Source organism: Hakea prostrata, unplaced genomic scaffold (genome assembly GCF_041222555.1).
Source record: "Hakea prostrata isolate BN-2017 unplaced genomic scaffold, UWA_Hpros_2 contig_61, whole genome shotgun sequence".
NCBI classification, from domain to species: Eukaryota; Viridiplantae; Streptophyta; class Magnoliopsida; order Proteales; family Proteaceae; genus Hakea; species Hakea prostrata.
Window position 1 is genome coordinate 144958 of NW_028291180.1, and position 122388 is coordinate 267345.

Consider the following 122388-nt stretch of genomic DNA (forward strand, 5'->3'; position numbering starts at 1 on the left):
TAAAGCAACAAATATAAGACATTTTAGTTATGAATAACAATCATGTATCGTGCATTATTGATTAGAATTTTATTATAAATACAAAATGAGTTTAATATAACCTCTCTACACATTTTCGTTTATTTGATTCAAATTCTCGTTCTAAATATAAATTTGAGAATGATATGAAAAAAAATTATAGTGATAAAATTTATAATGCAAAGACTGAGATATTGGAGAAAACTAATTTGGTAAGTATATGTTGATCGTAAAACTTTTAAATTAGCTTTCATTTCCAAATCATAAAATTATATTGATCATAGAACGTTTAGGTTTTTTTTTTTTTGTTTAAATTGTATAATTTTTTTAACTATATTAAGTTTGACAAATGAAAAGCATAATATCTATTTCTCAAAAATGACATAAAAATGACATACAAGTAATTTTTTTTTTTTAATGCTTGAGATATTTATTAACTAAGGGAATAGATACAATGATGTATCTTTAGTTTTCTAGAATCAATCACAATACAAATGCGACTTTACAAGTTAGTAAACCCACTCAAGGAGTTTTGATTGCACATGAAACAACCTACTCCATCTCATAACTGTTTCAGGATAATCATTGGTCTCATACAATCCTTAACGCATCCGAAAACAATTTCATAATTCCAATTACAAGAAGATATGATACTATTACATGTAAGAATTTAAGTGGACCCTATCATGTGCATTTGCACATGATATTTTACTAGTACTACTATAAAAATATGAACTCATGGAAGACGGTTACATTTTTTCCTCTAAAATACCCTTAAACTTTTACTAAAATGATATAATTAATTATGTTTTAGATTGTAATTTAACACTCATAAATATAATTAATATAATATTTATTATTAATTGAATCTTCAAAGGTTTTTCTTGAGAATCCCAAACGTTTGGAACCTCTTAAGCGCCATAACGTCCACTAACAGCACATCATGCAAGTGAGATCCTCGACCAAAACAAAATATCAAATTGCCATGAGAATCCCAAGCTAAACCAACATATCCAGCTAGAGATTTTTCTTCTTTCACTCCTTCAATCAGAGGCCAAATTTCACCGGTCATATGGGTGAAGAGAAAGGTTGCTGAAGAGGTTCCAAATTCGAGGTAGAGCAAGTACCTATAGAAAGATCGATTCCTTAAACAGTCAATTGGCTTCTATAGGGAGATGCAACTCAAGAATGACAATTAGCCTTACCTCACTTAACAAACTTCTTCAATTATCTACTTGCAAGGTGCCAGGTTCAATATTCCACCTGCTGATTGAATCTTTCATCTATATTTGGCTAAAACCTAGACCTCTATATTGCTATTAGGTAGGAGTAGCTTTCCTTCAAATCTATCTTGTTTACCATTTCTTATTCAATCAACTGAGAATTTGTAGGTTCGTAATCTACATCATTTCCCTATACAGGGCCATCAAATGCACCCCAAGAACCAACCATATAAAATCCACCACGGACTCAGTGCTCACAGTGGAGTACATTTCTTCTTTCTTGAGAATGGATATCCTATATTCATCTTTGACTCGTACAAATGGATACGAAGATGTTCTGTTGGAAATGCATATTGTCCGGTGAAAATACTCAAATTATTGTTTCATGTAAAACATCGATAACTATCTCATCTTGGAAGAAGGAAGATGAACTACTGTCCTCTTCATGCTCTGGTTTTTTGTTCATCTGCTGTTGAGAACTTCTATTGAGGAATTGGATTGGCAACTCGGCCAAGTCAACTTGGAATTGAGCAATGATACTGTTCCCACAAATATTGACCGACCAGGTCTGTATTTAATTGTTTTCTCCATATTCAGCCAGGATTGATTTGGGTAGGTTGGGTCAACTTTGGGCTGGCAGAGTCAGATCCAATCCCAGAAGAAGAGTACCTTTGGTCCTGGGTTGGAGCTCAATCCGCTTAAATTCGTTGCACCACTTTATCTGTGCATGCTGTATTCTTGTTGTCATTAGCACATAAATGTATTTCAAGTGCATGGTAGAAGAAACAAAGTTCAATTTAGTGTTAAAGAAGGTTGTTTCTTCCCCATTTAATTGGAGTGGCTACTAAAAAAAATATTATTATTTGACAATAAAAGGTATTGTGCTAGCTACCACCTAGTGGAACCCCAAATATCATTCCTTTTTCTTTTTGTATAATTTTGGAACTATTGGCTCTGACTGCATCAATATCAGCATTCTAATTATATGATGTCCTCAAAGGTTTGTATTTTTATAAATTATTTTGATTTGCCATATAAATGATACACTAGTGCAGACATGTTAATAACCACGTTATCAACTTCTTGCTGTTGTTGCACACATGCATAGGAAGAAGAAATTGATGGCTTGGAGTTTCTGATTATTGCAAGTGATGGACTTTGGAATGTTGTATCAAATTCGGTAAGACTTATATTTTCGCTGCAGTCAACTTCAAAATTATTAAATTTTTTGCAGGAAGTGGTCAAGTTACTGTGAGAAATGAGCTTGTATTTCATTGTAAATTGTGGGGGATTTTGGTTATTACTCTAATAATTTGACTGCCTATGTTGCTCCTTGACAGTCAATTCTCTCTTAATCCCCCCCCCCCCCATGTTGTGTTTTTAGGTTAACCCAAAGTTTGAGTGGGACACAAATAATGAAAACTAAATGCTCTGGGCTAATAGAGCTTACCTTCATTTTCTCTGACACTTATTAACTTAACTGTGGTCAATGAGCTAGTTTTGCTTCCTCTTTGACAGCCACTTTCCTTAAAGCCATTACTAAACAATCCAAAGGAAGTTGAATTGATTCTTCTTAACTCATCTCAGAGATGAAAAAGAAATTTATTTATTTTTATTTAAATATTGAATGCCATTTAGTCGGGATTGGGCTATGTTGAGCTTTTTCTTTATTGTAATAAGGGAAACAGGGAAAATCATGAACTAAACTTCTGTGATTGGTGCATATAAAGTCTTGTCTGAGTTAATTCCAGCAAAGAGAAACAATATTGAGATACTATCATGCATTATAAGGTATTACTAAGTGTCGTAGTTAAATTCTAAGTTTAGTTCGATCTTTGCATTTCAAATTAGTATGTTTCCTCCATCCAGAAGCGATGGCTATAGCACGGGCGTATCGGATGCTTTGAGACCGCATCAAGAAAGCTCGTAGAAGAAGCCTATGCTCGAGGATGGACAACATCACTTGCATTGTTGTTCAATTTGTGAATTCGTGACTATACATTATTAGGTATTTATTTCAACTTGTCTCTACTGGTCTTAGCATCAATATAATGCCTGATGTTATGTCTGTAATCAAGTTTTATTTAATGTTGTTTTGAATACCAGTTCCAAAGGGTTAGAAGTAGAAGATCGAGATTACCGGTTGCCATGTTTTTGGCCCAATGCTATGAGCAGTCAGTGTGGCCCTTGAGGTTTCAAGATGATCTTGGTCTTTTTTTTTTTTTTTGTTAAGATATTTGTTCAGTTTTGTCCACGCATAAATATAGGTAGTTTCATTCTTGTTGTGGGGATGGGAAGTAATTGCTAGTTCTGTAATGCATCCTTGGCTGGAAATTGGTAATCTTTATTGGATGTCAAATTACATTATATTACAATTAAGGATTGTCATATTGGCTAAAAGAATAATGGAATGAAAAAGTCTTCTTTTCGTATAAAACCAAGTGATTCCTTGCCTTCCAATTGAGTGAGCTGATGAAGTAGACCTCAAATTTGATTTCTAAATGCATCCTTGAATGCATCCTTAACAAGTAATTATTTGGATGAATATTTTGTCACTTACACCATTGGTAATTGAGGCTAGATCATCATGTCGTTGTACAAAGACACTTCAGAAACCAATCACATGAAATCCATTCTCAAGAAAGAAAGAAATGTACTCCACTGTGAGTACTGAGTCCGTGGTGGATTTTATATGGTTGGTTCTTGGGGTGCATTCGATGGCCCTGTACAGGGACATGATGTAGATTACGAACCTACAAATTCGTAGTTGATTGAATAAGAAATGGTAAACAAGATAGATTTGAAGGAAAGCTATTCCTACCTAATAGCAACATAGAGGTCTAGGTCTTAGCCAGATATAGATGAAAGATTCAATCAGCAGGTGGAATATTGAACCTGGCACCTTGCAAGTAAAAAAAAGAAGAAGTTTGTTAAGTGAGGTAAGGCTAATTGTCATTCTTGAATTGCATCTCCCAGTGAAAGCGGTTGGGTTACTCAAAAGAGAAAATTCTTTATATTTATATTTGGGGTTGAATTAGGTGAGTCTGTTTGGACAGTGGATTCAGTTGTTTAGTGTAAATTGTGGATTCCTGGTGATTCTTGAAGAATCTGGATTCCGACTCAACGTGTGAACCAAACGATTTATTTTATTGGACTCATGATTCCCTACAGAAGCGGATTCCAGGGAATTGCGGAACCAAACGCCCCCTTATAGAAGCCAATTGATTGTTTAAGGAATCGATCTTTCTATAGGTACTTGCTCTACCTCGAATTTGGAACCTCTTCAGCAACCTTTCTCCTCACCCATATGACCGGTGAAATTTGGCCTCTGATTGAAGGAGTGAAAGAAGAGAAATCTCTAGCTGGATATGTTGGTTTAGCTCGGGATTCTCATGGCAATTTGATATTTTGTTTTGGTCGAGGATCTCACTTGCATGATGTGTTGTTAGTGGACGTTATGGCGCTTTACCCATTGAAAGAAAAAGAAAAAAATCCATTAAAACCAATGATATTCATTTAATTAAAATTATTATAGTTAGAAAATATAATAATTTTTATTAATGGATCTTCAAAGGTTTTGCTTGAGAATCCCAAAGGTTTGAAGCCTCTTACTTTGCCCATTAAAAAAAAAATCATTGATATTCATTTAATTAAAATCATTATATATAGGATGAAAACAAACATTTAACTTTCACTTGACACTCTTGAGAGTTACAAGATCAAATAAACTATTTGTGTTTTTTTTTTTTTTTATAGGAAAATTATTTGCCTATGAAAATATATAGGTTTTAGACTTGAATTCAACTCAAAGAAAAAAAACAGAAAATTTTTAAATTCTACAAAAAAAAATCATATTCCAGGACACACCACACCACCGTGCATATGCATGTGTATCATTACTAGTACATACATATGTGTATATATATATAAGATAGAGGGAATCTAAAGGCCAAAGTAATTGAACCCAACAAAAAAAAAAAAAAAAAACCAAAGTAAAGCATGACGGACGGAAAGTTTTAATAACCAGAATAGACCCTACATTCACCTATTATTTGACTAGTTTGTTTTTTTTTTTTTGTTGACTAGTTTGTGAACTCAACAAACAACTTCGTAAGATTGGTTTCAAAATCAGTGGCCTTGGCTTTCTTCCAAACAAGTTTCTTCGCTTCCCTCTTCTCGTAGGGTAAACCGCAAGCATTACAATATCGGCGCTATAATTGTTGAGAAGAACGAATTATATATCAGTCTTACTATCAGATTTTTTAGGTAATTAATTAAAGAAATTTGTTTGTTCGGAGATAAGCCACTTTTTTATCTAGAGAAAGACGCCAGTGTTCATTTTTGCTGTCCGTAGTCTTACAGTTGTGGCAGGTCTTTATAATGGGACCACTGCCGTTTGGGAGTCGCAGTGAAGTGCTTGCAAGTGCTTGCAGTGGATTGACAATGTGAGCAGAGGAAGTAGCAGCTAGCAGTGAAGCCTGTTTCTGCAACAAAGTTGAGAAAGTCTTTGTCATAGTTTTAATGAAAGTAATTAAATAGATTCCTCCCAAGATGTATTTTTTAAAACATAATAAATAAAGAATAAACGTGTCAAAAAGATGTAAAAATAATCAGATAATTGGGCTTTTTCATTGACTTCAAGTCTGTTCTAGGTGACCGAAGCAAGACGGAGACTTTTTGCAAATGATATGTGATTTAGCAACACTCATACTTAAATCTATTTCACCAAGAAAAAAAAATTACTTAATCTATTAATTTGTGAAGCTTCAGGTTAACTGTATATGTTCATTACCCAAACAGTTAACCATATCAAATGGGAGGACAGAACTGTACTTAAAATACTCAAGAATCAAAGAACAGATATACTAAGTCTTCGAAAACATATATATCAACCATAATCATTATTAATATTGACTTAACAAAATCAAAAGAAAGGGAAATTGTTATTCCCAGATTGACACTGAGAGGGGGGTGAATCAGTGTCTTCAAAAATTCACCACAATGTGGCTGGGTCTATCAGACAGTATACCACCACTCTGCAATCAAGGCACTCCAATAAGTGCAACAAAGAAAAATAAACAAAAAACGCAATGCACCAGAGTTTACGTGGTTCGGCCAAATTGCCTACATCCACGGAATAATACCCTACCTAGGGTTTCGTATATTACTCAATACACTCTTAGATATTTTGACTGCTACAACAGTTCAGGAACATCAATCCCTGCTATAGTCTAAAATGCAATTCAGACAAAGGCACCAACCCCAACCCCCTAGACAAGCTCCAACTTGCTAGGTCACAATGTAAACCAATAATTCAAGTTCCCCAAATTACATTCATGATCTAGGTTCTTCATCATTAAACATAACCTAGAAAATAATAGACAATAACTTGTGAATACGGGTTACCTCAACTTGTGTGAGATACATGGTAACAATACTTGTTTCTCTTGGGTTATGGGCCCACCACGCTTCTGCTGCACTTTTCAGACAGGCTAACAACAGCCCTTTATCTTTCTTGAAAGCAAGTAACTACAACCATGTTCCCTTCTTTTCTTCTGCTGCTTCTTCTTCCTTCTCTTTCACTTTCTTTCTTGTTCAGCAAAACAAAAGACTTCCTTCAACAGCAACTTTTATTCCCAAGCTTCAGATCTCCAAAGCCAACCAACGTCTTCTGGTTCGACCTCCACTTTCTTCCCAAGCTCCTCAAAATGTCCTTCCTCTTCTGCTGGAGTTTGCTCTCCTTTTATAGATTAATTAAACTCAGAGTTTGAATCAAACTCAGAGTTCCTATCTAACTTAAACAATGAGTGTTTTGACGTACAAATAGGACTAACCTAGAGATCTCCAATGAACAATCCCACCGTTGGATTTGAAGTTCAAGAAGTCATGAAGCTCTCCTCCAAAAATCGGCTCAATCGGACACTGGATGACCATCCGATGAAGAGGTTGATCAAAACTGGACTCAGAGTTTGAATCAAACTCAGAGTTCCTATCTGACTTAAACAATGAGTGTTTTGACGTACAAATCGGACTAACTTAGAGATCTTCAATGAACAATCCCACCGTTGGATTTGAAGATCAAGAAGTCGTGAAGCTCTCCTCCAAAAATCGGCTCAATCGGACACTAGATGACCATCCGATGAAGAGGTTGATCAAAACTGGACAGAGACCCTCAAAAACGGGATTCTTGAGTTTTCTTTATTTGAATTTGGATTCTTTCTCTCGGACCTTTTTGTGTGCTGCTGTACCATATCAAAACCCACTTAAGTTGCCAACAATGACAACAACTTCATTTTAGGCCAATGGAACAACAGAAGTAATCAACATGAAGACTTTGGTAGATAGTATTGAAATCATTAAATCTGTGCTTTGATCCTTGAACTGTACTGAGAAAAAACAAAAGTTTCTAATTTTCATAAATTAGGCCGATCAATTGAAAAGGAAAAAAGGAAAGGCACTGTTGAAATAACAATAGATCAAGCTTCAATGGCTGACCCCCTCAGATTTTGCTCCAATCCCTGTCTTTCGTAAACCTCTTCTTTAGAAGAATATAATATTGCATGAAACAATTACCACACAATAATAAAATACATTGATTTTGAAGACGTCAATATCACCAAATTACCAAATTAGTGGACATGCAGTACTCAAGTTCAATGTATAGAATTAAAACAAACAATTTCACTCAAACATTCAGAGAAATAAACCACAAAATTCAACTTTTTAGTGATTTGGAAAGAAAAAAGAACGAGAAGAAAAGAATTCACATATGGGTGTTTTAGGTCACCAGCAGGGCTATGGAATAAAAGCCGGCCCCAACTAGAAATGCTGAACCATGCAGATGGTTAAATTATATATGCACCACAGCAGGCAAACGCAATAAGAACCAACTATATATTGTTGAGGTATTTGAGTCATACTCAACTTGTGTTGAGGTACTCAAGTTATACCCAACTTATTGTTGAGGTATTTGAGTCATACTCAACTTAAGTTATAATATGAGCCATCAGATTAGTTACGATCTAATGGTGTAATGGGCCTTTGTAGGAGAGTCCAATTACCAATAGACTTCAGTATTTATACTATAAATACTAGCTGAAGCAAAGACTCTGGGTATTCCAAACTAGATACTCAGGGTGTAATGCTTTAAGCAACCTCGTGCTTAAACCCTAACCCTAACATAAATGACCATTATTCCATGAATTCAACATTGAAATTGATAAGATAAGATAGCAGGCGATGATATGCCCGCGCAACTGTAGCGGAAGAGACTAGATTCTGGTTGTAGTGGACGGTGGGAGCAAGCTGGAGAGACAAAAAAAATCGATGTCGTCACTACCATCGTTGCCCCAACTTGGTTTTCCTACTCATGAGATCCAGTTCATGACTCTCCATTGAATTCTACTTTCTTATTGTTGGTATAAGGCACTACAAGAGAAAAGAAATAGAAGTATTTTTATTTGATCTCTTTTCTGTATTCAGTTTTTGAATTTTTTATATGATCCCTTTTTTGTTTCCATGGAAAACACAGCACACACACTTTAAAATGCAGAACTTACAAAGCCCTCCTCCATTACACACTGTCAACTTCGAATATAATGTAAGGTCAGTAAATCAAATTAAATTTTCAGTATGATACGTAAAAGTAGATCGAACTCATTCATAGAAATCTCAACTGGGTCCCCTTCAGTTGTACATTCTTTTAGGTCCCTCCTTAAATTTAGGGTATCCTCCGTACAAATTTATTTTGGGTTTTACAAGGCAAAGGCGTCTCTGGATTTATTATTATTATTTTTTTTTTGGGTAAATCAGCACTTCATCATAGAAAAAAGAAAAGTACAGACACATGAAGAAAAGAAAAATACAGACACATGAGCATGAAGACACAAGGTTCAAACCAAACCAAGTAGCGGAATACGACCAAACTGTCATACATGCAATAGACAGGGTCCTCCAGAGTAAGGGATGGGTCAAGCCCACCGGACAAGATCAAGTCCAGTATACTCTTAGAAAGTAAGCTGCAACACATACAGCACCAGATAAGCACAGACACCCACATAGGGGGACAAAATAACACCCACATAGAGGGACAAAATACACGCCACCATGGCGTCTCTGGATTTTCATTAAGCCATTTTGGCGGAATATGCCCACCCAAATATTGGGTGGACTTTTTTCCTTTCACTAAATAAATATTACGAAGGCTTTTTTGAGAAAAATAGACTTTATATTTTAACAAAGTAAAATAGAGTGCATACAAATATACAATGTGGAATTTTTTTTTATTTTGTTTTCTTTGCCAGCAATCTTTACACAATCTAATGTCGATTTATTGGATTCCGTTTCCAATTTCCAAATGCTTCAATCACGAAAATTTTCTCTCATATTAACCCTAAACACCTCACTTAAAATCACCCCATAAGCACGCCCATGTACCCAAACCAGAAGCTAAAGTAGTTCATTTTCCCTGGTGAAAGTTGTGGAGAGTGGAATATTATTCAATTGTGTCTTACGTATTAATTACAGTAAACACATAACCACCTTGGAACTTTCAGAAGATTCATATATACATGAGGGTATTCGTAAATTGATCAATACAGACTGCAAAAACTTGGATCTTATTTCGGCTCAGCGCCATAAATGCACTAAACTATTAAGCGAAAACATATAGGCTGTCAGATCGAGATCTCGTCGAGATCGAAATCTTGACCGATATCTCAATCCGACGACCTAAAAACATGTTTAATGGTTCAGCGTATCAATGACATTCAACCAAAGCAAAATCCTAGAAACTCAGGCTTGCATGTGTATGATCATATAGTTTTATTTCTTTTTCTACTGAAAATATATGCACATTGATCAATTATATGTGATGCATGACAAAAAAAATAATTGTCTTCTTTTTGCGGGGTGGGGGGGGGGGTCACAAACAAATAACTGTCATGGAATCCTTAGTTCTTATTGTTTCACTATATAAAATTAATTAGATTGGCAATATGGATGATTATCAAAATAGTAGCTTATATTTTGATATCTTAATATTAATAATTATTTTAGTGACCATAATTAGTAAGTTTGAGTACTGTAACAATTTGGGTTTGGATACATACGGCAATTAATCAGTCCATACGGTAAATAGTACGTTTTCAATAAATTGACTCAATAAGTCGTGTACGGCAATCATACTTTACATGTATAGTATGTGTTTTAATACGATTGATTTGAATAAGTACAAGTGTACAACAACACAATACGGGGGAGGAGGGCGTCTCTATAAAAATCAATAGCAAATTGATTATTTGCAATCAATTCAAATTTATGCGTCCATAAACAAAAACAACCTTCCATGCCAAAGACAATATACAAAAACCTAGTTTGAAACCATTTTTCTTCGTTTTGGATTTCTGCATCTAAGATAAACAAAGAAAATGTATAACAAGCATTTGTTACTGATAAGCATGCATTATCATTATTTATTTGATTTGATTTTCCATAATTAGTTAATTAAAAGAGAGTTAATTGAGTAGTTTTGTGTCTTTTTCATGAATAAAATGATTTTGGTTATTACAAATAATGTGGAACAAAGTTGGCAAATATATTAGAGGATTTTAATTAAAATATAACCATGGGATTCAATCTTGTTACCCAATAAATCACGAAAAGTGAAATCCAACTTAATTAATGCAAAGAGAGCATGAATCTTAGCCAAATTGGAAATAGGTGGAGGTCCAAGGAACAAAATTGGTAATAAGATCTGAAAATCAGGTAAACAGACCCACCTTGAGTATTTTGGGCATATCTCTCTCATATGAACTTAGATTTCGGTAATTCAATATGCTACGGAAAGATAACAAAAATATCACGTTGCCAAGTTGAAAAAATATAAACACATAGGTAGGAATGCATGGGAGAATGAAAATCAACAAATTTAATCACAAACTACGTTGGGGAATGAAAATCAATAAATTTAATCACAAAACCACATTGGGGGAATAAAATCAATAAATTTAATCACAATTCCTAACGTGGTATTATTTGAAGGATTTGGTGGTTTTGTGAATCTTTGTTGCAGATCGAGGTCGAGCCGTCGAGGCTTTTCAGGGCTTCTTCTCCTTCCCTTATCTACAATTCTACTATAGAGGCAAAAATCATTTTACTTTTCAACATTTTATTTGTGATCAAGGAGTTTGGGAGTTTGGTCGTCGGTCTCTTCTTCTCATGCTAGAGTGGGGCTGAAGCTTGGGGAAGAGGAGAAACCAAGGAGAAGAATAGATTACATCCAACCAAAGGTGCTTTGTGTCCCGGATCGTCGCGACAACTTTGAAAAAGATGAAAATCTTTAAACCCTTTTCTTTAAACAGTTTTTTTTTTTAGGGGAGGGGGGTTCTTCACTTTGAATGTGGGATTTTGGTAGTTGAAGCATGTTTGGTATATTGAATACTCTTAACTACTTGTATTAATGCTTCCCTCTAGTATGTGAGTTGTTTGAGCGAATCATTGCAAAAGATTTTGCATTTTGACTCTTTGAGACCCCTATGGGCGATTTAGAGAGCAAAATTTGGGCATTTTTTTTAGAATGAATTGGGTCAAATTGAAAGTATCATTAGGACCCTATTGCTGCCAATTAGACTTTCCCAAAGTTTCATTTCGATTCGGCGGCAAATAATTATTTTTTGCCGAAATTAGGTTGAAAATGGCAAGTTTGAACCTAGTTGTCAGATTGGGTTTTTGTGGGATAATTTTGGGATACCTTTTGAAACCCAATTGATTTCTAATTTATATTTAATAATTCTTTTATATGATTAGGTTTATTTTGAATATAATCGCTGACTTATGAGAGTGAAATTTGGGACTTTGGAGAACGGAATCGAATTGAAAGGTGATGAATGACTAATCATGTTTTGTATTATTTAGTGTTGCTGTTTTAAATTCTATTGGTGATATAAATTGCTTTAAATTGATATCTATCATGATATGCTTGTGTGTGACTTTGTGCAAATGGAAGGTAAGGTTGGAATGATTTAGTTTTACTCTTTATTTTGAATATTATTTTATTGATATAAAATGATATGAGAATGTATGAGATGAATGATGTTGAATGAGATTACTTTTCTTATCCTATTTTACTAACTAGGGTTGTGGGTTCGCCTATTACCCTAGTAACCTTAGGTGATTGTATCTATACCAAACTAATGAATGATAAGTGTCTAAAAGTGTTGGACTAGAAAAACCCGATGAGTATTACTATCCTTCCGGTAGGGATATTGAAGCCGATTAACCCTATCATTTGTAAGCCCACAATCTCTTGGCAGCCCGATTACAGCCCGAGACTGAACCAAACCAATCATTAAATAGGTCGTAGAAGGTCCAACCTTTTAGAGCAATAGGCCCGATCAAGATTGGACTGGCCCGACCAATTGTACCCCTATTTTGCATCATGTGGCATGGGACATCAAAAACTAGGGTTTTGGTTTGGGTTGGGCTGAGCGCAGACCACTGAGTTTTTCTCTTCCATTTTTGGGGAACAACTTCAGCAAGTCAAAACATGTTTAGGAGATGTTTATTGTGTCTGTGTGTGTTTTTTTCTTTTTTGTTTTTTTTGGAAACATTTATTTTGCGGTTGTGCTATGCTATCTAGGGTTAATTTGATTTCCATGTCTAAATCTATTCTAATTTATTTTGATGTTTTGAATTCTTTCAGTTGAAATGATTCTTATGAAGTAAGCACAAAAAAAAGGCTATGAAGAAGGGGTTTGGGTCAAATATGGATACGTATCGGCTAGTATCATATGGTATCGTGGGATACTTTAAACCTTGGGCTGAGGGTTAAACCCAAACCTTGCCCAACTCTATTTGGGCCAGTTGGTTTTTAACCCTCAACCCACTCTGGAAGTTAAAAGAAGTTGGGCTGGGTGGGCCTAGTTCAGATTTGGGCCGGTTTGGGCTGATAGAGTTTTATTTGCACTTATATCAGAAACAACATGGGTCCTGATGTTCCCAGGTCTCAATTCACGTTCTCATTAAGTGATTAATCATATAAGAATTATCAATGAATCAATAAGAAGAAACGCAACCTATAAACCCTAACCTAGCCTAACGATTTGGTCGTGTGATTTAACAAGAAAACAGTAGCAAGAAGAAGAAGATACACAGGCGTTTGATGACAGAGTTCAGCTCTTGAGCCTACGTCTCCGGGACTCGGGATAGAGTCCAATCTACTATAGCTTGAGAGATTACAGATAAACAGGGAAAACAAGGGTACAGAGATGATCGTATATGGCAGTAGTTGATGCTCAAATCAACATCGAGTCTTCCTCTTCATATGAGGAATGAAAGCCCTCTGGTATTGCCTCAAAGAACCAAACACAGAGTGAGATCAGAACATCAAGAACAACTCCAAGCCATCACCGAATCACTCAAGAACACCACCGAGTGATTCCCTTCCTTTGCCAAGCACTTTGCCTCAAAGTACCACAAGAATCAACCATCGAACAAAGGTAGAAGATGAAGAGCAGGAAGAAGAATAGCCATCTCCAGAATCGCCAGAGCTCAAACCCCAAATCACAAAACGAAACCCTAGACACTGTTTGCATACGTGAATGAAATAAACCAGCCCAACTATGCCTTATACAAACACATGAACCGGACGGTTCAATAACAAACCAGGTAAATACATGAAATACCCATATTACGCCAACAATCTCCCCCTTAATCTGTAACTCTACACAACAACCATAGTAGACTGGGCTTCAACCGTCATCGTCCAAGTGTACCTGCACAAACAAAAGAAAAGAGACCACAGTACAAAGCAAACAAAAAATATGCAAAGTACCTAGACATGCACTAACCATGCAACACTAAAGGACTCACGACAGGAACACCATGCAACAAAAGCAATAGGTAGAGAAACCCTAATCATAACTCATAACTCATAACTCACTCATATAACTATGAAGAGCACACATGCACACACCAGGCAAATATCTCATAACTGAGACAAACAGAGAAAGAGTTATAAAAATTTGGGCAGCATCTCCCCTAAAACTGCAACATATGCAAACCTAATAAACAAACACAAGACATACCTGGACATCACCACACCATAGATAAATGAAAAACAAAGTATACAATCTCCACAAAAGGTAATAACTCACCACATAGACTTACTCATGCCAACACAAGCATAATAAATATATGAATTAAAACAAGTAAGACTTTTAAACAAGAGACTTGTATAAACTTCAAGAAATCCATGGTGATATCCAAAACCAACCTAGATTAACAGAACCTCACAACATCAACAAATGAACAACATGGATCCTGACATAATTGACAATGTCAATACAGCCCATGAATCTACAAATGCTTACAATATAAGCCAAGTCAAGTCTAAAACATATCACATGATACATAAGAGAACTTAACCAAGTATAGAAAAGAGATTTAAACAATTCAAATATATAAAACATAACAAGTAAGCATAAATCTCTCCCCCTCAATCAGTAGATTCCAAAACTTAGGAAATTCCTAACAAATCTATGTATTTTCATTTCAAAATTCTGATTTTAAAACCTTCCCCAAGGAATACAATCATGCAATCAATATGTTAAACCACATAGATGCATATATAAGACATAGAAAATGAAATGAGAAACTAGAGGCAACTGTCAACCTAAAATGCAAATACAATGCAAAAAACTCAACCATCAAGTCTTATATATCAATGCCAAGGGTATTCAAATGAAATCACAACAGAATTCATTAACAAGTCATATTTTCAAATTCAGTTGTTAAAATGCCTAAAGAAATTGCAAATCTTTCTTTCTTCCACACTAAAGTAAAGAAAGACAACAAGTATCCAATTACCCATTAAAATAATGAAGAGAGTAACTCAGGATAGCAAACATTCTAATAGCCTTACATTTAACCAACAAGATGAAAATATTCTAAACAAACCCAATAGGCAATAACACTCCTCAATCCATCACTGGCTTACTACCACTACTCAGACCAGGACCTCTTCACCCACTCACCACACATGACGGGCACAAGTCACAACTAGACACATCCAGGTCACCTAGAGTAGAAACCAAACCAGGGATAAAAGAAGTAAACTCAATAAGACTTGATAACTCTGACCAACAAGACCAGACTCAATAACCACATAAAAATATAACTGCAAACAAGACATAACCTAACCAATAAAACTGGTGCAAGTCATCTTACCAGACAACTCAATAAATCTAACAATAACTACTCCCAAATCAAAATCATACAAGCTGACAGACCATATCCCCTGAATATCATGTGAACCCCAACCTGTGAGGACACACCCTCTTGACAACACCTATGTCAAGACCAGCACTAATGCTGAACCGGAGAACAAACCTCTCCCCCTGGAGACCAACCTCTCCAAACACTTGACAACACTGTGTCAAAACAAGCACTCATGCTGAACATGGAGACTATATCTCTCCAAACACCAGGGATGTACCTAATGCTATACCGAGTGAAATAGGAATCATCATGTGTGTAACTAACTGTACTAAACAGTCTCAACACCACCTATTACCACTCAAGCATTACAAAAAAAATAGTCAGACAAGTATACCAATGCCAATAAAAGCATCCATGAGAGTACAAAACAACAACAAATACATAACATGCCAACACTATCATAATTGGTCAAGAATTCTCACACAACAAGGCATATCTTAACCAATAGAAAATCAGGCATAAAACATGTTGTCTCAGATTTATGAAAAATAAACTGCTTCCTTACACAAGCATATCACCTTAAAGATAAATAGACCACCTCCCTTTAACAAATGAACAAAATAGGATAAACCAAAGTGTGCACCCAATGGAAACCCAAACAACCAGGTCTTAAAACAAGGTCTATGCTAACACAGAAAGCACCTAGGTCATCAAAGGACCTCAAACATGTTTATTTCACCAGAATTAGGCACATTATTATTAGTTGTCTCACCTTCTTGCAGTTTTCTCTTGTATGCAAAACAATTCTTCTTAATATGACCCACTTTATGATAGAAAAAACATCTCCTTATGTTAGAATCAGTCTTATTATTATTCCCATTATTATTCTTGTTGTTATTTTCATGATTGTCATACATTTTACCCTTTCCCTTGGACTTCCCATGTTTGTAAGAGCCCTTGCCCTTAACAAACAAATTGTCCCCACTCCCTGAAGTCTTTCCAGAAGTCAACAACTCTGACTCCCTATTCCTCAGAGCACCAATCAATTGTTCTAGGGAAATGTTTTGACAAGCATACTTGATTGAATTCTTAACAACAAGATAGTCATTATGAAGGAAATTCAATAGGATAATAGACAGGTCTTGGTCTTCCAATTTGGTCTTTTCCCCAGTACTGGCCAAATCTTGAATCAACTTCTTAAATACATCTAGGTTCTTATCAAGGCTGATTGTAGGGTCCATCTTAAACCCATACAATTTTTCTTTCAGATAAATCTTATTACCTAGATTCTTTTTCTGGTTGATTTGTTCAAGCTTATTCCATACTTTAATAGGGGTATTGTCATCATCATCCAAACACCTGATAACACCATCAGTAATGTTCCAGAGCATGCAACCAATTGCATTCTCCATCAGTTCAGTCCTCAAGACTGGGTCAATGCTTTCAAAGAAAGCAACTGGGTCATCTATGGATCTTAGGAGTTTCTGTTGTGCCATTAAAGCCCTGACTTTTCTTTTCCAAATCCCAAAGTCCCCTGTCCCATCAAACTTCTCAATGTCTACCCTGGAACCCCTCATAGGAGTATCCAAACTTATGTAGCTAGGATTCCCCCCTAGACCTACTGCTCTACTAGAGCCTGTGGTAACCCCACTGACCACACTGGGAGGAGTGCCCTCCCCTGGTAGACCAAATCCCTTACTTAACTCCACTTTGACACCAATAAATCACAACAAATCAGTATATAAGAAATAATTCTAACAATACTGATATAAACAATTCTGAGAAAGGAAGATTAAACTAATCAAGCATCAATTAATCACAGTTTGTTTGCTAATATCATTCAAAACAAAACCATCAGCATTTATTTAATTAGATGTTAACACAACAGGCCAATACAAACCAAGTAAAGTGCCAATATTAACAAACTAATATAATAATGCAATTTTATAAAAATAATATTCAGCAAAATTATAAAAAAATCAGTGATTAATCAAGAATTAATCATCTCAGAATATCTTCTCATACATAGGCTTATTCCATTACACTAATTAAAATTCTTCTCAAGCATAAGACCGAATATGATCAGGGCAGCAGAAGCAGGTATATGCAAAATCAGAAAATTAACAAATGTAAAAGCCTAAGAACCGTATGAGAACAAACAATCAAATTAGATGTAAATCATACAAAAGCCCTAACTTTTCTTTTCATCTCATCTCCTTCTAACCAAGCTAACTGGCTAACACTGGCTAACAATTAATAAAAACAGAATAAACCAGTCTTATTAGCACATCATATGTAGACAGCATTAACAGGTGGCCGAATTACATGATCATGTTACCAACAAATGGCATAACCGAAGTTATACAGATCATATGTAAGGAGTAGCATAACTAAATAACAATAAAAATATGAATATGATCAGACTATAACCAGCAGCCATATCTTACAACATCATATATATGAACCAGATGTAGCAGAAGCCGAAACCAGATTAATTTAAATACCATGAGATTGCATAATCAAATTAGAAGTATGAAACACAAGAACAAACTAATTCAATTTCATCTAATAACCGAAACACAGGCTATCTCAGGCTAATAGGCTAACCGAGCTCTGATACCAATTTGATGTTCCCAGGTCTCAATTCACGTTCTCATTAAGTGATTAATCATATAAGAATTATCAATGAATCAATAAGAAGAAACCCAACCTATAAACCCTAACCTAGCCTAACGATTTGGTCGTGTGATTTAACAAGAAAACAGTAGCAAGAAGAAGAAGAGACACAGGCGTTTGATGACGGAGTTCGGCTCTTAAGCCTACGTCTCCGGGACTCGGGATAGAGTCCAATCTACTATAGCTTGAGAGATTACAGATAAACAGGGAAAACAAGGGTACAGAGATGACCGTATATGGCAGTAGTTGATGCTCAAATCAACATCGAGTCTTCCTCTTCATATGAGGAATGAAAGCCCTCTGGTATCGCCTCAAAGAACCAAACACAGAGTGAGATCATAACATCAAGAACAACTCCAAGCCATCACCGAATCACTCAAGAACACCACCGAGTGATTCCCTTCCTTTGCCAAGCACTTTGCCTCAAAGTACCACAAGAATCAACCATCGAACAAAGGTAGAAGATGAAGAGCAGGAAGAAGAATAGCCATCTCCAGAATCGCCAGAGCTCAAACCCCAAATCACAAAACGAAACCCTCGACACTGTTTGCATACATGAATGAAATAAACCAGCCCAACTATGCTTTATACAAACACATGAACCGGGCAGTTCAATAACAAACCAGGTAAATACATGAAATACCCAGATTACCCCAACAGGTCCTTTATATCATAGGGTTTTCATCTTGTTTTTTATTGACTTTTGTGATTGTATTCTCTTTAACATTCTCTATATATATTAACTCTTAGCTGAGTTTTTTTATTTTTTGGTAGAAACTCTTAGCTGAGTTGAACTATGAAATTCCTTGAATTTGGCATTTGGCAGTTGTTTGTATCTGATTTCTTATTCTGTTTTGTTTTTAATGTTCAGTTTGTGTGTTTATTATCCCATTTGATTTGGCACGATAGGAGAAGATGATGACTGGAGAGAAGGAAGAGAGCCGAAGGAACATTGATTTAAGGGTTTAGGATAAATTAATAATTTTATTCAAGTTGATAAATAATATGGTTATTATCCTTAATGAGACAATATGATTATATTAAAATTTTAATTTAAATAAGCCTTAGTTTGGTTCAATGTAGGCCTTAATGGGCCACTTTGGTTCAATTTCAACGGTTCGGTCCCCAAAATTGATAACCTCAGGTTTACAATGAGTAATTTCACCGTAAAAAGGAACTGAGATGAAAACTAAAGACTAAAAGCAATCACGATTGGATTTTAGATGAATCTTATATCACCATATCCATATTTAATTTTTAGAGAATATGCGGGTAAAACTCTTGAAATGGGAATAAGAGTAAATAAAGATTAAGCATATAGAAGATATAAAAATTAAAAAAAAAATTTGCTACTTCTTTTCCTATGTAGTATTTTAGTTACCAACAAAAAAAAAATCTTATTATTGTTCATAACACACAAAAGTGTATAAAAATCAAAGTACAGCAAGACAACAAACACAACGCTTAGAAAAAACTCAAAAACGAAAAGAATTTAAGAGGTCAATGCAGGGTTGGTAGAGTGGTAAGATCCATACTTCTCTCAGTGGGAGGTCATGGGTTCGACCCTTGCACGACAAGCATCCCCCTAAAGATGTCAAGGTGCACGCAAGCAAGCTCAGATGAACCTCAGATACAATTGATGAGGATCGAATCTCCTCTGGAAAATCAGTGTAATTTCATCTTAGGCTAGTCATATTGTACATTATATTTTAGTTGATTGGATATTAAGATTTATATACTTCAAAGGCTTTGTATCAAGTGCAAATGTAATTATGTTTTGTGTTTCATCTTCAATCATGTTCTAGGGTAACCTGATTTGGCTGGAACGATGTTGAACTTTTTTCGTTTGAATAAATGGAAGCACTATCCGTGCATGTAAGTAGCTTTTGAATTATATTTGGTAGTTGTCAAAAATCTATGTTTAGATTAATATAGATTTTCTAATCTGTTTTTGCTGATTAAATTCTACTTCGAAAAGTTTTCTGATGCTTGTGTTTTTAATGGATATAGACACGCCAAAAATCAACGAGTAAGATTTTAGTCATGCATTTACGTCTCTCATACGGATAGCATGGTGGATTCATGAGTTTTAAACTTAGGAAGAGAAATTCTATAGGATGATTAGAACTAAAGTATGGTTTAGAGTGTTGGCAGTTGAGAAACATCTTATAGAAAAATTCAAAATCTTTTTGACCAATAGTCGGTTTTGACATTAGTTTGCCTTCAATTTTTAAACGTCGAGAGAAAGTCTTACGTTTTTGGGAAGAACATCTGAAATCACGTTCCCCAAGTTGAAAAAATATAAACACATAGATAGGAATATTGATCTAATGTTCTCATGTTGCAACAAGTAAGTTTGCTGAGAAAAATGGCATTTAACTACTGACGTCCTAAGTTTGAATTGCAGGCTGCAACTTGCCTACATGAAGTTGGAATTGGTAGTTTCGTTTCTTGATTGATCTTTCATGAACGATTGCTATGATTTAGTTAATTGAAAAGTTAATTGAATCTAGATGCTTGTTGAATGGTGTGGGTTAGCTTAATCTTTAATTAGATTGAGTTAATTAGTAGGTTGGGTAGGAATACTCTAGTATCTTACATTGTCATGATTGGGATTAGGTTTAAATTGCATTCGTATTTCATTTCTTCATAGGAATATGCAGATGTTGAATCAGGGTGCTAAAGCATATGTATTGGAAAATACCATTATGCCATTTCATTCCAGGTTCTTTATATATTTTGGGCTTTAGTATTACTATAGTATTTGCATTATAAATTCAGGGGAAGAGAATTTGATTCCCAACACTCTTTTCACTCACTAAGTTCCTTCTACTGCTCACTCTCGATTTCGGTTCTTTAGTTTAATTACCTGTCATTTGGTTATTTAGTTAGTCAATCACAAATCAATCTTGTTAATCTTGTTTAATTCAGTTTTACTTTTACATTGAAAATTAAAGATAAAATTCTCCGAGGAATCAATACTTTACTTATTATTTACTACTTGATTGCGACATGTGCACTTACATAGCATCTTTAGATACTAGCAACAGAGGCCGTCTTGATAATGGAAATGAAGGATGGCTGCTATCGGGGAAAATGAACACTAGGAGGTAGTTTTGTCCATACCATGGTCAACCTAGACCCAAACTACACCTAACTGATATTGCACTTTTGCTAATGCCTTGTGTTTATAGCTTGGTGTTTTCAACCTGATACTACCAATCTTTGAATTTTTCATAGGAATGCCCGTCGTTTCCATTAGAAACAAAATGCAACCTCTCCAAAATGCAAAGCTTACAAAACCCTTCTCCATTGAGCACACCGTCAACTATCATGCACAATGTACAGTTAAAATTCAAACTAAATTTTCAATACAAGCTTATTGCCCCCACAAAAGGGATAATTGATCATAACATCTATTAACTTAATGAAATTATCAATTTATCCTAAACCCTCAAATTATCCATTTATCCTCAAATCAATATTTTTTCTTCGCCCATGTCTTGTCAAGAACATAAATGATGACACAAACACAACATTAGAAACAAACAGTGTCTGAATTTTTATTTTTATTTTTATTTTGCAGTTAAACTTAGCAAGAGTTACTGACATACATACATACATACATACATACATACATACATACATAGGGAGTTTAAAAGCCAACGTAATTGAACCCGAGAAAAGAAAAACAAAGTAAAACAAGACATGAGGTGACGGAAAGTTTTCATAACCAGAGTAGACCCTACATTCACCCATTATATATCTGACTAGTTTGTTGAACTCAACAAACAGCTTCAAAAGATTGGTTTGAAAATCAGCCGTTGGCTTCCTTCCAAGCGAGGTTTCTTCGCTTTCCTCATCTTGCTTAAACCGCAAGCATTACAATATCGGTGCTGTAATTGTTCAGAAGAAACAAATTATATATCAGTCTTACTATCAGGTTTTTGAGGTAATTAATTAAAGAAATTTGTTTGTTTGGAGATTACCCACCTTTTTATCTGGAGAATTACCGGGGGGTGATGGTTTTTGCTCAACATGGTATTGCACTCGTCGCATGTCTTACTTGGCCCTGCTAGTGCCTGCAGTGGATTGACAATGTGAGCAGAGGAATAAGTAGCAACTAGCAGTACTGAAGCCTGTTTCTGCAACAAAATTGAGAAAGAAAGTCTTTGTCGTAGTCCTAATGAAAATAATTAAATAGATTCCTCCCAAGATGTAGATATTTTTTTAAACATTTTAATAATTAAAGAATAAACATATCAAAAAGATGTAAAAAACTAATTAGATATAATTGATCTTTTTCAATGACGGACTTCAAGTGTTGTCTAGGTGATCGAAGCAAGACGAGAGACGTTTTACAAATGATATTTGATTTAGCAACACTCATACTTAATCGATTAATTTGTGGAGTTGCTGCCTTGCTTGTGAGCTTTCGCTATATGAAGCTTCAGGTTAACTCTATGGGTTCATTACCCAAACAGTTAACCATATCAAGTGGGAGGACAAAAGTGTACGTAAAATACCGAAGAATCAAACAACAGATATACTAAGTCTTCGAAAACTATATATATATATATATATATATATATATATATATATATATATATATATATATATATATATATATATATATATATATATATATATATATATATATATATATATATATATATATATATATATATATATATATATCAACTATAATCATGATTAATATTGACTTAACAAAATCAAAAGAAATGGGAGCAATCAACATGAAGACTTCGGAAGATACTATATATTGAAATCATTAAATCTGTCCTTTGATCCTTGGACTGGAGAGGTAAAAGCAAGTTTCTATTTTTCATATATTAGGCAGATCAACTGAAACGGAAGAAGAAGAAGAAAAAATAGAATAAATAACAATAGATCAAGCTTCAATGTCCAACCCCTCAGATTTGGCCCCAATCCCTGTCTTTCAGAAACCTCTTCTTTAATATAATATTGCATGAAACAATTACCACACAATAATAAAATACATTGATTTATAATTGCTGGGTCACAATAAGAACCATGCAGATGGTTAACTTATATATGCACTCACCACAGCAGATGGTTAACTTACATTTGCACTCACCACAGCAGAGGTTAACTTATATATGCACTCACCACAGCAGGCAAACGCAATAATAAGAACCAACCATATATGACCATTATTCCATGAATTCAAATTGAACTGATAAGATAAGATAGCTAGCTACAGATGATATACCTGCGGAACTGTAGTGGAAGGGACGAGATTCTGGTTTTCGTGGATGGTGCTACTCAGCCGGAGAGACAAGTCATTGCCCCAGGATACGAGATTCTGGTTGTAGTGGACGGGACTACTCCACTTGAGAGACAAAGAATGGCCCCAGGAATCGAGATTCTGGTCTTCATTGATGGTGCTACTCGGCTTGAGAGAAAAAGAATGGCCCAAGGAATCAAGATTCTGGTAGCTGTGGACGGTGCTACTCGGCTTGAGAGACAAAGAATGGCCCCAGGATACGAGATTCTGAGGGGCTACTCAGCGGGAGAGACAAATCATTGCCCCAAGAGGATTTTTCTTCCCTGTAGATGAGATACTGTTCACGATTCTCCATTGAATTCTATTATAGGTTTGAAGATAAATGAAATGATACAGAAGAAGTAGTAGCAGTAGTAGTGGAGTAACAGTTCACTCAGAGATATTGGAGAAATGAAGTCAATTTTATAGAAAGTTCAAAGGGGAGTTGGTCGGTCGAAACTTTGGAGTCAAAGATTCTCCACTTGGTGCTTGCAATGGTAATGTTGGAAGAATAGATGATTATAATCCTAAAGTTAATATTCCTTCAATTCTAACCATGGTTATTCTTGTCTCTTCTTCTCCCCTGTGCAAAGTGTTGCTTTGTTCCCATCATTGACAACAGCAAGGCATGCTGCGTTTACAGGAATCTAAATCATGTGCTTTGGAGGCTAAAGCTCTGCTATCTTCCTACTTCAAACCCAGTCCCCCATTAGAAGAAAGATAAAGAGTTTTAGTGGCGGTGTTCTCTCTTGTCTCTTGGCAACAACGTTGGCAATCAGCCTAGCCTGGGAAAACTGGAAAGGAGAAGGCGAATCGCTTGTGCATATCTTGTTTTCTCCCTCTCACAAGTCACGATCTGTGGTGGGTCTGGGTGTGGGACGAGTTGGGACTTGGGAGAAAGAGAAGCAGGCAATCGACATGATTAATGAATACAGCCATACAGCCATACAGCCTTACTTTTAGTTTCTGATGCAATACCTTGCATGCATGCATGATTCAATAGCTACAATGTTGAAAGGGGATAAAAAGTAAAAATCACTACTCTTCCTACTTTTGTTTCCTTTCTTTTTCCACTGTAATAAGGAGTAAGGTGTTTGTGGAAAATCAAATGATTCTGGCTATTGGCCAAATTACTTTGTTCCCCTTTAGTTTCAATCAAGCAGTCATTACAACATATGCTAACAATAAGTAAACACCTACACAGCTCTTCTCATTTGTTACTTGAGACGTTAAGCAAGAAACTATTCATCTTCAAGATGACAACTGATATTGAAAAAGTGGCATCAACAACATTCTAGTATTTAACACAAACCCATTATAGCATCTTGAAATAGTTTCAGGCAATGAAATTTACAGGGGAGTTAAATTGGAACCATATATCATTGTCATATTCGTAACCACTGGAGAAGGCAACAGAGTTGGTTATTTCAAAAAAACACACACACGCACATTCAATTATTAATTCAAACATGAGAGGAAGGTCCAGTAGAGGAAGAAATGGCCTCCACATTCTCTCCACATTCTCTTTCCTAGAAAGAGATTCTCTTTCAATCTCTTTCTAGGAAACAGAATGTGGTGCCGGTCTGTTCTCTTATTCTTCTTTTTATGTTATTCTGGGTAGTCTTTCATGATTGTACGTAGTATTTGGTAGTTCAAATTGCAAGAATAGACAACAAATGATGGTTGATTGGACTGAGACGTCAAATGTAGTCTGCTTTCTTTATTTTTGGACCTTGGGTCGATACTAACAGAAACAAATAATCATAACACCCATTCGATGCCCGCCACCCGTAAAAGGTGACATCAGCATAGCAGCTTTTGTTGGAAAATTTTAGGAAAAGTTTCTTTTTCAAAAATAATCTAAGGCAATGTTTCATTTAATAAAATTAATTAAAATTTACTTTGCATTTACAAAATTTTTATCCCTTGGAACATTTTTACCCTTAAAATTGAACATACAGATATGAGAGTGAAAATGCCCATAGGATACGAAAAATTAATGCATTTTTCTTTTGGACAAAATAGTCATTTTTCCACTTCAATGTGGTTAGTTTTAAGGGTTAAAAATGTCTAAAAGGATGAAAAATCACTATTTTTGTTAGTTTTATGAACCCAAACTCGATTTTAACTAATTTTGTTAAGTAAAACTTTGAATGGTTACTTTTGTAAAAGAAAACCTAAAAATAGCTAATTATGTAATTTTTTTCAAAATTTTAAGGCTTTCAAATCATTTAACTTCTCTTTTCTTTGTTGAGGCCTCGAGAAAGAAAAAAAATACCTTATAGAAAGTTTGAACTTAGCGCGAAATCTCATTGCCTTTTCCATTTTATCCTTTTCTATACCAATTCCAGCTTCATGTAGGCGAATTGTAGCTTGCAATTTAAGGGTATCAATCGGTACGGTTTCGGTAATTTGGTACGGTTTCAATATAGTACTAACTTTAAATATTGAAAACCATAACCATATCGTACCAAATTTACAAGGTACAATACGTTTTGGTATTTACAAAAACAGTTCGGTATTAAATCGGTGCGAAAGAATGGTTTAAACACAGTATCTAGTGTGGTTGGTACAAATGAACCACCCATGTCACTTTTGTTATTAGCTCATTAAGATCCTAATATAATTGCAATCAAATAATCGATAGAATCTGATATTAACTGAAACAAAATAAGTAAATCTCAGAAGAGGAGTGAAAAACGAAACAAAAAATTGAGACAAAGAATCAGGGATAGGGTAAAGGCAGGGTAAAACATATCGCCGAAAATCGGCAAAATTTTGCCACTTTTCGGTAATTTCGGTGATGAGCGACATAAAAAGGGGGTTGAAAGTCTGAAATGAACTTTTCTAGAAGTCGCCAGCAATCGCAGGAAAATCACCGATTTTTCGGCAAACCAGGTGTGATCTAGAAGTCGCCAGAACTTTTCTAGAAGTCACTGAAATCTGGCTTGTCACCGTCACCTTTGCTGCCATTTTTCAGGTGGGATCTAGACCTCTTTCAGCTCCTTGCAGCTCTGATCGAGGAAGACGGAAGCCGAGATGACTTCGTAGGTTCTGAAAAGAAGATTCAAGGAGAGGATGACCGACGATCGTTGACGGTGGTTCTCTTCCTACATGAAACAACAAAAGGTTTTTAGGTTCAGCCGTAACTGAAGCCTAACCCTCCTTGTGTGAAAAAAAAAAGGAAAAGAAAGAAAGAAAGAAAGACTGACTCACATCTTCAACCTCCGATCTTCTTCAACCTGAAACACAGAACAAGTAAATGTGAAGAAAAAGAAAAAGAAACACACAAACCAAAGTAATTACTAAAAGGAGCTTTGTGATGTGGGTTCTGGTGGATTAAAGCACAGACAGCACACCAAAGTATTTCAGCTAGTTCAGCGATGCCTCCCCCTCCACATTTAAGCATTCCAAAATTCTTTCATCTTGTGTAATTCTTTATCTATAGTGGAGTTTTCTCTTTTGCTCGTAGTTTTTTCTTTTTAAGAGTTTTCTACGTAAATTATTGTGCTCTTCTTTTATGCAATTTTTATTTAATTTGTTGATTGCTCTATTTGAGGGGATTTTTATTACCCGACATTTTTTATAGCATTTGTTAAAGGATTTCCACCAGAGGAGGGTTTCTTAATAGAAGACCAGGGTTTGAGAAAATGAGAAGCAAGGTTTAAACTTCGAATTTTGTGTGATTTCGGGCAAACTTTTGGTGAGATTTCGCTGGTTCGCCTGGTTCGCCAGGTAGCGAACCGGCAAAATTTCGCACCTTGGGTAAAGTTATAATGTCTTAATTGTAAAATTACATTTATATTCCTTAATTTGGTACGGTACAAATTCGATACGTGTCGGTTCGAGTACCTGAAACCTGAACCGTACTAAAGAAATTCGATTTTGGTACCTACCATACTGAATTTTGAACGGTGCGGTACAGTTAGACAGCGTGGTTCGATATTGTTAAACGATTTCGGTACGCAATTGACACCCTTACTGCAATCCAAACTGAAGACAGTACTAGATAAATTCCATTTTTCTCAAATAACTTACTTGTTGCAACATGAGAACATCATATCAATTCCTATCTATGTGTTTATATTTTTTTCAACTTGGGTAATGTGATTTTATATGTTCTTATCAAAATTTTCCTATTTCTCTCTACATCTAAAACTTGAAGGCAAACTAAAATAAAACCGACGGTTAGTCAAAAAGATCTTGAATACATGAATTTTTCTATACGATGTTTCTCAACTGTCAACACTTCAAATTATACTTTATTTCCAATCATCTTAGAGCCTATTTGGAGGCAATTCATAAAATTAACTATATGATTAACCTAAATCTATTGATCATCTACAATCCCATCGTTACCCTCAAACCCTTCATGAGGCGCACCAATGCTATATGTCTGAGTAATTAGCAAAAGATTGAGAACTAAAGTTGCTTCAAGGAGCCTCCTGAATTAAAGCTCCTTCTTTGGTCTTGTTTTTTTAGCCAAATTTTTTTTTTTTTTTCACATTTTTTTTATGAGGTTCATCCGGGTCAGCTTACGCGCTCCACGATTACATCCTCAAATTAATGCCGCCGAATGGGTGCGAACCCAAGACTTCCCCGTGGGAGGTAGAATCTTTAACCACTTTACTAACCCATCATTGGCTCCTTCTTTGGTCAATGCATCAGCAACTATATTTATTTGCTACCTTGAACACATGAGTGAAAGATACGTAGTCAAACGCACTAGTAATACCTCTGATATCTGAGATTATGGGAAAACCTTCGAAAGTGCCTTCGTAGGATGTTTTTGTAGGATAGTTATTAGTACTTGGTTATCACTTTCAACCTCTACTTTAGCCAATTTCAAATTTTAGGCCCAGTGCATGGTCTGCTTCATGACCAATGTCTCAAGAGTATGAACATCTTGAGATGTTGTACACACCCAAACCTAATCCATATCGAGCTAGACATTTTTCCCTGAACAAAGAGCCATCAACATGAACCTAGAGTTTCCATGCCTCGTGGATTCCTATAGAAGTGGCTATTTAAACTAGACTTGAGATTTTAAGTCAAGTCCACTTGAAAAACTCTCCCGAACAAAAGAGGAAATCTACTTTTTTTTTCCTTTTCCTGATGTGAACGAAAATATACTAATAAATATAAAGAGTAGTCTTATTTTTTATTTATTTGGGCGTTGGGAATCTTCGAGGCAAATTGTGTACAACACGTGTGGAGTCTTCCAATTAAGACTTCCAACTTTATAGTCTTGTTTTATTTATTTATTTGGGTGTTGGACCGTTGTTCGTTAAAAAATTAATTTTTTTTATCTGAGGTTTATCCGGGCCAGCTTGCGTGTACCACGACTATATCCTCAGGGTAGCTTTTTATAATTAATATAGGCAGGCTTCGCCCTTGGCCTCTAGGAGATTCAAACTTTGACCTCTTATGTGGAAGCGTTGGTCTTTTACCAACTGAACCACCCATCTGTGTTACCGATAGAGTTTTTCGCTTCAAGAAAAACTCAAAGGTAGTTTTTTTTAATGGCTTACCATTCATTTAAAAAATAAATAAATAAATAAATTGTACTGGCACCCCAAAATGGAGGCCCACTTTATGTTTAAAAAGCACAAAGATTCTAAAATTGGATTTTCATTTGATATATTTGTCAAATTTATCACTGAAAACATTTAAATTAATGTTTATTTTCAAAAATATCTCTATAATAAACAATGTCTAAAAGATTTTCAGTAATAAATTGAAAAAATATATCTAATGAAATCCAATTTTAGGGTCTATGTGAGTGACAAAAGAGAACTAAAGTTACTTGAAAGTAATAAGTATTTGTCTATTTCGATGATAAGACAAGGGATTTTAGATTCGAAGATCAATGAAACTATCTAGGGAAGGAGACTGTACTCTCTCACAGGTAGACCTGTAAATGGATAGTCGAAATCCGCCTCCGAATTTGCATTCATATTCGTTTAAGGTACCCGTATCCGAAATTTTTTTACCGGAAAATATCCGTATTCCGTCGCTAAACAACCGGATTCGGATTTGGATAATTGTTTATTGGATTGGATAATATTCGGATAAATTTTTATCCGGATAGAGTAAAGTATTTAACATTTTTTCTTTAAAAATAGATGATAATCGGATTCGGATAGCGGTATCCGGTAATCGGAAATTAGAAATTTATAATAAAAAATGTAAAAAAGTGACAATTATCAATCAATAATCGGATATTTTATCGGATCGGATTATTATCAAATATCCGATAAAGTTTCGGATTCGAATTCGAATGCCTTCTCTAAATTTTTGTGGATTCGGATTCGGATAATTAGATTCGGATTCGGATACTGGTGTATCCGAGCTGAATCCGGTCCGTTTACAGGTCTAGTCACAGGACGGGTTGAGACAGAGTCAGGAGACGTGAGGGGGAAACCATGAGCAAAAAATTAAAATTTATAGGGGTTTAAAAGTTAAGTGTTCTTTTACCTAAAAAAAAAAAGTTAAGTGTTCGAGCAAGCGTGCCTGAAATTCCAGTTGCGATGGAAAGGAAGACAACGGCACATGGTGTTGTTGCGTTGGTGGTGGTAAGTACGGCCCATCAACTCATATTGGGGGTAAGGAAAAGTTAAGGCCTTTTTATACATGCATATATGCCCATCTACTGATTAATATGGAGTTTTTTTTCTTTTCTGTTTTTTGAGAAAAATAGACTTAGTATTAACAAAAGTAAATAGAGTACATACAATTTAGAATTTTATTATTGTTATTATTATTATTATTAGAATAAATATCACTTACCTCCCTCTTAGCTGGACAAATAGTATTTACAGGAGCTGAGGCTCCCATGTCCCGCCGACCCTCCGAAAAAGGTTGGTCGTAAAACAGCTCATAGGGAGTTAGAAGCAAGCAGAGTCAAAGGCGGGTCAAACTCACATAAGTAGAGGGGGAGACACATTCATGAAAAGCGAGAAGCCGTGCCGTGGGGGACTGACCAACTATGAATAGATCTTACTTACGGGTAACAGTAGGAACATCTATTAGTCCGTATCGTGGGTCTACTCTTTTAGTTGGATAATATCACTTACCTCCCCTCTTATTTAGCAAATATATCAAACACCTCTCCTTGGCTAAATTTTTTTTTATTTTAAACCCTAAATTATGTAATCACCTTAACAAGTAAAATACTAAATTATTCTCAATTAAAATAATTATTAAAAATCAAAAATACCATAGTTAAAATTTAAATTATCTTTAATTATTAAAATCACAACATACCTTTTTTATTTTATTTTATCAAACAATTAAAAAAAACCCAAAATAGTAGACATGTTTAATTTTATCAACATATCTTTTTTTTTAATTGCATTTTTAATTTTACTTGATAGTAGTATGTGTTTTTTTAACGATATCATTTTGAGATGCGCAATCTCATGTTGATTTATTGGGAAACGTTTCCAATTTCCAAATGTTTCAATCACGCACCAATTTCCAGTCATGATAAACCCCAAATACCCCACTTGAGATCACCACATAACCACGCATGCCATTTGCCAAACCAAAATTAAGTAGATGCTTTGTACTAGTTAATCAATGATTTCGTTAAGTTTTTTTCTATCTTCTCTTGATTTCCATTATTTATGATGTGATTATGATATTGTGTTCCTCTAGTATTATATAAAGATGAAATATAACTATATACTCATTATTATTATTTTTTATGATAGTAAAAGTTTAAGTGGATTTCAATAATAGTCCTGTGGTTTTTTTTCCTTGTAAATTTTTTCACGTTAAAAAAATTATTGTATATTTATTGTGGTTTGATTATTGAATACTTGAGCTATTATTATTGCTACTTTAATTTGTAATTGTTATGGACATTACGGTCCAAACCTATGAACCGGAGCAAACCACTTGAGCTGGACCAAGGGTCCAAACTTGGTCCAAGCTAGGAAGACCAACTGATGGTCTTAGTCATAACGCTTCTCAGAATAAATGTCAGTTGAAAAGTCAGGAATCACACATCACGATAGCACAAAGCTGTCATCGTATGACTTTTCGGCAGAAACAGCACTAGCAGAAGATTTGGTGCATCCTCTCCCATATGTCAAACCTTAGCATTTAATGCACTGAGTTTTATTAAATGCGCATAAGTACACTAGAAGCTTCTCATTCGCTCCAAGCTGCCTTTGAATACTGCGTACCACCATTTTGTACCCTTAGTTGAAGAACGGTGTCACATCAAGATCAACTTAACGTTGGCCTCTTGATTTGCCTGTGGGATCACTAGCTGTCTTGGGAATATGCATATCGATTTGTTGTGATAGCCTTTGTCAAGAAGCTATCTCAGCCATTCACCTGAATCATCATGATCGTAGGGCCACGGTGAATCAGCCAGCATTTTAGGTATGGACTAATTGCATAAATAGCTTGGACACGCAGGTAAGGATGGCCAAGCAGACTTGAGTTCTCCAGCCATTACTCTTCTACATTAATTCTTAAGGGCCTGTTTGGTTACATGAGTCTGGAGATTTCAAATATCTAGAGATTTCAAATCTATAAATTTCAAATCTATGGAGTTATAATTTATAAAATTAGATGTTTGGTTGTGGAATGAAATCTGTGGATTCATCCTAAAAAAACTAATTGATCGACGTGATTTTTGTGAATGTGCAAATGTATAGCTTTTTTGAAATCTCTGGATTTCACCCCTTACCCATAAATCTACAGATTCACATTTTTAGTGTAAAAAAGTGAATCTCTAGATTTCATGAATCTAGAGAATTTTACAACCAAACGGGTATAATTCTCAGATTCATGAATCCAGAGATTTCAAACTCTTGGATTCATGTAACCAAACAGGCCCTAAAGAACATTCTCTTCTTCATCCTCTTGAACATTATTCCTTAAAGAAGAGTCTCTGATTTGTTTATTTAAACTAACTTAATTATTGGAGATAGCTTTTCGTCGCCAAAGATGATTTATTCTCACCTTTATTTTAGTCTCAGAAATCAGACCCGATCATGAGCGAAATAAGGAACTAAAAACACATTTTTTCCACAACAACAATGTATATTGTTTGGGCGCCAACGGTTAGTGTTGGCTAAATTGTGAGAATCTAAATATTATCCCTTAGAGGCTAAGGCTTTGGTATCTTCCTAATTCAAACCCCACTAGAAGAAAAATAGAGTTAGTGGTGGTGTTCTCTCTTCGCAACGTTTGGCAAGCCCAGCCTTGGTGGAAACTGGAAAGTAAAGACGAATCGCTCGCGGATGTCTTGTCTTCGCTGGTATATTTCTTGTCTTCTCTCTTTCACAAATCACGCTGTGAGAGAGTGAGAGAGAGAGAGAGAGAGAGAGAGATATAGCAGGCGATATGTTAAATGATAACAGCCATAGTTTCTAACGTGAGACCTTTGAATGCATGGTTAAACGGCTACAATGTTCAAAGCGGATAAAAGGAAGAAATCACCACTTAATTTCCTTACTCTTTGTAAATTCAAAGTTGATTAAAATTAATGATGTGCTTTCTTTTCTCTCTTTTTCCATTCCACTGTAATAAATAGTAGTGCTTTCTTTCCTTTCTTTTTCAACTCGACTGTAATAAAGAGTTAGGGGCTTTACCAAAAAAGTAAGTAAAGAGTTAGATGTTTGTGGAAATCAAATGATTCCGGGTATTGGCCAAGTCGCTGCTTTGTTCCCTTTTAGTTTCAATCAGGCAGTCACTCTAACATATGCTGACACAAACACAGCTCTTTCTCATTCTCACTTGAGACTTAAGCAAGAAACTATACCTTTTTTCCTCCTGGTAGAAACTACTCATGTCCAAGATAACTGATGTTGACAACATTCTAGAATTCAACACAAATTATTAATTCAAACATGAGAGGAAGAGTGGAGGAACACATGGCCCCCACATTTTCTTTCCTATTCTTAACGAATCAAGAGAAATACAAGCGTATAGTTTTTTTTTTTCTACTAAAACTGGAAAAACTAGAAAAACTGGAAAAACTGATCCACGGGAATGGAAAGAGAATGTGATGCCGATCTGGAAGGCTGGTAGCCTGGCATGTATTCGATATTTTTTCAGGTCCATCAATCGAATGACTGTTTGTTGATTGATACGTCATAAGTGACAGCAGCAGATCAGGTTTGATCAGGTGTTTTTGGAAAGTTTTAAGGCTGCGCGGCTTCGCCAGCCAGCCCTTTTAACTTTGTTCTTCTTTGTTCAGGGTTCCTGGAAGGAAAACAGGAAAAGAAAAAGAATACCTACAAAAAATAGGGCGGCAATGGGGCTTGCCTCGCCATTTTCATCCTGACCCTAGTTTAAGGTCAATGATTATTATTTTTAATCCTAAACCCTACAAGGCCAAGCCAAGTTTATTTCCATCCTAAATGGGTTGGGTCGGGATGGGTTAGTCTGATTGTCCCTGGCCCTGATTGGTCTTGATCTTGATTGGCCCTGCTCTGTCTCTAACTCTCATCTAATTGGTCTTTGGCCTTGATTGGTGCAACACCATGCAGCAACTTCTCAGGAGAAGTCATAAATTTGACCCTTAAAAGAAATGGCATTTTTAGTATTACAGACAACATGCGGCGAGTCTATGTTATCGCATTAAACTCTAACTTTCAAATCAATCAGCCTTCAAAGGGTCATAATATCTTGACCCTACCAGACTTTACACATCTTTCTTAACTATCAAGTAGTCATCAACTCATCATCGTTTTCTTAACTGTCATCTCTCTTTTTGGTTCGGCATGAATTTTCTTTTACTGTAACGTACCGGTCTACTCCTCTTTCATCACCCTCACTTTCTCTCTCTATATTAAATCTTTCTTTGCCTTTCCGTACAAAGATAGGTCCAAGAGGAACCTTGTTAAGCGGTCAAGGTTAAAGTGAAAAAATAATTATACAAGGAAAAAAAAAGGGTAGACAACAAAGAGACATCTATTATAGCTTAGATTCTCATATTCAAGCTTCTCTTACTTTTAAGCAAGATTTAAAGTATTCCACGAGATACCATATGATACTATATTCACATTTGATCCAATCGATACGCTACATTTCGATACGTTTTTTCATTAAATTACACTAAAATACATTAGTCAGAGTGATACAATACTCGATACAGGACGATACGTCTCTTAAAAGCACCTTACTAATACGATACTTGATACGATACTTTAAACCTTGATTTTAAGTGTATGATTAGTCTTGATTTTTTTTCTATATAATTTATTTAATATCAGGATCCGAGCTAAGCTTTCTCTGGGGCCCTCCTTGCCGGGCTGGAATCATTACAGGAGTTGTCGTCGTCTTCCCATGGTACGTAGAAAAATTTATAATTCAGCTTAGAGACTGATAGGAGAAATACATAATCTAAAATACCACAAAGGTCCAACAGTGCTACACTATCCCGCTGTTTTTAAAAGACGAGTCAAACCCAAATTATCCGAGTCACAAGATGTTGAAACCCGTGGTTAGCATCAAACTGCTTGAATCCATCACTACTCTGATACTCCTTATACCTTCTTATCCAGAAAAAATAATCCTTCTATAGACAAAGGAAATATTGATTTAAGTAACAGTGCTAACGTATATCTGCAGAGTGGGCATCATGAGTGAAGCAAATTGAGTACAAACTTTCATTTGTTATCACACGGGTATTTTGGCTCGAACTCATATCATGATATGTGGTTTTTTTGGGGAACAAAATGACTCATCTCTTTCACTCTGAGCTCTTTCATTCACAATCTTATACAAGTTAAGTTCCAAGGTGGTTATGGTTTGATGTAATTAAGATTCATATGTACATGGGGTAAATTGATCAATACGGACGGGAGAAACTAAGATTTTGCTTCGATTCAATGTCATAAATGCACTGAACCATTAAGCGAACGAGATCTTGATTTGACGGCTAATGATTCAATGCCTGTGTATAACCACATAGTTTTATTCCTTTCCCTAATCAAAATATATGCAAATTGATCAATTACGTGTGATGCGTGGCAACAACATCCAAACAAATAATTGTCATGTAATCCGTAGTTCTTATCGTTCACTGTATAAAATTAAAATTAATTAGATTGTCAATATGGATGCTTACCAAAATAGTAGGATATATTTTGATATCATAATATTAATAATTATTTTACTGATTATAGTTAGTAATTCGGGTATGGCAATAGTTGAGGCATAGATAAGGTTGTATGGCAAATAGAACGTTTTCAATAAACCGGCTTAATAAGTTACGTAAGGCAATCATACTTTACATGTATAATATGTGTTTTAATACGACTAATTTGGATAAGTACGATAACAAAAATATGGGGGAGGCGGGTTTGTCTCTATAAAAATCAATAATAAATTGATTTTTTACAATTTATTCAAAAATTTTATGCCTCCATAAAAATAATAATAAAAAAAAATAAAAAAAAAACAACATTTCATACCAAAAAAAAAAGACAACACCTAATTTGAGACCATTTTTTTTCATTTGACTCTCTACATCTAAAATAAACAAGGAGAATGTATAAAAAGCATTTGTTACATTTAACTCATCAAAACTAAAAAGCATTTGTTAAAACAAGAAAACATAAAAATCATTTGTCAAATAATGATGTAACTCGACAAAATACTATCTTTATCAATAAATAAATAAAAAAATAAAATTTAATTGTTTATGTTAGACAGTGCTTGTATCTCAAAATCATATATAAAAGAAGTATTGGAGATAATAGACGGCCGACTAAAAGTACCGCTGTAGACTAATATCAATATATCAAGAGAATAAAGTGATCAAACCCAAAATCTCTATCAAGCAATGTCAATCATCTTCTACTGTTACTTCTTCCTCATTTTTAAATTCTATCTTTTTCATTATTTTCATCTATTGAAATGAAAGTAAGTACATCCAAGTAAAATGAAATAAAAGCAAGTGCTCAGCACACTGAGTTTTGCTCTTCCATTGCAATACGAATTGCTATTTTTGGGGAACAACTTCAGCAAGTCAAAACATGTTTAGAAGACGTTTATTGTGTCTGTGGGGGTTTTTTTCTCTTTTATTATTTTTGGAAACATTTATTTTGCGGTTGTGCTATGCTATTTAGGTTTTAATTTGATCTCCATGTCTAAATCTATTCTAATTTATTTTGATGTTTTGATTCTTTCAGTTGAAATGATTCTTATGAAGTAAGCACAAAAAAAAAGCTATGAAGAAGGGGTTTGTGGTATAGAACGAAACTACATAAACATTTTATGAAAGATGAAGTAAGTTACTTAGCAACAAAGGTGACCATTGACGATGAACAAGTTGTGGGCCTTGAGTATTATAACTTGTTAGTAAAGAAAAAACATAAAATAAAAAAATAAAAATAAAAACCAAATGGGAATGAGTTAAATGAGTTAAATTGCTGAATGAAGGTTCTGTGAATATATATAGGGAATCGGAAGAGATTTTTAAGATCCTTTTGGGTTTCTAGTTTCTATTATTTTTTTTTTCTTCTTCCTAAAATAGGTAAAAACCAACTAATATGCCAATTGATACGCCAATTAAAATGGCAATTGATAAGGAAATCAATATGACTATGTTAAGAAGTCGGGTATGGCATTAAATGTACGGAAAAATGTCGGTTTTTCAATTATCCATTCAGATGTTGCATAAATACGACAATTTAAAACGGCAACACTTAATAATACAAAACATGGTTAGTCATTCCTCACCTTTCAATTCGATTCCGTTTTCCAAAGTCCCAAATCACAAGTCAGTGATTATATTCAAATAAACCTAATCATATAAAAGAATTAATAAATATAAATTAGAAGTCAATTGGGTTTCAAAAGGCATCCCAAAATCATCCCACAAAAACCCAATCTCACAACTAGGTTCAAACTCGCCATTCTCAACCTAGTTTCGGCGAAAAGTAATTATTTTGCCGCCTGTTGATACGGAATCTCACTCGTCCTTCCCTGTCACGAACCTGCAAGATACGAGCTCGACCTTGGGGGGTCGAGGTACGTCTCCGACGAACAAGTCAGTACCAATAATATGATCTCAACTACTCAATGGAGAACTCAAGTAATTGATCACACAAAGTATGAATACCTACCACATGGTGTTTACCTGAGGTGTTTATATAGTGTATGGTAAAAGAGTTATATTCAAAATATGACTCTAATATGAGTTGCCATAGGAGAGTTCATTTACCTAACTGGCACTCCTCTCCAGTTGTTGGACGGTAGGACTCTACCCTTGTGAGGTTTCCTCAACCTGTTAGGTGGATGCTGTTTTTCACATTGGTCGGTCCTACCATGAACCGCCAGGTCAAACTTTACTAGGTGTTGAACCTGGTCGGATCGTGCAACTGCTGGTTTAGACGGGGAGATATAGAATGACCATTTTAGTCATTAACATAAGCCCCCGAGTCCATTGTGCTCGAGAACTGTGTGATCGGCTCAAGGGAGTATATTTTTCTCTTTCATGGAGTACGTGGTCGAAACGACCAGCAGACTTTTTATCGAAATCTGTAACGTCCCACTCATGAATAGCCGTCATTTACGCACACATATCGACGCACAACCTTCGAAGTTTGTACGTGTGTGACAGGTGTCATGGCTGTCGTTTCACATTAAATGTTCGTCATTATGATGAAGAGACTCTTCATCTCCCACCGTCCACCGGGCGTTCGCCGTAGGCCGTTAGATGGGAGTTTTTAGTCTTTTGAAATTCATATCGTAGCTGATAGACTTATCGTATTCGTTAGATTAGAATCTACGAATTTTAATAGGTACTATTTCTTCTTCCTTCCTTCTTTCCTTCATTTCATTACTTGCCTCTGTTTTTGCCTCTCTGCGTCTTCGTTTTCTCTGCAACTATTGAAGTTTGAAGGCTGTGTTTGAAGTCTCTTCCTTTATTTGAGATACGAGAGCTGGGTTTAAAGCTTCTAGCCTTCATTCCTCCATCTCCTCGCTCGTTTTCTTTAAACAAGTAAGTGTCTTCCACCAGCTTGTTTGTTTCTTTCTATCTCTGTATTTTGAAAGCATGGTTCGATTTTTGGCAGAGTCTTATATGCTTCTTTGTGGTGTTTTTCTCTGTTTTTTGTTTGTGCTTTCCCTTTGCTTTTCTACTTGAAACTTCCATGATAACTTTAGAAAACCATGGTGATAGTGAAGAGAGGTTCCTTAGGTTCGAAATCCAAAAGGAAAGGTAGGTGACAATCCTTCTGTTTCTGCTCATAAATCCGAACACTCTGTAAATCCCGAGCATAGTTCTAGTGGTAGTTCCGATGATACGTGTGAAACTGTATCTGATCGTGAACATACTAGCAACGATGAGATAGATTCTGAATCCCGACCTGAAGTAGTAGGTAGGAGTGCTCGGGCTAGGTTTAAGGCAGAAAGGCAGAGGTGGAAGGATAGTCTTACTTTAGAAGAGTACACTGTGGAGAAGAATAAAGATCTTACTCCCGATCATATTGATTATGATCCGTACTCAACTGGTCCCGATTTTCTCCCCTTCTTAATGACCGAAGATAGGTTGGATTATCTTCGCCAAAAATATGAAATCCCATCCGACCATATTCCTCGAGTCCCGGACTCATTTGAACGGGCTAATTCCCCTCGACCAAGAGAGTTTGCTCTTTATGAAGATGCTCTAAAGAGCGGCTTTCGTCTTCCCGTCCACCCCTTGTTTGTTGAAATAATGAACCATTTCCGAATGTGTCCGAGGATGTTTGTGCCGAACAGCTGGAGGAATGTGATCTGTTTTTGGGGTTTCTGTCAGGGTAAAAATGTAGGTGTCTAAGCAACCCTTCCTCTTTTTCTCCACTTTTTTATGATTAAAAAGCAAGAACAGGATGGATGGTTTTATCTATCCAAACGGACTGCCTCCCAATGTGGTTGGTCGGGTAATTTCGTCGGTACCGGCACTCTCCCGTCTAATACCCGAGGATGGCGTCCCAAATACTTCTTCGTCAAACCACCTTCTGCCCCTCCGTTTCCAATATATTGGGTCCGAGGACCAATTGAAGGGTCAAATGGCTATCCTGTTTTAACCGAAGCCGAGGAGCGTGCTAGGCAGATGATTGTTCGGCTTCCATCCCAGGACAGGAACATGTTTGTTGTTCATGGCTATTGCCTGGAATACCCCAATGTGCTTCATCATTGGGGTTTCCTGCCTGGTGAGTCATACTTAGTCCTTGTGTATCTACATATTTTTTGCATATGCTTTTTCCTATCTTCCTTTGATCGGGATTGACCTGGTCGTTTTTATTTTAGTGTTGCTTAGCCGAGCTGCATGTTCCCGATCAGCTGATGAAGACATGGAAGAAGTGGAAGCCAGGATACCCACTAAGCCTGATCGTGATCGGTCGGATAAGAAGAAACAAATACCTTCATCTGCTCCGAAGAGGTCCATTGGAGTGTCCGAGTTACCTCCTCGTCCGAGCAAGAAAAAGACATCGATGTCTTTTATTGCGGGTTCGGGAGTGAACGTGGACTCTGCTCCATCTCCTTCCACAGAGTCGCCGAGCACGCAGTCTTCTAACCCCCCACTGAACTCATATGTGTTGAATAACAAGGTGGATGGTACCGAAGTTGCCAAAGCTTGGTTGCCCGGAGCCTTGCTGCCTACCGATCAGGAGTTTCTTTGGACGGCTGGCCCAGATCAAACTCAAGATATTATGACTCGGTATAAGTCTTAACATCTTATCTTTCCCGAACTTTTCCTTACTTCAATGATTTATAACCATTTTTGTCTCTTGGCAGTCTGGTATGTGCCTTGACCCAAGCTTGGGGAGGCAATCTGGAAACTGCTCGGAGAGATCAGACGACCATTCATCATCTTGATCAAAAGATAAAGGATATGAGTGGTCAGTTCGATCGTCTCGTGGAGGAGAGTGTTGGGTTGAAGGAAGAGAAAGCGATCTCTGACACTCGTTTGAAGTCGGCTGAGGAGAGAATAGTCGAACTTAAGCTTGAGAATGTGCAGCTGAAGCAATCGTTGGGGGATAAAGATGTCTCTTTTGCCAAGCTCGAGCAAGAGAAAGTGGAGCAAGATCGATATATAAAATATTTGGCTGACCAACTTTCACAAACTTGTCCTGCATCTTTTGAGAACCTTACCGAAGACTTAAAGCATGAAGTTATTCGTCGATGGGTTCGTACGAAAGGATGTATGAATTTTGTCGCTAAGGTAGCCACTCCGGGATTCAAGTATTGTCGGCGGGATGCCTACGCGAACATTGTTGATAAGTTCCCGGAGATTGACCTCAAGCCTTTGCAGAGATTCATTGATACTGATATATATGATGAGTTAAAACTTCCCCGCCCTTCATGGGCGGTAGGAAAGAAACCATTTGCTATGCCGAAGAAGGTAGATGTCCGGGATTTTCTAGACTCCGACTAGGAGCCGGCCCCTGAGGAGGAAGATGATGCCGGTCCTTCAACGGCCACTAAAGATATAGTTACCGACCAGAGACCTTCGGATGAAGCTAATGCCGCTCAGAGGAGTTCGTCTGATGTAGTGCCCGAATAATCTCTTTTGTTTTGGTCGGTTTGTTTTGATATGTAAAACACATCTAGCTTTTAAAACACTGCTTTGATTTAAGTATCCCTGGTCGGTACGAATTATTTGTATACTCAAATATCCTTGACCAGTTATGATACCCTATCTTTGTACTTTGTTTGTTCGAAGAATTTTTGTTGAATGCAGCTAAGTGTCCGGGTATATATTTCGTACATATGGCCGGTCCTTTTTCGTTCAAAATTTTTCTTCACAAGTCTTGTTGTTCGGTAATGATATTTCCAAGCCATACTGTTCGGTATAGTAAGGTTTGTTCGGTCATGAATTAAGTAATCGTTCGTCAACAACTGCTCGTTCATAACCCCTAACTCCCGGGCATGTGAACTTAGTATGATTATGAAGTTTTCGTGCCTAAGGAATGTTAGGGCTTTATTGCCTATTGAATGTAGGTCTTTTTCTGCCTAAGTAATATCTTAGGTCTTTTATGCCTTAAGATTCGTAGGGCCTTCCTATGAATCTCAGGTCTTTTTTGCCTAGGTCTTTTTCTGCCTGAGATTTTCGGGTCTTTTCCTGTTTGAGATTTTCTGGTCTTTTTTTTGCCTGAGATTTTCGGTCTTTTTTCACGAGATTTTCGGGTCTTTTTCCCACTGAGATTTTCGGGTCTTTTTCCTCCGAGAATTTCATGTCTTTTTCTCCCTGAGATTTTCAGGTCTTTTTTCTACCTAAGATTTTTCAGGTCTTTTCTGTCCGAGATTTTCAGGTCTTTTTCTGCCTGAGAGTTTCAGGTCTTTCTTGAGCGTCTTGTTGAAGTTGAGTAGTAATTTGTACGAATGTCTTTATTTATATATAAAAACTAATCTGACTTCTTGGGATTATGAATCTCCCATTTTGTCTACATACTGAAATAAATAGCAAAACTGAAATAAAACGCTCAAAATTTGTCGTGTTTACGACTTTCTCAGATACTATTCTTATTGATAGTATTTCCTGAGATTGTTCGAATTCCATGATCGAGGGATCCTGTCGCTCGTCTCCGGATCTTGTAAATGATATGCCCCGGGGGCGACTTGTCGTATGACTATGTATGGTCCTTCCCAATTTGGGGATGACTTTCTTTGATTGGTTGGATATGAAGCAGCTGTTCGGCGAAATACCAGTTCGTTTGGCAAGTATTGTTCATTTCGAACCTTGGCATTATAATATGTCGCTATCCTTCGTTGATATTCTTCCAGACGGAACTGGGCTTTGTCCCTTACTTTGTCAATTAGATCCAGATTGGTTCGCATTCCTTCAATGTTTGCTTCTTCTTCGAATTCTATTTCTCGAAGTGACCCGATTAGGATTTCTACTGGGACTCTAGCCTCTGCTCCATATGCTAGTCGGAATGGGGATTCCCCTGTGGTCATCCTGGGAGTTGTTCGGTATGACCACAGTACACTGGGTAGTTCAACTACCCATCTCCCTTTGAGCTGGTCGAGCCTCTTCTTGAGACCGTCAAGCATGGTTCTATTAGTAACCTCGACCTGGCCGTTACTTTGGGGATATGCTACTTAAGAAAATATGTGCTCGATCCCTTGTTCTTTGCAAAATGTTGAGAATGCTGCATTCTCAAATTGCTTTCCATGGTCGGTTACTAATATTTTTGGAACTCCATATCTGTATGATATGTTATGTGTGACAAAACGCTTCATCTACTCGGTATTGATAGTTGCAAGGGGTTCAGCTTCTACCCATTTTGTAAAATAGTCTACTGCAACTACCAAGTATTCTCTCCCTCCTGATGCTTTGGGAAATTTCCCTACCAAGTCTATTCCCCACCTTGCAAATGGTATTGGGATAGAGTTGATGTCAAAGGGACTGCTGGGATGTGGGAGATCTTTGCGTGTGCCTGGCATTTGTCACACTTCTTAACGAAGTCTTTGGCATCTTCTTCTAAGGTCGGCCAATAGAATCCTTGGCGTATAATTGTATTAGAGAGTGTTCGGGATCCTACGTGAGATCCGCAGGTCCCTTCGTGTACTTCTCTTAAAACATTTGTAGCTTCTAATGGTCCCAAGCATCTTAGAAGTGGTCGAGTGAAGGATCTTTTGTATAATAGTCCGTCCCTTATCGTGAACCTGGCTGCTCTTTGCCTTATTGCTCGAGCAATTTTTTGGTCTTCTGGGAGCTGGTCGTTGTCAAGATAATGTATGATTGGCTCCATCCACTCCAGCTCGGTTGAAATTTGCATTGGTCGACCTTGTTTATGTTAGGGCTATCAAGCTCTTCAAGGTAGATCACTGGTACTTGAACATCCATTCCTTCCGTAGCCAAGCGAGATAATGAATCAGCCTGGTCATTTTCAACCCTTGGTACTTGAGTTATTTCTAGCTCTTTAAAGTACTGTTTGTAATTGTTGACCAGGTTCAGGTATTTCTCCATCCTTCTTTCTTTCGCTCCATAAACTCCTTTCACCTGATTTATAATCAGCTGTGAATCACTTTTGATTTCTAGATGTTGAATGCTTAGAGCTTTGGCCATTCTGAGTCCTGCTAACATGGCTTCATATTCAGCCTCATTGTTGGATGCTTTAAACTTGAAGCGAAGGGCATATTTTATTTCAAATCCCCCAGGACTTTTCATTAATAGGCCTGCTCCGCTTCCTTGCGAGTTGCTCGATCCGTCCACGAACAGAGTCCATCTTTTGATCGATTCTACCCCTTGCCCGTCCTCCCCTTGACTTGTTTCTTGTTTTTCAACAATGAAGTCTGCCAGGGATTGAGCTTTGATGCTTGGTCGGGGTTTGAATTCTATTTGATGTTCGCTCAATTCCACCGCCCATGTTACCATTCTTCCAGCCAGGTCTGGTTGGTGAAGGATCTTTTTGAGTGGTAAATTCGTCATCACTGTAATGGGATGAGATTGGAAATATGGACGGAGCTTTCTGGCCGCTATAACCAGTGCCAGGGCTTGTTTGTCCACTTCTAGGTAGCGAGTCTCGACATCATTCAGGACATGACTAACATAGTAGACAGGTTGTTGTATATTACCCTCTTCTTGTACGAGAACCGCACTAACCGCCACCGACGAAGCGGCTAAATATAGTTGTAGATCCATCTTGCTGGTCGGCATAACGAGCAAGGGTGGTCGGGATAGTTTGTATGTTAGCTCTTCAAATGCTCCTTGACATTCATCATTCCAAATGTTTCCTTTCTGACCTGCTACCTGTTTTAAAATCTTGAAGAATGGCAAGCATTTCTCCCCCGATCTAGAAATAAATCTATTCAGTCTTGCCACCCGACCAGTTAGGCATTGGACTTCTCTGATGGTTCTAGGTGCTTTCATATCCAAAATTGCCTTGATTTTCTCAGGATTGGCTTCGATTCCTCTTTGAGATACCATGAACCCGAGGAATTTTCCCGAAGACACCTCGAAAGCGCACTTTTCAGGATTGAGCTTCATCTTGTATTTTCGGAGTACTTTGAATACTTCTGCCAAGTCAGTTAGATGATCCTCTTTTGAGATGCTTTTCACCAGCATGTCGTCCACATATACCTCCATATTTCGACCAATTTGATGTGTGAAGATTTTATTTACCGCTCTTTGGTATGTTGCTCCCGCATTTTTTAGACCGAAAGGCATTACTTTATAGTAATAGCTATCCCTATCAGTCATGAATGCTGTATGCTTTTCATCCTCAGGGTGCATAAGGATCTGATTGCATCCTGAATATGCATCCATAAAACTGAGCATTTCATGTCCTGCTAGTGCATCTATGAGAAGATCGATTCTTGGAAGTGGATAGTGGTCCTTCGAGCAGGCTTTATTGAGATCTGTGTAATCAGTACACATCCGCCACTTCCCGTTTGCTTTTTTGACCATTACCACGTTAGCTAGCCATTGCGGGTGGTCTGTGCGCTTTATGAAGCCAAACTGTCTTAGCTTTTGCACTTCAGTTCGAATGGCTTCATGTTTTTCAATGGCGAAATTTCTTATTTTCTGAACAATCGGAATTGCCTGTGGATCAATACATATTTTATGCTCAGCCACCTCCCTGTCGATCCCTGGCATGTCTTCAGCCGACCAAGCGAAAACATCAGAATTTTTCTTTAGAAACTCAATGAGCTCTGATTTGAAATCTGCTTCTTACTCGGAACTGATCATGGTACCTTGCTTCTTCTGGTCGGGATTGAAGTGGATTCTTTCTAGCTTTTCCACTGGTTCAGCTCTTTTCAAAGTTTCTTCATCACGGTCGTCCCTGACTTCAACAGTCATGGTCGAGTTTGTCCTTCTCTTCTTCTGCATGTAGTTGTTGTAATTTTGCCGACTACTTTTCTGGTCGGCTACACATTCTCCAATTCCCTTTGTGGTCGGGAATTTCATCTTCATGTGTAGCGAGGAGACCACGGCTTCGAGTGCGTAGAGGGTTGGTCGTCCTATAATAGCATTATATGCCGATAAGTCTCGTACGACCATAAAATTGGTTTGTACGATCCTATCCCTTGGGTGCTCTCCGATTCGTAGTTCTAATCGGATCGTGCCTTCTGCTCGGGTGGTTGATCCTATGAAACCATAAAGCTGGGTTTCGCATGGAACAAGCCTACTCTCCTTCAACTTTATCTTTTTGAATGCCTCCAATGATAGTATGTCTGCTGAGGATCCAGTATCCACTAGAACTCTATGGATCTCAGTTCCTTCCAGTAGAACCTTGATTACTAGAGCATCATCATGAGGGATAGTAATGTTCCGTAGATCTTCGGAAGAAAAAGTTATTGGCTCAGAAGATATATTTTTATTGGTTTCAGTATTTCCAATATATCGTGCTTTTCTCTTTGTCTGCCGACTTGATTCTTCTGTCGGGCCTCCAAATACAGTATACACGGGACTCCTTTTTCCTTGATTTTCTCCTGCCTCAGGTCGGCGCTTGGCCGGACATCTTCTTTCTTCCCTGTGGTCCTGCAAAAATCTTTCTTCGGGCAGGGTTTGTCCTGTGGTTGGCCTTCTTGCTTAGGTTGGATATACTTCTTTAAGTGTCCTCGAGAGATTAAGTTTTCTATCTCCATTTTTAGATTTTTGCAATCGTCCGTCCAATGACCGTGATCCTTGTGATATTCACAATACTTTTGTTTATCACGTTTTCCCGGTGGTGCTCGGATTTTATCCGGCCACTTCAGATGTCCTTGATTTTTGATTTGCATCAAGATTTCAGATATTCTGGTATTCAGTGGTGGGAGATTAATGATCTCTTGCTTTTTTGGGGATTCTACTCGAGCATTCTTGGTCGAGCTTATCCCTAACATCCTGGTTGGTGGTGCCCTTTCTCGACTGCTCCTTCTTTCGGCCCTTGGTTCTCTCTTTCGAGATTCTATGGTTTTCGAAATTTTTGCTTGTTTATGACATCTTTCATTCAGTTCCGCATATGTTCTTGGCATATCTTGGAGTAGTCGCTCTAGCAATCCTTCATGAGTAATTCCTTGGTATAACGCATGAAAGGCAATTTTCTCGTCCATGCTTTCAATTTGCATGGTAAGATTATTGAATCTTTGGAGGAAACTTCCGTTAGATTCCGTTCTACCCTGTTTTATAGCAAACAAAGTATCTTCTCTTTTCTTCAATCCGACTCCTCCCTGGAAGCGCAGCACAAATACTCGCCCTAGCTGATCGAAAATCTTAATCGAACCGCTTGGCAACTCCAAGAACCAGTCCAATGCGGAACTGGTTAAAGAGGCAGCAAAACTTTGGCACATGGCTGCCTCATTATGCTTATAGATTGACATGGTCGACCTGTAGCGAGTGATGTGATGTTTTGGACATTGTGATCCGTCGAACAATATAAAAGTTGGGCATTTGAAGCTTTTTGGTATTTCCGCCTCAAAAATAGCTTCGATGAAAGGATCCTCCTTTAGAAAAGCATATAGCTCATCTTTCTTTGGATCGCTTAACTTATTCACCTTCTCGTCTAACTCTCTGATTTGTCTGCTCATGCGCTCTTCTCGCTTGCTCGGTCCGGACTCAACTCTTCTGTTTTTTGGTTCTTTGAGAGGATTGTTGATGCTTCCTCGATCATTATCTTCGTCAATCAGAGGGTCTTTATTTGGAATTTCTTTCTCAGATGCCCGGGACTTCTCGCCTACCTTCTCTTTTAACTTTTGTCCGTTTTCTAGAGATGGTCATGGAGTTTGATTGGGAATGACTAGGTGGTTATTCTTGCTTCCCTCAAATACTTTTTGAGTATTTTTAGGGTCTGCATTCGGGGCAATTATATGACCCAAGGCCATCCTGACTAGTTCATTCAAGGAGGATATTTCCTCTCGAAGCTTTGTATGTTCCTTCTGGAGTGTCTCAACTTGATTTGCTAATGCTCCTTGATTCAGGTGTTCGGGGTTTTTCTCCCATTGATCAGGATTTTTCTCCACCTGGCCGGGAATAATCTCCACCTGATCGGGAATTACCGATTTTTCAGGTTGAGGGTTTCCCTTCGAAGCATCATCATCAACCTCCTTCTGGTTTACGACCTTCGCCTTTGATCGCACCATGACTTTTTGATGCAGTTCACACAGACGGCGCCAATTGTTGATACGGAATGTCGCTCGTCCTTCTTTGTCACGAACCTGCAAGATACGAGCTAGACCTTGGGGGGTTGAGGTACGTCTCCGACGAACAAGTCAGTACCAATAATATGATCTCAACTACTCAATGGAGAACTCAAGTAATTGATCACACAAAGTATGAATACCTACCACATGGTGTTTACCTGAGGTGTTTATATAGTGTATGGTAAAAGAGTTATATTCGAAATATGACTCTAATATGAGTTGCCATAGAAGAGTTCTTTTACCTAACCGGCACTCCTCTCCAGTTGTTGGACGGTGGGACTCTACCCTTGTGAGGTTTCCTCAACCTGTTAGGTGGATGCTGTTTTTCACATTGGTCGGTCCTACCATGAACCGCTAGGTCGAACTTTACTAGGTGTTGAACCTGGTCGGATCGTGCAACTGCTGGTTTAGACCGGGAGATATAGAATGACCATTTTAGTCATTAACATTGCCGATTCAAAGTGCAATTGAAACAAAACTTTGAAGAAGTCTAATTGGCAGCAAGAGGGTCCTAATGGTACTTCAATTTGACCCAATTCATTCTAAATCCAGATTTGGCTCTCTAAATCGCTCATAGGGGTCTCAGAGAGTCAAATACAAAATCTTTTGCAATGATTTGCACAAACAACTCACATATTAGAGAGAAGTATTAATACAACTATTTAAGAGTATTCAATATACCAAACATGCTTCAACTACCAAAATCCCACATTCAAAGTGAAGAACCCCCCCCCCCCAACAAAAAAAAAAAAAACTATATTTAACGAAAAGGGTTTAAAGATTCTCACCTTTTTCAAAGTTCTCACGACGATCCGGGTCACAAAGCACCTTTGGTTATGAAATCTATTATTCTCCTTGGTTTCTCCTCTTCCCCAAGCCTCAGCCCCACTCTAGTATGAGAAGAAGAGACCAACGACCAAACTCCCAAACTCCTTGATCACAAATAAAATGTTGAAAAGGTGAAATGATTTTTGTCTCTACAGTAGAATCGCAGACAAGGGAAGGAGAAGAAGCCCTGAAAAGCCTCGACGGCTCGACCTCGATCTACAACAAAAGTTCACGAAACCACCAAATCCTTCAAATAATACCACGTTAGGAATTGTGATTAAATTTATTGATTTTATTCCCCCAACGTGGTTTTGTGATTAAATTTATTGATTTTCATTCCCCAACGTGGTTTGTGATTAAATTTGTCGATTTTCATTCTCCCACACATTCCCATCCCATGATGTAGTGTCACCTCAATGCCTTCTAAATCTTTTTACTTCATTTGATTACTGATTTTGTCCCTCATGAAATTGGCCGAAACTTCACACCTTGGTAATACCTTGGTTAGCAGTCTTTAATTATGGGCCTCTATTTATGAACTTGTGGGCCCATTTCAATATCTTGTTTTGGAGCCACACAAGGATCATATTATTGGTACTGTTAAGTTTAGAAAATTATACTGATTATTTTCATATTTTCACTTCGGTCTAATTCCATCATATGTGGGGCTGATGGACAAAACTGGGTTTCAACCGGTTTAAGGATATATAATTTATTTCCATTTGATACTATCATTCAATTACCCAATAACCCAATAAGGCACTCACTAACCAAATAGAGGCTTATTGAATAGTGTATGGTTTGAGGGTCAAAAAACTGGGTTTTGATACATTCAGTTAGTGACCTGTCAACTCAAACCGAATAGACCAAGCCAGTACTTGGACCGAAACGTTAAAAATACACGTACCTGTCATAATTATTATTAGAGTTAACATCATTATTAATCTATTATTATGGGGGAAGAAGGATTTGATATATTCGTATTATTTATTTTCAAATTCTGAGGTTCTAGAAGTATTTGTCTTTGACAATAATTATTTTTGGAACATCCATAAATAGTGGAATTAATTAAAGAATAGGTTAAAGTAGCTGGATATTTTGAAACCATTAATTCTATCGAAATGCTACCTTTTCATGTTTCTGTCTCATGCGTTTTTAAATAGTTTCTTGAGTTAATTTCATTGATTAATTAGAGATGTTAAAGAAGTTAAGAAGAGATTTGTTTGTTTCGGCCTTAAAAACCTTAAAAAGCCTAAGACACAGGATCTAATAAATCATATTATTTTTAATTTGGAATGAGTTATAATATTTAGTAACAGGATTCTAATGGTCTCAAAATCGATTCAACTCGAGTCCAAATTATTAATCCATACCATGATCAGCCTAAACCCAATCTACACTTAACTGAAACTGTAGTTAAGCTAATGCCTTATGTTTATAGCTTGTGCTTTCAACTCAAAACTACTAGTAATCTTAGAATTTTTCATAGGAATACCTGTCGTTTCCAATTGAAACAAAACACAGCGTCTTCAAAATGCAAAGCTTACAAAACCCTTGTCCAATGTACAGTTAAAATTCAAACTAAATTTTCAATACGAACTTTTGCCCCCCAAAAGGGATAATTGATCATTACATCTATTAACTTAAATAAAATTATCAATTTATCCTAAACCCTCAAATTATTCATTTATCATCAAATCAATATTCTTTCTTCGCTCTTCTTTCTCCACAGTCATCCTCTCTTCCTCGAGTGCCAAGTTAAAATGAGAAAATAAAGACTCAAGAACCAACCCACCCACAGGAAAAGAAATGATGACACAAACAGAACATTAATAACAACATAAAATAAAAATTCAGACACAAACAACTGCCAAATTCAGGAGATTTAATAGTTAAACTCATCAAAAGTTACTGATATATATATATATATATATATATATATATATATATATATATATATATATATTATATACATGGAGGGGTTCTAAAAGCCAGAGTAACTGAACCAACAAGAAAAGAAAAAAAAAAAGCCAAAGTAAAGCAAGACATGACGAAAGTTTTAATAATAAGAATATATAGACCCTCCATTCGCCTATTATCTGACTAGTGTTTGTTCAACTCAACAAACAGCTACACAAGATTGGCTTGAAAACTAGCAGCCTTGGCTTTCTGCTCTTCCCTCTTGTTACGTAAACCGCACGCATTGCAAAATCGGAGCTGTAATTGTTTAGAAGAAACAAATTATATATCAGTCTTACTATCAGGTTTTTGAGGTAAAGAAATTTGTTTATTTGGAAATTATCACCTTGAAATCAGTACAATAACGCCAGTGCTCCTTTTTGTGGCCCCTAGTCTTACACCTTCGGCAGGTCTTTCTGATGGGACCACTGCCGTACTTCAGGAGTTGTAGTGAAGGAGCAATTTCCCCAGGAGGATTTGACTGTAAAGTGAAACTTGGCCCAGGTGCTTGCAGTGGATTGACAATTTGAGCAGAGGAAGTAGTAGCTAGCAGCGAAGCCTGTTTGTGCAACAAAGTTAAAGAAGTCTTTGTCATTCTAATGAAAATAAACAAATTCCTCCCAAGCAAGGTTTAAAGTATCGGTATCGAGTAGATTTTAAGAGATGTATCGTCCTACATCTAGTATTGTATCGCTCTGGCTAATATATTTTAGTGTAATTCAATGGAGAGATGTATCGAGATGTATTGTATCGGTTTGGTCAAATGGATGCGTATCGGCTAGTATCGTAGGGTATCGTGGAATACTTTAAACCTTGCTTCCAAGATTTATTTTTTAAAATATAATAATTAAAGAATAAGCGTGTAAAAAAGATGTGAAACTAATAACATAATTGGACCTTTTCAATGACTTCAAGTCCAGTGATGAAGCACATAGTGATTAAACACCATATCAAATGGGAGGACAAAACTGTAATTAAAATACCGAAGAATCAAAGAACAGATATACTAAGTCTTCGAAAACATATCAACCATAATCATGATTAATAATGACTTAACAAAATCAAAAGAAAGGGAAGCAATTAACATGAAGACTTCGGAAAATAGTATTGAAATCATTAAATCTGTCCTTTGATCCTTGAACTCTACTGAGAAAAAGAAGTAGGCAGTACTCAAGTTCAATATATAGATCTAATTAAAACAAACAATTTCACTCAACATTCAGAGTAATAAACCACAAAATTCAGCTTTTTATTGATTTCGCAAGAAATGAGAACGAGAAGAGAAGAATTCACATATGAGGGGTGTTTAGGTCACCAGCAGGGCTACGGAACAAAAGCCGGCCACTGCAGCTAGAAATGCTGAACCATGCAGATGGTTAAGTATTTATATATGCACTCACCACAGCAGGCAAACGCAATAAGAACCAACTATATACGACCTAATTCCATGAATTCAAAATTGAAACTGATAAGAAAAGATAAGATAGCTAGACATGATATACCTCTGCAACTGTAACAGAAAAGACGAGATTTTGGTCATCGTCTACGGTGCTAATTGGCTGGAGAGGCAAAAAATCGCCCCAAGAGGATTTTCCTACCCTACTGATGAGATCCAGTTCACGACTTTCCATTGAATTCTATTATAGCTTTGAAGAGAAATGAAAGGATATAGAAGAAGAAGTAGTAGTAGTAGTAGAATATTAACAAATCAGAGTCTAACTCAATCTTTCAGGACTTGTTGAAATACTAGATAAATGAGACGGAGCAAAGAAGCTATTTATATAGTAAGAAAAAAGAACCTTCCCCAGCAGCCGTAGCGGTAGCAAAATGAGAGAGTCGTAGTAAAATCCGTGTTTTGGAAGGGGAGATGGAAGGTGGTAATGCTCATATACATTGTCTCAGAAATCTCCATGTTGGGGGGAGGGGACCGATGATGATCAGATAGATTGTCAATAGGGGCAATGCGTAGGTAATATCCAGTATAAGTTAAAATGAATAGGGGCAATGCGTAGGTAATATCCATATCAGTATAAAGTCAAAATGAAGGAAGAAACTGGGAAATTCTTTTTCTTTTTGGTAATTTTCAGCAAATACCCTAGGTTTGAAGTTTGAACTGTATCATTTTTAGTCCAAAAATTGAAACTTAAAGTCATTTTTCTTTAATTTAAATTTTTACTTATACACCCCCACCTTCCATGAAACTTGTGACTCTCCTTTTAGTCCAAAAATTAAAAAAAAAAGTCTTACAATTCAAATAAATTTTAAAATATGACTAAAATACCCTTATATGTTAAAATGATTCAAGTGACCCTTAGCTTATACCCTTATAAGGGTATTTTGGTCACATCTTTTAATTTATTCGAATTCTAGGACTTTTCTATAATTTTTAGACTAATATGGGAGTCAAGGGTTTCATGGCAGGTAGGGATATATATGTAAAAAATTTAAAGTACAAATAAATGGGAAATTGATCATAAAAGTGATAATTTGTCTTTAAATTGACTTTTTCTATAGCATAGGAGAAGCAGATGCAAAGTCTTAGTTTTTTTTTTACTATCAAATGACATTAACCAAGCCTCAGGTTTTTAAATGAAAATTACCTCAAAAAAAATACAATAAGGACAAATTGGTCGTAAAAGTGATAATTTGTCCTTAAATTCACTTTTCCTATAGCACGGTAGAAGCATATGCAAAATTTCAATTTTCTTGGACTAAAAATGACAAACCAAACCTCAAATGGTCCAGATGAAAATTAATCTTTTTTTTAGATAAGAAAAAAAAAAATTTACCCTTATATAACAAATATAAATTCTAACAAATTGTGTTTCTAAGGAGAGGAAAAAAGAAAAAGAAAAAAAAAAGCATCCAATTTAAATTCAAAATGAAAGAGGACATTTTCCATGGAAGAAACACTGATTAAAATGTTTCTATAACCAGGTTAAAAGATGTTGTATAGTTAATTTATGTAGAAACAATAATAAATCAAAATATCCATACATAATGTTCTGTTTAAAAAACATTGAGAAACACTAGCAATTTCTTTTACGCTGCCTGGTTGAACTAAGTGAGAAAATTAAAAGTGACAAGTAACAATATAACAGCTGAGAAATCGTGAAGCTAAAAGGAAGATTACGATTTTAGAAAGAAAACTAGAGAGAGAGAGAATCAAAGACACCACATGTGCAAATAGAAGGCACTTATATATATGCAAAACTTCTACCACTGATCCTTGTAGAATTGCATTTTCTTTTTGACGCTCGGTGGGGAATAAGCAAAATTATCCAGATACTTGAGTGAGGAACTTGTTAAGCTTGAGCAACCTAGCTAAAATTTGTTGTCCATCTTCCTCCTTCTAATGTTGTATCTGTTAAAGAAATGGAAAAAATGATCACAGTATTTGAGTTGGAACTTCTAGGCGCGTTACAACGTCGCTTTCCTTAAGACGTAATTCGCCCTCACACCAAGGTGCTATAAGGTACTGCGAACCGTCTCCCAGGATACAAAGAAGCCCAACTTCGAGTTGAATCTTTTAAGTTTTGCTAAGCACTCGCAAAACTCAAGAACAGAGAAGACTTCGAGATTTTCTCTCTTGTCTTGCTGTTGTGAAGCTAGACGAATTTATAGGCATTGAGGTGCCTCTACTGAACAGTTCATGACTATGTTCGTATGGGTGCACCTCTCTGTAGGGATACGAATGCTGACGTTCAGATATGAGCCATCGGATCGTTCGGCCGCATGATCTAACGGTCCATATTGAACCATCAAAACAATATTTATGGATCTACTTCCATCGCTCTAGATCTACCGTTGATCATAACACACGGTTTAGATCTGATCTCGCTCGTAGAAGTGCTAAGTGCTAAGTGCGCCCACACCCCACACCGCGTGTGCGCTCGGACGGTATACCGTCTTCACTCATACACTGCACACACACTGGCGTGTCTCATTATTATAAGTTAGAGTTAATAGGTGGTACCTATTAATTAACCTGCATTCCGACACCTCGGTTTCCAATGTGGGACTATATAATAATACATTTTCCTAAAATAAATAAAGGAAAGTTTTCCGCACTTACAAATCCAATAAAATAAAACATATTTTATTATATTAAAAATAATACAACATTCCCCAACTATTTTCAATATAATGAAAATAAGTACACAACAACAACTGGGAACCAAATGCTTAAATGGTAGGTGTACTTAGACTTGAACCTCCACTTAGTGGAATCCATCAAAGCTAATCAGAAGTATACAGTAGACAAGTCTTTGAACTGATAATTCTATGATGATAAGCTGGACGTATCTCACACACTTGAATTCTTCTCCGAATACTCTCCAAAAACAGACACTGATAAGGCCATATGTCTCTATCCCGGTATCATGAGTGCCTTAGAGTCTAAGCCCAAACTCAACAAAAGCGGCCTCACTTCATGCACTCACTTAGGTAGATCTATCAGAAGTGTCCTGTAATAAACACCTCAACAAGAACTGTTATAGATCTATTAAGAGCATATAGCTCATCCTCCATCTACATTACAGGAACCAAGCACTCCTTTATGGGATGGTATATTATTAGTGCTTGCAGACCACTCCATACAGAGTACTTTACTCATTGAACTCAAATTTGATATCTCAAGTATTGAGACGAGTTTCCTCTATTGGTGATCTTAGGAAATGGGCTTAAGACCCATCCCTCTTGCAGTATTTTTGATCAAATCTCTTGTAAGACCTTTTGTCAATGGATCTGCCAAATTTGACTTGATTTTACAAAATCGATGGTAATTGCTCCATCAACTATCAACTGCCTTACTAAACTATGTCTAAGTCCAATATGTCTTGACTTTCCATTGTAAATTTGGCTATAGGCTCTAGCCAAGGTTGCTTTACTATCACAATGAAGCGATATTGGTGGCATGGGTTTTGGCCATATTGGAATTTCTATCAATAAATTCCTAAGCCATTCTGCTTCTTTACTACCAGAAGCTAACGCCACGAACTCGCTGCCATAGTAGAATCAGCAATACTGAGTTTGTTTCTTTGAACCCCAAGATATTGCACCCCCACTAAGAGTGAATATCCAACCACTTGTGGATGAGTGGTCTTCGCTGTCTATTATCCAACTAGCATCTGTGAACCCTTCAAGAACAGTGGGATACCCACTGTACCTTAAGCCATAATTAGTTGTTCCCTTTAGGTATCTAAAAATCCTAAAGACAGCTTTCCAGTGTAGGTTACTAGGGTTACTAGTGTACCTACTAAGTTTTCCTACAGCATATGCTATATCTGGTCTTGTACTGGTCATTGCATACATTAGACAACCAATAGCACTAGCATAGTCTGTTTGTGACACAGCTCTTCCATCATTTGGTACTAACTTGACACTTGAGTCAAAAGGTGTACTAACAGGTGAACAATCTAAGTGGTGGAATTTCTTCAACACTTTCTCAATGTAATGAGATTGTGTCAGCATTAACCCATCATCATGGTTGACTATTCTAATGCCCAAAATGACATCAGCTTCACCCATATCTTTCATATCGAAACTAGCAGACATACTTTTTAGTAATTTCTACTTGTTCTAAATCAGTACCAAATATAAGCATGTCATCAACATATAAGCAAATTATCACACCTTTTCCTCCAGAAAACTTGTTATACACACATTTGTCGAACTCATGTATTTTAAACCCATTCGACAGAATTACTCTGTCAAACTTCTCATGCCACTGTTTTGGTGCTTGTTTGAGTCCATATAGTGATTTCACTAACTTACAGGCCTTATGCTCATGTCCCTTCACAACAAACCCTTCAGGTTGTTGCATATAAATTTCTTCATCTAATTCACCATTTAGAAATGTTGTTTTGACATCCATTTGGTGAATGACAAATTTATATATAGATGCCAATGCAACTAAAACTCGAACAGTATCAATCCTAGCCACTGGAGCATAAGTATCAAAATAATCTATGCCCTCCTTTTGTGTGAAACCTTTTGCCACTAACCTTACCTTAAATTTATCAATGGTTCCATCAACCCTTAATTTCCTTTTGAAAATTCACTTACACCCTATTGTTTTAAATCCAGGGGGTAAATCAACTAATTTCCAAGTATTATTTCCTATGATGGAGTCAATTTCATCATTTATGGCCTCTTTCCAGAAAGCAGCATCCTGTGACTTCATAGCTTCCTCATATGTTTTAGGATCTGTCTCTACATTTAAAGACAATAAGGTTTGATTACTCTGAGTTTCTCTAGTACCTACAACTAGATACATAAAAAAATCTGGGCCAAAAGATTTTTCAGTCCTTTGCCTTTTGCTTCTCCTTGGTTCTACACTAGGTGTTTGAGACTCTTCATTTATATCTCTCACGGTTAAAGAACTAGTGGTCCTAGGGATAGAAGAGAATCTGGTTTCATAAAAAATGGCATCTCTTGACTCAATAATAGTGTTCAACTCTATTGAGTCATTAGGTTCAATAACCATGAACCTATATGCTTTGCATAGCAAAGCATATCCTAAGAAAATGCACTCAACACCTCTTTCACCTAGTTTCTTCCTTTTTGGTTCTGGGATTTTCACAATAGCTCTACAGCCCCAAATCCTAAGGTACACCAAATTTGGTTTTCACTTCTTCCAAAGTTTATATGGGGTCTTTGGGCTCTTCTTGAAAGGAACTTTGTTTAGTATATGACAGGCTGTTAATAATGCTTCGCCCCAGAAACCACTACTTAAACCAAAATAGGACATCATAGAATTCACCATTTCCATTAAAGTCCTATTTTTCCTTTCTGCCACGCCATTTTGCTGAGGAGAATAAGGTGCTGTAATGTCACGACCCCAGTTTTCACAGGCTTGGTGGGGCCCACATCATGTACATTCCACTAGGGCACGTGACAGCTCCTCTTCGTTAACACCTCTTTATAATCGATAAAAACAAAATGCTAGTCAAAACATTCTCAAAAAACAAACAAACAACCTGGTTGACAGTTTGACTCATAAACATATATATGTACACAGTCTAAAGTCCTGTTATATTTACATTTGACCTTTCAACAGTGTCTAGTTCAATACATACGGTCTCAAAGAAATATATACATTCACTGTCCAGTTATACAAACATCAAACGTAAAGAAATGAATATGAGATTACATCTTCAACTTTAAAGGCATTGACAGATGGCAACACTTGCCTTTATCATGAATCTGAGTACCTGTCAACATTTACAATGATGAGCTTTGCGGCCCAGTAAGCAATAAAGACAACCATGTAAGCAAGTCAGGCAATTTATCATGTATCAATCATCACATCACTGTCATCAAAATCATATAACATCATACATTCCAAAATTTCCTTTCTTTTTCCTGTTCATTTTTCCTTTTCTTTTCCTTTAGATGCATTTCTGTTATCTAACATTATAGTCTTGAGCCTAGGCAAATCCAGAGGATGCATATATCTCTTCACCACCGAAATGGCTTCTGTCTCTTCACCACCGAAGTGGCTTCTGTCTCTTCACCACCGAAGTGGCTTCTGTCTCTTCACCACCGAAGTGGCTTCGTCTCTTCACTACCGAAGTGGTTTCAGTCTCTTCACCACCAAAGTGGCTTCAGTCTCTCCACCACCGAAGTGGCTTCAGTCTCTGCACCACCGAAGTGGCTTCAGTCTCTTCACCACCGAAGTGGCTTCTGTCTCTTCACCACCGAAGTGGCTTCAGTCTCTTCACCACCGAAGTGGCTTCTGTCTCTTCACCACCGAAGTGGCTTCAGTCTCTTCACCACCGAAGTGGCTTCTAGGCACAAGGCCTTATACACCTCGTGGATTGCCATCGGCACAGACTCAATCTTTTCACTTTTCAGTCTTGCTTCATGCCTTCCCATTTGGGTACATAAGTACCAGGATTTACAGAAACCATTACATTTTCATTTCTTTTTCTTTTACTCTTTTCATCTTCAATTCCAGTATTGCATTACCATGCTCTGCCCATTTCAATCATCATTCAGTCTCATATGAGTAAAGCTGGACACAATTCCATACAATTCAATCATTTAAACATGAGAGCATGATATCATTCAATCTCCTCTAAACACAGTTCACGACATTCCATCATTTACATATGAAAGCATGATAATTTACATTTAACATGCATAAACATTCTTGCAAATTCATGATTAACAGTTCAAGCACACTATCCACATTCCTTTTCAACCAATTCAATCTAATCATTGAGCTGTCATCCAATTCCATGCATTTTGTTCAACACACAAAGGCATATATCGTACACTTTCCATAAATTGCATCACCGAATGCATAAAATAATTTTTATGTTCTCATGTGCATACTACATATCTATTAAAGGAAAACACCCAGTTATCATACATAGATTGATCAATATTACTTACTTGTTCCGTGCGTGTCCTGACCTTGGTTCCATCATAATCCGCTCTCCCTGCATCTCGATCGATCAACGGCAATTACGAAAACGCAAGAGCCAACAGGGAATTTTTCCCCTTTTTATATTATTTTCTCTCTCCTCTTCCTATCCTCTCTCCTCTTTTCTCTCTCCTCCTACGGTTTTTCTCTCTCTCCTCTCTTGTCTTTTCTTCTCTCTCTCCACTTCCTCTCCACTCATTCTCTCTCCTTTCTCTTATTCATCTTCTCTTCCTTCTTCACCGTTCTGCAATTCTGCAACTGCATTTTTTTTTCTTTTTCTTTCTTTTCTTTTCTTTTCTCTCTCCTTCGTACCTCTCATCTTGCTTCCTCTCATGGTTTCTTCTCCCTCTCTTACGTCTTCACTTCTTCTCTCCCCACCTTGATCCTCTTCTATTTCCTCTCCTGTCTCTGCTGATCTATTCTCTCAGCTTATCTCTCTGTTTCCACGCAAATACCCCATTTTTCTCAACTCTCTCTCTCTCTTCAATTTTCTGCAGCTTTTCCTTATTCTCCACCAGTCCACTTCAATCTTCTCTCTCCTCTCCCTCTCTCTCCTCTCCTCTTCTCATTTATTTCTCCCCTGCAACTCTCTCTCTTCTATTCCTCCTCTTTCCTCCTCAATTTCTGCAACTTCTCTATTCTGCACTTCACTCTTCTTTCTCCTCTACACGCATGCCATGACTTGTCTCTCCCTTTCATCCCTTTCTCTTACTTCCATTTTACTCACTTCTTCACCCCACACATAACATACCCACCTTTATGAAAACAAACTCAGCCACGCGGATTTTGCTTAGGAGCAGTGTATTTATCCAAGCAGTGAACGGTCAGATTTTATTTTTGAATTTGCATTAAATCTCTATCGTAGATTATCCACCTATGCAACAAAACTAAATTTTAAGTTAGTTTCTCAAACCGTGGAGTCGGTTCGTTTCGAACTAAACGAACCATACGATAAACCTGCGTCTTAAAATAACTTTTGTTCTTCCAAGTGAGCCAAACCCACCATGACCAAGTTTCACAGAGAAGTTATCAGTAGCATTCTCAAGATCTTTTAACCAAAAAAAGAAAGCATTCTCAAGATCCTTGAAACTGAACCGAATGGGGGCACCACGTACACTTTCCCAGAACATATCCTCTTCTGATGAATCATTGTAAGGATCCTCTGATATGTTTTTCTTCTCGACCCAACAGAACACCAAGTAAAGTACACCAAAAAAAATTTCTTGTCTTCCGTTTATTCGGTTATTGTGATTAGCAGAGAAAAGCTGATGGTTCACTCATCCACTCCCGACTCCACCATGGATCCAGGCGCCGCCGCTGCCTTTACTCCGGGAACTCTTGGCGGCGTTGCTTCTATTAATGGCGTCGATCTCAAACAGCTGCCTCTCTTAACTACCGATCCTCGTCTCCCTCTCTTCAATCTCTCAATTCTTCAGAAGAAGATGGACTCGCTTCAGCGTTTCCTTTCTGAATCTGTTCGCAGCAACACCTTGATCGGTCAAGATCAGATGGATACGGTGTCTAACGAGATCATCTCTGCTATTCATCAGGTCATCGTCAACGGCGCTGCTCTCCTCGCTTCCTGTCACCCCCAAACTCAAGAAGAGTTAGGTTTCACTTCCTTCGGAAGAAAAAAATAATTTGAAGTTGCGGTTTACCATATGGTTCGTTTGGCTCAAACGAACCGACTCAACGGTTCGAGTTAAAACTAACTTAAATTTTACTTTTGTTGCACATGTTAATAATCGACGGTAGTGATTTAATAAAATTCGAAAATAAAATCTGACCCTTCCTGTACTGATTTTCTCTGCAATTGCTCTTTCAATATATAACATCATAGTGTCTGAGAAAATCATCCTCCATCCTGTTTCGCAAATCAGTCTTAATAATCTTCATGGCAGAAAATGATCGTTCTAAAGTTGCAGTAGAAATGAGAAGAGTAATCAATAGTTTGATTAACCGATAAATAAGAGGGTAGAAGTCAGATTTTGTTGACCTCACCAACCACTGACACAAACTACTAATGGTTGACATGTTCGGATAATCCGGACCTTTGGCTACATCAATCTCATTATGTCGTAGTTGTACTTTCAAGTGATCTCTCTAATGCTCAGTAAAATCTTGGGGATAATATTTAGCCGAAAGTTTGCAAGGATCGTCAATTCTATAATTCTCGCATCCGCTTCTAGGATTCAAATAAAAACTAAGAGTAAGCAACTCTATAGCATGCTCGTTGAATCTATTATCTAGCTCATTCAACTGGCTATCAATTGTAGCACAAAAATATTTGCTCAATAATGTTGTTCAACTGCAAAATCATCTTGTTATTGGTGACCTCGACCCTTCCTTCCAACAAACTGAACACTCATGTTAGGGACATCAATATTACGCTTTTTACAAAAAGATATCACCTTAGTCAAAAGCTCATCCCATCCAACATCTCTCATTTCTTGAATAAGTTTTTTTGTAATGGACACAAGTTGAATAGCATTTAAAATGTCTTCAAACTTCCGCTGCAAAGCTTGACAAAGTAAATTAGTGATGTTCATAATTTCTTGCATTAGATGCAGAATCATATCAAAATCAAATGAGGCCAATGTATCATATGCCGATTCTGCTTCAACTCTCTATGATGAAGTAGTCCCATTATTACTCATAGCAATCAAGACCTCACATGTAGCACCATACATACTTATCAAACTTGAAATAGATCTCAAATGAGAACCCCAACAAGTATCTCCAGGCCGTTGTAAAGTTCCAATCTGATTTAACCAGCTTCCAGTTTCAAGTTCATCAATGGAGATCAAGAATGCAGTTTCAGAAGCATAAGCAACTTGTAACTCATCATTTCGCTTACTGGAGGCACTAGCAAGATTGATAATAGATACCAATTTGGAGAAAAATTTCTCAATTGGGTCAACACTTCTAGATGTTGCAACTAATGCTAATTGCAAACGATGAGCAAAACAATGGATATAATAGGCATAAAGCAAAATGGACAGTCGAGCGAGATTTCGATCTCGACCATTGGCTTCACGGTTAATGCGCAGCACTGAAGTGAAGTTCCACCTTGCATGTTACTTGCTTCATCATATCCTTGACATCGAATTTTGTGAATGTTAAGCCCATGATGAGAAAGAGTAGAAAAAATAGCAGTCTTCAAAGTCAAGGCCTTTGTATCTGAAACATGAACAAGATAAAAAAAAAATGCTCTTCTACAAATCCAGCTTTGTCAACAAACCTTAAAACGATAGCCATCTGCTCTCTTTTAGATTCATCACTAGATTCATCTACAATTAAGCAAAACTTTGCATCATCAATCTCTTTGCAAATTTGTTTCTTTACTCTATTTGCTATAATATGTAAAATCTCCTTTTGTATCCTAGGTGATGTGTACGATGCATTTTGAGGAGCATTATTCAACACAACTACTGCAACTTTATTATTGTAAGAAGCTATCAACTTTAAGAATTCAATAAAATTGCCCCTATTGGAAGAATATTTGCTCTCATCATGACCTCTAAGAGCACAACCTTGAGACATAAGCAATCTGATAACATCAATTGAGGCTTTCAAACGCAATAGATTGTTTTCAATTTCTTGAGATGTATACTTTCCAAGCATCAAATCAATATGTTGATCTTACTTCATTAAGTTTGCACAATCTTTTTAAGCAACTTCGTGGCATGAGTTGATTTCCTTTCCCATATGATTTATTAAAACACACTCTTTTCCACCCGCTTTCTTCCAGTTTTTAAATCCATCAATAGTGAATATCCCCTATCCAGATTTCGCTCAAGGCTTATTGAATAGAAAACATGGCAAACAAAATACTGCATCTTTTAAAGGAGAATACTCTAACAAAAAATGATGAACCTTAAAACCACGAAGATTGAAAATGTCAAGGATGACTTGATAGTCTAGATTTTTGATACTCTTGAAAAATAGATTGATATGGTTCATCTTTAAGGTAACGATGCCTAATTTCATCACGTTGATCAACTAGATAATCCCAAATTTGTTTTCTCAACCCTAGATCACGCTCAAATAATTATTGTTCGCTTTCAGGTATTGGAGACCGTTTATGACGTTTTTCACTAGTTGAGGTCTCAGGAATAGAGGTAGGCAATGATGCATCAACCATGTCATTATCAACGCCTTTTCTTTCGAAGAAAGAATCAATGGTAGACTTATTTCACATGGTTAACAAATCCTTCTACTTTTGATGACTGCACCACTCGATTCACTCTCAAAAAAGTCGTAGAAGTAGCTCGTTTTCCTATATCCATTTGAAGTTATATATATATATATATATATATATATATATATATATATATATATATATATATATATATATATATATATATAATACTAATACTAATACTAATACTATAGTACTATTATAAAAGTATGAACTCAAAGGACATGACTACATTTCGTTTTCCTCTAATACCCTTCTATATTCAAACAATTAATCATTTGAATTACTAATAAATGATGTCTAGAATGATAAAGTCAAATTCTTGAATTAATTAATTCTCATTTCAAACTTTTCATTTCATTTTTCAAAAAAATCATTACCATTACCTCCAAAAATAAATCAGCAGAATCTGTTTTTAAATGAAAAGCCACATATGAAAATCCTCTAATAAAAAGGGGAATGAGTCTTATTTTTGAGTTTATCAAGGAGGTAAATTTCATATTATTATTAATTAGGTAAATGATAATTAAAGAAATAGAATATTAGAATTTAATACTAACCATTAATAAAGAGAAAATTCAGCAAATTTAAATTATCTAATTAATTATAAAATTTCAGTTATAGTACATGAGCCAATTTAACCCATTTCAAGTTTTGAAATTTGGAAGGAAACGTAATCTTCAAATATCTTTGATTACCACAAAAAGAAAAATTCAAATCTCTTTGGATTCTTTTATTTTCCTCTCCTTAGTGAGTCCGCCCCTGTTAGGGATGCGAGACTGATCCAAGAGAAGTAGAAGGCGTTGGGTTGGAAAAAGTCGTTCAGCCAAGTCTTTCAGAGGTTCTAGAATAGCAATAGGACTGATCCTATAATTGGTGAGCAGAGTAGACAGATTTTCTCATTTTCTCAACGGGTTTAGTCCAATTTACTTGTGAATTGGAGTTTGTTTAGTTTAAAAAAAAAAAATTTTATAAAATTAAAATTTTTTTTTTTTTTAAAAAAATTAATACTTAAAACCTTTTTTTTTTTGGGGGGGGGGGGGGGTGCCCCCCCCGGGGGGGAGAGAGGCACCCCCCTCGGGAGAGATGCACCTCCCTCGGGTTGATGCATCTCTTCCCTCATAAAGGGTCTCGAGTGCCTCACTCGGGACAAATACACCTCTCTTGGTTATCTGATTTCTTCCTTGAAGAAGGTCCCGAGGGCCTCATTCGGGAGAGACACCTCCCATGTGGGATGGCTCACCTCATCCCTGAAGAAGGTCCCGAGGGCCTCATTCGAGAGAGACACCTCCCTCTTAGGCAGGTTCATTTATTCGTCGGAGAAGTGCCACACTTGGGAAAAATATCCAACTCTAGCATTTCTCAGAAGACTCTCTTGACTAAGTCAAGAAGAGTTAGTTACGCATAAACACTCAGCATATCTATTCCGAGAATTGGGGAGGTGAGTCAGCATAACGGCGTTATCAGGTGCGACAAAGAAGGAGCCGTTATTCCACTACTCCACTCACTCCTCAACTATCGATCCGGAATCTAAGGAATCGCCGCCTCCAGGTAACTTCTATATAAACCTACCTCCAACATGGAGAAAGGGAATGAGAACTTTCATCTGAGTACTTACTCATTACGTTCTTGAGAACTCTCTCAAGAACCATTATTGTTACCTAGGCTGATTTAAGCGTCGGAGGCGGTTCCCCGGCCAAAACTAGGCCGGACCGTTCTTGCTTTCTTTGTGTGTGCAGGCATCTCAGTTATTCCAACTTGGTTGGAGAGCTCTTAAGGTGGTCTTCTCAATATCCGACTCTCGAAGAAGTTCTAGATGCAACAATTTGGCGCCGTCTGTGGGAAGCGTCACAAAAAGTCATGATGAGACGTACCACACCTCAGGTGGCAAGTTCTCAAATTCTCACTCGAGCGAGAGAAAGGGAGACAGAAAACGGACGTGTTGAAGAACAAACTCTCCCTTCTCTAGATCGACAAATTCCTATTCCAGAGGAAGGTCAAGAAGGAGTTCCGGAGAATCCCCCGTTAACTATTCCAACTCCATTTGGAGAAGGCGGTTCGAGTCAACCTCCTATTCCAGCGACAGTGGCCGATTTGCAAAATATGCAAAGAGAAGTCCAACAACAAATGTTGGAACTCCAAGGAGTTGTTCGAGGCTTAGTCCATCAGATCGGGGTACCGTCCGGACCCCCCAGAAATTCCCAAGAGGGACGAAGGCGTGAAGCCGTCCGTCAGACTCGGGATAGGCAACGTCCGATGAATGAAGAAAGGAGAAATCCCAGAATACCAAGGAGACCAGCCGAACGGGTTGGAGAAAGATCTCAAGGAGTGCATATTGAAGAGCCACGTCCCCGAGAGGATCGGTCTAGGGGAAGTGTGTTCCACCGTTTGGCTGGGCTTAGACAAACTCAAGATTTACCTAGAAAAGGGCGCAGAAATGAAGGAGTTCGGGAGCAAGAAGGAGAAAGCCACGGAAGAGGCCATTCTAGATCTAATAACCCGAGAGGGTCGGTTAGTCAATATGGATCTTCTCATGGACCAACTTCCCAATATTCAGATCTCGGAAGTGTTCGGTCTCCGCAAGAGCGTCAAGAGGCGCATGGTCTCGGGAGAAGATTAGATGCCATGGAGAGACGGCTTGATGATCGGGACCTCGATGACGACTATGATGTGGTTGATAGAGAACCCTTCTCAGAAGAAGTCATGAGAGCACCTCTTCCACCGAACTTTATCATGCCGACATTCACTCCCTTTGAAGGTAAGTCCAATCCTCGAGAACATATTAGTTATTTTAAATCGGTCATGGCTGTTATTGGCCGAGAAGATGAGCTATTATGCCGAACTTTTCCGGCATCTCTCAAAGGCCCGGCGACAAAATGGTTTTCTAGCCTACCGCCAAGATCAATCCAAAACTTTCTAGAACTCGGGAGAAAATTTATTGCCCGATTCCGAAGTTGCATCGGGAGTAAGAAGACAGCAGATAGCCTTTTTGCCATCAGGCAAAAACCAAATGAGTCCGTTCGGGACTTTCTTCTCAGATTCGATAAAGTGGCTATTGAAGTCGAAGAATTGGATGATACAGTAGCGTACAATGCGCTATGGAGTGGAATAACCCAAAGACGTTTGCTCGAGGTATTACTCCAAGACAAGCCGAGGACTTATGGAGCACTTCTCAAGAAATGCCAAAAGCAAGCAACGGTCGCAGAAGTTATCGAAGCCCGAGAAGAGTCTACGAGAGGCGTAAAGGAAAAGAAGAATTATGGAGAGAGAGGTCAAAATCCAAATGCTCGGGCAAGAGATGACAAAAAGGGAGTTTGGAAAGAAAGACTCGCTAATGGAGACTTTACACCTCTTAATACTAAGAGGTCAGAAATTCTATTACAGATCAGAAATAACGACAACTTGAAGTGGCCGGGCAAGATAAGAGCCCGACCTGAAGATAGGAATATGACAAAGTATTGCCGTTTCCACAAAGACTACGGTCACCATACGGATGAGTGCAGAAATCTAAAGATCGAGATCGAGAAGCTCATCCAGGCAGGGCAACTTGAAAAATATCTTCAGAAGAAGCGACAAGATCGAGAGAAGTCCCCACCTAGATCAACTAAAAGACTCAGATCCAAAAGTCCCGAGAGGGCAGATAAGAATCCCGAGAAGAAACCCGACACTCGGGAGTTTTCCCCCATTTACATTGTTTTGGGAAATCCGACGGAAGAATCCATTAAGAAGGCGAAGCAAAAGGCACGGTTCGTGGGATCGATGCAATTGCCAAGAAAACGAAGAAATGACTTATGCCCAGATCCAATAACCTTCACCGACGAAGATCTCAAGGGCGTCACTTCTCCTCACGACGATGCTATAGTTATCAAAGTGAAATTGGCAAACCGAGAAGTTCACCGAGTTCTTGTGGACACGGGATCTTCCGCCGACTTACTATCTTATGAAGCATTTAAGAAATTGAAGTTTGAGGACGAGATGATGACTCCATGCGGGACTCACTTATATGGGTTCGCCGGGTCGTCCGCCATATCTGAATGGACTATCCAATTGGATCTAAGGATCGGGACCTCCCCTCGGGATGCAGTCGTCCAAGCAACATTCATGGTGGTTCGGGACCTTTCAGCTTACAACGTTTTACTCGGGAGGCCAACTCTTAATGCCTTAGGGGCGGTGGTTTCTCCAACACATATGAAGTTGAAGTTTCCAACCACAGCGGGAGTCGGGGAGTGCTCTTCTGATCAGCGACTCTCCAGACAATGTTATGTGAATTATCTTAAGAAAGTCAAAAAAGCCGAGAGATCGGGCAATACAATGAGTATTGAAATTCGGGATGACCGGGATGAAGAAGCTATGCAGAGAGCCGAACCAGTTGAAAAGCTTGAGCGAATTCAACTTCATCCGAATCTTCCCGAGAGAGGGACTATGATCGGGTCCGAACAGCCTACGGAATTCAAGGAAGAGCTCACCGAGTTTCTCCAAAACAACCTAGATGTATTCGCATGGTCGGCCGAAGACATGCCCGGAATAGATCGAAGAATTGCAGAACATAGCTTATGGATAAGGGATGATGCAATTCCAATGATCCAAAAAAGAAGGAATTTTTCGCTCGAGAAACATGCTGCCATTAGGACCGAAGTGGAGAAACTAGAGCAATCGGGTTTTATAAAACCTATAGAATGCCCAACTTGGTTGGCGAATGTAGTCATGGTGAAGAAAGCCAACGGCAAATGGAGAATGTGTACAGATTACACGGACTTGAATAAAGCATGCCCAAAGGATTGCTATCCACTTCCTCGGATCGACCTTTTGATCGACGCTACAGCGGGACATGAAGTATTGAGCTTCATGGACGCTTATTCGGGATATAATCAAATTATGATGAATCCCAAGGACGAGAAGGATACGGCCTTCATGACAGATCGAGAAAGTTACTTTTATAAAGTAATGCCATTCGGGTTGAAGAACGCTGGGGCCACTTATCAGAGAATGGTGAACAAAGTCTTCAAAGACCAAATAGGAAGAAATATGGAAGTATATGTGGATGATATGCTCATAAAGAGTATCGTCCGAAGAAGTCATCTGGAAGATCTTGAAGAAGTTTTTGATACTTTGAGAACATACCAGATGAGGCTAAATCCGGAGAAATGTGCTTTCGGAGTTTCTTCCGGAAAATTCCTTGGGTTTATGGTATCCCGAAGAGGAATTGAGGCAAACCCGGAGAAAATCAAAGCCTTGCTCGAGATGGAGTCGCCAAGGACGGTTAGAGACATCCAATGTCTAACCGGAAGAGTAGCAGTCTTAAACAGATTTATCTCACGATCGGATGAGAAATGCTTGCCTTTCTTCAAAGCTCTTAAAGAGCTCGGGAAGGCAAAGGATACTTATGGACCGATGAATGTCAGCAAGCGTTCGAGAAATTGAAGGAGAAGCTCGGGACTCCACCTCTCTTAGCTCGACCTTCAACGGGAGAACAATTATTCACATACTTAGTCATTTCTCCAGCGGCAGGAAGCGTGGTCTTAGTAAAAGAAGAAGGTACTTCACAAAATCCTGTCTATTTCATAAGTCATGTTTTAATAGAGGCTGAGACATGATATCCGGATGTGGATAAACAAGCCTTAGCACTTGTAATCGCATCTCGGAAACTCAGACCGTACTTCCAAGCTCATCCAATTGTAGTCTTGACCAACTTCCCGTTGAAGAAGATACTACAGAAACCAGACTTAGCCGGAAGAATGGTCACATGGGCTATTGAGTTGAGCGAGTATCAAATTGAGTATAGAACTCGTCCAGCCATAAAGGGACAAGTTCTGGCCGACTTCATTCTTGAGAATAGCATGCCTAGTTCGGGAGTGCAAAATTCACCCGGTCCAGAGTTATGGACTTTACATGTTGACGGCTCAAGCAACTCTTCGGGGAGTGGAGCAGGACTAATGCTTATCAGCCCGGATGGATTCACTATTCATTATGCTTTAAGATTCAACTTTAAAGCCTCTAATAATGAGGCCGAGTATGAAGCCCTACTAGCAGGATTAAGACTTGCCCGAGCCCTAAGAGTCCGAGAATTGGAAGTCCGAAGCGACTCGCAGTTGATCGTGAATCAAGTTCGTGGCGTGTACGAGGCAAAGGAAAAAAGAATGGCAAATTACTTAGCCAAAATTGATAATTGTCGCCATTATTTCGATCATCTTGAGATAAAGCAAATTCCGAGAAAGGAAAATGAAGTAGCAGACAAGTTATCCAAGTTGGCTTTATCCAAATATTCGACCTTAGGCTCAGCCGTTTATATTGAAAAGTTAGAAATTCCTAGCATTCGGGAGGCCGAGGCAATGGATATTGAAGAAGAGCCTAGTTGGATGAACCCAATAATATCATATTTGAAGAACGATATCCTTCCGAAAGACGTCAAGGAGGCTAAGGCAGTTACAAATCAAGCAGCGAAGTTCACCATTATTGAAGAACAACTTTATAAAAGATCGGTCACACAGCCTCTTCTAAAGTGTGTTGGCCCTTCTCAAGCTCAATATGCCTTAGCCGAAGTACACGAAGGAATATGCGGAGCGTATATGGGAGGTCGTGCTTTAGCCCACAAAATAATACGCCAAGGCCTTTATTGGCCGACTATTCAGAAAGATGCCGTGGACTATGTCAGAAAATGCAAGCAAGTCGAAAGACCATTTGATTCTCAATAAAGTCTACGTCTCCATTTTTGACATCCTTTTTCTTGAAAAGAAAGTTATAGCAAAGAAGACACAAGCATTTCTTACAAAGAGCCCAGGAGAGTTCTTAACAAGTTTAAGAACCCAGGAGCGCTCTTCAAATCAACGAAGAACCCAAGAGAGTTCTTGACAAATTCAAGAACCCAATAGCGTTCTTAAGAAGAGCCCAGGAGAGTTCTTAACAAGCTTAAGAACCCAAGAGCGCTCTTCAAATCAACGAAGAACCCAAGAGAGTTCTTGACAAATTCAAGAACCCAAGAGCGTTCTTAAGAAGAGCCCAGGAGAGTTCTTAACAAGCTTAAGAACCCAAGAGCGCTCTTCAAATCAACGAAGAACCCAAGAGAGTTCTTAACAAGCTTAAGAACCCAAGAGCGCTCTTCAAATCAACGAAGAACCCAAGAGAGTTCTTGACAAATTCAAGAACCCAAGAGCGTTCTTAAGAAGAGCCCAGGAGAGTTCTTAACAAGCTTAAGAACCCAAGAGAGCTCTTCAAATCAACGAAGAACCCAAGAGAGTTCTTGACAAGTTCAAGAACCCAAGAGCGTTCTTAAGAAGAGCCCAGGAGAGTTCTTAACAAGCTTAAGAACCCAGGAGCGCTCTTCAAATCAACGAAGAACCCAAGAGAGTTCTTGACAAATTCAAGAACCCAAGAGCGTTCTTAAGAAGAGCCCAGGAGAGTTCTTAACAAGCTTAAGAACCCAAGAGCGCTCTTCAAATCAACGAAGAACCCAAGAGAGTTCTTGACAAATTCAAGAACCCAAGAGCGGTTCTTCTAAGCAAGAGGCGCCGGAGAGTTCTTAACAAGCTTAAGAACCCGAGAGCGCTCTTCAAATCAACGAAGAACCCAAGAGAGTTCAATGGTGTTACACTCGGGACCTCGCTCGGGTAGCCACACGGGAGTTTTCCCCACCTCTCATGAAAGTCCAAGTGAGACTCTCATGAGATGGAATTATTCAATGGCGTTACACTCGGGACCTCGCTCGGGTAGCCACTCGGGAGTTTTCCCCACCTCTCATGAAAGTCCAAGTGAGACTCTCATGAGATGGAATTATTCAATGGCGTTACACTCGGGACCTCGCTCGGGTAGCCACTGGGGAGTTTTCCCCACCTCTTATGAAAGTCCAAGTGAGACTCTCATGAGATGGAATTATTCAATGGCGTTACACTCGGGACCTCGCTCGGGTAGCCACTCGGGAGTTTTCCCCACCTCTTATGAAAGTCCAAGTGAGACTCTCATGAGATGGAATTATTCAATGGCGCTACACTCGGGACCTCGCTCGGGTAGCCACTCGGGAGTTTTCCCCACCTCTTATGAAAGTCCAAGTGAGACTCTCATGAGATGGAATTATTCAATGGCGTTACACTCGGGACCTCGCTCGGGTAGCCACTCGGGAGTTTTCCCCACCTCTTATGAAAGTCCAAGTGAGACTCTCATGAGATGGAATTATTCAATGGCGTTACACTCGGGACCTCGCTTGGGTAGCCACTCGGGAGTTTTCCCCATCTCTTATGAAAGTCCAAGTGAGACTCTCATGAGATGGAATTATTCAATGGCGTTACACTCGGGACCTCGCTCGGGTAGCCAGTCGGGAGTTTTCCCCACCTCTCATGAAAGTCCAAGTGAGACTCTCATGAGATGGAATTATTCAATAGCGTTATACTCGGGACCTCACTCGGGTAGCCATTTGGGAACATTTCCCCACCTCTCGTGAAATTCCAAGTTAGACTCTCATGAGATGGAATTTCTAAGGCGTCACACTTGGGACCTCACTCGGGTAGTCACCCTTAATAAAGGCAATGGCATCTCTCGGAGAACCAGGCTGGGGGCTTCTCGACTCAACGAGACTTTAGAGAAATGATGGCTATCATTCAAGACGACGCATTGGAATTTCTTCAAAAGAAAAAACCTTCAAAGAGGTATGAGAAAAGCATTCCATACACTCGAGAAACCGATCGCACGGAATGGGGGGCTCTGTTGTGGGGAAATAAGGTCCCGATCCCCCCCCCCCCTCGGGAGAGAGGCACCCCCCTCGGGAGAGATGCACCTCCCTCGGGTTGATGCATCTCTTCCCTCATAAAGGGTCTCGAGTGCCTCACTCGGGACAAATACACCTCTCTTGGTTATCTGATTTCTTCCTTGAAGAAGGTCCCGAGGGCCTCATTCGGGAGAGACACCTCCCATGTGGGATGGCTCACCTCATCCCTGAAGAAGGTCCCGAGGGCCTCATTCGAGAGAGACACCTCCCTCTTGGGCAGGTTCATTTATTCGTCGGAGAAGTGCCACACTTGGGAAAAATATCCAACTCTAGCATTTCTCAGAAGACTCTCTTGACTAAGTCAAGAAGAGTTAGTTACGCATAAACACTCAGCATATCTATTCCGAGAATTGGGGAGGTGAGTCAGCATAACGGCATTATCAGGTGCGACAAAGAAGGAGCCGTTATTCCACTACTCCACTCACTCCTCAACTATCGATCCGGAATCTAAGGAATCGCCGCCTCCAGGTAACTTCTATATAAACCTACCTCCAACATGGAGAAAGGGAACGAGAACTTTCATCTGAGTACTTACTCATTACGTTCTTGAGAACTCTCTCAAGAACCATTATTGTTACCTAGGCTGATTTAAGCGTCGGAGGCGGTTCCCCGGCCAAAACTAGGCCGGACCGTTCTTGCTTTCTTTGTGTGTGCAGGCATCTCAATTATTCCAACTTGGTTGGAGAGCTCTTAAGGTGGTCTTCTCAATATCCGACTCTCGAAGAAGTTCTAGACGCAACACCTTTAAAATTTGCGGTGGGGGGAAAATATTTTTGGGGGGTTTGTGTTAGAGAAGGGGGGGGGGGGGTCCCCCTTTTTTTTTGGGGGGGGCGCGCGTTTTGCAGCTCTTGCAGCCTGCTTATCCCTTCTTCCCATCTGCATCACATCCATAAAAACTGTGGGATCCTAAAACACTGAATTTTGGAAGGCAATTCTTAGGACTCCTGTGTGGCAATTGGAGAAATAGGACAGCTTCTCTGCATTGAATTTCACACCAATGGCAATGGGTTACCATCAATTTTATATATCTTATATACATTGTTTGGTCGGGTCTGGGTTTTTTGTGCTCATAGGTGCTTTTGTCATCTGCAAGGATCGAACCCATGACTTCTCCACTGAGAAGTATGGTGGATCTTACCACTCTACTAATCCTGCATTGAGGGTCGGGTCTGAATTTATGCACTAGAAATCATGGAAGCACACGCTGCTGCATAGCTTCTAATGGTCCTAAGAAGATCGCTGCCTGTCGTGTTGCTATTAATTTACCTACTAATTACTGGTGTGATGGTGTCAATACATTTTCACGCCAAATTAATTGGATTATTGGATCGGACCAGGTTATTTTATCTAGGATTGGGATCAAAAGAAGCCCATTCTTCAGAAGAAGGCCCAATGTTGGCCCAAACATTTTGGGCTTATGATTGGGCCACGCTGGGATGGGTTTGGTTGGCTTGATCTAAACATATCATCACTCAACCACACTAACTTCTACACCCCCGAACCCCAAAAAATAAATAAATAACAGACTAACTAATTTAATAGGTAGACTAAATGCTATCTTTTAAATGCCCAAAAGAAGTTTTAACAAATTTTGCGGGAAAAGCCAATTTGCAAAAGAGAACTAAAGTTGCTTCAAGGTAGTAGGATGAAATTAACGAAGGTAGCCATGATGATGGTTGTAAACCCCATCACACACCTAATTCATGTTGTTACTGAAATTCAAAGAATATACAGAATGATAATCAGGAGAACTCATTATTAAAGGGTTGTTTAATCAGTAATGATCAACATCTCTTAGTGAAGAGATCAAGATCTCATCTTCCTTAATGGTGTGTATAATCATGGGCAAAACCAGAATTTAATATTTTAAGGACCGAATAATGGAAGTCTAGATTAGGGAAGCACTAATGTTTCACATATTGTGTGGGCCTTTATAAGACCCATCGGGGTCCCCCAACTATGAATTATTTTATTATATTAAAAAATAGGCACGCATATATTTTGTGAAAAGAAAGAAAAAGGAAAAAAAAAAATACACATGACTTCAACCCTAAAAAGTCATACACAAATCAAGTTTTTCTTTTTTTAGGTAAGAGATGCAAATCAATGGTAGTTAGATAAAGCGGTTAAAGACCCAATTTCCTTAGGGGAAGTCTTGGGTACGCACCCACTCAGTGCCATTATTATAAAGATCCCCCTAACGAAGTAAATCATGGTGCGCGCAGGCTGGCTCGGATGAACCTAGTTCCAAAAAAATATATAGACATTTTATCCACAATATAAAATTGAAGAGAAGAATTGAATATCTAATAAGATTTTTTTTCAAAAATTTCTTTTAATCCACATTTATAGAAAAAGAACAGAATAAATAGCGATTGAAGAGTTAGTTTTCAACTAGGAATGACATTTATACCCATTATTTTACCTTTAAAAATTGTTCTCAATAGATGAATTATTCCTACTCTACTCAATGGATTCTTGATCTATGCATCTATAACCATTTGCCTTTTTCTAGGCTCATTGAAGAAAGATTCATCTAAAAACCAATCGTGATTGCGTTGTTCTTAAAGTCCCCCTTTTACAATGAAACTACCCATGGTAAACCTACTAAGGTTGTCAATGTCATTTATACCCATTATTTTACCTTTAAAAATTGTTCTCAATAGATGAATTGTTCCTACTCTACTCAATGGATTCTTGATCTATGCATCTATAACCATTTGCCTTTTTCTAGGCTCATTGAAGAAAGATTCATCTAAAAACCAATCGTGATTGCGTTGTTCTTAAAGTCCCCCTTTTACAATGAAACTACCCATGGTAAACCTACTAAGGTTGTCAATTTTTATAAGCATCGCCCAAGGGTTTGGGGACCGAACCGCTAAATTGAATCAAACTGGCCCATTAACGCCTACATTGAACCAAACTAAGGCTTATTTAAATTAAAATTTTAATATATTCATATTACCCCGAAAGAGATAATACCATATTACTTATTAACTTGAATAAAAATATTAATTTATCCTAAACCTTCACATTATCCCTTCATGCTTAAATCAATGTCCTTCTACTTGCTTCTTTCTCTCCAGTCATCATCTTCTCCTATCGTGGCAAGTAAAATGGGATAATAATAAACGCACAAACTGAACATTAAAAACAAAACAAAATAAGAAATCAGATACAAACAACTGCCAAATTCAAGGAATTTCATAGTTCAACTCAACTAGAGTTACCCATATGTACCGAATGTTAAAGAGAATACACTAACAAAAGCCAATATAAAACAAGACATGACAATCTCAGCGCATCAGGATTTCAACTGTCTGTTCTCACTACCAATTCAAGGAAAAAGAAAACTATTTGTTCAGCTCAAATCAACAACAAAACTACTGCCTTGTCTTATGATGCAGCAGCATAAGATCCGTTTAAAAACCGGCAGTCTCTGCTTCCTTCCTAGCTTTCTTTTCAGCCCTCTCGTTACTATAGAAGCATCGATTGCAAATTCGAAGCTGTAATAATTTGGAAGAAACGAAATATTAGTCTTACTAACAAGTCTTTGAGACAATTAATCAAATAAATTTGTTTGTTTTGAGGTTACCCACCCCGCAATCTTTAAGATGACGCCAGTGTTCATTTATAAGGCTACGCTTACACATTGGGCAGGTTCCTGCACGGCCACTGCCATTCAGACGTCGCCGTCGCCGTTGCAGTGAAGGAGCAATCTAGTCACATAATTGGACTTTTTCAATGACTTCAAGAGTTGGTGATGAAGCAAGACAAGAAAAGGAGGAATTGCATTCCTTTCATAGGAGTGGAGACTATGAAAGATTTGAAGGAACCCATGTTCGATTTCTGATATAAGTGCTAATAAAATTCTATCAGCCCAAACCGGCCCAAATCCGACCGAGGCCCACCCAGCTCAACTTTTTTTAACTTCCAGAGTGGGTTGAGTGTGAAAAACCAACTGGCCCAGATAGGGTTGGGCAAGGTTTGGGTTTAACCCTCAGGCCAACCCAAACCGAAAACCCTAGTTTTTTATGTCCATGCCACATGATGCAAAGTAAGGGTACAGTTGGTCGGGCCTGTTGCTCTAAAAGATTGGACCTTCTACAAACCTATTTAATGATTGGTTTGGTTTGGTTCGGTTCGGTCTGGACCGTAATCGGGCTGCCAAGAGATTGTGGGCTTACAAATGACATGTGATTTGGCAACACTCCTACTTAATCTACTAATTTGTGGAGTTGCTGCCTTGCTTGTGAGCTTTTAGGCATATATGTTAAGCTTCAGGTTTCATTACCTGAACAATTAACCATATAAACTGGGAGGACAAAACAGTACTTAAAATACTGAAGAATCAAAGACTCAAAGTAAAGATGCTAAGTCCTCAAAAACATATCAACCATCAAGATTCGTGACTTCACAAAATCAAAAGAAAGGGAGGCAATCCCCATGAAGACTTGGGTAGATGGTATGAAATCATTAAATCTGTCCTTTGATCCTTGGACTGTACTAAGAGAAAAAAGTTTCTAATTTTCATAAATTAGGCAGATCAACTGAAACGGAAAAACAGAAAAGGGGCACTATATTGAGACATGAGATTAATTGAAATAACAATAGATCAAGCCTCAATGGCCAACCCCCCAAGGTTTTGCTCCAATATAAACCACTTCTTTAGAAGAATATAATATATTGCATGAAACAATTACCATACAATAATAATAAAATACATTGATTTTGAAGCCGTCATATGGAACCTGAGTTAGAGTATCACCAAATTAGTGGGCAGTAGTCAAGTTCAATATGTATAGAATTAAAACAAACAATTTCACTCAACATTCCAAGAATCAAACCACAACAGCTCTTGTGGTGAACATCATGTCATTAGATCTCGGCCAAGGAGTGGGACATCTCTCAATTTAACTGATTAATTGGACTCTCCCATCTTCTTAATATTAATAAAAAGAATAAAAAAAATGGGTCATACAGTCGGTCACTTGGTCATCTAATTGGGTCAGTCGTTTGGGCACTGAAACCAAGATTGACCTTTTATAATCGGCTCGGTTTTTCAGACTGACCCCTTTTTTGGTCGGTCTGGTGTGGTCCAGACCGTCTAGTCCTTATAAGTCCGGTTTGTTGTTTCAGAGTTCTGGCGGCTGGTGGGGTTTTCGTTCGTTGCACGGATGCAGATTTGGACACGTACCCTAGAAAGTTCTCAACCGTACAAATCAATGGTTTTTTTTTTTTCTATCCATCCAGCATGCATTAATGGCTGCCTCGGATGTTTGCTACGGTGTCTGTTGTAGATTGAACGTTTCAGATTCAAAAGTGATGAATTTAAATGTAAATATAAAATTCTTATTTTACTAAACTTAATTTTAAGTTTTCAAATTTACAAATTCTAACCATCTGAATCAGAGAACTCATTCGTTCAACTATTCTTCTTCCTTGGGACCGACGACGACGTCCTTCACCTGAGTTTCAGACCTTAAGTGGTTTCGAACGGCGAGATCGGATAGTCGTGTTGGTTTCCTTGAGGGCCAGAAATCACCTGGTGAGCTGGAATCCGTGTTGATGTCTGGTAGAATGGCGCTGGCTAATTAGGAAGAAGAACCTCAGGTAATCAACGCCGATATATGAGAAAAAGTTAAGTTCGATCATCATCGTCATCACCTCCGACTTCACCGTGGCTATCACGCCCTCTGGACTAACCTGAGGTAATCAATGCCACAAGGCTGCAATCCGGGTTGGACCCGTTTTCGAATCTTCTTCTTCTGATGATGATGATGATGATCGAACCCAAAACTGCTATTTCCCAAGAAGATTCAACCAGTTCCGGAGAAATACACAACATCAAATCTTCCCTCTCATACACCTCGAATTCAATTGTACATCGTTCGAAACCATTTAGGTCTGAAACTCCGGTGAAGGACGTCGTCGGTCCCAAGGAAGAAGAATAGTTGAACGAATGAGTTCTGTGATTCAGGAGATTAGAATTTGTAAATTTGAAAAATTAAAAATAAATTTATTAAAATAAGAATTTTATATTTACATTTAAACTCATCACTTTTTTTGAATCTAAACGTTCAATCTATATTCTGTGGCAAAAATTCCAACATATTAAAATCCATCAAACACCACCCTCAACTTGTTCCAAGATTGATCAATTGCACAAAAACCCAGATGATATCAAGCCCCACAGTTCAGCCAATGCTTCAAATCTTAACTACAATTTCACATAGAATAGAGAACATCAAATTCAAAATTGAAACTGATAAGATAGCTAGAGATGATATACTTGTGCAACCGTAGTGGAAGAGACGAGGTTCTGGTTGTCGTGGATGGTGCGACCAAGCTGGAGAGACAAAAAATCAATGTGGTCACTGGCATCATCGTCCCGAGATGGTTTTCCTAGGTTACTGAGGAGATCCTCCTCACGAAGCTCCATTGAATCTATGCTTTGAAGTTAAATGAAATGATAAAGAAGAGTAAGGAAACACTTGAACACGTTGGAGAGGTTAATCATTTATAGAGAGTTCGAGCGGGAGTGGGTTGGTCAAAAGTGAAGAGTCAAAAGATTTTCCACTTGGTGCGGGCAAATAGTACTACGTAGTCGGATGTTAGGAAGGAAAAATAGATCAAGGAGTAATAGTTGATTCTAAATTCCTACAAAACAGAAATATATTTGGACGGATTTAGCCCTATTCCCGTCATCTATTTCTTTTCTTTGCCCTTTCTAGTAAGCTTTCCTTCTTTTAAGAGAATCCGCAGTCCTGATTTGTCAAAAGATCATTTCCCCTTTTAAGCTTTCCTTCTTTAATTTAAGCTTTCCGGTTCTCGAACCAACAGTGAAAACCAGAAGAAAAAAAATTAGAACTAAATCTGTAGGAAAAAAAAAAAACAGAGGCTTCAAAATCTTATTTCCCAGCCTTCGAAGAAGCTTTTGTTAATCTTCAGAAGGAAGAAAATGCAGTGGCAGAACGATAAAACAGTCACCCTCGACTTATCTGCCCTTTTATCCTCATCATTTACAAACTAAAAAGAAACCCATATTTTAGAAATTTTCTTTTTCATTCATTTTGAGGAAGGCGAAGGCTACAGAAACCGAGGAGGATATGCTTCCACCTAAGGCTCTTTTTGGTATCAATTCTCATTCTCTATTATGCCTATTTAAAATAAATAAGTATAAGAATTCATTTTTGGTCAATAATGAAAAATGGTTTGGTGAATTTTATCGAAAATAAATTATGAAATGGAAAATAAGTTTGGTGTCAAGATAAAAGATTGTTAAAAATGATAGTAAACAAGTGAGAAAAAAAGGAAAAAGTATGATTGTTATAAAATAATGTGTATTGACTATTTTACCCTCATCTTACTTATAGAACTTTAAATAAACTTACACAAATGAAGATAATGAAATTCTCATCATAATCCATAATGGACAAAAAGTTCATTATGGATTTTGGAGGTTTTTTTATTATTTTAAATAAAATTAAAATTCAGAATAGATGCCAAACAATTTAAAATAATGAAAATTTCTCATAATTGACAATGATAATTGATACCAAAAAGAGCCTAAGAACAGGGGCAAAAACAGAAAGGGTGAAACTGTAAATTGTCATGAAAAACGGAAAAAAAGTACTGTAGTGGCTACTTTTGGAAACCTAAGCTCAATGTTGTTATTTTAGTTAATTTAGTTAATTGAAACTACACCTGTAAACAATGGGATTCAGCTATTATTTAATCAAATGATTCGAGTGTAATTAAATAATAGCTTAAATGAAGCTAGATTCCAATTGATATTTTGGTCGAAGTCAGACATCACTTGTGGGTCCTGCAACAGTATAATTAGATTGAACTTAAAACAATAAAATGATCCGCATAATTTTCTGAACCCGAAGGTCAGGGGCAGACGCAGGATTCAATATTGGAAGGGCCAAAGAATGAAAGCTAGATTACCTTCCCTCTAGAGAAAAATTAATATTTTTTTACAACACAATTGTGTTACTGTGTACGCCCTTATAAAATCCATTGGGAGTTCCACCTCTAAATTATTTTATTATATTAAATAATATGGTCATATATATATTTGTAGGACCCACACATATTTGAAAGAAAAAAAAGATAAATTATTGATAATGATATTTTTCTTTTTTGTCAACAAAATATAGGTAAACTAAAACAACAATATAAAAAATAGGAAAAATATCACTTACCTTTCCTCTTACCTTGCAAATATATCAAACACCTCTCCCTGTTAAATTTAACTTTTACCGTTAAATATTTTTCTAAAATCCCAAACTATCCTTCGATAAAAATATATTTTTTTTAAACCCTAAATTACCGTAATCACTCTAACAATTAAAATACTAAATTACCCTAATTAAAATAATTATTAAAATGAAAACACCATAGTTAAAACCCAAATTATCTTTAATTATTAAAAGCTCAACATATCCTTCTTTTTTTAAAAAAAAAAAGTTATCAAAAAATTAAAAAAAATAGGTACTCCTATCAAGTAAAAAATAAAAATGCAATTAAAAAAGAAGAAGGGTATGTTGATAAAATTAAACATGTAGTACTATTTTGGTTTTTTTAAATTGTTTGATAAAAAAAATTTTAAAAAATGGTATGTTGTGCTTTTAATAAGTAAAGTAATTTGGGTTTAAACTATGGTGTTTTGGTTTTTAATGATTATTTTAATTGAGGGTAATTTAGTATTTTAGTATTTTAACTGCTAGGTGATTACAGTAATTTAGGGTTTAAAATAAAAAAATTATTCTTAGCCAAGGGTAGTTTGGAGTTTTAAAAAAAATTTAACCGAGAAAGTTAGCAGAGAAAAAATGTTTGATATATTTATTAAGAGGGGAGGTAAATGATTATATATGGCCATACATATATATATATAAATAAGTATATAACACGGTGTCCAAAGCTGATGAAGAAAAGACCCAACGCACTGACCCGCTCACCCCGGAAGTAAAGGGAGTTCTCTACTTCTCTGGCCCCGCCATTAAACCTATCTTTCTTCTGAAGGGTTTGCAATCTCTCTCTCCTTCACGATGTGTGGTGGGTTTCTCTGGGACTCTGAGGTCTGGACATGATAACAGATTAACAGATAACAGCTACTTTTAGTTTGTGATGTAATTGGTGACTTTGTTTGTACCTTTAAAACCCAATGACAAACCAAAATGAAACTAATTAACTACATTTCAAATCGACTATTACCGAAGATTACAAGGGCTTTAGATCAATTAGAAAGAAAGAATAATATGAAATTAGTTAGAGACAAAATCATATTAGCCTGTCACCTGGGCCTAATCAGCGGAGAAACTGTTAGAAAAGGTGGGAGTTATTGGCGCTGAAGAGTATCAACCTTAATTCGTTGCCACGTGCTCGCCAAGTGCTCGCCAAGTGCTTTCATTTCAATATTATTTATTAATTTATTTTAATGTGTTTTGATCTCAAATTCTTTTCCAATACTACTTTATTAGCGTTTGTTGCCATTCTATTCTTTGATTCTTGTGCCCTCTTGTCCCTCACTCCATGGGCATATTATTCTTCCTACTTTCTTGTCATTGCTCTTGCTAGTTGCTATGATAAAAGTTATAAAACCACCGATTGGAAAGTCGGGCTTAAAAGAGTGATAAAGAGTCATAAGACCAAGGAACGAAGTTTCGGAAAAATTCGCCGGTTCGCCAGCCGGCGAACCTAGCGAACCGGCGAAGTTTCGCCGAAACTTCGGCGAGAAATTATAATTTTTGTTGGCGCGGAGATCGGTGCTGCACAATTGAAAATAAAAAAAACAAAAAAAAACAATCACATGTGACCTGACATAGTGACATCACATTGCTTGGGAGAATGGGAAAGTGGGAATCGTGGGATAATATAAAAATCAAAACTGAGTGGGAATTTGGGAAGTGGGATAATATAAAAATCAAAACTGAGTGGGAATTACTTTAGGTTTCGAGAACCGTGAACCTCTTCATCTTTGCAGATGCAGACCTCTTCATCTTTGCAGATGCAGTCATGGAGGTGAACCTCTTCATCTTTGCAGATGCAGTCATGGAGGTGAAGCGATGGAGTGGAGCGGTGTTCGTTGCAGATGGAGTTAGTTGCTGATGGAGGTAGATCGTTTTTAGGCTTCTCTTCTTCCCTGAAATTCTATATTCCTTCTCCGACGACGACAACACCTGGAGCTTACAAGAAGAAATAAGAACAAACGAGTAACGAGTTCGAAAGCGAGGAGAAAAATCACAAACCATCGCCAACACTGTCAATTCCTTGTTCGATTCTTTTGTTTTTTTTGCATTTCTTCCCTTCAAATGTAGGGATTTCATTCAAGATTGGGTTTTTAAGGCTAGGGTTTGAGATTTTGGGAATTTTTAGGGATTATTTCTTCTGTTAATGGGGCTGGATTCTCTGGTTTTCCATTAGAAAATGACGAACACGATTCTCTTGTGAAGCCTTGTCTTGGCGACAGAGCAACCAGGGAGAAACAGGGGGACCGAATGTTCGAGAAATCGGCCGGATCTCGCCAGTTCGGCGAGAAAAGCCGAGATATCGCCGAGAAATCGGCGATATCCGGCCAATCTCGTTTCGCCCCACACTTTCGGTTCGCTGAGTACCGACATCAGCGAATTTCGGCGATATTTCGCTGAAATTCGACGAAATTACCTTCCATGCATAAGACTATAAGAATGAGTGTCGGTCATCATGAGACACCTTACGGAGGAGATACGAAGAAGCCTCGATTGTATCAAAAAGTCGAAAGCAAGCCAAGCCAAGCCAAGCCAAGCCAAGCCACTTTTCTGATAAATTTTTTTTCCCATAGAACAAAACTCGACAGCGAAACTCCGGTGACGTGAGAGTGAGAGTCACGTGAGAGGGGTAGTAAGTGGTTCACTGTGTTGGCGATATGTCGCCATGTCGCTAGGCGACACGACTCCCCCAACGACACCATATATACCAAATATCGGCGACATATCGCCCTGTGTCGGCGATATGTTGCCGACAAGTCGATATATCGCCGAAAAATCGAAGATTCGTTTGTTTTTCGTTGATTTTTTGTTCGCTTTTTGCCAAAGTGACATAGGGCCTCTAAAAGCTCCGGGGGCGCTGTCCCCACACCCCTGCCCCGCCGGGGCGGTCTCCCTGGACCCCCGGGACCCGTGTCCGTCGGCAACAATATGTGAAGCATGAGCCATACTCAACATAATTGTATAATGAATTGTAAACTTTAGTACATCTCTTTACTAATTGTGTATTTGTGTTCTCTTTGCATATTTACATTAGTTTATATGAATTTTCCAAACTTCCAGTTTTGCACGCATATAGCCGGACATATGCTAATTATAAACTTTAGGTGAGGTGATGTTTTAGGTCAAAATAACACTCTCAATGTGTTTATTGACCTCAAATTAGGTTACACGTCAAATTTCAGGTCAAAATGACCTGAAATACCCTTCAAAACAGGGGTTCGATGTTTCATCAAACCCCTACCAAAAGTCGACCGACTTTTGACAACATGTCGCCCGAGTCGCCGTGTCGCCAGGGTCCGACATGTCGGACTTTGTTAGTAACTAGTAAAGTACAATATCTCTCTGGAATTTCGCGGCTTTGACACTTACCAAAACATTTTTCATGGGCAATGTGGAGGATTTTCACCTATAAATGCAAATAAAAAAAATTCGAATTTTGAATAAATTATTATTTTTTAAATGCATGTTATAACATTGTTAGACGAAGATAAAATTAACATATGTTGAACATGGTAGGCTAATGTATATAAACTCTTTTTAAGTGGTATTGACTCGATTTAATGGTTTTAATTCAAACAGTTGAATCAGCTTGTTTCAAATTAAACGAATCGAATGGTAAAAATCCTCTTTTCATTTTCCCTTTCACAATCTTAAGTGAGAAGACATAAGAGCACCTCTACAACCGAATGGTAAAAATCCTCTGAACAAACCCTAGATTTTGGGTGTTGTTTAATTTGATTGGCATGGTTACCCTAGTAGCTGCATTTTGGCTAGTAAGGTTTAGTGCCATTGGCCTGCAATTCAACTTCGTTGATTCTTTCACCATTGTTGAACAAAACAAACAATTCTACAATAGTGGAACCAAACAAACAATTTCAATCGTCCTTCACCTCAACTATTGCAACTCACCAACACTGCAGGTTCTCCCCTTTTTCTTTCAAAATGCCTTTTTTTGTTTTTTTTTGTTTTACGGTTTAGATTGCAACTAGAAAGACACCCTGATCTTTGTATTAATTTCATATGCCTAATTAGAAAATTCCCATCTAGCCTTGTCTCTGACTTTCAGTTTTAGCCTTAAGCGAATAAATATTTTTCGTGGATGTGGAACCTAGAGGCCCCCAGATTTTATATCCAAGTTGAGTCTATAGTAGAGCCGATCAAACGAATCGTTTTCCTAAATAATTGATTTTAATTAACAGGGCTAGGAATTATTTCAATTAACACTCATGATTTCATAGTTTTTTCCACAGTAACAGCAGCGATATCTTGACCCATTAAGCTCTAACCTTCAAAATCATCATATCAACATCTTTTTCATCACTCTTTTTATAGGAAGATTGAGAAGTAAGTAATATGATAAACCAAGTAAAGTAATTAAGAGAGTAAGACTGACCGACTTTTTAAAAAGGATTTGGTATTCAAGCTTCTCTAGGTATATAATTATTCTTGACCGACTTTTCCGAGGTTGGAGGTTTGGTTGTGGGACCGGTTGTGCACGTGAAGACAGAAGGCAGCCCAACAGGTGTCTTTTCTCTTTTCCACTTTTGTTTTTTTCTCTTTCTGATAGGAAGCATTTTTTTTTTTAATTTTACAAAGGGGCTTTATTAAAATAATAAAAAAAAAAAAAAAAAAAAAAAACCAAAAATAAAATACCGGTAGAAAGCATACTTTATTAACCAAGGAAAGTTACATAGTCGAATTTCGGTAATTTTAGTTCAGGGTGAATAAAATCCATCCCAAAAATTCAAATTTACAATATATTGCAGGAAAATCGTTGTTTTTCCGGCAATTCCACAAAATATTGGCAATATCGCCGAAAATGCCAAAACTCTATCAATCCATGCTCTTTTATCTTTATTATTAACTATTATCTGCAATCACAACAAACAGAATAGGAAAACAAAACTCATAAAATCCAAACAAAAATGAAAAAATGTGACTTTTTAATCAGTATTTTTCAAGAAGAAGAGATAGACGTTGAAGCAAAGAGAGAAGCTTACAGATCCGCCATGGAAGCAACAAGAGAAATAACAAACAAAGCTAAACAAATAAAATGTTGAAATTACAGAGACCACGATCAAACTCCTTCATCACAAATAAAATATTCAAAAAATTAAATGACATTGGCCAACCACAGTAGAATCGTAGGGAAGGAGAAGAAGCTTGAAAACCTCCACGACTCCACCTCCATTTGCAACGAAGGTTCATGAAACCACCAAATTGTGATTAAATTTATTGGTTTTATTCTCAATGTGGTTTTGTGATTTAATTTATTGATTTTCATTCTCCTACCGTCACACATTCCCATTTCCCATCCCATGATGTGATGTCACATCATTGCTTTTTTTTTTTTTTTACTTCATTTGTCTTGTCCTTCACGGCTACTCTTCACTCTTATTTATATTTTAGACATTTTTACCCCTTCTGTTGTCTCCTTCCTTGGGGTTTCCATCGGTTATCTATCTTTTCTGATCGAGGCATTGTTCTTGAACTACCACTATTCAGTGCTTTGAATTATCGCAAATCTGGACGAAACTTTCAGTGAAACTTCGCATCTTGTCATTAACTAAAACGAGTACAAACACCCAACTAGATGTTGAAACATGAGGTTAGCATCGTAGTGGTTGAATCCATCAACCAGATACTCCTTATTCCTCCTTATCCAGGAAAAATAATACTTCAATAGGCAACGGAAATATTGATTTTAGTAAGAGTGCTAACGAATATCAGGATGGGCATCATAAGTGACAAGCAAATTTACTTCAAACTTTCATTTGTTATCACACGGGTATTTTGGCTTGATGGAGGGAGGGATCTTAAGGTTTTTGTAGCGTTTGAACCAACAGGAATGATTCTTTAGATGAGGCTTACAAGATTAGTTAATTTTTATTTGAAATACTAAAACTCGTTAATGCTTAGGAGTGGCTCAGTTGGCAAAGACCAACGCTTCCACATAGGAGGTCAGAGTTCGAATTCCCTACAAGATTCACATGCACATGAGGGTATCTTTGAGTTGATCAATAATCAATACGGATTGGATTTTGCTTTGGTTCAGCGCCATAAATGCATTGAACCATTAAGCGAAGAGATCTCAAGACGTTCAACCGAAACAAAATCCCAGAAACTCAGGGCTTGCATGTGTACGATCACATAGTTTTATTCTTTTCCATAATCAAAATATATGCCTATTGATCAATTACATGTTATGTGTGACACCAACATCCAAACAAAAAATTGTCCTGGAATCCTTAGTTCTTATCGTCCATTGTATAAAATTAATTAGATTGTCAATATGGATGCTTACCAAAATAGTAGGATATATTTTGATATGTGTGTTTCTTTTTTCTTTTTGGAAACATTTATTTTGCGATTGTACTATGCTATTTAGGGGGTTAAATTTGATCCCCATGTCTAAATCTATTCTAATTTATATTGATTTTTTGAATTCTTTCAGTTGAAATGATTCTTCTCAAGTAAGCACAAGAAAAAAAGGCTATGAAGAAGGGGTTTGTGGTATAGAATGAAACTATTTAAATAGTTTATGAAAGAGGAAGTAAGTTACTTACCAACAAAGGCGACCATTGATGATGAGCAAGTTGCAGGCCTTGAGTATTATAACTTGTTAGTAAAGAAAAAAACAGAAAATAAAAAAACAAAAACAATGGAAATGAGTTAAATGAGTTAAATGGTTGAATCAAGGTTCTGTGCATACGTATAGGGAATAGGAAGGGATTTTTACAATCCTATTGGGTTTCTAGTTTCTATTACTTTTTTTCTTTCTAAAAGAGGAAAAAAACCAACTAATATGCCAATTAATACGTCAATTAAAATGGCAATTAATATGGAAATCAATATGACTGCGTTAAGAAGTCAGGTACGACATTAAGTGTATGGAAAAATGTCGCTTTTTCAATTATACATTCAGATATTGCATAAATACGACAATTTAATATGTGTATTTGCTAACAATGTTAGTGACTAGTAAATGTATGCAATACTAGTTCTTGTCTATAATTGATTATAAATATATTTAAAACAATATACCTTTGATTTTGGGACTACAATCCAGTCACTAGCCCTTCCTTCAGCATTCCACTCCTTGCAGTTAAAGTAACGACTTGGGCATTGCTAGCTCCTATAGTGTGACGGAAAATTTGTACAAGGCCCGTGAACAAATTCACCGCTATATGGTAGACCAGCGATTACTAGCAATTCCCGCTTCATGCTGGCGAATTGTAGAGTGCAATCCAAACCGAGGACAATAGTAGTTAGATGTCGTTTTTCTCAATCCTGTCTTCATTTGGCATCAAGGAAATGAAAAAAGATGCGATCTACCTTGGAACGAATCTTTTTCATGGAAGAGCGAAAATGAAAACATTGTTGTTCATACTTGACAGAATGAGGAAGCAGATGGCATCTTGGAAGGCGATGAATTTGTCATATGCTGGCAAGGGAGTGTTAATTCAGTCAGTTCTCCACTCACAATCTCTCTATCATATGCAATGTTTCAAATTTCCTAGTAATTTTTTTAAGAAAATTGATTCCCTATGCCAAAATTTTTGGCTCTGGCATCCTAAAAAGCAGAAACAACTTACTCTAATACCATGGAACCAATGTTGACTTCCTAATGAACACGGAGGCCTAGGATTATGGAAGATGTCAATACATCTTTTCTTCTGAAACAATGATGGAGAATGCTCACCAACCCTGAAGCTCTGTAGGTCTGAACGCTCAAGCATTTGAGCATTCTACCACTTCTAAGAAAAATAGGCAATGGAAGGGAAACATCATTCTGATTTGACCCATGGATACAACACCGTAGCAACCGGCAAAATTTTACTGAAATCCAGGAACCTCATAACTATGAAGTTTGGACAAGAAATGCTACAATAGTACAAGTAGCAACCTCGAACAATAACATGCTAGGGGAATATCTTCTTACCCACAATCTATCTCACCTTAATTCTTTTACATCTCTACATCTTTCCTCAAACAATGACTCTTGCCAGTCTCTTATCTCCACCAATGGAAGCTTCACAGTTAAACTGACAAGACAAGAGCTATCAAAATCAAGAATTAATGTATGAGATGTCACCCTTTGTCCATGGTGGAAGTACTTTTGGAAGTTACCTCCTCACCCTAAATTCAAAACTTTCTTCTAGTGGCTCTTTCATGATGGACTTCCAATCAATATAGTACTTGCACAATGGACAACATCACTAGATGAATGTGCTTTCTTTGGAAACGATGTAGAATCACTATGGCACATTTTCATTTATTGTGAATGGACCAAAAGAATTTGGGATGCAGGCCCATTAGGATTGCAAATGGATGGACTTACACAACATTCCATTCTACATTTATGCAACTCTTTCTTATCACTTCCTACCATCGATAAGACTTCAAAACAATGGTTGATTTATGTATCTATAATTACATGTTATTATGTGTGGCAGCACATAAATCAAAAGATTTCAATAAACATACACCCAACCCCTTAAAAGTCCTATACTGCATCTCCTACTGGAGTGGCACTCTTCATCCAACTACAAGAAGAACCATTGAGCCCCCACAACCCATAATGACACAATAGATGTGTTGAAATGTGAGGAATTGCTCCTCTCAAGTATTTTATTCACAAGACCCTAGGGTATTTATAGTTACAACCTAGTTAAGTCTTATACTAAGTAGGAAAAAGAAATATAAAACAAATAGAAATAAAACTCTAGACTTATTAGGAAACATAATCATATTCTAATTAGAAAACCTCAGTCCATATTTTCAACACTCCCCCTCAAGTTTGAGCATAGATATTTATCGTGTCTAACTTGCTTATAATGTAATTGAATATCTTCGTGCTCAAGCTCTTTGTGAGCACATCAGCCAGTTGCTTGTTTGAAGTAACAAATGTGATATGGATTAGCCCAGCCTCAACCTTCTCTTTGATGAAATGTCTATCAATCTCCCATGCTTAGTCCTATCATGTTGTACTGGGTTATGAGTTATGTTGATTGCTGACTTACTATTTGAGTATAACTGTATAAGAACCTCCAAAGTTGTCCCAACCTCTTGAAACAACCCTTTAAGCCATAGTACCTCACAAATGCCTTGAGCAATCGCCCTAAACTCGGCCTCGGCATTAGACCGCACAACCACAGCCTGTTTCTTGATTCTCCAAGTCACAAGGTTACCTCCCACATATACACAATACCCAGAGGTAGACCTCCTATCATCTGGACATCCTACCCAATCTGCATTTGTATATGCCTCAATCTTCAAATGTCCATGAGCTGAAATTAAAATTCCTTTTCCTGGATTAGGTTTCAAGCATCTCAAGATTTGATACACTGCATCTAAATATGAGGAATAGGGATCATGCATATACTGGCTAACAAGGCTAACTACAAATGTGATGTCAGGTCTAGTGTGAGATAGATGGATCAATTTTTCCACTAATTTTTTATACCTTATCTTGTGAACTGGTTCTCCTTCCTGTGCCTTCAAGTGTAGGTTAGGCTCAATAGGAGTCTCAGCAAGCTTACATCCTAGCATTTCAATTTCCTCAAGAAGATCCAATGTATACTTCTTCTGGGATAGAGATACACCGCTAGTAAAATACGCCAACTCTAAACCTAGGAAATATCGTAGTTTTCCCATATCTTTGATCTCAAATTCAGTTCCTAAAAAAGTCTTTAATGTTGAAATCTCATCCTCACTACTGTTTGTGATCACAATATCATCCACATATACTAAAAGGATAGTAGTATGGCAACCATCTCTTTTAATAAACAAAGTGTGGTCTGCATTGCTTTGCTTATAGCCATTAGATATCATTGCCTTATAGAACCTTCCAAACTACGCTCTTGGAGATTACTTCAACCCATATAAATCCCTCTTTAACTTGCACACTTTCCTATAAGTCTTTGTAGTAGAATACCCAGGTGGTAAATCCAAATATACCTCTTCTAGGAGTTCTCTATGCAAAAAGGCATTCTTCACATATAATTATTGTAAACTCCATCCTTTATTAATCGCACATGAAATAATAATAAGAACTGTGTTCATCTTGGCAATAGGGGCAAATGTCTCGTAGTAGTCAAAGCTATAAGTCTGAGTGAAACCTTTGGCCACCAATCTTGCTTTGTACCTTTCAACAGTCTCACCTACCTGGTACTTAATAACAAACACCCATTTGCACCCAACAGCCTGCTTTCCTATGGGCAAAGTCACCAAGTCCCACGTTTTGTTTTTTTTCTTCCAGAGATTGCATTTCCTCATTCATAGCTTCTTTCCAGTTTGAGTGAGATAATGCCTCTTGCCAAGTGTTAGGAATAGAAGTAGAGGACAAAGAGGAAATAAAACTTTGAAATTCTGGAGATAGAGACTGATATGAAACATAATTGAAAATAGGATGTTTGGTGCAAATTCGAGACTGCTTTCTTAATGCAATTGGTAAGTCCAAAGTAGGATTAAAAGAAGGATCAAAGACAGACTCACTTGGAGAAATGGATTGTTCAGGGCCAGGAACCAAAGCTTTCGATTGGCTTGGTTCAAAAGGGATCACTTGTTGCTTTTTTTTATAGGTCTTCAAAGGTCTAGTCTCCCCCTGTATATCATCCACCTTCCTGTCCAATCATTCCATCTTCCAAAGGAGGATCATCTAGAGGAATCTCAAGAGAAATATCGAAAGGAGGAATCAACACTAGAACCTCCTCACTAAAACTCTCCCCTGAAGAGGTGTAGGGGAAAAATAAGGAATTTGTTCCTGTAACACAACATCCATAGAGATGAAAAAACAACGAGAACTAGGATGATGACACTTATTCCCCTTCTGTGTAGGCGGATAACCCAAGAAAATGCACTTTAACCCACGAAGATCTAACTTTCCATGAACATGGTAGTTCTGGACAAAGGCAACACATCCAAAAACCTTAGGTGAGACTGTAACGATTGTTGTCCCTAAAAGAACCTTAAGGGGACAGCGTTGGTCTAAGACTTAGGAAGGCATTCGGTAAATTAGATATGTCGTAGTAATAACATCTCCACCCCAAAATCGAAGAGACACATGCATAGAAAACATGAGGGAATGTGCTACCTCAAGTAGATGTCTATTCTTGCGTTCGGCAACCCCATTTTGAAGTGGAGTGTCGACCCAACTAGTTTGGTGTATGATGCTATGGTTTGCTAAGTAGGAAGAGAATGCGCCACTTAAGTACTCAGTTTTGTTATCCGTACGAAGGATTTTGACTGTCGCCCCAAACTAAGTCCTAATCATATTTTGAAAACTTTAAAAGCACGAGAAAACGTCACTTTTTTGGTGAAGTAAGTAAACCCATATGGTCCTAATACAACAGTCAATAAAGGTAACAAACCATCTATGACCAGATACAGACACGGTCCGAGAAGGACCCCACACATCAGAGTGAATGACTGGAAAAGTAATTTTACTACAATTATCTGAAATAGGGTAAACGTGCCTGGTCTGTTTGGCCAAAATACATGCCTCACAATAAAAATCATTCAAATTACACCTTTTAATCAGATTAGGAAATAATTTGGACAAAATAGGTAAAGGAACGTGACCAAAACGACTATGCCATTGTAATAAGGTAGAAAGTGCAGAAGAGGTGGAACTAGAGACCGTAGAAAGAGCTGATGGGGACCCATCTATTAAGTAGAGCCCCCCTTTCTATCTACCACTGCCAATTGTAAGCCCCGTTTCCAGGTCCTGAAACACACAATAAGAAGGAAAGAAAGTTATTTCGCAGTTCATATCACGAATAAGGCTATTAATAGATAGAAGATTAGCTGAAAACTAGGAACATGCATGACATTAGATAAGGTAAGAGAAGGCAAACAGATAATGGATCATTTCCCAAAGATAGAGGAGAGGGACCCATCACCCGTTCGAACATCCTAAGCAATAGGGACAGATGAATAAGTATGAAACAAAGTAGATGAGACTGTCATATGGTTGGTTGCCCCAGAGTCGATTACCCAGGAGGGATAAGTCAAATTGACATTGTGACAACCAAAAATATCTGTGGGGAATTGTGGATCAACAGAGGGAACAATAATAGAGGCTATACTCGCACTGGAAGTCGGTACTGGAGAAGATGAGTCAAGTCTGAACATCAATTGGTGAAGGTGCTGGAGCTTATTTAAGGAAAGAGGGGTTGGAGTACTAAGGATGTCGAACCGGCTTGATTTGCCAGATGTTTGATTGCTGCCCTTGATTCCATTTCTACCTCTTCCACGGGAATTTGTTGGACGTCCATGTAACTTCTAACACTTGTCCTTTGTATGACGCTCTTTTCCACAATACTCGCACTTTACTGGAGGGCAAAAATTACCAGAACTAGATTTATTATTGCCATAACCAGCCACCAATGCAGATCTATCAGATGTTTGAGTGTGTACCATAGCTGTCCTTCGACTGTCCTCAATATCTACCATGGCATAGGCTTGAGCCAGAGAAGGGAAAAGCTCTCTGAAAAGGATATGTGCACGAATTTGATCAAATTCTATATTCAATCTTGCCAAAAAATTATAAACTCTATGTTTATCTTCCCATTGTTGATAGGCAATAGCATCTTCAACATTCTTCGGTGTAAACTTCTCATAGAAATCTAAAGTCTGGTAATATCTCCGAAGAATGTTATAGTACTGAGAAAGATGAAGGTCCTTCTACTGTAACTGATTGATTTTCTGTCTAATTTCAAAGCATTGTGCATCATTGCCAACTCTGGAGTATGTATCTTTAGTAACTTTCCAAATAGTTGCCACATCAGGAAGGAGGAGATAACTCTCTATTATGCTAAATTCAATGGAGTTGATGAGAAAACCCATGACCAAGCATTCATCTGTATACCACTTAAAAAATTGCAAACCAAGTGTGGAAAGTTTTGTTGAAGTCCCATCAAAATGGCCAGCAAGACCACGAGCACCAACAGCGAGGGAAATTGAACGAGACCATCTAAAATAATTTGTCCCATTAAGTTTCACAGTGGTTATCTGTAGCGGAGAAAACTCACGATCCTTATGAATGGAAGACATGGGAGACTCTTCAGATGTACCAGATAAATGAGATATGGGAACAGCCATCATCGCAAGGAGAAATTATTCAAATTTACAAATAGCCCCCTGAACTTTTCAAAATTATGAAAAAATCCTTGAAATTGTTAAAAATTACAAAAAGTCCCTATTTTTTCGAAATTATAAAAAAGTCCCTAAAATTGTTGAAAATTGCAAAACAGTCCCTGAACTTTCAACATTTGAAAAAAATCCCTAAATTGTTGGAAATTACAAAAAATTCCTTAAACCTTTTAAGAATTACAAAAAAGTCCCTGAAATATTTTTAGAATTACGAAACAGTACCTGGAACTATTCAAATTTGCATAAGCTATCATTGCTTCTATCACGAACTGTTGTTGACTATAGAATAACTACCACTAATTCACGTGAAAAGTTTCTCCTCAGGTTACCTCCAATTGGTATATTGTTGAACCAAAGTACATTAAGAAAGTTTCTAAGAAAGACTGGAGGGACACAACTGGTCCGCTTAAATACCAGACTCCTTAGACAAAATATTCCTAGACATACACTTAATCACCCAATATATATTTCCAGGATACTCGAAAGAAAAACAAACACGTGAATAGCGACTTCAAAAAAAAAAATTTCTACAGCATCTCTGTAGGATGAAAACAAAACATTGCTCTAATACCATGTTGTAATGTGAAGAATTGCTCCTCTCAAGTATTTTATTCACAAGACCCCAATAGGGGTATTTATAATTACAACTTAGTTAAGTCCTATACTAAGTAGGAAAAGGAAATATAAAACAAATAAAAATAAAACTCTAGACCTATTAGGAAACATAATCTTATTTTAATTAGAAAACCTTAGTCCATGTTTTCAACAAGATGTTATGGTTACGCCAACTTATTTTTGTCAAAATATGTGTTTCATTAATGTATTTCAATCTCCCATCTTATTATGTGCAGGGGTACATAACTCACAATTAAACTCTGCAAGATGGAGTGTGGGTCAATTTTGCGAAAACAACTGCAATATATCAGCACAGGAAGCTTAGGGAATGGAGAAATCATTGAGGTTGTTACCATTGGGCTTCGTACAGGAATAGATCAAGCCAACACATCTCTGGTCAAGCTAGCAAGCACATGTGGAACCTACAAGAAATCGTAGATCTTTTTCGACACCAGAAGAACAATCAATGGCCGATTGCTCATGTCATTTTTTTGGCAAACCTATATAAACCATATAGACATTAGTGTTTTCTAAAACCCCGCTCTACAATTATGGTTCACTTCCTTAGCATATAGGTCATTAATAGCTCTTAAGAATGCTTGGAATGTAGTAGATCTAACTAAATTATGTAAGTGTCATTCCCATTAACATAGTTTTATTCTCTCAGAAAAAGAAAATCTTATTTGTGTGTGTATAATTTTTCAACTTAGGGAAAGGTGATTTTACCCATTAAATTGAAAAACTTAAGACCATCTTTCTACGTTTAAAACTCAAAAGGAACTAAAATAAAATTTATGGTAGATATCACTTACCACCCCCTCTTTTGGGTACAGAAACTAAGAGTAAATGAAAATAATTTGAGGCTTTAAACTAAAATATCTTCTTATTTAAGAGTAATTTGAGATTTTAGAAAAATATTTAACAATAAAACCATAACAAAAAAAATTAAAAAAACAAAGATATTTGATAATTTTAATAGGTACAAGGGAAGGTAAGTACTATTACCCAATTAAGAAGGGTGAAAGTGTCTAGTTACTTTAGAGGGGAGATAAGTATTACCTACCCTAAAATTTACTAAACCCGGAACCAACTATTACTCAAAAAGATTTTAAATACAAGAATTTTTCTATATCGATTTTCTCAACTGCCAACGCTTTAAACCATACTTTATTTCTCATCATCTTTTAGAATTTCTTTAGTTTAAAACTCAGGAATCCACTATGCCATCGTGTGAGAGACGTATATGTATGATCAAAAACTCGTAAGTTTCCCGTGTTTATAACAATTAAAAACAGAAGCATTTGAAAACTTTTCGAAGGAGAATTTAATCAGCAAACAAATTAAAAAATCTATATTCTAAAGATAAATTTCTGACTACTACCAAATATAATTCAAAAGCTAGTAAGATGCACGAATAGTGCTTCCATTTATTCTAAAGGAAAAAGTTCAGCATCGCTCCAGCCAAATCAGGTTAACCCTAGAACATGATTGAAGATGAAAGACAAAACATAATTACATTTGCACTTTGATACAACGCCTTTTAAGTATATGAATCTTAATGTCCAACCAACCAAAATCTAATGTACAATATAACTAGCCTAAGATGATATTACACTGATTTTCCAAAGGAGATTCGATCCTCATCAATTGTTCTGAATAAAATCAACTCCCCCTTCATCTCCTGATTATTTTTTTTCAAAAAAAAAAGCCCCCACTAATAGCCGTTCTATAAGGAATAAGAAATTATAAAATAAATAAAAAATAAAAAAACCAAGAAAATTGAAACAAATAAAAAAAAACAAAACAAAACAAAAAAGAGAGAGTATAGGAGAGGAAAATACACGAGGGGCGACCGCAAATATTGGAGCCCTTCTATAAGGAACTAAGAAGTAAAGACAAGCAAAGAAACAGCTGGGGAAAAGAAATATTAACGGCTGATGAATGTAATACAAAGAAACCAACATTTTTCCCAGCTTCCAGAGGCAAAGCAAGCAAGAGGAAGACCAGACCTCCTCACCAGAATTTAGGCTTCGCCGCTCTTACTGGTAGTACAATGTGTCTCTCTCCTCTGCCAACGGTGAAGCCACTCCCTTTGGCAAAGCTCCCCTTCCAGAGTGTTTTGTTCATTGGAAGATATGGATCAACCCAACTGTCAAAACTCAAAAGAGAAGGAAAAGGCGAATCGATCGCTCTGAATCTCTGCTGTACATGATTTTCTCTCTGCCACAAATCACAATCTGTGATTCTTCATTTCTTCTGTGGTGCCAGACTGCCAGTGGTTGACGATTTGGCACATGAGGGAGAGGCGATATGATAAAGGAATAAATGATACCTACAGAAACGTACCCTAGCCTAATCAATACATACATACATACATACATACATACTTGAGAAACCTAATATTTTTCCAAGAGACTCTTATATACGGTCAGCAATTAATTCAAACTGAATTTTCAGTATGACAAGTAATTAAAAGTAGATCGAACTCATTCACAGCTAGCAATCTCAACTCTCAAGTCTCAACTACAATTTTCTCTCTGTCTCAATATACTACTAACATGTCGTCCTTATATACTGACTGCCATATATATCTTGAGACTTGAGATGCACAATCTAACGTCGTCCATTTATTGGGATACGTTTCTGTTATTCCGAAATCTAACTGAGGACCGATTCTCTCTTGGTTCGGTTCGGTTGGATTTGAGTGGTTTATTATGGCTTAATTATTGAATACTTGAGATTTATTATTATTAATATTTATATTACTTTAGTTAACTATGTATATATATTGTTTGGCCGCCGACAGTCAGTGATAGCGATAGTTCTCAATCTTCTTATTCGCTCAATTGTGGAAATCTATAAAAATCTTTGTCACTGAGAGGCTAAGGCTCTGGTATAACAGGTAGAGTGGTATGTTCCTAATTCGCAAGTCGCAACAACGTTGGCAACTGTCGCCTGGGTTGGAAGTGACAAATCGCCCTTTTTTCTCTCTCTCTCTCTCTCTGTCTGTCTTTTACTATGGAAGGGAAAAGCAATTTTAAAGGGACAGTGCACAGACCTCGATGTCCTCTCTCTCTCTGTCCACTCGTGACAGCAGAAGAACATCAGCTTCTTTTTGGAAACATTTTGTTGAGATCTCAGAGAGAAAAGAAAAGAAAGAAAAAAATTACTTTTCCAGAGGCAGGAGGTTTGGACACCTGTTCATTTTGGTTGGGTGGGTCAGGGTGACAGAGAAAGGACACAGGTGTCTTTTTCTTTTTGCCCTTTTGTATTTGTTTTTCCTCTTCCGGTAGAGAGCAAGAGCATACTTCATTAACTAAAACAAGTACAAACACCCAGCTTGAATTGGGCCCAACCATCGTACCTGTGGGGAATCAAATGACTGATCTCTTCTTAAGATTTCTGGAGTGTTTGAACCAAAAAAGGAATGATTCCTTATAGATGAGGCTTACAAGATTTACTTCATTTTTATTTGAAGATTCATATGTACATGGGGATTTCTGTAAATTGATCAATAATCAATACGGATTGCAGAAACTGAGATTTTTGCTTCGCACTGAATCATTAAGTGAACGAGATCTCAATTTGACGGGCTTAAAACACGCTTAATGATTCAAAGCTTTAATGACGTTCGACCGAAGCAAAATCCCATAAACTCGGGCTTGAATGTGCACGATCACATAGTTTTATTCATTTCCCTAATCAAAATATATGCATATTGATCAATTACATGTGATGCGTGAGAACTACATCCAAACAAATAATTGTCATGGAATCCTTACTTCTTTTTGTATAAAACTAGTTAAATTGCCAACACTATGGATGCTCACCAAAATAATAGGATATATTTTGATATCTTAATATTAATAATTATCTTAGTGATCATAGTTAGTAAGTTCGAGTACGGCAACAGTTGGGGCATAAATACATATGGCATTAATCAATCTATATGGCAAATAGTACATTTTCAATAAACAGGCTCAATAAGTCCTATAAGACAATCATACTTTACATGTATAATATGTGTCTTATACAACTAATTTAGATAAGTACGATAACAAAAGTATTAGGGAAGGGGAAATTCGTCTCTATAAAAATCAATTTGCTAATCAATAGGAAGAAGCATTAAAGATAATAGGCAACTAACTCAAAGTACCACGGTAGACTGAAATATCAATATAAGAATAAAGTGATCCAATCCCAAAATCACTATCAAGCAATGTCAATCATCTTCTACTCTTACTTCCTCCTCATTTTTAAATTCCAATTTTTTTTCATTAGTTTTATTTGTTGAAATGAGAGTAATTACATCCAAGTTAATTGAAATGACAGCAAGTTCTCAGTACACTGGGTTTTGCTCTTCCATTGCAATACGAATTGTTGTTTTTGGAGAACAACTTCAGCAAGTCAAACATTGTTTAGAAGACTTTTATTGTGTTTTTTTTTTTTTTTCCTTTTTCTTTTTTGTGGAAACATTTATTTTGTGGTTGTGCTATGCTATTTAAGGGTTAAGTTTGATCTCCATGTCTAAATCTATTCTAATTTATTTTGTGTGTGTGTGTGTGTTTTTTTTCCTTTTTCTTTTTTGTGCTATGTTTTGAATTCTTCAGTTGAAATGATTCTTATGAAGTAGGCCAAAAAAAAAAAAAAAAAAAAGCTATGAAGAAGAGGTTTGTGGTATAGATTGAAATTATATAAACAGTTTATGAAAGAGTAAATAAATTTTTTTATTTTTTTTTTGAATCCGAAGAGTTTATATATAGGGTGGGAAAATATTACTAATATAAGTGCCACCCCGGACCTTCCCGTGGGAAGTTGGGCTTTTAACCGCTCTACTAATCCACCATTGGCAAAGAGAAAGTAAGTTACTTACCAACAAAGGAGACCATTGATGATAAGTAAATTGTGGGCCTTGAGTATTATAACTTGTTAGTAAAGAAAAAACAAAAACAATGGAAATGAGTTCAATGACTGAATGAAGGTTCTATGAATATATATATAAGGAATAGGAAGGGATTTTTATAATCCTTTTGAGATTTATATATATATATAAGGTAAAAACCAACTAATATGCCAATTAATATGTCAATTAAAATGGAAATTAATGAGGAAATCAATATGACGATGTTAAGAAGTCGTATGACATTAAGTGCATATTTAATGTACGGAAAAATGTCGTTTTTTCAATTATACATTCAGATATTGTATATAAATACGACAATTAATATTCGGTCAATGCCCACCCCATGAAACGTGCAGGTCAGCCTTTTTTGGAAAGTTTAAGGCTTCGATCATCAGATCATCTGTTTTTTTTGCCGGCCAAACATTTAGCGTTCGAGCGAGGGAGTGGGGGACCCGGGGAAAGTAATAATGTAATATGATACGTGGAACAAGGAGACAAAAAGGGCGGACAAGAAAGAGACACTAGATTCTCATATTCAAAGCTTCTGCAACTGTAAATTCTAACTGTAAGTAAATGAAAAGAAATAAAGGAATTCAAAGCTTCTGTAACTGTAAAATCATAGACCAAAGTCACCAAACCAGTCTTGATTCGTTTTCTGTATATTTTTTTATTTAATATCGGGATCCGAGCTAGGCGTTTTGGCGGCCCATCAGTGACCGACGACTGGCTTTCTTACATTTGAATTTTTAACAGTTTTTCTTGAGAGAAAAATGATGCACGTGAGAGTTGAGACCGGTGACCGTGAACGTGCTAATTACAGATTGTATAGAAGGGCCCTAACAGCTGTCTTCTATTCTTTTGGCATAAACGTCCATGAACAAGAGGGCCCCTCCTTGCCAGGGAAGCATTACGATTTACGAGAGTTGGTCTCCTCCCATGGTTAGGCTAAGTGGCTAACCCTAAACCTAACCCTAACCCTAACCCTAAAGAGCCTACATCCACACGTCTTACATGTGTGAGAAACAAGAATCGCCCTGGGTCAATAGACGAGCTAAATTACTTCTTTTTCCCCGGTGAAAGTTGTGAGGAGTAGAATAAACCTATATAAACAATTTATAAATTACTTACCAATAAAGGCCACCATTGATGATGAGTAAGTTTTAGCGCTTGAGTATTATGAATAGTTAGTAAAGAAAAAACAAAAATAATGGGAATGAGTTAAATGACTGAATGAAGGTTCTATATATATATATATATATATATATAGGGAATAATAACAGATTTTTATAATCCTTTTGAGTTTCTAGTTTATTATTTTTTTTCTTAAAAATGTAAAAACCAACTAATATGCAAATTAAAATTACAATTAATAAGAAAATCAATATGACCATGTTAAGAAGTCGGGTACGACACTAAGTGCATACTTAGTGTACGGAAAAATGCCATTTTTTCAATTATACGTACAATTATTGCATAAATACGACAATTCATATGCGTATTTACCAACAATGTTAGTGACTAGTTAATGTATGCAATACTAGTTCTTGTCTATAATTTATGATAAATAACTATATTTTAAAACAGCATACCTTGGATTTTGGGACTTCACTCCAATCACTAACCCTTCCTTCGGCATCCCCCTCCTTGCAGTTAAAGTAACGACTTCGAACATGACTAGCTCCTAAAGTGTGACTGGAAGTGTGTACAAGGCCTTCGGGAAGCATCACGGTTTTGATAAACTATATGGCAAACTAGCGATTACTAGCAATTCCCGCTTCATGTTGACAAATTGTAGAGTGCAATCCAAACCGAGGACAGTAGTAGTTAGAGGCCATTTTCTCAAATAACTAATTTGTTGCAACATGAGAACATCAGATCAATAATCCCTATCTATATGTTTATATTATTTCAATTTAGGGAAGGTGATTTTAGATGTTCTTATCGAATTTTCCTTATTAAATTGAAAAACGTAAGACTGGCTTTCCACGTTTTAAACTCAACGGGAAACTAAAATAAAATTGACTAAAATCAAAACCAACTATTACTCAAAAAGATTTTAAATACATGAATTTTTCTATATGATTCTTCTCAACAGCCAACACACTTAACCATACTTTATTTCTCATCATCCAATGGAATTTCTCTTCTTAAGTTTAAAACTCGGGAATCCACTATGCCATCGTATGAGAGAAGTAAATACATGATCAAAAACTCTACTATTTAATTTTTCCTAGTTTATAACCATTAAAAAACACAAGCATTACAAAACTTTTCAAAGTAGAATTTAATCAACAAATAGGTTAGAAAATATATATTTCTAAACATAGATTTCTGACCACTACCAAATATAATTCAAAAGCTAGTACGATGCACGAATAGTGCTTCCATTTATTCTAAAGAAAAAAGTTCAGCATCACTCCAGCCAAATCAGGTTAACCCTAGAACATGATTGAAGATGAAACACAAAACATAATTACATTTGCCCTTGATACAAAGCCTTTTTAGTATATGAATCTTAATATCCAACCAACCAAAATCTAATGTACAATATAACTAGCCTAAGATGATATTACACTGATTTTCCAGAGGAGATTCGATCCTCGTCAATTGTTCCGACTAAAATCAACTCCCCCCTCATCACCTGATTATTAAAAAAAAAAAAAAAACCCCCTCTAATAGCCGTTCTATAAGGAATAAGAAATTAAAAAAAAAATTAAAAAAAAAAACCCAGAAAATTGAAACAACTTAAAAAACAAAAACAAAAAAGAAAGAGTAAAGGAGGAAAATACACGAGGGCCGACCGCAAATATTGGAGCCCTTCCATAAGGAACTAAGAAGTAGAGACAAGCAAAGAAACAGCTGGGGAAAAGAAATATTAACGGCTGATGAATGTAATACAAAGAAACCAACATTTTTCCCAGCTTCCAGAGGCAAAGCAAGCAAGAGGAAGACCAGACCTCCTCACCAGAATTTAGGCTTCGCCGCTCTTACTGGTAGTACATTGTGTCTCTCTTCCTCTGCCAACGGTAAAGCCACTCCCTTTGGCAAAGCTCCCCTTCCAGAGTGTTTTGTTCATTGGAAGACATCGATCAACCCAACTGCCTGATTGCCATCTTTACTCCCTTTACTTGGAAAGAAAATAACATTACGAGTGGACTGTGCAAGTCATCGTACTGAGTATGGTTCTGAACCAGTCACGTTAGTTCCATTTACAGCCATTTCTGATGAATTGTTACCATTGGGTGCCATCAATGGGCAGTCATCTCCACTTGTTGACTGTCTAGCCCCTGAAGCATTGGGTACACAATTAGAACAGCTCCGAGGAGCTGTGGAGTCCTCACCATGGTTCTCATGATCTGAACTGCTTTTATCATCTGTGGTGTGAGTACTAATATGCATGGAGCTGGTCACTTTCTTGCTCGGTGATTCTGCATGGCTAAGTGCTGATGTCTTCACAGACACAGGACCATCCGTTGGGTTTTTATCAATCCTCCGCTTCTTTGTTATCTCAAGCTCCTCTTCTTTAGCAAGTGACTTGCACTTCTGCGCAAGTGGGTTTTCTTCTGTTGTCTCGTTCTCTCCAGCGGTCTCTGGTCTAGGTGGTGGGTTGTAGTCTTCATCATCATCATCATCTTCATAATCAACCAGCCCACCAGATCTACGTCTACAAAATTAAGACAAAAAGGCATTGTACAAATGTTATCAAGATGAATCCATGTAATCTGATCAAAAATGAAATATCACCTTAATGATGCGTTGCTGATGCTGGAACCATTTGCTAAGACAGTTTGAGCTTGTTGGTCACGGGCATGTGAAGTGCGTGCAGATGCAGTATCTTCTTCATCACTAAACATATAAAGTATGAAACTATTTAGGAATCATAAACGTAACATGAAGAATCATTTCATTCTTAGAAATCACACAACAAATTATAAACCTGTCTTCATTGAAGTACTCCTCCTCCTCTTTCTCCAGGGCCCGTTCATCAGTTCGCTTTCTTGGATCCCCATCATTAACAGAGCTTCTTGTTTCCAATGCTTCCAAGGACTAATGCAAGAAAAATCAGAAAAAAAATCTGTCAAATGGCAGTTTATCAAAACTTAAGAGAGGAAGAGACTGAGTGAATCACCTGCTCGTACTTAACTTTCAGCGCTTGAATAGATGCCAAGTGCTCAAATTTGACCAACTGATTCCAGAAACAATTTACTACATATGTAATTAAAGTTTTCAGGTTTTCCTGCAGAGAAGGAATAAAGCTGAGGATTGAAAGCTTGCAAATACACTAATAACTCAGCAGAATGGAGGTAAAACAGTGACCAGCACCTTCCGGATGTACTCAAACAATTCTAGAGTTGCAGAGTTAAGTAGATTATAACGATTGCCATTCGCAACAAATGCCTCAACAATTGGTTTTAAAAGGTTGTTCTTGACAATGTGACGCAGCAGATGATCATCCTGCAATTAATGAAGCTCATGATGGCATTGCATAACCTCAAAATACAAATTTCATTACAAATGCTGACTGAAAAAAACAAAATGGTACATGGAGAGATACACAGGCATTCAGCCATCATATTAAAAAATATACACAGATTCATTTGTGAAGAAATAAATATACGTAAGTTAACTAGAATCTAGAATCAATTTTAAAGGAAGAACCACTCTGGACCAGAACCAATGCTTATTGGATTCTCCAGATCATTAACACAATAGATTATACAGTACCCATCCTACATATTGCCGCATCAACTGAAAATAGAGTTATAGAATCAACCCCTCACTGAGGGAAGAGCAGGGAAGAGAAAAAACCAAAATATTCCAGTCCAAAGCACAAAGCCAGAGAAAAATATCTCCCGTGGGTCTGGTAATGGTACTAGTTGTTGTAGGGGTACATGGGGGTCTGGTTATGGTAAAGCTCCTATTTTAGGTACTTGAACTGTTTCAGGTAAGTTCAATAAAGAGTCACCACCACTGTGATCAATCAGAACATACCCAACAATTTTGTTGGAAACTTCCATGGCAAACCAGTTTGTCACTCCCATAGTTATCTTCACAATCAGAGGGTAAGACGGTGAGGATGTCTAATAAAGAAAATAGTTTTAACAATTTAAGATTTATTAGGCGTCCCACTAGTGTAAGACTGTAAACCCAAGGGAGCAGTCCAAAGTATGATGTCAAACTCCAAGTAACTCCAGCATAAAAACCCAGGTTCAAGTCCATGCAGCCAAATTTTGAGAATAGAAAATGCAGCTTGAGTTGGCCTGGTCCAGTGCTTCTCCATTTGACCTTGATTCCTTGTTCTTCGTTTGTCCAGACTTTATTCTACATCACCCATCCTCCAATTGCTACATTTGCCAAGATAGATAATGTCTGTCAACTAATTCCCACCCCTAAATCTAGTGTCAAGTACACCCCCTCCCCCCAGTCCGCAGAAATCATAACCTAGTGTTTACTTCAATTGATGATTCCTTAACTAAAGCCACTAGTATAGGTACTTGCTACATCTTTGTCCTTGACTTCCCGTTAAATTTTTTGTCTATTTATAAACTAACCAAAAACAATAATTGTTTTTAACCTTCTCTTCAACTTTTGTGTATTTCAGTATCTTACAGTAAGAAGAATAATTGGTAGAGGGCGTGAATAATAAAAGGAGGCCGAGAAGAACAACAGCAACAGCACAAGCCGGGGGGGGGGGGGAAGATATGTGTAACCGATGCAGATCCAGCACCATGTTAGGCTTTTCCCTAGGAATATGCCTGGGGGCCATAATGGCATCAGCGAACCTCATGATCCTATGTTCAGTTTTTCTAATTCCTCTTTTTTCTTCTTCTTTTTTTTTGATGTTCTTACCTTGGGGATAAAATCACATAGGGTCCCTTAATAGCTTAAATCACGCTTGGGTCTAGAGCCAATAGACACCATTTTGAAGGCGTTAAGTTTATTTGTGAAATGACCAAATTACCCTTAGTATTAAATTAATGGAAATATAATTATTAATATACCGCCATGCCCGATTCTTAAAAACCATATAGGTGGGTAAAAGGATTCCCGTTTTACTCATCTTTTTCCATCACCCTAGAGGAAATTATCCACCACCTGCCACCAACGACTCACTACCCCCCCCCAACCCAAAAATAATAAATAAATAAATATTGTACCCTACCGGAAATCACCCACCAACGTCAAAGATCCCACACACGTTTTTTCCATCCTTACGTGCATGCAAATCGAACCCTTAGCATGTAAACATGTATTTGTTATACCGACAACAAGAAGTTGATGGCAATCCTAGTCATGGGACAGTGCTCCTTCTAATGATAAAAAGGCAGCCTACAACGTCTCTCAACTTCTATTTTCTTCCATGAGGAAATAAATTCTTTCCCTTAGCTTTACGTTTCCTGATTCTTCCCCTTGTTGAGTGTATATTGTATACATGACTATGGGTTTGAGTCTACCCGAGCTCCAAGTTTATTTGAAAACCCTAGGATCTCTTACTTGATATCCATCCTATTCTTAACTTATTGTGAATCATTCAAACTGATTGAACTTCTCAGCCATTGCAGATCTCAAATGCTTTTGGGTCCACCAGGTCAGTTTCTTCAATCTTGTGGCGGCTTTTGCAAACTATTGCGGTAAGTTTTGAATTCATTTAATTAGTGTGCCTTTGTCTCCTATTCTAAGTTGCTTGACAGTTGAGGAGTTTTGGAAGGAAACCTTATTATTTATGTTTTTAATTATTATTATTATTTTATCCTTTTTAGAATCTAATTAGCATTTATATCAATGGTTTTGGTCGCAGAGCTGCTTATACACAAGCGGATCCTTGGTAGTTTTCGTTAATTCACTGGACTCCAGAGGAGCTACTTCATTTGGGTTGGAGAATTCACCTCTCTTGGGAGGAATAAGGGTCAATCCAAAGTTTTTTTTTTATGGGAAGGCTTTTGAACAAAAGGGAAATTTTAGAGTTTTGTCAAAACCCAAGATGGGATCACTTACTAGGTAGTAGGATATCCAAAATAATATTAGGGAAGATGGGACGGGTAAAGGAAACCTGTGGCTGAGGTTTGGAAGGGTTTTTCTTCTTTTGCTCATCTTTCTTCTTTCTTTCATTCTTTCTTTCTTTCTTTTTTCCCTCCCCCCCCCCCTTTTTTTTCTTCCCATTCTGTCACAAGGAGAGACAAAGGAAGAGGGGGCCAGAAGGAGAAAGGGAAGGGGGACGGGTGCTGCCTAGAGGTATCACGTGGGGGGAGGGGATCTAGGGTGGTCGTAGGGGCTGGGAATGGCTGCTGCCAAGCTGCAACAGCAAGGGGGAGGGTTCTAGGGTCTTGCACAGGGGAGAGAGAGAAGGGGGAGGGTACTTGGATCACATCGTAGGGGAGGGTTGTACTTACTAGTTGAAGGCTGTAGAACTACTGTGGATGCTGGATTGCTTGCAAGGCTTGAAGAAGGTGCTTAACTTGTTGAAGAAGAACACTAGACAAGATTGCTGATCATTGAAGAAAAATGCTTTTCTCTAAATCCTCCGTGGCCCCCTCAAATAGGAACCACAGACCTCCAAACTTAATTTTCTTATTCCCATAATCAGACTTACGATTACAAAGAAACAATAGGCTTATTTATAGCCTACTAAAAGACTCTAATACTAAGTGGATTCCTTAATAGACAAAGATCCCACCACACAATCTGGAGACTTGAATTGGATTCTACAAAAAAAGGCATATGCTAAAAATAAAACTCTTTAAGTTATCTCAAACTCTAATAAGCACATACCGGGATTCTCTTATAATTAAATCTCTAATGGCACATATGATAAAGTTTAAGATAACCAAGATCTCAATAACTAACTCAAAACCAACTCTAATCAGAAAAGGAAAAAAAAAAAAAAAAAAAGCTCCTCAAAAGATAAGAACCCTTCTCGTACAAGAGTCTTATCTTATCCGCAACCTTATTCACAACTTAACCAACTCAAACACAACTTGGAATAAGAAGTAAAACCCAAACATAATTCTAGGAACCATGGAGAGAATGTGGCTGAAACATCGCCGAAACTTAGCAATATTTCGGTGTTTTGGCGAGCAGCAACAGGGAACCCTTTGGCGAAAACGAAATTACAAAATATCGGTGATATATCGCCGAAACAAGAGGATCTTTCGCCCAACGATCAATATATTGCCGAAACAAGGCAGTATTTCATTGAAAGAGGAACAATACTTGGTATTGAGATGAGAGATCACTATTTACATGCCTACACTTGTATACTTGTATTGTTGACTGTTGTACATGATATATTATATGTACTTGACTACTAATATGGCATTGAGATGATGGGATCACTTGTCCCTTTTTCTTGCAATTTAATGAAGAACTCTGAGTTTTCTTGCATCATTTGCATATTTACATTTGTTTAAATTAATGACCCATAGTTCTAGTTTTACCTACATACAAGCGGGCATGTGCCGACAAGAACACCCCTTTACACTAGGTTTTAGGCAAATATAAAATTCTCAGTGTAGGCCCCAAATTAGGCTAGCCACTAAAACCCAGCTCAAATTGACCCCGAGTACCCCCCCCCCGGGAAACTTGGGGGCGAAATTTCACTGAAACATTGCGAAATCGCGACATGGAGTGAAATTTCACACCTTGCTAGGAACAATTCTGGAATTAATTCCAAAAATAAAAGAGGGCAGAAAATGCCCTAAAAACCCTTACTAGGGGATACGGCCCGCTCAATGGGGCTTCTTGGAGCCATCTAGTGGGGCCCACTTAGGATTTTGGTCAAGAGGGGTCACCATGGTCACATCAATGGGTGACCAATATGGTTTAATAGGTATGGGGCTATATTAGTAATTCTAGTTCCAATGATTTAATACAAGGGTGATTTAGTCATTTAACGAATGAACTTAACACCTCTAAAAAGGTGGTAGTTGGACTTGGACCTAGACATAATTTCAGCCACCAAAGGGACCCAACCCATTTTAACCTTCACTAAAGAAGAAATCTAGGGGGGGTCATCTCGTTCATGGTAGAGTTGATACATATAATTTAATAAGTCCTTAAAGAGCTGATGCAAGTTATTTAATTAGTCCTTAAGATTTCATAGTGTCCTATGTATAATGGGCTTTTACATTCTATTACTTTCAAAAGTTGGTTTCTTATTTCCATTATCGACTTTAAAGTTGCTTAGCCCCATTTATATCCCCTAGAGAGAATAATAAAGAACACCCTGAATATTATACGAAATTTCTAGGCTTTGCTGTCCAGTTCTATGGTCTCTTTACTGTTCTCAGGTAGAATAGTGTTCTAGGCTGCTGGTCAGGTATCTCCAAGGTGTTTGATAAAAGATTCCTTGTGAAGTCAAGTAAGGCTCTCTTTTTGCTTAAATTCTTGAATTTTCTTGAATATTTGGACTTCCTAAAACCGTAAAAACAAGAACCTAGATCTAGCCCAGTTTTTCCATTTGAACATCACCAAACTTGGAGGTAGATCATTCCCATACATCAATGTCAACCTTCCTTCCAAGTTCCACCCCATTCTAAAGAGTATGTCTCATTTCCCTTCATTGAATTTATCATGCAACAAGGTATAATTCAAATAATCTTTCTGAACGTACACATTGTAACAGAATGGTGTGGTCAACCAAAAGAACAGATATTTAATGGAGGTCACCCAGTTTCTTCTGTTTGAAATGAAGGTGACAATCATTTTGGGCAGCTGTTATTTTAACTGCACATTAACCGATCAACCCATACTTAATTTTTGTGTGGTGGCATTCCTTATTATTGTTTCCTTCTAAACCTTTCTTTGTTTTACTGCCATGCATCATTGTTAGTGTAAAATTTTATTTGTAATCATCGTCCTGGCATTTTGAAGGTCAATCCTCAAGTTCCTAATTCTTTAAGTCCATCCCTTATGATGAATCTTACTTTGTTGTTTATGAGTCGTATGATGATATTGCACTCGTTCAGTCTTTCGTTCATATAGTTCCAAAAGTTTCTTCACCACTGCCTGTACTACTGCTATCGTCATCTTTGGAAAGCTAGGGTTCCACCCAGTTTGTCACCTCTGCTCCATCTTCTTTGCCTACTGAAACTGCAATAAGTACTTCATTGGATACTACTTCTATTTTGATGTTCCCATAGGTCCCGATAAAGGTATCCAAGTCCAGCACAAATTCTGACAGTGTCCTATTCCCGTTTGTCCTCTTTACCTTCTAATTGTGTTTGACTTGCTGAAAATCATCCTATTCCTAGTTCTGTTCCATAGGCATAATCTGTCCTGGTTGTAGGATGCTATACATGGGGAACTAGTCATAAGACCTTGTCTCCTTAAAGTCAGGTTAATCAGCTTTGGCTGTCTTCAGGTTTTATAAGGAAAAGGTTAACCCTGATTGTTCCTTAGCAGGTTTAAAGGCCCAGCTGATGACAAATGGCTACGGCCAAGAATATGCTGTGGATTATTTGGATACTTTTCTACTATGGCTAAGCCTACTCGTGTTCATACCTTGGTTTGACTAGCTGCTACTCATCATTGGCCTTTATCATCAATTAGATGTTAACAATCCCTTTCTGCATAGAGATCTTCACAGGGAAGTTTATAAGGAGCAACCTCCCAGGTTTATTATTCAGGAAAATCTGGTATAGTGTATAAGCTTAAGAAATTTCTGAATTGGCTGGGACACTCCCCTGAGGAGTAGTTTGATCAGTTCTTTAAGACTGTAAAAAGAAATTGAGCTGACATGGTGTGATAGTGATCAATTCAATAATTTTCTGACATTCTAGAATAGGGAGAATACTTCCCATTGTTTGTGTAGATGACATTGTTGTCACAGTAAATGATGCTTCAGGTATTGAGATTTTGAAGAAGCATTTGCAGCAGAAACTCAGACCGAGGTTAGGTAAACCAAGGTAATTTTTGGGTGTCGAAGTGGCTCAATCAAGAAAAAGGGATCCTTTTTCCCACCACGAATTATGCAATTGATCTTTACTCAGAAAAGGTTACTGGATTCCAAACCTCTAGATATTCCCATAGATCTCAATTTTCAAGTAAACTGTTGGTGACATTCTAGGTGATCGTGTGTCTCCTGAATGAAGTGGTGAGTTGGGCCCCCCTTGCTGAACAAGCTATCGACTCTCCTGCCCCCCCCCCCCTTTTCTTCTATTATTTATCACCAAATCAATCATTCCAGTTAAATGCAGTAATATGATTAAATTTAACTACTAAGAAATCCCTTGAAAGGAATAAAACAAAATCACTCACATGTCGAGAAATAATAGTCCGCAGAAATCGAACAGCAGCAACTACCAAGTATTTTTCTCTTCTACGAGTTAGAAACAAGACCTTTTCTATTACATTATTGGCAAGAAAATTGCACCTACACACAAAAAGTGAGCAGAGATGAGAGGAGACTGCAAAAGGTTACATGATGAAATGAGAAAAACCAAACTTAGCATGAGAAATATGATTACTTTATCCTGTAAGGATGGTGAAGCACACAAAAACAGAGGAGATCACAAATGTTTAGCAAAATTTCAGGCTTTGTCACAGCTTGACTTCCAGTCCTCCCAACAGAGCCAGCCAATTTGACAACTGAACATGTACTACCTTTCAGGCGGGCACGATGATGTTATAACATCGACTAACTGATCCAAGTGCTTATCATAAAAAATCTCTATGATAGTGTCTCTCTGTGCAAAAGAGAAAAATAACGATAAAGCCATTCACACACTGCAAATATAGAGAACAAAGTTCCAAAAGCTGAACTAACAGGAATTATGAAGATGGAAGCATTCTTATACGTCAATTTCACCAAGAAGTTTTTCCAAAAACTCAAGACTAGAAAACATAATGAAATACAAGTGAAAGTTCAATTACCTTTCTTCACAAATAAACTTAATAGACGGATGCCATACATGAGATACCAAATAGATAATTACTGCCACCCTTCTATACTATAGCTTTATTACTACCTTAGCCCTTGTACTTCTTACTAGTCCAACCTTCGACTTTGCATGAACCGTTGACATGGCATCTTTGTATTTTTCAAACCCCCCCCCCCCCAAAAAAAAAAAATAACCCTGACGTTTGTTATTACTTAGGGATAATTACTGATGTCCCCTTGTACTATAGTTTAATTATTGAAAACATAGGTACATGATGAACATTGCTTGTTTAAAAAAAATGCTTAATTTATCAGTAGAATTAATGCATGACTTTTCCCTTCACCATACTTCTTGACAGTCCCCAAGCATTTGACCAAAGCACGAAAAGCTATTAAAGATAAATAGAAGATGGAACAAAATCTTAGAAACAGAATTATGCTAGAGAGATTCTAAATCCGACAATTCAGAAATTAGCTACCAAATATGAACTTAATAATCCCAAGGCCCATCTACAAGGATTCTCTGAGAACACCTTTCCCCCTTTTTGATTCTCAATCAATTTCTTTTTTAGTAATTTGCTAGTGATATAAAACATCTTAAGAGGACAACATATCCCAACTTCTGAAGCTGAAATGGGGCAAACAGTCACGAGCATGCATATTCATAGATCATTTATTTTTCTATCAATACCTGTTTTGCACGCTAGAATAGTGTACATCTAGTCCACTTGTTATTTCCACAGTCCTGGATTCAATAGATACTCCCTAGATTATCACCCAGGAAACAGAAGCTGAACTCAACAAACATAAGATTCGGAACTCTATGCAGCATCTGTAAGAAGGCGCTAGCAAGAGAGGAAGTTACCAAATGTCCAATTCCTCAATGGAGATAACATTCAAGAATAAAGAAGCCTAAGGAAGACCTAAGTGGCCACATCTCAAAATTTTGCTTACCATTGATGTCAAGTCATTCATAATCCATCATGTCATTGCTGCAACCAACCAAACTACACAAGATGCAAGGGACTTTTGCCTTTTTGTTTTAAGGAGTGAATGCCATTGATTATTGGTACAAGAGTCAAAATCTGAGAAGCCAGAACTTCCTAATAACCTTGCACTGTGGCAAATTCAAGATCGGCAGCAATTTTTAGCAGGTATTCTAGCAAGGGGTAGCATCCCAGAAACCAATCCACTGACCAGTTACAGGAGCATCTGCAGTCATGTGAATTCAAACGTGAAAAAACAACATGAAACAAGTCCCGAAAATGTCAAAACCTCCATTTGAGCCTCTTTCCTATCACCTATCCTAGTCGATCCATTTTTGCTTCTATTTTTACTAAAGCCACACCTATAGATTCCATATACCTAATTTTTAATATGGTAAAAAGCCCACTACATAGTCAGTGATCGGTATATACAAGCCTGTTTTTAGAGTTGGCCTCCGTCCTGTGACATGGCAAGATGATTAAAAAGCCCCCAGCTTGGCTACTTAACAAGCTGCCATTCAAAGAACTTCAAATTGTGAATAATTGATTGATCACTTGCACCAAACAATATAAAACATAGTATCTTATGTTTACCATCTATAAACTGCATTTCCTCCTAACCGTTTAATATCAAGTAAGCAATCTTAAGTTTTCTCAGCCTGCACAGGAAACCACCACGCTTTAGCATTACTTTCTGTTTCCATACATGAATCATGACCACTAGGTCACAATGGAGCAGTGTCACAATTGCATCAAGGCCTGGCCTCTAATCACAGATCAAGATCCCAATCTTCAGGGCAATCTCACCTCCTCAAAATAGTGACATGGGCCAAGATATCGTAAGATATTGTGTATTTTCTTTTTGTGAACTTGATGGTCCATCTCGAGAAGTATATAGTGTCATTTGGGGCTAAAATTGTTGTCTAACCTATTTTGGGCACTCTGTTGGGCGCTAAACAATATACAAGTCTAAATCAAAGCAACAAAATCACCAATAGATCAAACAATCACCAATGAAACCACACTAGTAAACACAAGAAATTTTTTAACGTGGAAAAACCTGCAAGGGAATAAACCACGGGACTTTTATCAGAGTCCACCCAAAATCCACTATCACCAAATAGTAAAAATAATGGGTACACAATCAATATCTCATCTCTAGATTACACTAGAGGAATACAACATCATCATCATCAAAACGGAAATCAAAGAGAAAATGGAAAAAAAAACACTAAATCTTCCTGTGAATTGTGGTAGAATGAAATTCTGACCAATGAATGTGAAGTAATCGGTGTCACAAACATTTCTTTCAAATTTTCACCTCATTCCGGCGAAATCTCGCCGTTGGATTCGCCATAGAAATCAAGAACAAAACCCTTGTTCTTCTTCTTCACCTTCTCTCACCTCATCTCTCTCTTCTACAATTCTCTCTCTCTCTTTCCCCTTGCTTATGGCTGAAGCTAAAATAGCAATGAATTGAGTTTTTAAAATCTCAATTCCATTTTTGCTTCCTCCTTTTTTGACTTTCTAAAAGAGATTTCAAAAGCCAATTTAATTTCCATTTTGATGATGGTGTTTTTATTCCTCTAGTGTAATCTACAGATGACATATTGATTGTGTACCCATTATTGTTACTATTTGGCGATAGTGGAAGTTTGGGTGAACTCCAATAATAGTCCCATGGTTTTTTCCCTTGCAGATTTTTTTCACACTAAAAAAAATTCTTGTGTATTTGCTTTTGTGACTTCATTAATGATTGTTTGATCTATTGATAACTTTGTTGCTTTGATTAACACCTAAGGCTGAATACATCGTCGTTGTAGAAGCTAGTAAATAAATGTTATGGTTAAAAAGATTTCTTCAAGAATTGGGTTTGAAACAGGACAAGTATGTAGTCTACTGTGACATCAGAGTACTATAGACTTGAGCAAGAACCCTACATATCACTCTCACACAAAGCACATTGATATCACATATCATTGATTGCATGATGTCGTGGAAGGTGAGTTGTTAAAGATTGTGAAGATTCACAAAGAAAAGAATGCCTCTAATATGTTAACAAATACTCTTACTAGAGAGAAGTTTTTTAGTGTGGAAGGAGCTTGAACATATGAATTCCAAATAAGGAGTCCAGTTGTAGTTTCCTCCCTCATGGTCACAAAGGGGGAGATTTGTTGCTTTCTGTGGTTCATATGTTGTGGGACCCATCAGCATTAAAAAGAAGAAAAAAATCAAAAGAACTAAGAAAAACAAATTTGGCATTTGAAACCTCTTTTAGAAAGTCAAAAAAGGAAGAAGCAAAAATGGAATTGAGTTTTGAAAAACTCAATTCATTAATGTTTTAGCTTCAGTTGTAAGCAAGGGGGAAAAGAGAAAGAAAGAGAGAAACGGTGAAGAAGAAGAATAAGGGGTTTTGTTCTTGATTTTTACGGCAAGATTTCGCTAGAATGAGGTGATATTTAAAGGAATGTTTGTGACACCAAGTACTTCACATCCAAAGGTCAAAATTTCATTCTACCACAGTTCACAGGAAGATCTGGCGATTTTTCTCCATTTCCTATTAGATTTCATTTTGATGATGGTGTTTGTATTCCTCTAGTGTAATCTAGAGATGAGACACTGATTGTGTATCCATTACTATTACTATTTGGTGATAATGGAAGTTTAGGTGGACTCCAATAATAGTCTTGTGGCTTTTTTCTTGCTTTTAATGTTGTTGGGCCCCACAACATACAAGCAACGGAACCCAACAAATCTCCCCCTCTGTGCCCACGAGGAAGGAAACCACAATTGAACTCCTTATTTGGAATCCATATGTGCAAGCTCCTTCCACACTTCAAACTTCTCTCTAGTAACAATCTTTGTTAACATATCAGAGGCAATCGTACATGTGTGAATCTTCACAATCTTAACAACTCACCTTCCATGACATCAGACAACCAATGATATCTGACATCAATGTGCTTGGTACAAGAGATATTTGTAGAGTTTTTGCTCAAGTCTATAGCACTCGACTATCACCAAGAGACTACATATTTGTCCTGCTTGGCTGCTTCAAACCCAATTCTTGAAGAAATCTTTTCAACCATAACATTTCTTTCCCAGCTTCTGCAGCAGCGATGTATTCAACTAAGCAACAATTTTTTGTAGTTTGGACTGCCATCAAACAGCCCCCTGCAAAAGTAAAACAAATACCCTAAAGTTGACTTTCTACAATCAAGGTCACCCGCCATGTCAAACTGAGTATACCCTTCCAAGACTGCATCTAGACCTCCAAAACACAAAGAGAGTTTGGAACTTCCTCCCAAATATCGAGTGCAAACCATATACATAAGACTACCAACTGCAGATGAGTAGGGAATATTTGACATTGCTTCTCTTTGTTGATTGGTAAATAGACATGTCTACTTACTCAGTTTAAAGTGGTTGGCAAGAGGTGTGCTTACAAGCTTAGCACCCTGCATGTTGAACCTTTCAAGTACCCGTTCAACATATTTTTCTTGTGACAACCATAGCTTCCTAGCCTTCCTATAATGAACAATCTGCATTCCCAATATTTGTCTGCCTAGCCCTAAGTCCATCATATCAAAGGACTTGAACAACTGTTCTTTCAACTTCGTAATCATATCTACATCCTACCCAATGATCAACATATCATCAACATAAAGGAGAAGAACAATGAATTTACCATTAGGAAATTTCTTAAAGTATACACAATGATCTGCTTGAGTTTTCTTATACCCAATAGCCACCATAAGTGAGTCAAACTTCTTATACTAGTGCCTTAGTGTTTGCTTTAGTCCATATTCCATAAAGACTCTTCTTTAACTTGCATACCAATTGTTCACTCCCTTTGACTTCAAACCCTTCTAGTTGCATCATATAAATTTCTTCATTTAAGTCACCACGAAGAAATGCAATTTTCACATCTAACTGCTCAAGCTCAAGATCCATGCTAGCTGCCAAATTTAGAATCACTAGAATGGATGTCAGTTTTACAACTAGAGAGAAGATCTCATCAAAGTCAATGCCCTTCTTCTGTTTGAACCCTTTCACCACCAAACGAACTTTGTGTTTCACTAGCTCTCCAGATACATCTCTCTTTATCTTGTATTGTTGAGTATGGCTCATCCTTCACATTGTGTTGCCGATGGGCACGGGGGTGGGGGCGCACAGCCTCAGAGCCTATAGAAGACCCACGTCCCTTTGGGCCTTGAAGTTTTTTTACAGTTTGGGCTTGGGCCCATGAATAGCTGTGGCTTAGGGTTTCAAAGTAACACAACATTTGTAATAGTTGTTTGAGAAGAATATAGTCAAAAACCTAATGTTTGACGCAGACTCACATTGAGGTGAACCAAGGTAAAATTCGTGTCTCTCTTTCTTGTTTTTTGTTTGATTGCGTGATTGTCGCTCTAATCCTAACATGTATACCCATTTGTTCTTCAATGTTTTTCTATCCTTAGGAAGTTTTACCAACTCATAAGTATGGTTCTTATGCAAGGAATTCATCTCCTCCTGCATAGCTTTCACCCAACTGCTTCTATCACGGGGATCACCGCTTCCTAAAAACTTTTGGGCTCCCCCTTATCAGGAAGAAGAATATACTCAAAAATGGGATACCTTTGTGTTGATCTATGCTCTCTTGTGGACCGTCTCCCGAGGTTCTGCAACCTCTTCTCGTGGGGGCCGCTCCCCCTACTCCATGTTCTCATGCTCTAAGAATCATATGACACCATCTCTAGTCTGGTGTACACCTGACATTGAATTCTAAATATATTGGGGGAATGGAGGGGGAATCTGAAAGCTCAAGAAAATTCAAGCAAAATATAGGTGTAACAAAAGGGGAATGGATAGGCTGCAAGACACCTGAATGGGGAGCCTTGCAAAGCTATCAAGTGAATCAAATATGGCTTCTTGAAGGCTGTCTATTCAGCCATAGCAAGGACCTAGCTTGACTTCACCAACAACCCGAATGAAATACTCAACCCTTGGACCTTCTTTGACAACAGTGACATAAACCAATAGCTACTGCAGGCAAGCAGCAACACACACATAAAAGCACCTAAAGCTTGAAGGGAAAATAACCTAGCAATCAATTGTAGTTGATTTCAATCTATTTGGGATTATTTATAGCCAAGAAGTCCTATGGAGATTAAGACTTGGAAATTGACTTAAGTTAGAACAGCATCTAACCCACTCCTAATTGACCAAGCAAGTCTGATACCAGGCTGCGTTACTGAATTAAGAGCTGGAAAGTAAAACTGACTTTAAATAAAAGATAGCAACCTAAATGAACTTACTGTCCCTAACCAAAAGTTAGGCAGGATTACTTTTACTGCCACTGAAGTTACTAACACTGAATTGGAAAGGAAAAGGGCAAATTGGAACTGAAAGCAAGAATCCAGGCAAAACTGTTAAAACTCAAGCACGATTGTCAAGTCATCTTGATTCAAGCAAAACTGCCCCTTTTATACACTGGTTTGATCAGGATCTAAGCCAAACCAAAATCTCCGTTTGAGATCTTGACTAAGTCATAGTTCTCAATTTTGACCTTGGTTTTGTCTCATTATCTCAAAAAAAGTCAGATACCATTCTGTGCCTCTGATGATTAAGATATTAACATTTTCTAAATTTTTCAAAGAAAATAGTTGTTCTTCCCCTAACATGTAAACACACAACAAATGACTGTCTACAGATTTCAAAGAAACATGCTTGTTTTTATCCTTATGCCCAAACAAGTAAGAAAACATCCAAAAAGATGCACACAACATTGAGCAAACTCTTTGGGAAGAGAGATTTAAGTAAAAGTTGGAGCATCAAGCATAATCTTTTCACCTGGGATCCACAGAGAGTATACGAGTCCAATAAACTGCGTAGGATTTCAAGAAACTGACAATGCATGTCCTCCCCAAAGTCTGTTAGCATACCTTTAACCTGTAGAAAAACCCAAACAATTTAGCTCTCAAGGGAGAAATATGCAAATAACAGTGCTGATGCATCATCTAACACAAAGCTCTTCAAGCACATAAATTACAATTAAACAGAAAGTAAACACCAATAAAGAAATAACACCCAGCAGAACAGCACAGTAATTCATTGGATAAAATGAAGTATGTACCAAGTAGAATAAACTTTGATATACTAGATCTCTAAAAGTAAAAATATTGTATACCCCAACCATATTCTTTTGTAATATTCCTTGTATTAAAATATTGTATACCCCAACCATATTGTTTTGTAATATTCCTGTTATTCCCATTTTTATACGCTTCATGACGGTAGTAGAAAGCTTTTTCAGTGGACTAATTTTTGCCAAGAGCAAGGTTGTCAAGGTAGCAAGGTGACCAAAGCGAGTGGGGCTTGGCCTAGGCGGTTAGGCGAAAAAGCAGCGCCTAGGCGGCACTAAGGCAACCAAAGCGGTTGGGTCAAAAATTTTCAATACAACTACTTTTAAACTACTTTTTAATACAACTACTTCCTACAATAAACTAAACAAACATTCAATAGTCACATTCATCCAAAAAAGAAAGCATTCAAGAATCATAATTATGAGAAATAATCCAAAAAAAGAACACAAGCACAAGTTCATCTCATCAAGCATCATAACAATGACGATGTACTAACAAGGCCCAACACGATAAACTAATAGATCTCATTATTCTGATTTCCAAGTCATTGTCCATTTAATGATTCATTGATTCTCGATGTTGAGTATGGCTCATGCTTCACATTATATTGCCAACGGGCACGGAGGTCCTGTGTCACTTTGGGCCTCGGAGTTCCTTTCCAATGGGGTCTCGATTCCGAAATGACTAAGCTTTAAATTTATTTACGGCTTTGTAGAATAAATTTTGATTTTAAAAATTTTAAAAATAAATAAATAAACCAATATTATGTACAAAATGTCAAAAAAAAAAAGTTGTTTTAGTGTCTGGGCAGCAATAAGGCGCACAAGGCAACAAAGTAGTAGTGCTTAGGCGAAAAGGCGGCAAAAAAACAACGCGTCAATTCAGCGGTTCAACGCGGTTGAAAAACCGCTTTGCCTCCTGGGCAAACGCTTTGACAATACTAGCCAAGAAGTGACGCAAAAACAATTGGGAAGGAAGGGCACAGTCTAATCAAACAGTGGATAAGTTTCAGATACAAAATCATTGATGCTTCCTTGTATCTGGCTTTTTCTTTTGAATGAATAATTTTCATTACCAACAACCCTAAAGGAAAGAAGAGAAAAATATACACCACGGACCACGCGGGGGTGGGGAGGCCAGCCAGCCATTAGGTAGGAGGTTGAACATAGAACCCTAAACCCCAGATAACAGCAATGAGCCTGTTCCTTGGGATGTCTAAAAGGGGGTTAGAGATACAACTGGAGAGTACAAGAGACATCGAAGTGAAAGACTTTACAAATGGAGTATAAAGATCTAGAGTCGGGGGGTACATCTCCTAAGGTTTCTTTCTCGCCATAAGTGATAGATGGCAGCTCCCAGTATCAATTACCAACAAAGTCACAATTAGAATAGCCAGCAAAGAACCTCAAAATTCACAAACAATCCTAGGCAAACTCATGTAAGCATCTAGCGTAGGGCCAGATGGAGAAAATGGCTTTTACCTATAGGGATTGGGCAAACCCACGCATCTATGTTTTCTGATTACCAGATGTTGATTCGAGCGTTTGAATTGTCAAATTGAGGGAGATATTTTATGAGTTTCTAAGCAAAGGGCCACCAAAGGTTGTGTGATGTAAGACTCTGTCTTATGTCTTTTACTTCAGCTTTTTTTAATGTACACAGATAATGGTGGGCCTGTTGGGGGGGGGGGGGGGAAGACCTGAAGAAAATTTAGAGTCGCTAGGAGGGAAAACAGAAGAGTGCAGAACTTGATTCACTCAATCCAATCTATTATTTAACTATGGGGGGATTGCATCATAATGGAAACATTAGAAACCCCTAAAATAAGACCCTTTTTTTTTTTTTTTTTTTTTTTGGGGGGGGGGGGGGGGGACAAAGGGGCTTTATTAAGCCGGGGGATGGGGATATTATATGCCTTAGCAAGGGTCGAACCCACGACCTCTTCACTAAGAGGTGTTGGTTTCACCACTAGAACAACTCTGTGTTGGCCCTAAAATAAGACTCTACCAAGAACATAAATCCAAGTACAGAAAATAAGGAATCAGAAACCAAATATAATGTTTCTCTAATTTCTAAAATAAATAAAACAAAAAACTTAAAAGATGTAATTTCCCCCAAATAAATAAATTTATAAAATCCAACTATACCGAGAATCATATTAGAACAGGTAGGTTCATCACCATCTAGAGGCCCAGTTGGGTTTGGTTGACCAAGACAGAGTATATACCCCAATGGACTTAGCGCCAGTAGAAATCTGTTTACGGTGGTATCATTATACTAGGTTGAATTATAAAGCCCTTATATAAGGTCCCAATGGGTTGCACAGATTTATCAAGCAGTAAAGTGTGAATATTAGACCTCAATAGATTACATTGCTGGACAAAAAACAGAAGCCCAATCCAACAACACAGTGTCCTAATTCTATAACACACCCAAGGATGGCTGATCTGAAGTTGCATTGCAAAGAGTGTTTTTGGCTCTCTGCAATTAAGATTTTCAGTAAAGGTCCATAAACAGTCACACTGAATATTAGACCCCAATAGATTATATTGCTGTACAAAAAACAGAAGTCCATTCCAACAATATTGTGTCCCAATTTTATAACACATCCAAGAATGGCTGATCTAAAGTTGCAGAGTGCTTTTGGCTCTCAGTAATTGCAATTATGATTTTCAGTAAGGTCCATATGCATAGAGTCACTATGCAAATGATGCCAAATAATTTAAGCTCTGAATTGCTTCATGGCCATAATAGTGGTCATTAACATCTCTTTTTTTCCTCCTAATGTTAGCTATTAAGCATTGGCATTGTTTGACCTCACTTACTGACATACACACTGAAGCATCCAGCCCATCCGTACACCTTCAACAAGATTACAAAATCACCCACATGGCTCGGATTTTTGCTTTGAAAAAGTACAGCAGTGGGGAGAAGAAGAGACTATTTGCATACCAGGAGCCCAAGAAGAGGAATGCCCTCCTGTCGAAACACATATGACCTAAGAAGGTTGGGATCCTGGTTCAGGAAAAGAATAAGGATATCTGTCCTGCACTCCACATAGAATGGATAATTATTGTCATAACTGTCAATTTTCAATAATAACTTTAAAATAAACATGAAGACCAGAGATATGAAAGAAGTATTTAGAATAATTAAAAAGATAAAAAAAAAAAAATTGCAAATATAGCTATTACCCAGTTAATACAAGCCTTTTATCTGGACTCTGCAATGTATCAGTTATGATGTCAAAGATGCCTTCGTTCATGAGATCCCTGAAGAAAATATGAAACTATCAGAAGTTCCCAATACAAAAAGAATATCATCACAATGCCAAACTGGACAAACTAAATTTCAGCATAGCAACTTGGTCCCTAGATCAAAGCAATATAATACAACAGGCTACCTAAATAATCGCAATTGATGGACCAGCTGCAAGCTTTTACTCAAGCTACAAAACTCGTGCAAAAAGAAAACCTGTTTCAGAATAATGACAAGAAAGTCAGTCATCTAATATGCCTTGACACCAAAAAATGCATCCAAGGTTCCACTACAGTGCATTAGACACAATTCTACTGCTATAACTTCAGTCATTCTCTGTATGTTGGCTCTCCACATAACTTTAGTTAATTATTTCGGTATTTGTGAACAATTGCAGAAACCACCACTAAGCAAACAGTAAACATAAATGAGAAAAATTATTATTGAAGGGAAAACCTACTTACACTTTGAAAATTGTATAGGATAACAATTGTGGTAACAGCTATCAGATAATTACACAACGTCAGGTAATATTCTTGCTGACAGTCATTCTTTGAAACAGAAACTGACAGAGATTCACCCCCTAATTTGGAATTTCAGATTTAATGCTCAGCAGTTAGAAACACAAGTGAAGCCCCTAGGCTTTCTTCCCAGCAGCACATCGATAGTTCAAATATAACTTTATAGTTAATTTTCGAGTCCAAAAAATTCTGGTTGGGAACAGCATTGTTCTAATTCTACTCAATTTAAAGTCAGGGACAGCTAAGTGCCTTCATGATTTCTTTATTTAAGTCAGTATTTTTTGTGCGAGTCAAGTAGCAAGCAGCCCACAATTGGGTTCCTTTAATGGTGAACTGTAAGATTAAGATAAGTACAAGTTTCCTAATTCCAGTCAAAGCTCCTTCCCCCACCCCCACCCCCCAAAAAATGAAAAAAGGAAAAGAAAGAAGAAGAAGAAAAATCAATGGATCAAGTAATCGATTAGTTAATGAGATTCTTCAGCTTGGTTGCCATCATACCATTTTGACCATGGTTTGAGATATCAATCTAGACTGGGATCACGGTGGCCCAGAAAACTTAGCGAGATCTCGGCCGAGATATGGTATTTTTGGCCACCACAACTCGAGCCAACTCGTACCCATCTCTGTGGGTTCTAGGACTCTGTTTGGGCTGGAATTTGGTATTTACCCTATTTTAGACCTTCAAAACATAGTGGTGGCCTTAGATTTGAGAGAAAACAAGTGTAGATGTGAATGCCAACTCAACAACTTAGAAACCAATATGCTAAAGGAATGACCATACAGACTTATAAAACATGAAGTACAGAACCATTACTTGATACAAATGAATACATAATAAAGCAGAAATCAATAATAAAAGATATAAATATTTTAATGAATTTAGTACTCCCTACGTCCCTAAAACCAAGGAAACCCCATATTCTTCTAATTCAAAAATCAACCCTGCCCAAACTTGGAGGATCATGTCCTGTACTCCACATTACCTATAT

The 122388-nt window shown here is 37.4% G+C and overlaps 1 protein-coding gene and 2 pseudogenes across 2 annotated transcripts; all 3 read right to left on the minus strand.

Moving 5' to 3' along the window:
• Positions 1 to 55329: 55329 nt before the first annotated feature.
• On the minus strand, positions 55330 to 55869 carry LOC148999042 (secreted RxLR effector protein 161 pseudogene; annotated as a pseudogene).
• A 4696-nt stretch (positions 55870 to 60565) lies between these two features.
• Positions 60566 to 62287, minus strand: LOC148999043 (uncharacterized). Its single transcript, XM_089141516.1, has 5 exons — positions 62208 to 62287; positions 61814 to 61869; positions 61414 to 61688; positions 61156 to 61257; positions 60566 to 60847 (listed from the first exon to the last, which is right to left on the minus strand). The coding sequence occupies exons 1-5, from the start codon at positions 62285 to 62287 to the stop codon at positions 60566 to 60568; spliced, it is 795 nt and encodes a 264-aa protein (XP_088997642.1).
• Positions 62288 to 101126: 38839 nt separating this feature from the next.
• On the minus strand, positions 101127 to 121638 carry LOC148999044 (uncharacterized; annotated as a pseudogene). The gene is made up of 11 exons (XR_016171048.1): positions 121024 to 121638; positions 120815 to 120892; positions 120573 to 120666; positions 117328 to 117426; positions 110094 to 110312; positions 109885 to 109999; positions 102952 to 103083; positions 102758 to 102865; positions 102566 to 102675; positions 102373 to 102474; positions 101127 to 102292 (listed from the first exon to the last, which is right to left on the minus strand). The product of XR_016171048.1 is annotated as an uncharacterized LOC148999044 (transcript).
• Positions 121639 to 122388: the final 750 nt, after the last annotated feature.

Excerpts from the sequence above, each read along its gene's own strand:
- LOC148999043 (XM_089141516.1), bottom strand. The coding sequence starts at position 62,287 with ATGTCTCAAGGTTGTGCTCTTAGAGGTCATGATGAGAGCAAATATTCT. Across the intron at positions 61,870-62,207 it reads AATTTTATTGAATTCTTAAA|GCTTAACATTCACAAAATTC; the intron begins GTTGATAGCTTC and ends TTCTCATCATGG. Across the intron at positions 61,258-61,413 it reads TGTATGGTGCTACATGTGAG|CGGAAGTTTGAAGACATTTT; the intron begins GTCTTGATTGCT and ends CAAGCTTTGCAG.